Source organism: Impatiens glandulifera, chromosome 7 (assembly GCF_907164915.1).
Source record: "Impatiens glandulifera chromosome 7, dImpGla2.1, whole genome shotgun sequence".
Taxonomy (NCBI): Eukaryota; Viridiplantae; Streptophyta; class Magnoliopsida; order Ericales; family Balsaminaceae; genus Impatiens; species Impatiens glandulifera.
The window spans coordinates 3,033,807-3,140,797 of record NC_061868.1 but is presented as its reverse complement, the minus strand read 5'-3'; the positions used below and the strand labels follow the sequence as shown (position 1 = coordinate 3,140,797).

Below are 106,991 nucleotides of genomic sequence, written 5' to 3'. Positions count from 1 at the left end.
TTTCTGTCTCTCTATCATTTCTCATGATATAATATATAAATGATAGTTAAAATAAGACTAGTTAATAAACTCGTAAATAAATAATAACTTCAGACAAAATAGAGTACAACAAAACACAAAAATCTTCAAGAAGCATGATGATCTCCCTAACCAACACCAAAAATTTATAATAGTGTCATAATTAATAATAGTGTTAATAATTATCCTTTTCGAATGGAATATACCTCTATAAACAAATTGTAAATATTGGTAATATAGCTCATTAATTAACAAGTCATTAGCAGGGAAATTTGACGAAATGACACTAATGATTGCTATAATGGCATCCGTGGTCACCCGATAATTTAAATTGATCTGGTGATCACTTTATTTTTTTAAACGAAAATACCTTCTTCGCGTAACGCGAAGGGACCTCGCGTTTCGCGAACTGAATTAGAGTTTTGTATAAATACTTAAATTTTTTTCATTTCTTTTCTCTCTCTTCTCTCTCTGCTCTTGTTCGACGGCAGCGGCTACGGCGACAGCGGCGCAAAACATCAATGATAAGAAAACCCAAACCCTGAATCGATTTATGTTCATCATACAAATTTATATTTTTTTATTTCCATGATCTTTATTTCAAACCCTAACTCTAACCCTAAATAGATTTATGTTTATGTTTCTAGTATCTTCATTTGAAAACCCTAAATCAATTTATGTTCTTATTTCTATTATCTTAATTTCAAACGATTTATGTTCTTAATCAAGCCTAAACCCTAAATCGATTTAATCTGTTCTTATTGTTCATATTGGTTCATATTTTGTTCATCCTATTGTTCGTATTGGTTGTTCATATTGGTTCATAGTGGTTCATATTTTGTTCATTTTATTGTTCATATTAGTTGTTCATATTGGTTCATAGTGGTTCATATTTTGTTCATCTTATTGTTCATATTGGTTGTTCATATTCTCAATGATGATATTTGCAGATAATCTTGATTTTTGATTCTAAGTTGAATGTTTTTTTATTTCATTTTCTCGTATGCTCTGATTCGGTTATGTTTCGCGAAGGCCTTCCCGTTACGCGAAGGACTTTTCGTTACGTGAAGATTTTCTCGTTACGCGAAGGGCCTTCCCTTAAGTTTAGGAAATTGGGTTGGTTGCTCCAGTCTACTTTAACTGGTGAGTGTCTTCCCGTTACAAAATCTACAAAATCTGTTGGAGATGGGATTTACTCTGGTTCTACCTGCAAGCAAGGAGAAATCGAAGCTTTTGTGATTGCCACGGGTGTGCATACCTTCTTTGGTAAAACTACTCATCTAGTAGACAGGACAAATCAAGTTGGCCATTTTCAAAAGGTATGTCAGTTTGGTGTTTGTCACCTTTAAATGTATTCATTCATTCATAATTAATCTAATTTCTGTTACACAGGTCTTGACTGCCATAGGGAATTTCTGCATATGTTCTATTGCAGTGGGGATGTTGATCGAGATTATTGTGATGTACCTTATTCAACGTCGATCCTACCGTACTGGAATTGATAATCTGCTAGTACTGCTTATAGGTGGAATTCCCATTGCAATGCCCATTGTTCTATCCGTGACAATGACAATCGGTTCACATCGTTTGTCTCAACAGGTTTGTGAACAATCATATCATATTAGTCTTCATAAATATATGATTGTGTTATTAAATCAATTGAATGATTTTAGGGGGCAATCACAAAAAGAATGACAACAATAGAAGAGATGGCAGGCATGGATGTTCTTTGTAGTGATAAAACTGGAACTTTGACATTGAACAAGTTAACAGTGGACAAAAACCTTATTGAGGTAATTTATTGTTGGACATGATTTCCTCGTTTTGAGTTTATTCATAAAAATGTTGCATATGATTGTTAGGGGATCATATGGTTTACTTTGCGCTGAATATGATTGTGTTGTTTGGATTGATTTTAACATTCAGGCCGTTTCTAGTCGCCAAGGATCGAAGATATAAATGATGCCCGCAATGAATTGTACACCTCCTTTTCTGTATTTCTTTTGTATAAGATGTATCAAATAGTAATATTAGACTTAATGTATAACCAAGTTTTGGATTTGGAAGTTCAAGGTTTTCTTTTCTCTTGTCTAATAGAAGTTTGTATTGTTGAATGATAATTATTAGGATAATGCACCAAAGATGTGATTTTATTGTCTTATCTTATTTCTTCTAATAATATACTTATATGTATCTCATGTTGAAAATTATAAGTTTATATAACACATGTATAATGAAAACTTACTGAAATAAACATTTAAAATTTTCAATAACTTAATTTAGTCTCGTTTTATCTGTAACTTTTGAATATTGTTTAAAATTCGTTGCAGTAACTTTAATAGAAGTTATTAACTGTTATTGACGATTAACTACCAATGGTTACAGACCGTTTTAACCGTCGATAAGAGAAAAAACAAATCGATCCTAATTGGTATCAAAGAGACTCGCCACCGATTAAGAATAAATTATCCATTAACAACCACAAGTTCTTATATTCAGAACATTAACATATAATAATTTTTTCAGTTGAATGATGAATAATATTACTTGAATAATTATTTTAATGAGATATAAGAAACACCACAATTTTGCTATTTTTGTAACATATCAAACACTTTCACATTGCTACAAATACTAATATTTAATTATGTTGGGTATTGGTTGGCCCAACATTGTGGCCAATCTCTAGTAACCCGCTTATTGGACTTGACCTAATAATATAAATAGATACTACTCTCTTGGTGGGAGGCAGAGGTCAAATTCCTTTGTGGTGTTTGGATGCTAGTGAGAGGGTTGCCTCCTTTGTGTGAGATAGTGGTGCAACAGAATCGATAAACAAGAGGACTGAGCCAAACTTCAATCGCATTCACACCCAATAGTGGTATCAGAGCTAGGGTTTAGGGTTTGTAATTGAAGTTTGAGATTGGGTTGGAGGATATAAGTTATCTTCACTAGTAAGCGTAGATTTGTCCTTGTTTCTTCCTTAATCCTCTTCTTTTATTCTCTGCTTCTGCTGCTACTGGAGAAAGAAGAAAGTCGCTGCCGCCTCTGGAGAAGAAGTCATTGTTGTCTTGTTCAACCGTTGTCGGTGTCGCGTTTGTCGCGACCGTTGAGAATCAAAGTCGCCGCCGTGCCGCTACTGTGCCTCTACCGTGCCGCTGCCGTGACGCTATTGTGCCTCTACCGTGCCGCTGCCGTGCCTTTACCGTGTCGCTGTCGTGCCGCTGCTGTGCCGCTGCCGTGTCGCTACCGTGCCGCTATCGTGCCGCTGTCGTGCCGCTGCTGAGAAGACGAAGCAGCAAATCCCCGAGCGGGGTGGGTAAGTCGAAACTTTTTTTAAGTTTCGCAAGGTATCATAGCTTGAACCCTCCTATTAAATTCTGCCAATTGATTGTTGATTGCTTTTAATTTGTTTGATAGCATGTCTGGTGTTAATCAATATGGTATGGTTCCGTTTGATGGAAAAACTGATTTTAGCATTTGGAAACAAAAAATGAAATGTGTTTTGATTCAGAAAAAATGTTTTAAAGCTGTTAGTCAGGTTTATGCTGTTATTGATACCGTTGAGAAAAATAGTGAAATGAATGAAAATGCTTGTGCCTATATATACTTGAATTTATCTGATTCTGTGATGAGAAAAATTGGTAATTTAGAGTGTGCAAAAACCTTGTGGGATAATGTCTGAACTTTATACTGAAACTTCTCTACCTAATAAAATGTTTTTACTTGAAAAGTTTTTTAAATTTAGATTGGATATGTCCAAGGACATTGAAGATAATCTAGATATTTTCACTAAACGTATTTCTGATATTAAGTTGTGTGGTGATAAGAACATTGATGAGTATGCCTCTATTGTCTTGTTGAATGTTATTCCTGATTCTTTTAATGATGTGAAGTCTGCCATTAAGTATGGTAGAGATAGTGTCACTCTTGATATTGTTGTCAATGGTCTTAAAAGCAAGGAGTTAGATTTGAGACACTCTGAGAGGGGTAAACATTCTGGTGGGGAAGTCATGCATGTGAGGGGTAGATCTCAGGGTAGGTCGAATGCCCAAAAGAATGTCAGTAATGAGAGTTCTGGTAAGAAATCTCATCTTGCTAGTAAAAGCAGATCTAAGTCTAGGTCTAGTGCTAAAAAGTGTTATAATTGTCATGAGTCTGGTCATTTTATCAAGGACTGTCCTAAGCCTAAGAGAAATCAACATACTGAAAATGCTAATCTGGCGGTTTGTGAGGGCAATATGGGTGATATTTTTATGATTAATAATCTATGTGATTATGCTAGCTTAAACTCTGTGTTATCTAATTCTTTGTGCAAATCTGATTGGCTAGTTGACTCTGGTTGTACTTTTCATGTGACTCCATTTAGAGATTTGTTTTCCAACTATAAAGAGATTGAACATGGTTTTGTGTCTATGGCAAATTCGAAAAATTGCAAAGTGTTAGGAATAGGTGATGTATGTCTAAGGTTCTCTTGTGACTCTGTGTTTACTTTGAAGAATGTGAGGCATGTTCCTGATTTGCGTTATAATTTGTTGTCTTGTGCATCTCTTGAGAATGATGGTTTGGAGGGAAAGTGGGGGAAAGGTGTTATGAAAATTTTACGTGGGTCTCTTGTTATCTTTACTACTAAAAAGATGAACAATCTGTATGTGTGTCATGCTTAGACTGCTTGTGACTCTGTGAACTCTGTGATTGGTGATAAATCTGTTCTTTGGCATAATAGATTAGGTCACATGAGTAACAAAGGTCTAGAAATTTTGCATAAAGGTGGTCACTTTGGTAGTGATAAATTGTCCCCCATCCCCTTCTGTGAATCATGTGTGCTAGGAAAACAACATAAGGTGAGTTTTCCCATCTCCTCTTACCCAAATGTGTCTAAGTGTACTGATATCCTTGAATATTTACATGCTGATGTGTGGGGTCCTTCTAGTGTTGTTACACATGGAGGGAACCAATATTTTCTGTCCATAATTGATGATTATTCTAGGAAATTTTGGGTGTTACTTTTAAAACATAAGTCTGATGTTTTTGAAAAGTTTAAAGAATGGAAGATTTTGATTGAGAATCAAACAGGTAAGAGAATCAAAACTCTTAGAATAGATAATGGTCTTGAATTCTGTAATAAACAGATGAATAATTTATGTGTTACCTGGGGTATTAAAAGACATAGGCCTGTACCATACACACCACAGCAGAATGGTGTTGCTGAGAGGATGAACATGACACTTTTAGAGAGGGTGAGAGCTATGTTAGCGTCATCTGGTTTGTCTAAGAAGTTTTGGAGGGATGCTTTGCATACTGCTGCTTATTTAATAAATAGGTCCCCTAGTGTTCCCTTAGGAGGGAAATGTCCTAAATCTGTGTTTTCAGGTAAACCTCCTGATTTGAGCAACTTGAAAGTTTTTGGTTGTGTTGGCTATGTGCATCAGAAGGTTGACAAGTTGGAACATAGGTCCAAGAAATGTGTGTTCTTAGGCTATCCTGAAGGGGTAAAAGGTTATAGGCTTTGGGATAGGAGTGAACCTGGGCTTAGGATTGTGATAAGTAGAGATGTTGTCTTTAATAAGAATGATTTTCCTTGCTTGTCTATTTTCCCCACTCCTGTTAATGATGCTCCTAATAAGGTGGAGCATGTGCCTGTAGTTTTTGATCAACCTGTTGAACATGATGTGAATGCTCCAAATGAGGTGGAGCATGATAATATGCATGATATTGATGATTTGCATGATTCAAATGTTTTGTCCAATTCAAATGATTTGTCTGATGATTTGCATGACTATCAACTTGCTAGGGATAGAAGTAGAAGAACTGTTATAATGCCTTCTAGATTTAGGGATGATAATTTGAATGATTGCAATATGTCTGAATTTGCTTTTAACATGTTTGAATCCCTAGACTGTAATGAGCCTAACTCTTACAAAGAAGCTTTGAGGTCTAAGTTTTCTACTGAATGGATTGTTGCTATGAATAATGAGATGAATTCCTTAAGAATCAATGATACTTGGAAACTTGTTCATAAACCTCATAATTGCTCCTTAGTGGATTGCAAGTGGTTGTATAAGGTGAAACAAGAGTCTGAAAAAGTTAGATTCAAGGCTAGGTTAGTAGCCAAGGGATTTACTCAAAAGGAGGGAATAGATTATGCTGAAATTTTCGCTCCTGTTGTCAAATTCACTACTGTTAGAATTATGCTTGCTTTAGTTGCTCACTTTGATTGGGAATTGAAGCAAATGGATGTTACTACTGCTTTCTTACATGGTGAACTTGATAAGAATATTTATATGCATCAACCTGAGGGGTTTGTTGACCCCCAGTTGCCTGATCATGTTTGTTTGTTAAAAAAAGCCTTGTATGGTTTAAAACAATCTCCTAGGCAATGGAATATCAAGTTTGATAAGTGCATGCAATCTTTGATGTTTAAAAGAAGTTCTTCTGATCATTGCCTTTACTTCAAGAATATAGACTTTGTGCCTGTATTTCTTTTATTGTATGTGGATGACATGTTGATTGTTAGCCCATGTCTGAAGTCTGTTATGCATGTGCAAAAATCGCTTTGTGAAAATTTTGACATGAAAGACTTAGGTGATGCTAAGAAGATTTTGGGCATGAATATCATTAGAGATAGAACAAAATTTTCTCTTGTGTTGAATCAAAGTGCATATATTGCTAAAATTTTGAGTAAATTTTTTATGTCTGATGCTAAATCTGTGAATGTGTCTCTTGCTTCCCACTTTGTGTTAAGTAAGGATCAGTTTCCTAAGACTGAAACTGAAATAACTGAAATGAAGAATGTGCCTTATTCTAATGCAATATGGTCTGTTATGTATCTCATGGTTAGTACTAGGCCTGATATTGCATATACAGTTAGTTGCTTGAGTAGATTTATGTCTAACCCTGGTATTCCTCATTGGAATGCTTTGAAATGGCTTTTGAGATATCTAAAAACCACTGTTGATGTTGGTTTGACTTTCTCTAAGTGTTCTGTAGGTACAAAGTTGGTTGGTTATGTAGATTCCAATTATGCTAATGATAGGGATAATAGAAAGTCTACTACTTTCTATGTGTTTACTTTGTGTGGCTCTTGCATAAGTTGGAAGTCTCAACTTCAACCCATTGTTGCTTTATCTACTACAGAATCTGAGTATGTAGCTGCCACTGAAGCCTTTAAGGAAGCAATTTGGCTTAGGGCTGTTTTGTATGAAATTGGTTTTCTTGACAAAAATGTGGTTGTGTTTTCTGATAGTCAATATGCTATTCAACTATGTAAAAATCCTGTTTTTCATTATAGAACTAAACATATTGATGTTAGGTTTCATTACATTCGGGATATTGTTGAAAAGGACATTGTTAAGTTAGAGAAAATTCCTTCAGAATTTAATCCTGCTGATATGGGTACTAAGTGTCTACCTGCTGAAAAATTTATTTCGTGTCAACGGATTTTAAATTTTGACTTAGGGAAAACTCTTTGAGGTTCGTCTTTTATGGGAATGGCATGCTTTGTGATCTTGCCTTCAATCTTTGTGATTTTCCCATTCTTTGTGCTCTTGCGTTTGATCTTTGTGATTTTCGCATGCTTTGTGCTCTTGCATTTGATCTTTGTGATTTTCGCATGCTTTGTGCTCTTGCATTTGATCTTTGTGATTTTCGCATGTTTTGTGCTCTTGCGTTAGATCTTTGTGCTCTTGCGTTTGATCTTTGTGATTTTCGCATGCTTTGTGCTCTTGCATTTGATCTTTGTGATTTTCACATTCTTTGTGCTCTTGCGTTAGATCTTTGTGATTTTCCCATGCTTTGTGCTCTTGCGTCTGATCTTTGTGATTTTCGCATGCTTTGTGCCTTTGCCCCTGGTCTTTGTGATACGAGTTTACCTTGGGTATTTATTCTCTTTGTTTCCTCGGTGGTAATAAATTGGCGATGATGTGTCTTGTGATTCCGTGATTATGTTTTGCACTGTTTTTGGCCAAAGGTGGAGATTGTTGGGTATTGGTTGGCCCAACATTGTGGCCCAATCTCTAGTAACCCGCTTATTGGACTTGACCTAATAATATAAATAGATACTACTCTCTTGGTGGAAGGCAGAGGTCAAATTCCTTTGTGGTGTTTAGATGCTAGTGAGAGGGTTGCCTCCTTTGTGTGAGATAGTGGTGCAACGGAATCAATAAACAAGAGGACTGAGTCAAACTTCAATCGCATTCACACCCAACAAATTAGATTTTCATTCTAAAAAAAATTAAAGATTTCAAATGCATGCCTATGTTGAGTAACACGTACAATTAAGATCATCATCTCTTTTATTGAAACTTATCGTCAATAAATCTTATCTTTAATCAGACATTGAATTACAAAATCACTTTTACATCTCCAGCAGATTTAGCAGATTTTGTAACAGGAAGACACTCACCAGTTAAAGCAGACTGGAGCAACCAACCCAATTTCCTAAACTTAAGGGAAGGCTCTTCGCGTAACGTGAAGTCCTTCGCATAACAGGAAGTCCTTCGCGTAACAGGAAGTCCTTCGCGTAACACGAAAGGAAGTCCCATCGAGAAACAGAAACGAATCAGAACATCATGATGGTGTAAATAAACAACAAACGTATCAGTTGCCACAGTGCTCGTCGTGCTCATTATCGTCGCTGCCGTTTAGGGTTAGAGATAAGGAGGAGAAGAGCGGGAAAAGAGAGAAAGAGAAGAAGAGAAATGAAAAAAATATGTCAAAGTTATATTAAATAGTAAGGGTATTATGGACTTTTCACATTTTTTTCACTTCGCAAAATCTAAAGTGGTTATCAGAGCAATAAAACTTATGGGGTGACTACGAATACAAATCATTTCGTCAAATTTTCCCTTTAGCAATATGACATCTTTTGATCACGCCCTATATATCTATCTAATTTGTTTTATCATTTTCAAAAATCTCAGACTTTATTTGATTTTAATATATTCATATGCCCACTTGGAGTTTGTTTGTTTTTGGGTAGATAATTGGTTAAGTCATGAAATTTAATTTTGTTTTATTAAGATATATGAATCACAAGTTACAAATTTAAAAACTAAACTAACTCATTAACACAGTTTATTTAAACTGTCTGGTTTAAAGGATCAAATATTCGATTATCAGAAGTGTAGCATTACTCACACAAATATTTCTATAATACATATATACCTAGTCAGCGGATTCAAGTTAACAATTAGCGGGTTAAGAGATATTAACCTGAACCTAACCGGTTAAGTAGTTTCGGATCAAAATAATAACATTAACATAAACTCGATTAACCTGACTAAACTCGAACTCAACCCGATTTAATTAATATCAAATCTCTATTTCAAGTTAAAATGACACTAATAAAAAAATTAAAAAAAAATTACATATATACTTACAAAAATCTAAAAAAAAATAAAAAATAAGTGAATGACACAGAAAATCATAAAAAAAAATTATAAATCGGTTAAAGGGTCTACTAATCCGGTCATTTCATGTCGACTCGATTTTAACCCGTTTATTAATTAAGTTAAATGAGTCGACCTGATTTCGACTCGAACTTAAGAAATACATGCCCATTGTCGGGTTAGAAATTGCTGCCCATTCCATTCTTTTAGTTATATTATATATATTCCATTCTTTTAGTTATATTTTACTTCCTGGGTAAAGTTTTCTCAAGATATCTCAATATGTTCTAACACTTAGACTATTGTAGTCATGTAGAGTTAACAAAATGATTTATTAGGGATCCTTTTATCAACATTAATTACCAATTTGCAATGGGGGAGGGCTCATCCAGATTTAGGAAAGAATCAAAATTAGGAAGTTGTACTAACTAAGTTTTAGTTTAAAAACTAACCATATGATCATTTGATATTTAAAATATTATAATTTTTTTAAAGCAAATTTACAATTTTATAATTAGGACTATGACATCTATAGTCTATACTACTATATTATACAACACAAAGTGCCTTAATTTTAAGATGCTTGAGTAATTTTGAATTTTTAATAACTTGTGTTAAGTAGAGAGATCTTGTTTTTATCCCAACAATGAAATATGCTTACATTTATTCATTTTTAATAGAGAAATAGAAATGGAGATTACAAAATGATTTTAAAATTTGTTTAAAAAAATATATTAGTATATCTAAAATACTTAGAATTGTAGTAAAATTTAAACAAATAAATATTATTAAATTTATTAATATATACATCATTACAATATATTTCAAAATATTGTTTAATTTAAATTAATATCCCAATAAGATATTAAAAATAAATTATATTTTAATAAATTTATTTATTTTTCAATCAAAACTGATGTGCCTTCTCAAATTGGGTATTTCATAAATGAGTAACGATAGGAAACAAAATATTTATAACAGATATGACATACAAATAATGTGACACTGGACATGTCACCTTAAAAATATAATGTTTATCAATTTCTCTCTTTAATTTTAAATTGTACATCTAACTTAAAATATTTAATAAATTTTTATTGTCAACATTTTATTACTTAAGAAAAGTATTTAATAATTTATTTTTCTTAAATTTTTTATTATAAAATTACTATAAATATTTCCTTTAACTGAAATTGAATCATTATGAGATAAATTTTTAATTACTAAAATGATTAAATTCAAATTATTATTATTCAAAATATTAATATTTAATATAAATAAAAAGAAAATACTAACAGGATAAAATTTAATATAATATATAGTAGTATAGAAGAGAAGTTCTAACCTGACGTGTTAAGAAAAGAAAGAAACAAGAGTTAAAAAAAACTGGTTTATGTTATATATTTATATATATATATATATTTAATTTTTATTTATAATTTAATATATATATATTTAAATATTTTATTAATTTGATTTATACATATATTATTAATACAAGAAATAATTAATTAGATTAAAAAAACAAATAATAATTTTTATATTTAACTTTTTATTCTCTCTTATATATATATATATTATTAAATATAATATATATTTAAAAACATATATATATATATATATATTTTTATTATTTGTTTTATTAAAAATTTCTGTTATAACTCTTAAAATATATAAATAACACAAATATATAAATATATATTTACAAAGAGAGAAATATTGATCGAATAAAGATAAAAGAAACTATGAATAAAAGAAGAGAAACAAATAAACGAATTAGGCTTCCTAATCGCATTCACTACACTTTGCTACAAATTTTTGGTTACCCTATTATTAGTCACAACCCACTTCCCTTTATAAAAGAAAAAAACCCAATATTTACTACTTTAACTCTATTATGTCCTTTCAATTTAGAAAATAAAAAGAAGTAGAAAAAGGTGTTCTCTACATACAAAAAGAGATCCTTTAACTTGTTTATTAAGAGAAACACAATATCTTGAGTCAAATTTTATCTCTCCCATGACCTGTGTAGGTTTCTTCATCTTCTTTGGATGCAAACATGTTTCTATTGGATCTTATGTTATATGGGCCATGGCTTTTGTTGGAATCCTCCTGATCTGCTTCATCATTTACCGTTTAGTTAAAGGTTATCGTGATGATGATCATAACCATCACATGATGTATCTTCACGAGTTAAGTCCTCGTCGAGATGGAATCGAGATCCCTCAACGACGTTTGGATAATCACGATGTTCGCGAACATCGTTTTTCAAAAGAGTTTAGCCCTGGAGATAGGTGGTCACGGAGATGAAGATGAGATGAAAGCATCTTCGAATGGATTGGCAAATATTTAAGGTTCAGACTTAATCTTAATCATGTGTTATTGTTTATGAGGTCTATTAATTTGGTATGTTTCTAGCTAACTAGATGCTAAAAGAATAGTTGTCGCCACATATTCTATTATGCTATATTTTAAAGCCTTGTGTTGAATCTTCTTCTCTTTCATTTTTGTTTGTCACATGAAGGTTAAAGAAGGAATGACTCAAAATATCTATTGAACTTGTTAAACAAATATACTCTTTATAACTAATTAAACTTGAAATTAACACATTAAATATATGAAATGAGAGTTCAAATAGCACGTTTTGTCATTACAAACAATTTCTTTTTTGAATTTTGAGAAACTATCATGACCCCACAGTTATCTCATGTCCATTTAAAGCGATCTTAATGAAAATTGAAACCGAGAGTCCAAGACATTTGGTCTCTTCAACACATTTAATTTTGACAAAATCGGGTTATACTTATTTCTTGTCACTTATGACGAATTCAAAAGATAATCCACAATCACTATTATTTAAGGGATAGAGTCAAAGAGAATGGTTTGATCAACAAGAAATAAGAAATGATATTTTGTCACTCAAAAGTTGACAGTGATTTTGTTTACATTTTGTATGAAAAAAGTGATATTTGGCAAAAACGAGAACTTGAGTTTCCAAAAAGTCTCTTTAATGATTTGTCTTATGAAACCCAAAAGCCTTATTGGAATTCCCAAAAGAATCTAGACTGCGAGAAAAACAAGACAGGTACCTATTTTTGGTAAAACTGTCGTTTCAACCAACGGGTTATAGGTGTTTCTTGAGGTGGAGGAGTTAAGAGATCGAGCATGGTTTCCTTCTCTTTTGGAGTCAAAGCAACTCCTCGAATAAGATCCAATGCCATTACATGCACGTTTGTCTTCTTCCTGTGCCGATTATAACTCCATATTCCACCTGCAGCTGCTGCTATTATAACCTATTCCAATAACCAACGCCAACCAAATCTTTTTACTTTGGAAAAGAAAATATGGCCAATATAACTATAACTTAATCGTACTTACTGGTGACAACCACAAAGATGCAGTTTGCCAATCGAATTTTGGGGTATATAATACTGTTTCCCCGAAATCATCCTCCAGTTTCTTGAAGATTTCTTTATCACTCTTCCCAGCTCGGATTTCATCGCGAATTAACTGCAGCATTTACACTATTTTGGATCATACAAGAAGTTGCCATCAAACAAACAAAGTATACAATCATATGGATCTTATTTGTTATCACAAAGTAATCTACATAATAGCTTTTATAACAAAAATACTATGATTTGGATCATGATCTAGAAATACTTTCAATTTCAAATAACTTGGGGAGTATGACAAGAACAGGCAAAAAGAGGAAATAAGTAAAAACCTTTCTAAGAAGAATGGCGACATCAGCTTGAGATTCTTCAATGGATTGATTACCACACTCGGTGCAACGAACATTATGACTAATGTTTCTTGCTCTGGCATCCTCAATTCGAACCTTCGTTACTGAATCATCATCTTCACTAGTCATTTGTGAAACCCTACAAAATTTCCTTTTACAAACTTATGAAACTAAACCAAACCAATCACCTATCAGCATAAGCTTAACCAAATTCCATTCAGGCATTTCATCGAACACATGGCATACACTTCAATCATTGAAAACAAAACAACATCAAGAACACTACTAATGACATGAATGATGAAATTGATGTTGAATTACAATAAACTGGATGATTTAACTCATTAAGTAGTAACCGTAGAAAATGCATATAACGTATCTTCCTACGTAATAACGATCGATAGAAAAGGCGACACAGAGAGAAACTCACTTTCTTCTTCTCTGGTCGGTGCCGGACTCCGGTGAAGGAGCTACGCCGAACCTGTATCCGGCGATCCGTCCGATGAATGTCTTCGGCGGAAGGAAGGAGAAATAGTCGCTCACATTATTCAGCGATCATATTTGATATTTCCAATCTTATGAATTATTTAATCATATTTATTTACTTTTATATATCAAACCCAACAATTATAAAAATATATTTATTCTTTTGAATAATTATTTACAATAATTAATAAAAAAAAATAACAAAATAACAATCTTATTTAGGTTACATTCTAAAAAAAATTGATTTTTTATACTCTTAATTATCCAATTTTTAATATTAATAAAAATTATAAAACCACAATAAATTCTAAGAAACTCATAAGCATTATTTTTTTCAGAATTTAAATGTTATAGTTGGTTGATGCAATTCTTATTTATTGATAATTTAAATTAAAAATTGGAATTATAATTTTAAAAATAATAAAATATTTTTTATTAATTTTTAATTCACCTTTCCTATTTACAGAATTGTAATTTCACTTTTTTGTTATTTTATGAAAATTTTCAAAGTCTATAAATGTTTTATTAATATTGTGATTTGTATAATTAATAAAGCTTAAAGAAAACTGTAATGAATAGAAGATTAAATAATTTTCTTTAAAATTATAATTCTGAACTCCAATTCAAATGATAATTTTATTTATTCAAACTTAACCTAAGAGTAAAACTACATTTACAAAAGCACTGTTTTCTAATATGCTATTTTTTATTTTACCAGACTTCTTCAATTTTATTTTTTTGACTGAAATTTTTTTCATTGGGAGGTAGCACAAACCCCAAATACCAAGAACTATAGTTTAAATCAGAGCGTTGTTCCTAGTATCGAATAAATTGAGCCTATAACAATTACCATTTAACCGAGTTACAGAATCATCATAGCCATTAGCCATAGTCAATTGTGCCGCTAAAAACAAAGTAGTATGCTATCAAAAGAAGGAAAAACAACAGGGATGTAGTCTATCCGTGAGTAGGAACAAACGGAAAGATTTCCCGTTAGTTCACATCAGGATCCAGTTCACGAGAGCAAAAATATATGTATTTTAGAGGCACAAGATTCAATTTCTATAGAGTAAATTCACCACCCTTTTCTCTTTGCACTACTAATTAAAACATCGAGGGAGAAACAACAAATTAACTAGGAAGCAAATATTTGGGCTCAATAAGTAAAATTTTAAAACACAACATTTTTTTTGTTTTTTAAAACACATTACCAATCAAACACAGCCGCCTTTTGTTTCGTATGTATTCCAAATGAATGAATCTTTATAATGCATAAACTGTACCACAAAAAAGAGTAGCTTCTTCATCTTCATCATCATCTTGTAAGGCTGGCCACTGACAAACCCATACTCTGGATCTGCAATGCATGCATCCATTAACAAACATAAACACAAACACAAACATGGTCGAGCTACATATAGAAACGATTGTTTGTGATGATTGATACCTTATTTACAAGCATGTTCACTTGTTCCCTATACATCTCTTTCATGTCTACTATATCAGCTCGGAGTTCCTCCAGCTGCAATCAAATTTAATTCAAATTTTCTCTTTAACATAGTTCTCTAATTTATAAGGATTTTTAAGACTTAGTTTAAAAAAAAAATAATCAAATATACCTCCTCATCTCGCTCGCCCATAAGTTCAAGTGCAGCTGAATGTCTTCGTCTTAGTGCCTCAAGCTCTGCTCGAATGCCAGGCAGCATGGACGCTTCAACTCGTAGTTTCTCACACTGCAGACAGTGGATTCAACACATTAACATAACACAAAAATAAAACCAAATCAAAACCAGAGACCAACCTCAGCAGTCATTTTAACTAGCTCCTCAGCAAGAGAATCACGAATAGAGTCCATAGATGCCTGAGATAAAGAAAAGAGAAAACTCCAGCATTAATTATAAGAGAACATCAGATATTGTCTATTTGGTATGGAGAAAATAAAAAAAAAATCAGAAAAAAAATTGGCATAAAAAGGGTTACACAAAAGAAATTATGTTGCACAAACAAATTCTTTTCATCTTTTCAAACATTTCACACCTTCATACCAAAAGTTCATAATTAAAAACCTAAGGTCTTAAAGAGAAAGGAAATAGAAGATCACTTCCCATACCAGTCTAGACATATACGATGCTAATTCACCCTCCTTCTGGCGTAGGGCAGCTTCAAAAGCACTGGGGGTCATGCTCTTTAGAAAATATGGACTTACAGCCGTGTCTCCAGAATTTCTACGATCATAGATGCTGTCAGAAGAATCCAAAGATGCTTGCAGAAAGAAACTTTCCTCTATACTGCCTAAGCTGGTGGCACTTGAAAGTTTGCGGGGTAGATTTCCTCCTGTACACAAAATAAGCTTTAAACTCACATCAAACAGGTAAGGGAGAATAGGAACACCATCATATACTAATAAGGACTCCAGAGCTTTCACCGTTTTCAAAGGCAGATCTGCTCTTTACTGGACTTTGCTCAGATGCAGCAGCTGATGACTGTAGACGTGCTTTCCTTTCTAGTTCTAAACGGGCAACTTTTTCCCTGTCTATTTCCTGGGAAATCATGAAAAATGCAAATGGAGAATTAAAATCTTTGACCATAAAAAAGTGGAATAGTTCTAAATAAAATGAAAGTTCCATTCCAATTTCAAGGGCCTTCGTTTGATGAAGGGTTATCATCAATAACTCTATCAAAACAAGTAATTAATCAAAATACCAAAGTACTCTTACTTTATTTTTAACATTTTAATATTAAGCACAAAGGATATTTTAATCATTTAACCCAAATAATCCACTTTTTCAACAAACAAGATTTAATCATAAGAAGTTTTTTTTTTCTTTAAAAAAAACTACATCAAACAAGCTCCAAATAGCATATGCAGATTCTGTGTAAATATTCGTAAGATCAACTCTCATGGTTCACTTATTTCTTGTATGTAGACTAGATGACTGTTAATAGAGTTCATTAATCCTTGGCCACCCATTTCATTTACCTGCTGCAAAAGTTCCTGATGTGCAAGTGATTCTTGTAATTCCTGCTTGTGCTTTCTTCTGAGCTCTCTGATTTCTTCTTCAAGTTGAGTTGCACGACCTACATGAGTCTCAGATTCCTCTTTTGCAGCAAGGAACTCTTGTCTGCTTTCTGCTGCTCTTTGTCTTTCTTTTTCTAGGGAACGGCTTAACTGTGTTTGTTCAGTTCGAAGACATGATATCTGCAAAGACATGGCAACATAAGCTAGGAATTCTATGGAAAACAAAAATAACAATAATCTTGCCGTTTGTAAGTAGCCTAACCTGAGCTTCAAGGACATTTATCCTGGACAAGGTTTGCATCATCCGTTCATTAACAGATCTCTCTCTTTCCTCTGCACCGGCTGATTTGGCCTCTGCTTCCTGCAGCATGAAAATTTTGGTTAAGTATTGATGACATCAGATTACTAAATAGAGGGATTAGACAATTCCAGGAAAACCTGAAGTCGTGTGGTAAGGGACCTCTCAACAGCAGTCCAAGCTTCTGCTCTTCTTCCTATCGTCTCCTGCCAGAATTTGAGAAGGAAGCGAGGCATTCAAAAAGTTTTCTCCACAGGATTAATAATAATAGTAATTTGGTATAATGCACGAGTTCAACATGACTTTATGGTTGAGTTGCTGAATGAATAATTTTCGAATCACCAGACTTCGTAGAGATATTGTTTGTATTATTCTTTTATGAGATCAGGTATTTTTTTCCCTGGAGGAGGTTTGCACAACATCACACCGCCATGACCCCCACTTCAATCAAGGTGCTTTCAATGGGAATTGAACTTGATTGTTGAGACTTCAACATCTTTAAGTTCAAGACTCTTGTCACTTAGCTACCTCAATATTGTTTGTATTATTAGAGGCCGCATTGCCGACAACTTTATTAATACAAACCTTAACATTTCAAGAAAAAAAGAAAGTAATATGTTATAGTGTACAACATACTTGCATAGCCTCAATCTGCCTTAACAAAGGCCTTGTAGACTCAGGAACCTGTGTGATCAACTCCTCGCATCGACGCTCACTTGCCTGCATGTCAACCACGAGCCATACATTATTATTTTACTGCTATGAACAAATTAACCATGACCCTAAATTTGTTAAAATGTATTAATGTGAAAAATACAAAACTCACTTGATAACGCTTCTGAAGATCCTCAATGTCACGACGCAACATATCTTCTCTGAAAGAAGCCTGCATAAATGACCAAAAAATTAAGTTGACAAACTGAAGATTGGAAAAAAAAACACATGGTGTTGCTCAAATACCTGCTGCTCGCTTCTAGTTAGAGTTTGTCTCAGTTCATCAAGTTCCCTTACTAACACAGCTTCACGCTCCATGGCCTCTCTAAGATGGCTCTCTAATTCAGTTCTGGCTTCATTATTTGCTCTTGCCTCTGCCAAGGCTTCAGCTTCCTTGGCAGCATTTAAAGCATTGGTATAGAATTCCTTTTGAGCTGCAAGTTCCACTTGGTGTTTCTCTATTGTTTCTTGCAACAATTTCTCTGTAGCTGATTTATCCCTCTTTATGCTCTCTACTTTATTCTCTTCCACCTGAAATAGTAGAAGAATGTTGTTTACCCATTTGGGGTCTGCTGAACTATGAACAGGATTAAAGCTTTTTAAGAAACACAACAAACCATATATTTATTTATTTATATGTCAAACCTGAGATTTACAAATTGATCAATAAAAACGCACTACTGAAGGACTAAATTCATATGAGATGAACTTGTAAATGGCACCTATTGAACATTGATGTCTCAGCAATGCCTCCTATTACTAAATTGTTTTATGTTCCACTTTTTCTTTCTAATTTAAGTATCTGTCATTACTGCTATAAAAAATGTACATACATAAAAGCTTTACCTTTTATGGAAGCCAAGATGCTCTTATAAAATGTTATTTAATATATTGGCGAAAAGTAATTTTATGGAGTGGCTTTCAGTGTAAACAAGACCAAGGATGGAAAGGAAACGTAATTTATGTTTTCTTTGTGATACCATGGGTGTCTACGCCAGCTTGCGCACACCTCAATTAATTCAGGACGCTAGCACATCAACCAACCGCCATTACTCCCATTGAGTCTGGGTGCTTAGAATAAGAATCGAACCTTAGACCTCAGAGTGGTAAGCCCCTTATAGTCCAAGTCTCTTACCATCTAAACTACCAGTAGTGGGTAAAGTAGTTTTATGGGTTGGCTTTCAGTGTGAACAAGAGCAAAGATGAATTCAAATTTTCTTTTCTATTTTTATGCAGGATGAACTAAATTGTTAATGGAGAGAAACATGTTTTACATGGGAGCTTATAACATAGGAGAAACTTACCAACAAGAAGATATAAGACTAGCATGACAATTGAATAATCCTAAAAGTGCTAGTACTACATACGATGTGGCATTCTTTTTTTTTTCTATGATGCATTTGTTTCACCTTCCTAATTCTCTTATCTACACTAAAAGCGCTGCAGATGTAAAGCCAAATAATGAGTTTTACAATTATCCACCGATTGATCACTAAGAACAATTCATATTTTGTATTACTTTAATGCATGCTCCATAGGACCGTGAAAATAGTGTATGAATTTATTGTCATTCTTAATGGGAGCTTCTCGTGCAAAAGGAGATTCAATGTAGATTTTTCTTATGTTACTGTTTAAATAAAGAAAACACTCCCTCCCTCTTTTTTTCCCCTTTCTTTCTTTCAACCAGAGGAAAACTCCACCAAATAAAAGGAAAAGAAAGACCTGGACAAAAATACACACCAACAAATCACACGATAAAATGAAAAGCATAAGTCAAAGTCAAATCCAATCACCTGCAGCTTTGTACTCAAACCTTTCTTCTCCTCTTCAAACTCCCTTATCTAGTTTTCAGTAAAAAACAAAGAAAAGTCAAACTTCTTTAGAAGGAAATAGTAGCATTATGGACATGTAACTGAACCAATAATTAGATAGTCAGGACCATGTCCCTTACCTGTGCCCTCAATTTTCTAATGGTAGCTTCTTGTGCCGCCTGTTTCTTTGAGAGCTCTTCACCTGAACATCAAGAACGAAGATCCACTATCAGGCTCCAATGAGCCAAAACAACAAAAGATTAAGATCATGTCATATTTTGTTTAAGAGAAGCCATAAATTAATTAGGTCATTCAGAACTCTTTCTCAAACAATTATTTATCATAATCACAATTCACATGTTGCCGACTCAGGAATTGCCTAAAATGACAATGAATTAGTAACCCTATTTCAGCAGCCAGGTTCAAGGGATTCTGAATGTTACAAACTTGCCAAAATGTGATGCTATTTTTCAGCAAGTAAGCTGCTAAGCAAATGACTTCCAACCTGTTCCCTCAAAACTTTCAATATATTAACATATTGCATTATCAATACACATAAAAATAGAGGTTTTTAGTCTCCTTCTGTTCTTTTGTTTTTGTTTCTCTCCTCCCTCCCATCTGTAATTCATTAAACACATCTTACGTTTTCTTTCAATGAAAAGTTGACCTTTTTCAAAAAACAAAATAAGGCAAAGAACCACCAAAAGAATCTGAAATAAATAGTAAGTCATTATCCGAAGTGTGTATCGTACCTTCAGCCATTACTTGACTGATAATTTCATCTTTTTCCTTCAGAAGAGCTGCAGCATCACTCTTCTTGTTCTGCTCTCTGCGTAGTGTATCTCTCTCCTTTGTTAAAGCATAAACCTGAAATCAAGATACACAAATGAGGATCTTGACAACCGTTGCAGTAATACACAAATCAAAGACTAAGCTTTAAGATACTGCTCTACAGATGTAGAAATAAACATCCATCAAAAAGAAATTTGAAAATAAAGGAAAATCATATCCTTAGACAATCAATTTAAGCAGGAATAAATTCAACAAATGGACTCCAAGCTTGAACCTTTCTTTCCAGAGCTGACACTCTTTGATGATACTCCTCTCGAAGTGACTCAACTTCTGCTTCATTAGACTTTCTCTGTCAAAAAGGAGAAAAGACACAATGATGCAGGAAACACAAGAATTAGTGATCATGTGTACTGTTGAAGCAATGTCTCTGATACCAAAGAAATAATAACAAACAAATCTAACCCTCAAATCTTCATTTACAGAATTTAAATGCTCATTCTCATTCATCAGCCTTGCAATTTCATCTGCTTTTGCCTGTGAAGAAAAAAGTACACAATGAAATATCAATAAGATACATGAGCTCAATAAGCAACAACTATTCCTTGTCCTAAAGCTCTTTCAATAACACTGTGTCTAAGATATTTAGTAGCAGACAAATTAGAAAGAAAAAATAAAGTCTTTCAGAACTATTCAGTCATCAAGAATATAACTATATCACACCCAGGGATTTTCTTCTTCTTAAGATGAACTTGGTTTACCAAATATTGAATATATCTTATGTTATTTCTTCTCCCTAACAAAAACATTCAACCTATAAGAAAGAATATACATGGAGTCGAAGTATCTCAGGAAAGAAGAAATGGAAAAAAAGAATTAGAAATCGCAATTAAAATTAAGGGTCAAAATTACCAACTAAGATTAAAGAAATTAATCACAAAGTCAGTTTATGTTACCCAAGTACAGTCACATCTACCATGCAATTGTAAGAGCCTACTTACTTGAGATTGTTTGGCAGCTCCCTGTAACGCTCTTTCCATTGACTTCATTTCCTTCCTCAACTTCTCCAGTTCTAAAGAATCAAGACTGCTAGGCGTATTTCTTGGAGAATTAACATATTCCTCTTTGATGACGGTTTCAAATCCACTAGCTTGGTGACTTGTTTGATCTAATTTAACAATTGCATCATCCTTATTAACATCAGGATCAGATGCCAAGCCTGAAGCATCATCTGTGCTGTGAATATTAGAAGGATCACCACCAACTTCTTCATCAGATCCTTCAGTCCTCTTAAGAATAGGAGAAACAGAGTCAATGGATTCTACTCTCACTACAGTTTGGCTCAGTTCTTCCACATCCTTGGGTTGAAATGAAGAAATTTTCTCAACTTCCCCTTCTTCTTGTGTCTTTTGTTCATTTGGGACTTCAGTGTGAACTGAATGAACTTCCTCGGCTACTTCTTCCTCTTGCTTATCTTGTTTGTCTGTGCTAACTGAAGAAACTCTCCCTACTTCTTCCTCCAAATGTTGTTCATTTTCTCCCTCTAACAAACTGATATTATCATCTGATTTAGGTGGCAGAAGAGGACCTTCAGGGTTTAATTCATTAGTTTCTACCTTTGCTTCTTGTACCTCTGAACTACCAGAAGACTCCGCTGCAGATATGTCCTGATGCAGATTAATAACTGGATTTGATTCCATGGCCTGAGCCATCTTGGTTTCAGGTTCCTCATCAGGTATCTGTTGTACTTCAGGACCAGATGCACCTAACTTTTCTGGCTGTGCCGCCAAATCTGCTCCTCTTGTAGTGACTTCGGATGACTCGGAAACTTCTTCACCGAGTCTACTATGTCCAGTAGCAGAACTTGTGGAGCTGTCACTTTCATCTTCTTCCTTTTTCTTAGAAGAAGATGAAAACTCAACAGATTTAGTCTCTTCACCAGACTCATCATTACTTTCATCATCTTTATTCCCACTCATAAAAGACATGACAGGCCATAACCCTGAACCTGATATCAGTAAAGCAAGAGATAATTCAAAATTCTGGGTCTGATTATTGACATTAGAATACTATCATATCCATGAAACATCGATGCTATTGCTATGTAAAACCCTAAACTTCACTATAGCACAAATTTTCAAGTTTTAGATTTGAAACCTTCCATGATATACATGACACTATTCTATTAATCGACTGATAAATTATAATGCCAATTTTGTCTACGTGTATGTTAAAAATACCTTCATTGCTGCCAGACTCCTTAGATTCCTGCTGCTTCTCTTCAAGACCAAGAGCAGTATCAAAATTCTTTTCAATGTTCTTGACGCTCTCACTTAACTTATTCACCGCCCCAGCGAAATCAGGAAAGTTACCTAGAGATACTTTCCCACTAAACCAGGCCATCTTCTATAACAGTTCCAAACAGTTGGATCCCAACTTTCCAAGATCATACCGTAAATATCCTTGCATACAAAACCATTGATCTGTACAAAAAAGTTAGCTTAAACAACAAAATGGCTTGATCCATATCTAAATTAATCCGAATTACGTAATGAAGCAAACCTATAATGTCAGTTCGTAATTAGAACTTCAACATTACATACATATCTAAGATCCTTAAGATTCAACATGCCGTATGCCATACAAAGAAATCAAACCGTAAGAAATAAAGAATGAGCTGCTAATTGGATCAGAATTTCTGAGATTTACCTAACGTAGATCGATTGAGGTACAAATCCTTGGGTTTCTGAAATCAAATCAAATGAAGATACACTTACGTCGGTATGGGATGAGAGAGAAAGACCATCGCTGCCTGCTCAATCGATCTGTTTTCTATGTAAGCTTCTTTCTACTCAATACAGGAAACAAAGATTTCACCATTGTATCTGCAAACGTCGTCGTTTCAGTTTTTGGATCTAATATTTTTAATTCAATCCATTTACTATTATTTCTTAGTAATCAATCATTTTTATACTTATACAACTTACCAATTTTTTATTTTTAAAATTTTATTAAATAAATTTTATTTTAAAATTCTTAATGATTTTAAACGTCGTTAACTTATTATTTACGTGGTATTTATAAATAAATAAATAAATAAAATTATGTTACTAATTTAACTACTGAATTAAATTTCAATAAAGGGTAAGTTTTAATTACCCTAAATTATAAGATTTGAAAAAAATATCTGAAATTTCAATTAAGTTAAAAAATTCTCAATTTAATTAATTATTTGAAAGAAAAGAATTTACTAATTATTTGTTATATTTAAAAATCTATAAAGTGAAGTTAAGTTTGAAAAAGAAAATGTAAATAATTTAGTTTTTTCATCATTATGATCGGATTTTTGATAATTGTTCTCTTAGGCACAGCTTATTTTCATTTGAACTCTTCTAATGAGCTATTTTATTTTTAATTATATTATTAGTATATTAATTTATATAAAATAATTTAATATACATTCAGATATTTGATTATGTTTTTACTTTTTAGTTTTCAAATGAGTTTTTGTTCAAAGATAGTATGTAATAATTTAAAACTATTTTAACTTCTCTTCCAATCTTGATGCAATTATTGTCATTGTATCAAAAGTTAAATTATTTGATAAAAAAATTATAAATGTTTAATAATTAGAGACTGAATTGTGCTCCAATTTGCACAAAATTCCACATATTTTGTATACTTTCTATCCAAATTCTTCTTCGTTCAAAAATATCAATATTATCGATTGAAGAAGCAGCTAAATGATTTATCACAGATTTATATGTAAGTATGAAAGTGTGTCTCGAAATCGAAAAATGGATATTCCGACTAGATTTTATCAATGACTAAAAATATTATTGATTGGAACGTTTATGGGATAAATGATGGTGTAAAGAGAGACATCATTAATATACTAATGAGAACCCTTGGTTGCGACATATATTGTTTTAGTGAGATTAAAATTTAAAAGATGAATTAGTGGATCGTCAGGAATCTATGTAATTGACGATTGTGTGGTTGGGAGGCCATTGATTCTGTAAGGGCGTTGAGTGTAATTCTTCTGACATGGAATGAAGACATGAATGATAAATTGTATGATAAATGTATGTTAGTTTGAGTAAATACTCGGTTAATGTTCAAATAAGAAATTGGGAGGATAATTTTCGATGAATAATTTCTAAGATCTATGGGTCAGTTCTTTCACAATTTAAAACAGAGTTTTTTAATTAAAAATGTGGCTAGTCTTTGAGAATTACCATTTTTTTTGCAGGAGACATGAACGAAGTTAGATCCTCGTCTAAAAGAAAATGGGTCAATAGGCCTAGTAGCCTAATGCACGAGTTCTGAGAGACAATTGAAACCTTGAACTTATTGACTTGCCTTTGAAAGATGAACAATTCACCTTTAGGAGAGGTAATGGTAATGGGGTTATGTTCATTCCCGTATCAAAAGATTCATAATTAGTGAATCAATATTTCGAAGGTTTCTAATATATTTCAAAAGGTCTTTTCATTGAGTTGTTTAGATCACCGACTGATCTTAATGAAACGTTGAGTGATGGTGAGATCATGTTGACCATTTAGATTCAAAAATAAATGGTTGATCAATAAAGACTTTATATCGCGTGTGTAATCATGGTGGGTGAGTTAGACATCAGTTGGTTATCCGTCGAATAACCTCTTTGTGAACTTAAGTAATTTGCGTAAACTTCTCAAAACTTTGTTCATGTGGGGTCGTGTTATATTCTGTGCTAAAATCAATTAATTGTGAATGAAAATAATGTCATTGACGGGACTGAGGTGATTCATGAACTATCTGATGAGGAGGTTAATTATCGGATTCACATTGTTAGTAAGTTGTTCGATATGTGTAAGAAGAAAAAATTGGGGTACGCCAACATAATAGAACTACATGGTTAAGAGTTGGGGATATAAATACCAAAATTTTCCATGGATATATCTAATTCGTAAATCTCTAGATACTATTGATGTGAAGAACTTTATGCATATCTGTCTCATTTTGCCTTTTATAAAATTGTCGTAAAATGTTTGGTCAACAAATTGCGGAGAGTGTTAGAGATTGTCATACCTAGTAATTAGATAACGCATCAAAGGTCGTCAAATTTATGATGTCGTATTAATAGCCAAGTAATTAATTTAACTCAACTAATTTAAGAGTTGAGAAATGTGATTTTGTCAAGTTAGACATCGGGAAAAAGTTTATGATCACGTCAATTGAAAGTTTCTGATGATGTAATGGACATAATGGAAATGTGTGCGAAATAGATTGGCTGAATTAATCTTCTTTTCATTTTTAATGGGACTTCTTAGAGATTTTCCGAGAACTCTAGAGGGATCGGAGATCCACTCTCTCCTTTCTTGTTCTTCATTGTTATAGAAACCCTTAAAATATAATACTTTTGTAGAAAGCTCGGACTCATTCGTGGTGTGAGTTGTCGGTCAAAATGATATTCTTTTTTCCATATCATATTTATTTTCGCTAATGACACGCTTTGAATGGTTCAAGCTACTTAGATAATTTTAAACACCATCGATATATTTTATGGTTATTCGGTGCATGTTTCGGTATTCGAGTTACTCTTAATAAGTCAGACATTTTTTCTCAAATTTTGTTTCGAATAAAAGAATGATGATGTTGACCAATGTGTTGGAGTTTAGAATTGGTAGTCTTCCATCAACCTATTTTGGTATGTCATTGAGTACTAAATTACGATCCAAGATCTCTTAAAATTGAATGTAATTATCTAAATGGAAAAGAAAATTAATCTCGAAAGGGGATCGATTAAACCTCATTAAGAGTGTGTTGTTATATATGTCCACATATATGATGTTTTTATTCATTCTCCTCAAGAGTGTGGCGGTGAAAATGAAAAGAATGATGTGTAATTTTCTATGGAGAATCTTCTAACTCATCATTTTATCATCTAGTTAGTTGAGATAAAATTAAATATTTTAAAGATTAAGAAGGTTTGAATATTCGAGATCTTGTTTTCTTTAATAAGACTCTTCTTTCAAAATGGTGTAGTATATTTGCAACGGAGTCGAATAGTCTTTGAGCATCAATGATCAGATTTAAGTATGGAGAATATTTGTCTGGTTAGTTTACCAAAATGTCTAATTATCCAGTGGTGTGAAACATTTGGAGGAGAATTGGTTTTATGTGAAAAAGTTTTTTTTACGCAAACTATATTTATTGTTGGGGGATGGTTCTTCGATTAGTTTTTGAGACAACATTTGATCTAGTGTAAAAATTCTAGATACGACATATCATGAACTTCCTTTCATTGTTGTATATAGAAATATCATAGTTAATGACATGTTTGATCATCGCTCTAGTGATTTCGATAGCCGAATTAAATATAAAAAAAGATTAAATATTAGGGAGAGTTCGTCTCATAATAGAGTTACTTTTGGTATGACGTAAATAAGTGTTCGCGTTTAAACAAAACGTTATGTGTTGGCAAGAAATTGATAGTTTCAATGTGGGACATTGCTACAATTTGTTCGCTAAGATGATTCTATATAATTTTTTGATGAGAGAAACTTTGAGAGTCAAAGATCCATTCAAGATCTCGTTATTTGAATGAAGCATTATTCACAGTATAATTATTACGAATGATATGTGCAAGAAAAAATGTTATATCATGATTAATCATATGTGTCACGACTCACGAGGAGATTGAATCGACAACTCACTTACTTTTGCATTGTCGATGAATTACTAGTATCTGAAATCTTTTGTGGAGTATTACTAGAATTAATTGAGTGATGATCAAGGTTTTGAGTAATTGTTAAAAAAATTGGATTGATGTGGCTGATATGACAGACCTACAAAATTGGGTTACCATCACAATTATTTTTTGGTTGATTATTTAGTTAAAGATAAATCGTCGAACTTCCAAGGATCGCATTCGTGTGATGCGTATCATTAATAATGTTATTATTATGACGCTTTCTGAAATTCGTTCTAGAAAGTCGGTTGAGAACTTAATCGTTTTTCTCGAAGACCTACAAGATCGATACCTATTAACCAACTATTTTTTATAATATCATTATTTATTATTATGCTTAAACGATTCTTATTTTTAATATACATTAATCATTTTTACTTAAACAAAACTTTAATAATTTTTATTTTTTTTTAATCCATTCAATCACACTTTTTATTAATTAAGATATTAAATATTATATATTATATATTTTAAATTTTTATTTTTATTTTACTTTTATTTTATTATTATATATATTCATATCTTTAGTTTTTTATTTAAAAAAAAAAAAATATACTTTTTCAAAATCATCATCACGAAATCATTACCATTTTTTCTCACTAAATTTAAAAAAAAAAAAACTCAAATCCAAACAAAGTCTAAGAAATATCATTATGATCAATTACCATTTTGATTATATTATCATACCGATCAACTACTAAAAATATCAGTCCAAACTAAATCACGAAAACAAAATTAACAATCTTTATTTCATTGTTTTCCCTCTTATTTAGGTTACATTACATTATACATATATTATATTACAGAATATGCAATAACAAACATTAAATGCGCATATTACTGGCCCAATATATCCACTACAAAAAAATGGTCCATTAGTAACTTATTTTTGCAACTTAAATATAACTAATACATTCTTTGAGAATATGTAACTTAAATTATAACATAAATTCTAAATAGTGGAAATATTGTAACATTTTTTACATTAATTGATTGTTGATAAAAAAAATTAAAAGCTTCAAATAAATTGTTGTTAAACAAGTCACTAAAGAGGGAATAATGTTTTATTAATTAAAATAGTACAATTTTTTATAACAAGTAATCATTACAACTTTTAAAGCCACATTAATATAGAGAGATAATACAAATAATATTGTTAATATTTTAACTACCATATATATATAAATATTCCAACGCTTTCATCCACTTTTATAATTATAATGTTTTATTCCAATAAAAAATAAATAATAAGTGACCATAAAAGTTGGAAACTCTAATCTTATCTTATTGTGCAACTAAGTTTGTGTTAAATATTATTAACACTAATATGTAACTTGTTTCGCAACAAAACTATAATTATATGTTGCCAAATGAAGTTACAAATATAAGACAATATAATTTGATTTATTATTTATTTTATTAAGATGCTTTCATTCTTAATTAATTCTTAATTAATTTTAAAATTTATTAATTATATGTTAAATAAAAATTCAATATGTTTTGCATTAAAAAAAAAAAAACTGTTTTACTTTACAATTTTTTTTGCAAGTTTAAAATAAAAAGTAAATTAAACTACTTTTAAATATATTTTGAATTATTTCTAAACTAATTTTGTTATTTATCTTGCATTACAGATAATTGAATATAATCTTCTAACTTATTTCGTAATCAAATTTAAAAACTTATTTTGTATTAATAAAATGTTAATTTTATAATTTTTTTCGCAACTTTCATTTAAAGTAAAATTGCAAAATAAATTGTATTTATAATTTTGGAAATGAAAAGAAAAAGAAAAAACTTAATAATTAATTAGTTTAAAAAATTGCATAATATTACATAACTATGAATATGTGAAACTAAAAAGTTTACAAATAAACAAGACATGTTTATATATATAATAAGTTTTTAATTAAATTGTTTGACATATGTTTAAAATCAAGGTAAATATTTTTTTGGATCATAATTTTTTTTTTTGGATAGAGTAATAATCGGAATAGATATAACTAATGTAGGGGAGATTTAAGGTAGCTTCTAAGAGACATGGTATTATGTAGCTTAGAATATTTTTTTATTCAATAATTTGAATGTGTATATAACTTGTAATTTCAATGCTATTTATCAATTGTTATAAAACTAATATTGGAATTTAAGTTGAATAGTTATTGACATATTGTTTAATTTATATTTGTTGTTTCATTTAGAAATAATAGTAATTTATTTTGTATTAAATTTATTATAGAGTTATTTTGTAACTTGTTTTACAATGTTAATACAAATTCAAATTGCAATTTTTGTTTTATATATAAAAATATATATATATAATTAATTGTATATTACATTATTTTATTGAATAAGAATCAATGAAATTTAAATTTATCTATAAACTTATTATTTATAAATTTACTAACTTAATTCTTAATTATTTATACTAATTGTACAGAGTATCCATTTATTTTTGTATATAATTATTTATTATAAATTAATTATACTAATTTTGCAAAAGAATAATAATAATAAAAAATAAATAGTTATAGAATAAGTAAAATTAATAATATTAAAATTAGATATAAGCAACTTGTGTAGGAGCTAACCCATTGGGTTTTTACTAACAATTTTGATAAACAATGTACGTATTGTAACTTTATAAAACTAAATATTGCAATATAAGTTGAATAACAATTGATATGGTATAATCTATCTATTAGTTTCATTTATAAATAAATAAGTAATGTATTTTGCATTATGTATATTAGAGTTATTTGTAATTTGTTTTGTAATAAACGTATCAAATCACAACTGGCCTTGCGACTTTCATATAAAATAAAATTACAATTTGAATTGCACATCCCATGGTATTAATATTTGAACATAAAATTAAATAATCATAATTAATTAGAATAAAAGATAATCTTTAAACATAACAAAGAGTTGAACATTTAAACAAATAAACTTACTAATTAAGCATCAAAAAATATCCAATGATTCGTGAGTTTCACTAATTTCCTCCGACCCACTCCCTTCAGATTCATTTCCACTTGACTCACTTCCTTCCCATTCAACATCTTCAAATTCATTTTCTTCACTTACGTTTGTATCATCGAGCTCGTCAACCATACCATTAGGATCACTTAAATTGTTGACATCATATAGTGGTATATTTAGGGGAATATCTAGTTGTATAGTTGGCTCTTCTTGTTGATACACCAAATCATCACTCCATTGTTTCTCTACTTTTCCCCTTGCCTTTGTTTTACAAACAGCCAACCAATCACCTATCTGATTTGTTTTGTTCGGATACGTAGCAAAGTAGACTTGTATACCTTGTTGAGCTAGAATGAAAGGGTCATACTTTGCATACTTCCGTTTCATGTTTATGTCAACCAACCTATATGTTTCATCAACTCTTGAACCACGGGTTGGGTCAAACCATAAACATTTAAATAAAACAATACGTAAACTTGGACCAGGATACTCAATTTCTATTATATCCTCTAAAAGTCCATAATAGTCTGCGTCATCAGCATGCACACAAACACCACTATTCATGGTTGCTTTGTTAGATCCAAAATCTCTTGACCGCCACACAAACCCATTAACGAAGTACATTGAATGTCTTGTTGCGGGTGTTTTGGGCCCAAAAGACAAATAATACAATAATCCTTTTGAAACTAAAGGACCATGTTCCTCAACAATCTATAAGATACAAGTTTACAATAAATCATTAATGCAAAATTAAATATAATACTCAAACACACAACATATAAATTAAACTTATTTCCTCACCTTACATCGGAACCATGATGCGAATTGGCGGTCTATTTCATCTTTTGGTAAACTGGTGTTTAAATCACAAAAAATCCTGCATGCATATATCAATCTCAAAATTAATTAAGATAAATTGATTAATATACGTTATAAATTTCTATTACCTGTAATAAGGATCTACCTCTGGACAATTTAAGAGCACGTAAGTATGAGCGACTAACGTTTCCTGGCTATTCAAAATTAATTTAGTTGAGGCGCCACTAGATCGTCCAAGATAATTGAAAATCGAAATTGAAGCATCATTATTGTTGACAGATCCTTCTGTGTTTCTTTGTGGGTGTCTCTGTTTGCATTGTATGTTAGATTCAAAATAATACGAGGCAAATGTAGATATCTCTTCTAGAATATATGCATTACAAATTGATGCTTCAATTCTGGCTTTGTTCTTTACTTTCTGCTTCACATTCTTAAGAAACCTATATATAATTGCTTGAATGGTAAAATAAGTTACATTTAAAATCATTATATTTATAAGATAAATGAAATGATTGCAAACATAGTTGTAGAACATTTGACTAATTACATTTTAAGAAATATTTTTACCAACTTAAATATTAATATATATTTTTTTGTTGAAAAATATAAATAAGTTATTAATAAATAAGTCATTAATAAACAAGTCATTAATAAATAATATTATAATAATTATTCCAAAATAAGTTGTAAAATACAAAATAACATTAATAAAATCTATCATGTAAATAATGTTTTGAATACTAGTTTGAATAATATATATTGAAATAAAAATGGCTAAAGTCTAGTTACAAGTATAATTGTAAAAATAGTGACAACATAGGTTACAAAATCTGCAACTTCATAACCGCAATTGATTTATGTAACATTGCTGATTATATTAGAATTGTTCTCAAAGTGACTAAATTAGTTGATAAATACTTATTTTAATGCTATTTCAGTCGAAAAGAACACTATTGCAAAATATCATAATTTTTGTAGTGATCAGCAATAGATTTATTCACCAATCTATACAACTCTCCCCTACACAAAACCAACAAAAACATAATCAATGTTTCTGACTCACAAACAACCAAGAAACGCGTAAACCAACCATCAATCGGAATACTCTTACCTGTCTGGTTTGAACAGAAGGTATCGATACACAAACCACTGAAACACAAATAAACACGCATAAAAACTTAAGAGACCGGCAAAACAACAATAACATGAATATCTTTCGGAAAAACAAAACATACCGTAGAGTATAAGATCCCAACCAATTCAAACACACTTGGCAAAAGAGGAAGCTTGTCAATAGCCTAACCAAAGAATTTTAAAGAACACAAAAGCAAAAGACATCAGTCTCCTAAGACCTTAAACCATTGATCAAACAAAACAAATAGGATGAACAATTACCGTAACCAGATTTAAGGATGTCCAATAAGCTACAATTCCTGCAAATCCAAATCCTATTAGAGCAAGACGATCTTCAGGTTTATCCCACTGTTCAAACAGTAAACCAAAAAGAAAAAACAACGGGATATCAGAAAACAGTCATTTCCAATAACAAATTAGTGTTTCCAAATCTAAATACTTTCAATGACAATCAATCATAAGAGATTCAAAGATTTAGAGTTAATGTTCATCAATTAGTATTATAGGATTCTTTGGCTGTTTTTCATGATCATGGAAAAAAATAGGGGATATCAGAAAACAATCATTTCCAATAACAAATTAGAGTTTCCAAATCTAAATACTTTCAATGACAATCAATCATAAGAGATTCAAAGATTTAGAGCTAATGTTCATCAATTAGTATTACAGGATTCTTTGGCTGTTTTTCATGATCATGGAAAAAAAATAGGGGATATCAGAAAACAGTCATTTCAAAGTTCAAACAACAAATTTGGGTATCCAAATCTAAATACTTTCAATGGAAATCAATCAATCATAAGACTTTTAGTGATAACTTGGTTATAACTTTCAACCTAGTGGTAAGCCCCTTAGTTCGAGCCTCTATTACCATCTTAAGATTTAGAGTTAATGTTCAATGTTCATCAATTAGTATATAAGGATTCTTTGGCTGTTTTTCATGATCATGGAAAAAAAAACAGGGGATGTCAGACAACAAATTTGGGTATCCAAATCTAAATACTTTCAATGGAAATCAATCATAAGAGATTGAAATGGTAATTAAGTAAGTTCATCAATGAATATATAAGGATCCTTTGGATGTTCTTCATGAATCATGATCATGATCATAAGAAAGAGATAAGAAAAAAGACTCACAACATTTTGCACTGTCTTAACAATAGTCAGAGAGCTTTCAGAACTTTCACTAGTGGCTTTGGCAACAATGGTGAGTCGATCCTTCTTCTCTGCATTCAAATTCAGATGATACCAAGAAAGAAGCACTTTCTAATCACCCAATTAGAAAAAAAAACAAAGAGGGATGCGTTTTACCAGCAATGGAGGGCATTGTAAAGTTAAGAGAAGTCTTTGGAAGAGTTTGTCTTACTCCGGCAAACAGGACCGGCGGCAGGTTTGCAAGTATAGAAGCCATGAATGATGTAAATCTGAGGTGGGTTTTCACATAAATGGAAGATTCAATTGTAATAACTGGGAAATTCCATAAGAATTCTGGAAATGGGATTAGGTTTTCAGCCTTACCTTGTAGATGTTGAAGGAGGGAGGGAGAGAGAGAGAGAGAGTGTGAAGTTTGAACCACAAAATAGACTGCGAGTTACGAGCACCATAAGGAGCTAATTTTTTATTTTTTAGGATAGTTTTATTTTTTTATGATAAATTAGTAAAACATTTGTTTGTATTAAAATTTAATAAAAGTAAGTAAAATTATTTTAGTATTTTAATTAAAATGATATAAACATGAAAAAAAGTTTAAAAAAAAGATTAAAACACTCAAAGCAAATTAGCTCTAGAAGTAGGATTAGGAGATTGCCAAAAATAAGAATTATAAATTGTTGATAAAAAAAATTACAATTAGAGCTTTCTTGTTTTGGTTTATTTACTAAATTGTTGTTAGATAATAATTTTGAGAATGTGAATAATTTTTTAATAAATGTTTTAAAAATATATTAATATATTAATATATTAATATATAATGATAATATTTTTATTTAAAAAAAAGAGTATTTTATTATTTTGATTGATAAGTTAAGTGAGGTGATTAATAAGTTAAGTGGTTATAGTTAGATTTAATAAAAAAAAAACACAACCGAATAATAATAGAGATTACTTATTTTAATAAAAATAAACTATATTTATGCTAAACAAATTTATATGTAATTTTTATGATTAGAATGTACTCACTTAAACTTATAGGGTGTGTTTTTTTTAGGAATTAAACTCGTGTTATTTGATATTTTAAACTTTATCTTAACTATCTTAATAGGTGTGGCAATTTTTATGATTATTTATGTTGTTATTTGTTATTAAATTAAATTTTAGGTATTCTATGTAATTATTTTTTTGAACAAATAAAACAATCGAACGATCGAACTAGCCTTTTAATTGATCAAATTGACTTTAACGATTTAGTTGTGAATTTTGGTGTACAAATCAACCGAAATGAATCACGCAAAAATTAATTATAACAAAGTGTATTTAAAAGGTAAAGTGAAATAAAAACACTTTTGAAAAGCAACAATCGCGTTGTGAGTGACAGAAGACCAAAAATGTTGTTAGTTGTGACCTTAGTGTCACGGGCTAAATCTCGATCACTTGATTTTCCTCTACCCGTGCGGTACTAGGTTAGTATTGCCACAATGCTAACTAGTCAACATGTCTAAGAATGCAAGAAAAAACTTTAGAATGAGAGTGAAAGCTTGGATAATAAGATTGTATTCAATTACTTGGTGCTTGGCTTAATGACCAAGGCTTGTTTATATACAAAGGAGGAAATCATTCTAGATACTCCTTATCCTAGGTCTTTCTAGAGACTTCCTAGAGAATTTAGAGAATTCCTTGGAAGGAAAGACCTAGGAACTTCTAGAACATTCTAGAGAACTTTCTAGATAATTTCCTTTTGTGGGCTGATTTTTCCATCCAACTTAAGTGGGCCGTGACATGCCCCCTCACCTAAGTCGTGGACGTCCTCGTCTCGACCTTGGACCGGTACTCTTCGATCTTTTGCTTGAATTGCCATAAGTAATCTTCACTTTCCCAACTACTCTCGGCATCTGGTAGACCTTTCCATCGTACGAAGTACTCGGTGTAAGGTGAAACACCCCTCCTTCTTATCTCCATATGGGATATAATTTCTTCAATGTCTTTATCGAAGGAGATGGTGACGGCAGTCGCTGCCCGTTTTGATTCTCCTCGTCCGGCATCCTCTTCGTCTTTGTGGAACGACTTGAGTTTGCTCACGTGGAATACCGAATGAATTTTTAGTTTGGGTGGCAAATCTAGCTGATAAGAGACATTTCTTACACGCCGCACAATTTCAAACGGTCCCTCGTATCTTCGCACTAGCCCCTTGTGCACAGACCGGAGAGACTTAAATTGTTACGGGAACAATTTCACCATTACTCGGTCTCCCTCCTTGAACTCGATTGCCCGCCATTTCAAATCTGCCCATTTCTTCATCTTCTTTGTTGCTTTGTCTAAAGATGCCCGAGCAAGATCTGCTTCCTCCTCGAAGGATTTAGCGAATGTGAAGGCAGACGGACTTTGACCCACGTATCTTGTGGCCAGATTGTGTGGAGTGGATGGTTGTCTCCCCATCACGAGTTCGAATGGACTCCGTCCGGTTGATTCACTTTTCTGCAAGTTGTACGAAAATTGCGCTGTATCCAAAAGCTTGGCCCAGTCTCTTTGGTTGGCGCTCACATAGTGTCTCAAGTACAACTCTAGCAAATCATTGACTCTTTCGGACTGCCCATCAGTTTGGGGGTGGAAGCTGGTCGAGAATGCTAGATTGGTCCCCAATAACTTGAACAGCTCGGACCAAAACTTCCCGGTGAAGTGGGGATCCCGGTCGCTCACGATCGTCTTTGGGACTCCCCAATATTTCACGATGTTCTTTAGGAACAACTTGGCCGTTTCGACGGCTGTGACATCGGGTGGTGCCGGAATGAAGGTGCCATACTTTGAGAATCGGTCTACCACCACTATGATTGAACCGAACCCCTCCGACTTTGGCAATGTTGTGATATAATCCATTGAAACACTTTCGAATGGATATTCCGGCACTGGTAAGGGTTGGAGTAATCCACCCGGTTGTTGCTGCTCAACCTTGTCTTGTTGGCACATAAGACATGTTCGCATGTACGCCTCTACGTCTTCCCGCATCCTAGGCCAGTAGTATGAATCATCCATTAGCGCCATAGTGCGATGCATTCCAGGGTGTCCAGCCCATCTTGAATCGCGACACTCCTTCAGAACATCACGTCGCAAGCTTCCCCATTTGGGCACGAACACCCGCTTCCCTTTCGTAAGGAGCAACCCGTCTTCGACCTAAAACCTTCGGGTCTTACCACTTCGAGCGAATTCCATCATGTCATGCGCATTGAGATCTTTCTCTAGGCCTTCCCGTATGCGTTCCCTCAGGTTGGTCTCGGGTTGGCTTATGGCGGCCAGCTCCGCCTTGCGACTTAGTGCGTTGGCTACACGATTGGTGACCCCTGGTCTGTACTCCAATGTGTAGTCGAACTCTGCTAGAAATTCTTGCCACCTAGCCTGCTTTAGTGTGAGCTTCTTTTGCGTCTGGAAGTAGCTAGTGGTAATGTTGTACGTCCTGACCTTGAACTTGCTACCGAGCAAGTAGTGCCTCCATGTGCGTAGGCAATGCACGACCGCGGTCATTTCTTTCTCATGGACAGTGTATCGAATTTCTGTGTCATTCAACTTCCGGCTCTCGAATGCAATAGGGTGACCCTCTTGCATCAATACACCTCCAATGGCAAAATCAGATGCATCTGTCTGGACCTCGTACTCTTTAGTGTGGTCGGGCAGTGCTAGCACAAGTTATTTTGTAACTTCAGCCTTGAGCCCTTCGAAGGCCTTCACGTACCGCTCATCCCAACTCCATGAACGGTCCTTCTTCAAAAGGTCGGTCAGGAGTGCAACAATCTTTGAGTACCCTTTTATGAACTTCCGGTAGTAGTTGGCCAGACCAAGGAACGACCGAAGTTGGGGTACATTTTTGGGCGGCTCCCATTCTCGAATGGCCTTGACCTTGGCCTCATCCATCATGACACGATGACCCAGGAACATCACCTCATCTTGGGCGAATGAGCACTTTTCCAGCTTTGCGTATAACTCGTTCTCGCGCAAGGCCTGGAAAACTAATCTCAAATATTCCACGTGCTCATGCAACGTGGGTGAGTACACAACAATATCGTCGAGATAGACTACCACTAACTTATCTAAGTAAGGGTGGAAAACCTTGTTTATTAGAGTGCAAAACGTGGTCGGTGCATTCGTAAGGTCAAAAGGCATAACAAGGAATTCATACAATCCATACCCGGTTACCATGGCGGTCTTAGGCTCATCTCCCTTGGCAATTCGCACTTGCCAATAACGGATCGTAAGTCTATCTTTGAGAACCACTTGGCTTCTCCAAGTTGGTCGAACAACTCACCGTCCGGAACAAGTACCCGAGCAATGCTAACCTAGTACCGCACAGGTCGAGGAAAATCAAGTGATCGAGATTTAGCCCGTGACATTGGGCTTTGGTAGAATGTATTAAACTATTGGGATAGTATATATGCCTATAGTAAAATTGTGAAGGTGTTTGGTTGGATTGATTTTATACCTATAGTAAAATTAATGGTATAACATATCCATTGAAAAAGGTATAAATTAGTAACACCCTACAATCTTATAAAAGCCCAAAGGTATTAAATTCTTAATTTATTTTTACTATTTTTATCCTATTTTTTTTTAATATTAATATTTATTTGTTTATTTAATTTTTCATTAAAGTTTAATTATTAGACTTTTATTACTTTTAATTTTAATATATATTATTTTTTAAAATAAATTTATTTTATAAATTTTATCATTTAAATTTTATTTATTTTTACAAAGAAAATTAATGTTTATTTTATAATTAGTAGTATAAAAATAATAATAATATTATTAATAATTATAATTATTATCTCTTTAACTAGTTAGTTCAATAATTTTAAAAAATATATTAACTTTTATATTTCAAACAAAATTATGAAATAATATTATTAATTTAAAATAATAATCGTAATTATATTATTATTTATTTATTTGATATAATATTAATGATATTTAAAGTAATTAAAATAATATTAAAATATTAATAAAATTAATTAAAAATAATATTTAAAAATTAATTAACAAAATAAAAATAAATTATTATTTTATTTTAATACTTAAATTTTATACTATATATCAAAACAAAAATTATAAACATATACCTCAGCAAAACAATAATAATATATATATAAATTATACTCTTTTATACCTCCTTATATTTATATGGGTTTATAGGAATTAAACACGAAACTTTTAATTTATGACTTTAGTTACGTGATTGACATTACATTGTTAATTATTACTCTAAGGCTTTATTCGGATCTGAGTTATTTAAATAATTCGGTTATTTTAAAAAATAAAGATTACGAGAAGTGATTTTTTTTTATAAAAAACTTAAAAGGTATTAATATATAATAATAAAATTTAAAATAATAATTTAAAATATAGAATATTTTAACATTTTGGTCAATAAATTTAGTGATGTAATATAAAAAAAAGTAAAATATTGTTTTAGGTTTTGATTATTCAAATAACCACACCTAAATAAAATCTAAATAATGATTTTTCTGGTACAATTATCTTGCATTTTATTTATATTTGGAATACTACTTAATTAACTTACTTGTGAATAATATATTTTAATTCTAGTCACAATCATTTTATATAAAGATGAATAATGTCTAGTTGTTAAATATATGTAAAACACTTTAAGAAACAAAAAAATAAGAATGACAATTATAATTTGTTATGTGATTTTCGATTCGAATGACCTCGCTAAGACAATTTTTCTCCGGTTTAATAGTGGATTTCCAATTCGAACATTTAATTTTTTATTTTATTTTATTTCCAAGTAAATTTTAAATTCAAATTATTAGAATTAGAGATCTAATCTACTAAAAGTTTATAATTATATAAAAGAAAATATATATAAAAAATATAAATCACTCAATCTATACCTAACGTTGATTTTCAATATTCGACACTTAATCAACAACGAAAATAAAATCGTGGCAGAGTCATATTTGGGCGGGGGAGGGGTAACACGGTCAACTTTTAACTTATATATAATATTATATTATATATATAATATTATATATATTAATATTTATACATCTAAATTAAATATGTATATATATAAATATGTTTTATAGTGATGATAAATTTTGTAGTAATAGATTTAAAAAAATTATAGTTGAATTCAAGATTTAGTGACGATTTAGTGATGAAGTAGTAAAACTTAGTTCGATTTTAGATATCCTAAAATTAATTATTATTTAAAGTCGAAAATATTTATAAATTGACTAAAAAGTATTATCTAATTATTATTATTATTCAGTGAACAAAAATTTATTATTTGAGATTCCAACAATATTATTATAAAATTAATATTTTTCCTAATGAGAATTTTAAAAATATGTCTACGATTGTTAAATTGTATAGCAAATTAGTTGAAATAAACAAATCACAAAATTATATTTTGTAGATTGATTCAACTTGTTTTAACTTTATCAATTTCTAATGTTACTACAAAAAAAAATTATTTTCAGCTATAAAACATATCAAAATCGTTCAACATAATAAGATAAAAAAGAGTTTTAGTAGATACTAGGATGGTATATATATATAAATATTTTTTTTAGTGATGATAAATTTTGTAGTGAAAGATTTTAAAAAATAATAGTTGAATTCAAGATTTAGTGACGAAATAGTAAAACTTAGTTCGGTTTTAGATCATAAAGTTAATTAATTATTTATAGTCAAAGATATTTACAAATTGACTAAAAAGTATTGTCTAAAATTTCAGTGAACAAAAATGTATTATTTGAGATCCCAATTATAACATTATAAAATTAATATTTCTCATATGGAGAATTTTCAAAATATGTCTACCATTATTAAATTGTATAGTAAATTAGTTGAAATAAATAAGTCATAGATTCATAGATTGATTCAACTTGTTTTTAATTTTATTAATTTCTAACTGCACTACAAGAATATTATTTTCAGCTACAAAACATATAAAAATTATTCAACATAATAAAGATAAAAGAAGAGTTTTTTTAGATATTGGTTTTGATTTTATATTAAATGAATTTTATTCTAGAAAAAATAGAAGTTGCAATTTATTTAAATAATAGGTAAAATTTATTAAATTTAATAGATTTTCTTTTGTCTTATTTTACATTTTTAATAATACGAGATACAATTTTAAATATATAAATTTGCTATTTAAATTAGTTATTCCATTATTTTTTAGATTTCGTATATTTATTTTATTTTAGTAGGGATATTCGTGGATCGATTCGATTAATATGCTCACTTGTTACTAGTAATAGAGTAATATTTATAATCTTTATAACCAAGGAAAACAAATCATGGATTAACCATTGAAAACAATGTTAGCGACTACTAAGATATTAATTGTGAAATAACTAGATAAGATACAAATGTTAGTTCAGACCAACTTTTGAACACCCCTAGTTGACTGAAAATGTGGCGGGATAAAGTAGTAATGATATTAGTGTTTCTACCCCGATATCACTCCGATTATGTAATAAAAGTTAAATGGACAATAACAAATATTTTAGACCATAAAAATTATGCAATAAATATAATAGACTATAATCAATTATTCTCCAATTATTTAGAGATTAAGAAAATAATTTAATTTACATAATTATTAAGTTATATAGTTGAAGGTCAAAGAAAAAACAATCCATCATTAGTTATTATTACCATTCAATGAGCTTCATCGATGATCAATGTTGTTGTTGCATGCATCTAGATTCATCAATTGGGCAGAAAGGACCTCTAAACCAATTATGGATTTTGGGCATTTGTTCTTGTGTATATTATCATTATAAAACATATTTTAATTACTTTTTTTATATTTGTATTTAAAATTAAGTTAAGCGAGATTTGATAGATCAACTTTAAAGGCACGTATGATCTTTTTTTTAAAGATGAAATTATCTCTACCGTAATGAGATTGCCCTGATCACAATCTAAAAAAAATCTAATCGGGCTATCTAGCTATATCAGATACGAATATTGATTTTTGTATGTATAACTGTTACAGTAATTTTAAAAATTGTCATTGCAAAGGTAAATTGATGTATTCAACTTTTTATCAAAGTTATCAAATATATATATATATTATTTGATAACTAAATTGTGTTATTTGATTTTTTTATCTATAATATGATCTACAAATTTGATAAAAAAAATCAACCTTTTCATTAATTTTAACTTTTTTCATTTAAAATATATTTCATATCACAAAAATACTCTTAATCTTTACTTATTACTTATTAAAATTATTTTTATATATAATATAAATAAAATCACTTTATTTTAATAATTATGAAAAGTTATTTTAATTACAATTATAGTAAAATATCAATTTCTAAAATATATATATTTAAAGGATAAATTTAAAATTATCAACTTTTAGGGTAGGTATAATTAATTAATTTTATAGAAGATATTATTGTGATCTAAACAAAAATCTGACCGGCATACTTATATATTTGATGATATTTTTACAAATAAAATTACATTAATCTTTAGAGATTTATTATTTTAAGGGTAAATTTAAAATTATCAAAAAGATATTAGATTTTACGGATGTAATAATTAGATAATAAGTTTTCATGGTAGAATAATTAATTAGACATTAATCTCCAGAGTGACTGCATTTATTTATTTATTTATTTATTTATTTATATATATTATATATATATATATATATATATATATATATATATATATATATATTATATAAACGAAATTAAATTTGAAATTAAGGTAAGTATAATTAAATTTTAAAGTAGGTTGACTCTACTTTCTAAAGACTTATTATATTTTAAAAGAAATTTGAAACTATTTATACTTTTAAAGGTAAGTAGTTAATTTTTTTTATAAGAATGGTAAGTAATAAATTTGAAGATTAGTATAATTAATATTTAATAATAAATGCGTGTCTAAAAATTGTACAAATACATTTATTGAGGGTTAAATGGAAAATAAACATTTTTATAAACATAAATATGAATCAAAGTTGATTATATATATATATATATATATATATATATATATATATATATATATATATATATATATATATATATATATATATATATATATATAAAAGATATATACTAGTATTATTACAAATTAATGCATTGTTTAATGATTTTTTATTTTTATTTTATTTCAACCTTTATCATTACTTTTATCTAAAACATTAAAATGATCAATTAATACATTAAGTTAATATATTATTTTATAATATTTTAAAATATTAAATGTTAAAGGTATTTTTAATTAATTATCAAATAACTCACTTTCTATATATATATATATATATATATATATATATAAATATAAAAAAACATAATTATTACAAAATTATCCCATATCAAATGAGTCCATAATCTCCATAAATATTTTTTTGATATTGTTTTGAAATAATTAATGTAAAAGTACTTTATTTGAATTATTTAAAAATGTTGTATAATATTTTAATTAATAAGATTAAACAAAAAGTAATCTTTGATAAGATTCTAAACTATTTGAAATTAATTCCAAATTTTAGGCAAACAAGTTACATATAAACACATCTATGATCTAATCCCCTCTCCTCTCCTCTCCTCTCTATCTCTCTCTCTTTCAGAACATTCTTTGAATAAAAAAACAGAGCTTGAACATGGGAAAAGACAATGTGTCTCTCACTCTGAGTCTTGTAAGAATTTAACCCAATTTCTTAATTTGTCTCTTGTTTTCTTTCTCATTCAATCTCTGGCCAAATCTTGAAAAAAAATACGAACTTTATTAATTTTTAATGGTTTTGTTTATCTCTCACCCAAAACAAACAGGGGGGAAGTTTCCGGCAGGAAGCGGAGGATCCTCCGGCGGAGGAGGTGGCGGCGGTTCCTCCGGCGGAGGAGGTTGTAGAGGCGGCGGCGGGCAGTCTGGGCAGAAGAGTTGATTCAGGAAAAGGAAAGGAGGTAATGGGTGGGCAGTCAGGGCAATGGAGGGAGACGGTATTGGAGATAGGCAGAGTAAGATCAACGGCTAGAACTCTGTCAGAAGAGGAGTACGAGGATGAAGAAATTGACGGCGGCGCCGTCGCCGGCAGGAAGAGGAAAAGGTATCACCGTCACACCGCCGACCAAATCAAAGAAATGGAACTGTACGGAATCTCTCTCACCCTCTATATTTTATATTTTATATTTTATATTTTATGCATGTCATTATGATCTTATGTCTTGATTGTCAAATTTATTTTAGTATTTTGATTTATAAATTTATTGATTTAATTCATAGAGATATGTGATAAGTTGATTGATTATTTATCTCTCAAATTTTCACAAACTTCATGTATGTCACAAAATAATTTAGTCGAGTCAACTCGGTTATTGAGTTCTTGATTTGGGTAAACTTGGATTATTGATGAAAAAAATTAATAAATTTATTGATTTAATTGTAGAGATATGTGATAGGATGATGACTTATTTAAATAATGTATGAATTATTCCAATAGCTCTGGTGGAACAAGGCCTTCATCTGGATCGAATTGAACTCGGTTGAGTTGATTAGTCTAAAACCAGCGAAAAGGGCGACATTTAACTTAAATTAGATTTCTTTGATAAAAGATTAAGAAAACTTTAAAAATTTAAAATCAAGATTAAGAAAACTTTAAAAATTTAAAACTAATTTTATTAAAGTATATTTATTAGGGATGACGATGAATCGAAACAGGATAGATTTTTATTATCTTCTTATTTATTTGAAGATCTATTTGTTATCTCTATCTTGTTTATTAAATTAAAATAAATATTTTTATTCATTAATATTTTTAAATATTATAATTAAATTAGTATTTTAGTTTAAGATAAATTTAATTATAAAATTATTTTATAAAAATATTAAAATAACATTTTTTTTTAAATTTGATTTGACATAAAATATTCAGTCTCATAGTTTTTATTGTTATTACAAATATGCTCCTATGTGATCAAATACTCTCACTATCCCTAATGTATTTTTACATATGGGAGATTGAAATAAAAGATCATTTAGTAATAATAACAATAATTAATGTTTTTTTTTTGGTTATTTTTAGTAAATGTTTGTAATTATCTTATTTATTATAAATTATTAAAATCAATTGCTTGTTTTTTTGGTTCTCTATGACTTGATTATTATAATTGAATCTCAATGAAAATTAACTTTTAGTTCAAAAATTATGTTTCGATTTTCACTAAGAACGTTATGATTTAAATGAGTTATTTCTTTAATGTTATGTTAATCATAGTTGGAATAAACTCATAAAAAAATTAATATTTTTTGGTTACTTTTTAGTAAATGTTTGTAATTATCTTGTTTATTATAAATTATTAAAAGTTTTAGTTAAATTTTCAAAGTAAATCAAAATATTGTATGTATAATTATTATTATTATTATATATATTTTTATATATAACTCTATTATTATGACAAAACTCATATTCTTAAAAACCTAAGTTATCAATTTTATTTTTATATTTTTTTTTGTCATTAGTTGGGGAACATTTTATTTTTAGGGTTATTTTCTATTTATTTTGGCTATATTTTTTATAACACTTTTGACAACTTATTTTGTATTATTTGTATAATTAGGTTATCTTAAAAGACCTCTCGTGCATAAATTTCTAATTAACTAATGTATTATATTATAATAATAATTAAATTGTTTTTTTTTTTTATATATATAGTCTGTTTAAACACTCTCGTCATCCTGACGAGTTACAAAGGCAGGAATTGGGAAATCGATTGGGACTCTCTCCACTACAAGTGAAATTCTGGTTCCAGAATAGAAGAACCCAAACTAAGGTGACTAAATTGCACAATAAGAGTTTTTTGGCTCGATTTAAACATTTAATAAAAGTTTAGAAGCTTATTTGATATTTTCTTTTGCAGGCCATGAATGAGCGTAATGAGAATTCATCAATGAGAAACGAAATGGAAATGGTGAAGGAAGAAAACATCTTCCTTAGAGAAGCATTAGGAAAGCTCTTTGCCTTAACTGTGGATTTTCCAACTATCGATTCACAAGATTTGAGGATCCAAAACGCCCAACTTGTCGCCGAGGTTTGTTTAATTCAAATTTAATATCGAATAATCACTTTTTTTTTTCTTTTTTATCGTGAAAAAATCATTAAAACAAATTGGGTTTTCTTTGTTTTTCTAGTTAAAAGCTAAAAGCGCTCATGGGTGTGGATATATCGGGATCGTTGCCTGCTAGCGCAAAGAAGTTGTGTGTGCTAGGAATAGAGGTGTCTAAGATTATGAAACTTGTTGGTCAAGCTATCAATGAGCTTATCAATATGGCAACATTGAAAGAACCTTTTTGGTTGCGCGATATAGAGAATGGTAGTGGCATAATAAATAATGTCGAGTATGTTAGAAGGTTTCAGTTAGCGAACTCGACAAATGAGAGTCGTGGAATGCGTTATCGAGGTTTCGAGGGAGATTGTTACTGTCTTTGCTGACATCACTAAGCTTGTTGAATGTTTTATGGACGTGGTAAGATGTTTTTATTAATGATTTATCAAGAAAATGTTTTTATTTTGTGTAGATTATTATTTATTAATTATTAATTTATTTTTGTAGAATGAATGGAAGGATATGTTTCCTAGCATTATATCAAAGGCTACAAGTGTTGATGTTATTAGTGATGGAAAAGAGAATCATAGAAATGGTGATGTTCAATTGGTAAAGAGTCAAACTTCTATTTATTCACACAACTTATAAATATACCCCTAAATTTGTTTTTTTTTTTTGTTTGTTAAAGTTTAAGAATGAACTATATAATATTGCAGATGTCTGCGGTATATCAGATGCTCACATCCGACGGTTCCGACGAGAGAAGTGCACTTCGTTCGACATTGTAAACAACTGAGTTCCAAGAAGTGGGTAATTGTCGATTTCTCCATCGACAATAATATTGATGTTTCCGCAGTTAAATTTAGGAAACGTCCATCAGGTTGCATTATCGAGGATATATCGGATGGCCATTGCAAGGTACACTTGAGATTGATATATATCATGAAATTAAATTTAAAAAAATTATTTGTAGTTTTCATTTGTCTAAGTGTTGAATTGTTATTATTTAGGTAACATGGATTGAACATTTGGAATGTGAAAACATCACTATCCCAACAAATTATCCCGGAATAATTAGCGCAGCTTTTGGTGCTAGGCATTGGGCTACGGCTCTACAACAACAATGCGAGCGACTCTTCTATATGATGACCACTAACTTTCCAACTTATGAGTCAAATGGTAAACGAACTCTTCATGTCTTTAGGTTCTTTAGTAAGTTTTTGTTGAGGTATTTTCATCATAAATATGTAAATTGTGAATAAATGTGGAATAATGAAATGTACCTCCTAAACAAAATAAAATAAAAACTAATCAACCCATTTTTTCAGTTTATGGAAACCGCATAGGACTTGCGTCTGCGATGGAAGAGAAGAAACATATAATGGTATTGGCGCATAAAATGACGGCTAATTTTTGTCATTCGATTGGGACGTCAAGTCTCCATAAATTGACAAAGTTAACAAGTAAAAATGAATATGACATTAGGGTTTCTATTAGGAGGAACTTAGATGTTCCTGGAGAACCTATTGGCGTGATCCTTTGCGCAGTTACATCTATATGGTTACCGGTCTCTCGACTTGTCTTATCCGATTATCTTAGTGATGAAAGTCGAAGACATGAGGTTTGACTAATTTTCTTTGCATTTGTGTATATATAATCTTGGATTATGGTGTAATTAACTAGCTTAATTCTTTTGTTTTTGTTTATAGTGGGATATTATATTGAATGGAAAACCAGCTGAATCCCTATTAAACATGACCAAGGGAGGCAACTCAGTTACAATCCATGTAAGTTCTTCTTTACTTTCTTGTATGGGGCCATTTTGAAACACTTTTTTGGATATAGGTCCATTGACAATTTCACATATATAGAGACAAATACATATCCATAAAGTGTTTTTAAATGGTCGAATGTCCTCCTAAGTCTGTATAGTTTTACTAACACATTCAATCCATATAGGGGATTAAGGGGAAAGAAGACGACATGAGGATAATGCAAGATAGCTCGACTAATGATTTCGAATCAATGTTTGTTTTCGCATCGTTGAGCATGTCCTCACTACAATCCAACTCTACACGTGGCAACTCGGGGGAAATTGCCATGCTTCCCTCGGGTTTTTCGATTCTTCAAGAAGGGTTGGAGTCTAGGCCTATGGTATTCGATTATTCGATGGATCAAGAGCATATGATTAAATCAGGAGGGGCTGAAGAAGGAGGGCGTCGGGGATGTCTTCTAACTCTAGCTTTTCAAATTCTGGCTAGCAATTCTCCAATGGACGAACTGAGTATGGATTCAATGGAGTCTGTTAATAATATTGTTTCGTTCACATTAAGAAACATTAAGAAAAGCCTAAAGTGTGAGTGAAGATGGATGCATTGGTGAAGATTGAGATACTTCTATTGCATTATTAATTTAGACTTAATGAAGACCATTTTTATTTTTCCTTTTCGTTAAAGAAACATGTATAATTTTATTAGGAGGAATTTTTCTTCAAGTAGAATTATTAATTGTGGCTGATTTCTACAAACTTGTCACAAAATTTTATAAACTTGTTTGTTTTTGCAATTTATTTCATGCATTGTCAAAACTTTTGTTATTTTTTTTTTTAAATGTCTCTAAAATTGTTGATATATGAAAAATAATGGGTGTATAAGGATTATTTATTTAAGGTTCGGGTAGATATTAGGGTTCAATGAGACAATGATTTATATTTTTATTATTATTTATATTTAGTTGATACTATTCATTTTCATCTTAGTGAGACGGTACAATATTAAAGATGTTTTTGTTAATGAAAGAAATTTGAATGAGTTTATAAAAATTTTCATTTTTATTAAAATATAGAGAAATACCTTAACTTATCTCAAATTAAAAGTTCGTTTTTTTTTGTTGAAACAACATCAAACTTATCCCACCGATAATCTTTGAAATATTTATTTTTTACATTATTTTCTGAATAGTATTGATCATTAACGATGAATTATAATCCACTTCGATAAAAGACACATTTTCAAGAAACATTATTTAGTTTTTTAATAAGTATTAATTGATATATATAAATATTTGTATGGAACTGAAAACATATTATTTTAAATTATTTTTCATGTATATACTATGCAATATGCATGACCTATATTTTGATAGTATGATGCCACATGGACCATCCAATTGTCGTTGTCCTTTTGATCCCAAATCTCAACTTTTGTTAGTAATTTATCAAGGACAATAATTTTCTTTGTCGTCGTAATTGATTAAAGAAACAAGTAATTTATCAAACGTCACGACTAACAACGAAAGAAACAATAGTGACAACTCTCAAGGTTTAGAATCGAAAGTTATAGTTACTGTTCCTGTTCAACTATCGTCGCTATTAGCTTTTAGCAACAATTATTTGAGCAATAATGACACATTTTTCATTGCTATTTCTCTTCCGATACTAATGCCAAAAATGATAAAATCGGCAGAGCCAATGGAATGACATATACAACACCAAAAAAACATGTCAGGAATTTAGTCATGGTTGCAAGAGAGAAACTCTTCCAGCTGAATAAGACACGGAGTTGTCAAGGATCAATAATCCCAATTAGAAGAAAACAGGGGTTGATTCGTTTCACAAGTGAGAGAAGAAAAGATAGAAGCATAAGAAATATTTGGTTACGATTTTTAAAAGTATGTGGCCACAAGAGGACCTTGAAGGAGAGAAATGTCTTAAAATGATTGAGTAGACTGATAAAGAAGGTGCGATTGCCTTGAGTGCTGGGAGAGAAAAAGATTAAGATGCGATTGCCTTGAGTGTTGGGAGAGAAAAAGATTAAGAACGAAGGCTTATTAAATGCATATTTTTGGATCCTGACTTGAAGAGAAAATCCGTTTGTTGATGTGGAGGGAATTGAAAAGCCATAGAAAAAAGTATCAAAATTTGTTATTATAGACGGTGACAATCAAAATCACGCAATAAACTTTACATCCCTATTTAAATTAGAATTAAATTTGAAATTCATTTTAATAATACAAAATAATTTATAACATACAATATTATATAAAAATTACGTATAGACTATAATAAATTATTCTCAAAATTCTTAGATTAATGGAATGATTTAATTTGCATAATTATTGAGTAAATAATACAATATTTTTATATTAATATGATTAATAGGATATTTAGTAATTAATAGAATATTTAGTAATAAACTCACTGACTTTTCTATCAAATTTGATAATAATGTAAATTAAAGAAAACACCATCCATATGAACCATTGGATGATCACATGGATGGAGGATCAATGTTTGCTGTGGCACTCTTCCTATTTGGGTCTTCCTATTTGGGTTTTTAGGACCTCTAAGCACATTAAGGTTTTGCACGCGTATAAGATACCTCAATTGGGTTGTTAGGACCTCCAAGCCCATTAGGGTTTCACACGCGTACAAGGTTCCTCAATTGAGTTATGAGGACCTCCAAGCCCATTAGGATTTCCCACGCGTATAAGGTTCCTCAATTGGGTTATTAGTACCTTCAAGTCCATTAGGGTTTTGGAGTGTCATGTGTTTTTGTCACGTTGTTATTATTTTTATATAACAAGCGGCGAAGTGATGCTCAATTCTTTACACCATTTAGACTCAATGTCGCAACCAATTGTCACATGCCTACATCGTGATTAAGCTTGGAACGTGCAATCCTTTCCTCGTCGTTGTATGTCTCTCGTCAATTTGATCCTGATTCGTTTGTTGATAATTCGTTGGGTTCAAATGAGGTATAATCTATAGACATATCTCAAATACCTTTTATATCTTAGGTTTTGTGAATCAAGCTATATTGATAAGATCTGACAAATCCCTCTAGAGGCATGCTGTTTTTTGTGCTTGGTTTAGATGCCATGAGAAGAGGAAATTGATTGTTGTGAAGTGATGCCTAATTCTTTACTCCATGCGTCGTCAATATTGCAACCAATTGTCACATGCCTATGTCGTGATCAAGCTTCGATGGTGTTCTCGTTTGTTGTTCGCCTCCCTAGCGATTTGATCGAGATTCGTTTGTTATCATTCATTGGTTCAAATGAGGGTATTATTTAAAAGCTTATCTTAATTACCTTTTGTACATCAGGTTTGTGATTCAAGTTACTTTTCATTCTTAGTTTAGACGTGAAAAAGAGGAAATAGGCTGACGTTGTGATCAAGCTTCTACTGTTCGATCCTATACTCTTCGTTGTGTGTTTCCCTAGTTATAGTGATGCCGTGAGAAGAGGAAATAGGAAATTGTTTGTTGATCATTTATTGGTTTAAATAAATTATCATCTAAAAGCATATCTCAATTACCTCTGGGTTAGGGTTAATGTTTTGAAGTAATGGTTAGGGTTTTTGAATAAGTTATAGTGATAAAATCTAATATATCATTTTTAACAAACTACTTGGTGTGTTTCGTTTAGACGCGAAAAAGAGAAAATTCGCTGCCAGAGAGATTGTGCATCTAAATATTTTTAATTAAGGATAAATTTTATACTAATTCTTAATGATTTGTTAATTTAAGGATAAATTTAAAATTATTAATTGGATGATTTTAGATTTCACATAATAATTGGAGGACAAATATAATAATTTTTTATGCTAGTAGATCTCTCCGGAGTTTGTGAATGCATTTACTATATACATCTTTATTGTAAAGATAAATTTGAAATGATCAATATTGAGTATAGTTATAATTATTTTTCTAGATGTAATTTTGCTTTTGCGAAGAGATTATGTCGATCTATCGTGATATAAACACATAGATCTGCTAACAATTTTTAATAAATTATGACATTATTTTTTCTTTTAAACTCACATTTTAATTCACATTGACAAATTCTATAAACATACTTTTTTTTGCAATACTTTAAAAATGTCTCAGGTTATCTCCCTTGCACAACAAAACAAGGTTGTTGTAATGTGAGGGTAAATATAATTTATTTTTAATTAAGGATAAATTTTACATTATCTTTAAGAATATTTTAAGGGTAAATTTTAATTTGAAAAAAAGTTATCAATTTTGAGGGTTTGTATAATTAATTTATAGATAAAATTATTATCTATAATATGTTTAAATGCATCAGTTCTTTTTTTAAAAATAAACACGAGCCTTTACCAATTATATTTTTCACTTTCACTTTCCCTTTAATTTAATTAAGTATTAGTAAGAATGGAATATAAATTTTCTATTGTGACTTAGCTATTACATTAGATTGCATTTATGAAGATGTAACTTAATATTATTATATTGAAGAAATTAATTTGTTTAATATGAATAAGAGATTAATTTGACATTTAGGTAAGTATAATTATTTTAAGGTAGGTTGGACTTTACTTTCTAAAGAGTTATTATTTAAAAGAAATTTGAAATTATATATACTTTTGAGGAAAGTAATTACTTTTAAGAGTAAATATTATTCATATTTAATGATTGTGTATTGAGAGATAAAAAAAGAAAGAAATACTGTATATTTATTACTAAAATTTAAAACTATAATTTATTTTGAAATAAGTATAATTAATATACATAGGTGAAATGAACATTAATATTTTGATAACTGTGTATAAATATGGTAAAAGAGAAAGAAAAAGGTATAAAAATAATTAAAAAAATTAACAAAGAATTAAGTGGGTTTATTCATTAAATTCATTTAATTCATTTTTCAAGATATCAAATTAATTAGTAAATAGGTAAATGTAATTAAGGTATGATTATTATTTCTTCTTCTTTTGTAATTAATAAAAATGTTTCTATAAAATTTCAATTACAAAAAAAAAGTAATTCTATGCATATTATTAAAATTAAGGGATTTTCATTAATTACCAATCTATTAGATTCATTTATTTATTTGTATAACATTTTAGAATATTAAATATTACAACTATTTTTAATCACTTACCAAAACAATCAATTTTTATATCTTAAAAAAAGATATTAACTATTAAAAAAATTGAATTATTTAAAAAAATATATATTTTTGATGTAAGGATGTTTTATTTGATAAATAAATTATTTAAAATAATTCCAAATATTACTAGTCAAACATGTCCTAGTCCTATGAATCTCACTCAAGTCTCGTACGATTTTTAGTTTGAATCTGGAGAAAATGGTAACTTTTTGGTTTGGTTTGCTTTGCTTTGGTTTGGTTTGGTTTGGTTTAGTTTGGTTTGGTTTGATTCGAATTATTTAAATAATTAAAAAAAACATTATTTTACTCTTTTTTTTATTTATAAATTAATAATTTATTAATTAAAATATTAAATAATTTTTCTTTAAATTATTATTATTTTTTATTTTATAATTATATATTAATATTTTTAAAATGTTTTTTTTTTTGTAAATTGACATTGAAATTTAGGGAACAATTTTAATTCTTAAGTTTGGTCGAATATTTAGTATTAAAAATTAGAATCAAAATAGAATTTAATATAGGTAATTTCATTGTAACTTATGATTTTATTATTTAAAACACGATTAAACCTAAGAATTGAATTAAAATTAAATTCCAATCCTTATAGAATTAGAATTAGAATTACAATCATAATTCTAATTCCACTCATCTAAATGTACCATCAAACTATTTTTATCAAAAACAAAAAAATTCAGCACTTCAAAATCATCACCGTTATCTTCTCTAAATAAACCAATTATTTGAATAATTCAGATCCGACCAAAGATAATAAAAAAATATTTTTTGATATAGTTATCATTTTTTCCCTAACCAAAAACGCAAGTGAGTAATTTCGGACAGGAAGCAGTGGCTCGATTCTTCAAGAAAGGTTGGATTCGAGGGCATGGCATTGGATAGTTGGATGAATCATATTGTTAGGATCGGGGACGCCCTTGGAGGACCGGGGTGTTTTCCGGTTTCTAGGAAGGGTGGCCGCTTACACAACACACACAACTCTTTTGGTGATAGTCCGGTTAGAGACTAAAACCTTTCTCAGCACTGCACAACCTGTCACAGACTCTTGAACCGGGTTCAAGGGCGGAGGAAATGTCTGTTTCAGGTTGAAGCAACGAATGCGACTTTAGATGATGTTAAGAAGGAGTCGGGTTAATGGAGGTGAGTGACCGGTTTTAGGAGTATGATTGGTTTTGAGGTTAAGGTTAAGTAAGCGAGAAATGAAAGCGAAGGAAAGAACACGAGACAAGAATTTGTTTATGGATGTTCGGAGCAAACCCTCCTACGTCACCCCTTCTTCTCAGGTTATGAGAAGGATCTCCACTAACTCTTTAGAGTTACAATAATACTGCCAGTCGAGCCCAACTTCGCTACTCGCCGGTTACACCAAACTCACACTTTGATGTAATACAACAACTCAACAATACAAAAAGCTTCCGGTTTTAGACACACCGGTTTTGGAATATATGACTTTATCTCTCTAGAATTTAATGCTTTATGACTTTCAGAATTTATGATGCTTACAACTACAACTACCGAACTGCTGAACTGCCTTGAATGAAAATGTTTCGACTTCCTTTTATAGCTGAAAGTAGCCAACGGTTACTTTCTTCTCTCTCTTGCGGATTGGTCGATCATTATCACGCCTGTTTGCAGAAAGGTTGCTTGCACGCTTCAACTTCCTCAACACCTGGCATTCATGCAGGTGACTCTGAGCAAAGGATGACATAGCCGGTTTTCAGATTGAGACACGTGTTGAACATCCACTACCGGTTGTCAGCATCGGATCAACAGAGCATCATTGCTTTCCTCGCATGCTTCTGATCGGATCTGATCTTCTTTTATTCTTTCAAGACACGTTTCTTCCGTCATGGTACGTCACTCTTGAAATTTGAATCTTCTGACTTTTGATCTGTACTATCCGGTTTCTGTGTCTTGTGCATTATGATCCGGTTGGAGTGTAATCTTTTGTTCTTCGTTAACCGGTCGCTTGAGAAAGTGAAACCGGTTCCTCTGATCTTTAGCTTGATCACTTGAAGCTGGTTTCTTTGAAGTATATCAGCAACCGGTTTCTGATGCCCCAACCGGTTCATACGGTTTTTAGAAGTGCCTGCACATGAAGATTAACCTCTGTTTAGTTCGTCTGGCCGGTTCCAAAAATTAATCTACTTAATTTTTCTATCACATATATCATATTAAGAGGTGCTCAAGAAGAACAAGGACATCCGACATGCCTACTAACCCTAGATTTTCAAATTATGGCAATACTTCTCCAATGAATCGAGGGAGTCTAATAGTAAGCTTGTCTGGAAACATTAAGAAAAACTTCATGTGTTCATGTGTGAGTAAAGAACTATTAGATGTTAAAATATTTAATCTGAATCTTTATACTATATAAGCATATAATCTTAACATTATATGCCGATAAATTGAGATAATAATAGTTGCGAAAATATACATGGATCTATAATGAAGAACGACTCATTAAATTTTTCTTCTAATCTTTTATCTCTCGGATCTCCCAATTGTAGATCTGGACTTGGACTTGGATTGTAATGTGTGATGTGAATGAGGGTTAGACATTAAACCTTCTATCGATAGCCCTTGAATGTTCTTGAGAATGAAAAATCATTCACCTTTCAGTCTGATGAGAGAAACATAATAGGTAGATTATCTATATGGGTTGTGGACCCAACTCTAATTTACCCATTTATTATTCGACCCATCAAGAAAATAGTAAATGGTATTTATGTTTCTATACAAATATGTCACCAGATTTGTTATAGATATCTAAACAAAATAATATTTATATTTTATAAATCATTTTAATTGGACTTTTAATTTTTATATGATAACAACTAATATACAATTACTAAATAATATAAGTACCTAAATATTGGAAATAATTCCAACAATCTCCCACTTGAGCATATATATATTTCTTTCAATTGTATATTATAACTTTAAGAGCTCAAAACATTGTTACCATTTACAAATACATCTATATCAATCTCGTCCATCAATTATATCAGCATAAGATTAAAATGAATTTTGTTGCATTAGTTCATAACTAAACCTTCAATAGTCACATATGTCAATATAATTAAATGATATAGGTCAAACATGGATGTGTAATGTGGATTACATGTAATGTTTTCTTTAACATGTCTAATATCAATTGGTCATCCTTGATCCTTATATAGATCCATCTAATAACCTATAATATTGACTTCTTTAAAATTGAATCTTTAATATTTAATGTGCACTTAAATTTCAAATTATATCTATAAAACATTACAATACAAACTCTTACTAAAATTGTATATCATCTAAATATGCAATACCCATATAAATAATATATTCATAAGAGACCCCGAATAACAACTTTTTAGAGAATGGATTCGTAATTTAGAGTGTGTCCAAATATGCTCAATAAATAAATAAATATTCCAAATTATTTATTTTCTAAATAGTTCTACTTAGCCGAATTCACACACTTAGGTTATTCCCATAAGCGACCACATCAAGTAAGAAATTCAAATCAAGAATGTGCCACACCAGGTTGTATTTCTCTGTCTCCTTTGTATTTAATTATTTGAGTTTGCAAAGGCGGTGCCTATTTGTTCAAACTTAGACACATGTTTTACTAGCGAGACTCTTTTCTCCAAACTCCATCTAAGAGGGGTATTCTATTGATACCCCATCTTTACACTCAAATAATGAAAATAAATCTTCCTGGTCTAGTATGATGATCATACATGATTGCTGAACCGGGAGAAGAAAACAGAAGCACCATTTCAAAATCAGCTCGACTTGCCCTTTTGAACTTGGTCCAAACATTGATTTTTCATAATACTCAAGATTCAATTGAACCAATACCTTCAAATCGATTAGTTAGGAAAATCATGAAGTATAATATTGTTATTTGATAAAATGTACAGAATATCTACTTTAATGCTCGATTTTGTGTCTAAATGCCATTTTTAATAAAAAGTCAGAGCTTGGGAGACCTGATACGTTCATATTAACCGATTTGAAAAATTATGAATTTTGATTATAATATTGCTATTCGAAAAAGCAAAAGACAAAAACCGAGTCAAATCAGGTCGTTCTAGTTGATCAACTTGAGTCAACATAGTTCAACCGCGCTAAAACTATTTAAAATGTGGAGATGCCGTCATTGTGACGTCAGCGGACACTTCATTTTAAAAATGCCCAAAAATATATTTTCTTTACTTTGGGCATGAACGCCTAAAGAGAACAACATTCAACTCCAACTTCAAAAAATCATTCTAACTTCTACACTTGATGGTTTTAGATGATCTCGAATATTTTGGAAAGCACGAAGAGATCTTTACAAAGTTTGTTCAACCCGATCTTAGATTTAAGCTTTTTATCACTAGGAATCGTCGATGGAAGATGAAGTGTCTAAAAAGGATCAATCCTGACACACCTTCAGTTATATTTCAATATCTTGAGCCATAGGGCCTCAAATATGGACTTCTACCTAGATCCGGTCATGAGTTTTAGGCTGTCCCAGCCCCCCCCCCCAAAAAATGTGAATTTGTTTTGGTTGCCCTATGTCTAGTTTAAAAATTGATAAAAAAAATTGTTTTTTTTGTGAGATTTGAACCTATAATCAAATAAATATTTTAAGTTTTTATCTTGAAACACTATGTTACAATATTTTATGTTTATAATAACAATAAATTTTAACTAAATATCCTTCTATTTTAATAAATGAGATTCTCTTGGAAGTGAGCTGCCCTAGACCGAGGGCTTGCTAGGCTTACCCTAGGGTCAACCCTACTTATATCCATGGTTAGAAAGCTAAGACACAGACCATTCGAATGAGACCGGTCTCGATCCCCCATTTGACATTTTAGACAGTTTACACATCCATACAAGTCGATGCAGGTGCACTAGTTTCATTCCTGGAGTGAACTGAAGCTATGTACAACTTTAAAAATTCATATCGCTTGCTCTACTCAACCAATTTGAGCAGGTGATCTATCTACAAATAGAAATTTCTTTGAGTTAACTTTCTATTAACACCAAATAACACTCATGGTTCGACATGTAGCCCACGCTAAGTAGCCCGCAAGCTAAACCGTCAAATTTAGGTCCACTAACATTCTATCGGGAATTGTTTGGACTTGCGATCTGATTCGAACTTTTTTGATAAAGACAAAAGTTGTAGATAACTCAATTACCTTTCCAACACATTCAAAATCAACATAAATAGTGGTCTGAGTGGAAATTTATATCCTTCAAAGTCTCAGTTGGAACAAAGTTGCTGAAACCGAAAGTCAAAAGAAGGGAACATTGAAAGTTCATAACTTTCTCCATACTCTATCATTGAGCTGATATAAATTGGAGAATAAATATAAGAAGGTTATTCACAATAATAACTCAGTAAATCACCAAAAATAGGCCAGTTCAACCCACTGAGTTAATTGCTGGTCAAAAAGTTAAAAGTCCATAACTACGGATGACTTTGTGGTATTTAAATGCATTACTCCTCACATTTGAAGCAGCTAACTGGGCCTTTAATCATTTGATAAAAATTAGGTACACATCTAAAGAGAGAACTTGAATAGAGAGCAAATCAATCAATTGAAGAACACCTAAAAGGCGACTCTGATGAGAACTTCAGCTTCTCCGACGAACTCTAGTCCAACAACTACTTTCTTCTCCTACTTCTGTTATAGGTAGAATTCGCTAACTCCACATCATTTAATACCTGTACATTGACGTTTATTCATTTTATATTTCATATAATTGCAATTGTTTGATTATGCATTTGATAATTATTTGAATTGTATGATTGCTTGGTGAAATCTAGCTAATATAGTCTCTAGGATAGATTGAGTTTAGTTTAGGAAGAGGTTAGGTCAAGACTAACCTCGATCCTTAGCCTCTATCTGCATCATCGGAATCTTCAAAACTCGGTCACTAGAGAGGGAAGTACTGAGCCATGCTCCACGCGAGCTCCATATTGTTTCCAGGTCTCAACGAAGGTTTCTTCGAAGCTCTTAAATGCAAGGAAGACCACATCAAAGGATAATGTGAAGACACCTTGACAAGAAGAAAAAATCGCAGATGGAAATCTCAAGTCGAAATCTAGATCCGCATGGATCCTTTTTCCAACTTCTCTTCTCAACCTTCTTGTGAACAATAACATCTATTAACAACGCTCATTGCCTATGCAAGCTTTTGAAGAGACAAACTCCATATTCCAAGACGGTGAGGCGAGGTTGATCGTTTACTAGATTGACAAAAATTACTGAAGGCATGCCTTATCCATTTTACATAAAATCCAAAACAGGCTATTGACTGACTTCCCGAAAACCATTTCGATGTCTTCCAACATCCAAATTTGACAATTCCAAGTTCCGAGATGAAGCATAGATCATGATCTATTATTTATAAAAATTCCAGATCCAAACTTGAACGTTTGATTCTTAAATGACATGTCATAAAGTTGGGAGTAAACCATTTTTGGGAAAAAAATACTAAAGCCATGTCTTTTGACTTTCCAAAACTTATTTCAACGTCTTTCAACGTCCAAATTCGACAATTCAAAGTTATGAGATGAAGCATAGATCATGATCTATAAAATTCATATCTAAACTCGAACGTTTGATCTTCAAATGATATGTCACAAAGTATACAGTCAACCATTTTTGGAAAAAAAATACTCAAGTCATGCCTTGGTCATTTTTTCAAAAAAATCCAAAATTTGAATCACAAATTAAATTACAGTAGATATGGAAGCTTCAAAATGATTAGAGAACAAGCCATTGATATGTAGAAAGTTTTCTTGATCCCTGAATCGAAGTTTAGCTCGCCGGAAAAAGTTATTACAAAAAAACTAGTCGTCGGAGTTTTTAGAAATTCTTCGATTTAGGCTGTAATATTTGATGATTGTTTGATTATTTGGAAGAGGAACGCCACTCAATTAGGCCGGTTATTGAAGTCAGATTTCGACTTCTATTTTGCTTATGAAATCTTATCCCCTGAATTCTGTTTCATCTTCGACAACCTTACTAGGGTGTAGGTTTTGACTATTGATCCTAGGGGAATTGAAGGCGAGGAAGAGACGTGCACGTTGGTGAAAGAATGGAGGGATAAAGTTGAGTAATGGCGGAGATAAATCTTTTGGAAGATCGTCGGCGTCGAGCGCGGCCTCCGAATTTTGCAAAGAAGAAGAACAAAATGACGTTGTTTTATTTAAACAAATTGCGCTGTTGTGTTCCGTTGGCATTACGTTGGCACTAGAGCGTTTGAGCTAACGGATTTGCGACCCCTTTAGTTGTTCCGGTGTGGACCCAAGCGCGTGCGTGTTTGACTACAACCGGTTGTGTGACGCTTTTCTGGGCGCTGAATGAAAATCCAGCGGTGATTCGATGGTCCTGAATCTTGCTGCAAATTTTAAATATAATTTTTGCTCATAAGATTATTAGTTTATATTTTTTTTTTATAAAAGAGTTATTTGAAATCGAATTTTTAACCATTTCTTTAGTTTTTCTTTATCAAAATAATACACAAAAATATTTTGATAACATAATAAAAATTATATTTATTTATTTTATTTTTTTGGGTAGTTTGGGGGTATTTATTTATGAGGAGTGATAGAGAGAGGGAATTTGGTGAGGGAATTTGGTAAGGGAATGACTTGGCATCACCTTCATTGGTTGGAAAATGTAAAAGTGGGAGGAAAAAGAGAAAAAAGAGAAATTATTTGATTTTTTCAGCGAATAAGATTATGCCAAGTCATTCCCTCACCAAATTCCCTCACCTAATCATTTCTCATTTATTTAATTGTTTTAAGTCATAAATTATACATAATTTATATTTAAAATTATAATTAAATAATTTCAACACATTTTGGGTAAAATAAATACAATATTTTAACCTCAAATTATTTTTGAATTTTTATTTAATTATTCTAATTAGGGTTTAATTATTACAATAGTTAATCCAATTTGATTTTTAATCTCTTTTGGTTATTTTGAATTTAAAAAATTCAAAATATTATTAAAAATTAATAATGTTATTATAAATTGGGGTACGCTATATTTTCATGCTTACAATAGTCAAGCATCAAGACCATGTCTAGAAATCAAGTTAGACTTTCAAAATTTATGAAAACATTTTTTTCAAACTCAAAATCACGTTAGGATGGAGTAGATGGATTTCTGAACTCACAATTTAATTCATAGAGTGATTTAGGACATATCTAAACAGACTAGAAGATTTGAGGCTCGTTCTAATGTGAACATACGTGCACATCTCAATGAAGAAGATGACCAGAGTAAGGATGTTCAACCGGACGGTTAAGACCGATTTTGCCTTTTATTTTACAAATCGGTTATAACTAGCCGTTAATGGTATCAGTTTTATCGGTTCTGGTTCTACCGGTTTTGGTCGGTTTCGATCGATTAACCGGGTTTAACCAGAAATCGATAATTCAATTTTTTAAATTAAGTAATAAATTTATGAAATTTTTTTTTTAAATTATTGTTTGCATTTTCCTATTATACTATTTTCCATCCTTTCTTGTTTCTATTATAATATATTTTATGGATATATTTAGGAATATGTTATAATATATAATTTTATTGTAACAATATAATATATTTTATAGCTATTTTGTTAGATTTTTATATATTGTTTGAGAAAATTAAAATTCATTATGTCGATTAGTCTTTGACCAACCAAGTATAGACGTAGAATCTCCTTCTCAACCGATAGAACAGGAAGTGGAATCGATAACTTATAATAAAATAATGGTTATCTGAATAAATTATTTAAGTTTATTTTTAATTTATTTTTAATTTATTTTTATAAAATTTTATATAAATTATAATGTTTTTTAAAAATAATTCTATAAAAATTATAATTTAAAATTTAAAAATAAAAAAGATTTATAGATTATTAAATATTATTTATAATATATTTATTATTTATAAAATAACTAATATAAATTATAAAATATAAAAATATATAATTAAATTATTATTGGTTTACCGATTAAATAGTTAGAAAAATAGGTAAACCGAAAATTGAACCGTTTAACCGGTAAAAAACCGGTTGACCGGAACTGCTAAAACCGATTAAACAATAATCCGTTAAAATGGAATCGGTTATCTATCGGTTCGGTTGGGTTACCGATTTTCTGGTTTTTTTTGCACAGCCTTAGACTAGAGTGTTTTATTTCTTTTAAATTCTCTCAATCATGATCACAGTAAGCTAGAATTAATCTTAATCGATGAATCATCCTAGGAATCTGTTAGTGACCTCAAATCGACATTAATACTACTCGGTAACTCTAGCCAAAGAATAAGCATTTATTTACCAAATCTGCACAATTTTTTTCAACAATCAACCATTCTTCATTACAATTATGATTTAGCCTCATGAATAACTTTTAAATTGATTATATGATCATTGTTGATCTTCTTCAAGCGATCCACAATTTTTGGAATAAGTTCAAAATTAGGGGAATCCTATTAATGTTGAATTATGTTGTTAGGATCCAATATAAAGTTTCTATATCATTTCCTAGATAATGCTAGAACAATCAAATCAATAAATTATCCGGAAACTAGACAATTATGAATTCAAAAGATTAAGAATGAAATTCAATTGGTAACTTCAATTATAGTTAGAATTGTGGCTCACAGACAAATTTCTTAAAAGCTTTATGATTGCTTTCTATCAACTTAGACCGAAGCTTTGAGCTCTCTAGTAGAGTTTCGAAATTTTCCGATAAACTCTTTAATTGCAGGTTTTTCAGATCTCGTTTTAACATCTCTCATTTTCTAACTCTGGATCTCTCATTTTCTAAATGACCTATGCAAACTATATATACAACTTCTAGCCACTAATTTGATCTATAAATGCCTTTAATGTGATTTCCCCAATTTTGCCCCTATTTGTTGCCGTTGTTAATTGACGAGGCTTGGACATCAAGACAAGAAATGAGCAGTGCAATTGTGCTTCGTGCATAATTACGGCCAACTCGGGCTTCGTCTCATGTCAAATGGTTGCTCATAGAAGAAGTTGTGTTTTGGCCGTTAGACAACTTTGTGGTGTTCTTTAGGAGTAGACTAAGGAAAATGAAAATCTTCAACTACTTTAGGAGCAAATGGATTCCGATGTTTCGTTAATGATCAAGGACGTTCAGTCAGTGATTCGCGATCGCCGTTAGGTACAATTAGTTTTTCCGTAAATGGAAATGCTCTGGTCTTAGTGTTTCTCTAGGAAAATACTCAGACTAATAAAGAGGAAAATACTCAGACTAATCAAGAGGAAGAAGATAATTGTAAGGTTGATACAGAGAAATCCAAAGTGTAGAGGATTCCAAAGCTGAATTTGAAAGAAATAAAGACAATGATCTAGAAATTTAATTTGAGAACAACAAGGTGAAGAGCCCGGAAATCATGAAAAATAATTCTTTCTATTAAATCAGAACACATTTATATAAAGAAAGAAATCAAAATGAGAATATGCAGTATTCATCAACCTCTCAATTCACCCCTCTTTCATTACAAGAGAAAGGACAAGGGGAAGAGGAAGACAACCTGTTAATACAACATGTTCATATGGAAATAAAAATCCTAATTGAGATAATTAGGATTTGATACAGTTTATAATATTTGTTTATAATCTTTGTTTGTATGTTTGATTGCTACTAATCAGGTTCTTTAGGGTCGTTTGATTTATTGAGTTATGGAGCCTACACTTATAATAAATTCTACATTGTTAATTAGAGTTTATTGGGTTTTCTATTTGGTTTTGGGCTTGGGCCTGACCAAAGTTATTTAGGTTTATTAGCTGAATATTTACCCTATAAATATGTGATTATTAAGAGTTTACATGGGGAAGATAGAATTCTAGAGAGATAAAGTGTGAGGCAAAAACTCTGTATTCCTTCTTCTTCTTCATAGTAAATCTGGAGGTGACTGAAGTGGATGTAGCTCAATTTGAGTGAACCAATATAAATATGTGTGTTCTTGTGTTCTTCTTTCTTGTGTTTTTACAGATTGTTTTCAAGCAGGTCGGATTTAGGATATACAAATCCTAACAACTGGTATCAGAGCAGCTAGGCTAGATCTGAGCATTGGAAATAATGGCAAGTGAGAACAGTATAGGACATGGGATTGGAAGATTTGATGGGACAGATTATGCCTTCTAGAGAATGCAGATTGAAGATTATCTCTATGGAAAGAAGTTTCATGTTCCTTTGAGTGAGAAACCAGAGAAGATAGATGAAGCTGAATGGAAACTCCTTGATAGATAGGTTTTGGGAGTTGTCCGATTGACGCTAGCCAAGACAGTTGCTCACAATGTAGCAAAGAAGAAGACCACCATGGGTCTGATGAAAGCTTTTTCTGATATGTATGAGAAACCATCTGCTAACAACAAGGTACACTTAATGAAAAAACTCTTTTACTTAAGAATGGTTGATGGTACTTCTGTCACTACTCATTTGAATGAATTCAATACAATTGTGAATCAATTGCTATCTGTTGAGATTGATTTTGGGGATGAAGTTAGTACCATGATTTTGTTAGCATCTCTACCAAATAGTTGGGAACCTATGAGGGCAGCAATTAGTAATTCAGTTGGAAATGCTAAACTGAAATTTGTTGAAGTTAGAGATCGTATTCTTCCTGAAGAGGTTCGTAAAATTGAATCTGGTGAAACATTCAAAGGTTCTACTCTGAATGTGGAAAACAGGGGAAGAGGTAATGATAGAAATTTCAACCGAGGTAAGAGTAGATCTATGTCAAAGAGCAGGAGGAGTCAGTCCAAGTCTGGGAGGACATTTGAGTGCTGGAATTGTGGTAAACAGGGTCATTTAAAGAGGAACTGCAAAGCACCGAAGAAAAATGGTGATGATAAAAATAATGCAGCCAACGTTGTTACAGAATCTATCACCGATGCATTACTTCTGTCTGTTGATAGCCCGATAGATTCATGGGTTTTGGACTTAGGAGCGTCTTTCCACACCACTTCTCACAAAGAATTAATGGAGAATTATGTGGCTGGAAACTGTGGGAAAGTTTATCTCGCACATGGTGAGCCACTGGATATTGTTGGCATTGGTGACATCAAATTGAAGATGGAAAATGGTTTTGTTTGGAAGATTAATAAGGTGAGACACATTCCAGGTTTAATGCGTAATCTGATTTCTGTTACACAACTTGATGAAGAAGGTCACAATTTCAGTTGTGGAAATGGTGTGTGGAAGGTGACTAAAGGAGCAATTGTTGTTGCTCGAGGTCACAAAACTGGAACGTTATACACGACTTCAACTTGCAGAGAAACAGTTGCTGCTATAGTTGATGACTCGAAGAACATTGAGTTGTGGCATTGCAAGTTGGGCCATATGAGTGAAAAAGGGATGAAAAATCTTTTGAAGAATGAACAGATTCCAGAACTGAAGTCTGTTGAACATCAGTTATGCGAAAACTGCATTCTTGGAAAACAGAAACGGGTGAGTTTCTTAAAAATTGGGAAGGAGCTCAAGAAAGAAAGGCTAGAGTTGGTACACACTGATGTGTGGGGACATGCACCTGTTTTTTCTATTGGAGGATCACAATACTACGCGACATTTATAGATGATTCGACAAGAAAGGTATGGGTATATTTTATGAAGCACAAGACTGAAGTATTTGCTATTTTCAAGAAATGGAAGGCTTTGGTTGAAAATGAAACAAATCAAAAAGTTAAGTGCTTGAGATCCAACAACGGAGGTGAATATATCAATTTAGATTTCAAAGAGTATTGTGATGTGAATGGGATCAGTATGGTGAAGATTGTTCCCCGAACGCCTCAAGAGAATGGAGTAACTGAACGAATGAATCGAACATTGAACGAGCATGCTAGAAGCATGAGATTGCATGCAGGACTGCCTAAAACCTTCTAGGCAGAAGCTATTAATACTGTTGCCTATTTTATAAACAGGGGACCCTCTGTTCCTCTTGAATTCAGAATTCCTGAAGAAGCTTGGAGCAATAAAAAGGTAAACCTTTCTTATTTGAAAGTGTTTGGTTGTTTATCATATGTTCATATTAATGAATGTGATAGGAGCAAGCTTGATCCAAAGTCTAATAAATGTTTTTTCATTGGTTATGGTGATATCGAGTTTGGTTATCGTTTCTGGGATAATCAAAATCGGAAGATCATTCGTAGCAGAAATGTTATCTTCAATGAACAGGTTCTCTACAAAGATTGTGTTGGGAAGACATCAGATGGTGATTCCAAGTTGGAAAAGACTGGTACAGTCGTTTTGAGAGAATTTTCAGCTGAATATATACCGGTTGTCGAAGAAGAACAATGTGTTGTTGAAGATGAAATCGTTGAGAACGTGGCCCCAGAGGTAAATCAGCAAACACCGGTTATACAGTTGAGAAGATCATCAAGGTATCGAAAACCAGTTGAGAGGCGGTCTCCATCTCTAAACTATATTTTGTTGACATATAGAGGTGAACCTGAATGTTATGAGGAAGAAAAACAGTGTGATGAATCAGTTAAGTGGGAGTCTGCAATGAAGGATTTGGGTGCTGCAAAACAAATCATTGGGATGAGAATTTTCAGGGATGAAGAAGTTCTTAAGCTTTCACAAGAAGAATATATGAAGAAAGTTCTTAGCAGGTTCAACTTGTATGATGCAAAACCAGTTACTATCCTCTTAGCTAGTCACTTCAGACTATTTAAAGATCAGTCGCCTTCAACAGAGGAGGAGAAAAATTACATGGCCACTGTTCTGTATGCCTCTGCCATTGGTTGTATTATGTATGCGATAGTTTGCACAAGACCAGACATAGCACATGCAGTGGGAGTTGTTAGCAGATTCATGAGTAACCTGGGTAAACAACATTGGAAAGTAGTAAAGTGGATACTACGATACTTAAGAGGAAGTACGGGTCTCGCTTTGTGTTTTCGAAAGTCTAATATGGGTTTGGAAGGATATGTTGATGCTGACAATGGTGGTGATGTTGATAGTAGGAAGAGTACAACAGGGTATATTTATACTCTAGGAGGTACTGCAATCAGTTGGGTTTCAAAATTGCAGAAGATTGTTGCTCTTTCTAGTTGTGAGGTAGAGTATGTTGCTGTGATAGAAGCTGTTAAGGAAATGATGTGGTTACAACCTTTTATGCGAGAATTGGGTCAAGACTACGAGAGAAGTGTGTTGTGATGCGACAGTCAGAGTGTCATTCATTTGACAAAGAATCCTGTTTATCATGGCAGGACGAAGCATATACAGGTTCGTTATCATTTCATCCGATCAGCTTTAGAAGATGGAGTATTAGCTCTTGAGAAGATTTTCGGGAGTGAGAATCCAGCTGATATGTTGAAGAAATCTGTGACAAATGAGAAATTGAAGTTGTGTGCAACTTCAGTTGGTCTTCTTCGTTAAGACATTGGATGGAAAGCCGCCACCGATCGAGAGATGATGAAGTTAGTCTCTAAGTGGGAGATTGTTGAGTTATGGAGGCTATATTTATAATAAATTCTACATTGTTAATTAGAGTTTACTGGGTTTTCTTTTTGGTTTTGGGTTTGGGCCTGACCAAAGTTATTTAGGTTTATTAGCTGAATGTTTACCCTATAAATATGTGATTATTAAAGGTTTACATGGGGAAGATAGAATTCTAGAGAGATAAAGTGTAAGGCAAAAACTCTGTATTCCTTCTTCTTCTTCATAGTAAATCTGGTGGTGGCTGAAGTGGATGTAGCTCAATTTGAGTGAACCACTATAAATCTGTGTGTTCTTATGTTCTTCTTTCTTGTGTTTTTACAGATTGTTTTTAAGCAGGTCGGATTTGGGAGATACAAATCCTAACATGATTGTCATCCTTTAATCACATATAGAATTTGTCTATCTTTGACACTTGACCCTCTCACTTATGAGATTGTAATGATTTTAACCGTTTTCTAAAAAAAACTAATGGTGAATTTTTCTGAAATTGACTAAACCAAACCGTTTATACCGCTAAAAAAGAGATTAAAATGATATAGTATTTGATAAAAAAAAAATTGCATACTGTAAAATCCTTCCTCAATAATGGGTAATATTTAGAGAATAATAAAAAAAATTAGTGACTTTCTTATCAACTTGTAAATTATCTAGTGAATGATGAATAAAATATTAAGTAAATAATACATTACTTTTATATTACTTTGATTAATATGAAATATATATTTATATACATTTATAATTAGTGTTTTTTTTTTTATAGATTTTCAATTTATCTAGTGAATGATTTAATTAACATAAATATTAAGTAATATATATATATATATATATGGGAAAAAAATTTGAAGGAAGAATTGATAAAGAGAATGAAGTGATCGCGCAGTTTAATTGGCTGAACAAATAAATTTTTTTTTCTTATGTCTCTTTAAACTTTTTCACTTTTCCAGATTTCACATCTTTTCCTCTCCCAATTTCTATTCTCTTATCACTCATTATTAGGGAAATAGAATTTGAGGGATTTAAAAAGAGAATGAGTGACCATGCAATCTATTTGACTGAAAAAAAATCTCATTTCTCACATTTTTTATTTTTTCATCACTCCCAAATTCTCTTCTCCTATCATTCCTAAAATTAATAATAATATAAAAGAAAACACAATTCATGTGGACCAATGAATGAGTTTCGCATAGATTAAAGATAAAATGTCGTTATCCTCCACGACAAGGTATCTCAATTGGGTCAATAGGACGCCCCGAAACCTCAAAAGCCCATTAAAGTTTTGGGACGTTTGGTCTTTTGCCACAATATTGTTGTTCGTGTATATATGTCCATATATTGAATGCGTATAAGATATACAAACTAAGCGGCGGGGTGCTCAATTCTTTACCCCTTGTTCTTTCACCGTTGCAACCAACTATCACACGTCGACGCCGTGAACAAGCTCTGACCGGATCCTGTGTCCACCTTCCTTACAATTTGATCATAATTTGTATGTGATCATTCATTCATGTGTTCAACTACAAATATATCTCTATCAATTATATATATATATATATATATATATATATATATTTTATCTTGAGTCTGTGTGAATTAAGCTATATCGTGATCTTAAATATCACTTTTAAAGGAAATTGTTACCTTTCGTTTACTAGGTATTTAAATAAATAGATCTCATTGGGGCTATCTAAAATTTTGAAGACATGAATAATTTATTTGAATAATTACACTAAACTTTAAAGAATAGTTATTGTAAGGATAAATTTAAAATTATTAATTGGAGATATTAGATTTAGTGCTATAATTATTCTAGAAAACATAATATAAGTAGATTAATTTAAAAAGATTTTAACTAAATCATTATTATGCATTATTTACAAAATTTATAAAATCATTTTTTATATACTTTTCACTTCTTTTTTTCTTTACTTTTTACTTTAAATTTATTTATTTATTTTAATTACATATTTTATATCAGATATAAATAATATTATTTTCTTATATTTTAACATTTATAAAAAATAATTGTGATTATGAAATAAATTATCATAAAATACCACTTTTGAAAAAAGGTTTTTTTATTAATTATTTAATAATATTTTTATATAAGAAAATATTTAATATTAATTTTTAGGATAGGTATACTTTATTTTATAGATTAAATTATTCTTTAGAGTTGTTATTTTTATGAATGGTGTGTCTAAGTAATGTATGAATTACACGATTGGTGACCCCTGGTCTGTACTCCAATGTGTAGTCGAACTCTGCTAGAAATTCTTGCCACCTAGCCTGCTTTAGTGTGAGCTTCTTTTGCGTCTGGAAGTAGCTAGTGGTAATGTTGTACGTCCTGACCTTGAACTTGCTACCGAGCAAGTAGTGCCTCCATGTGCGTAGGCAATGCACGACCGCGGTCATTTCTTTCTCATGGACAGTGTATCGAATTTCTGTGTCATTCAACTTCCGGCTCTCGAATGCAATAGGGTGACCCTCTTGCATCAATACACCTCCAATGGCAAAATCAGATGCATCTGTCTGGACCTCGTACTCTTTAGTGTGGTCGGGCAGTGCTAGCACAAGTTATTTTGTAACTTCAGCCTTGAGCCCTTCGAAGGCCTTCACGTACCGCTCATCCCAACTCCATGAACGGTCCTTCTTCAAAAGGTCGGTCAGGAGTGCAACAATCTTTGAGTACCCTTTTATGAACTTCCGGTAGTAGTTGGCCAGACCAAGGAACGACCGAAGTTGGGGTACATTTTTGGGCGGCTCCCATTCTCGAATGGCCTTGACCTTGGCCTCATCCATCATGACACGATGACCCAGGAACATCACCTCATCTTGGGCGAATGAGCACTTTTCCAGCTTTGCGTATAACTCGTTCTCGCGCAAGGCCTGGAAAACTAATCTCAAATATTCCACGTGCTCATGCAACGTGGGTGAGTACACAACAATATCGTCGAGATAGACTACCACTAACTTATCTAAGTAAGGGTGGAAAACCTTGTTTATTAGAGTGCAAAACGTGGTCGGTGCATTCGTAAGGTCAAAAGGCATAACAAGGAATTCATACAATCCATACCCGGTTACCATGGCGGTCTTAGGCTCATCTCCCTTGGCAATTCGCACTTGCCAATAACGGATCGTAAGTCTATCTTTGAGAACCACTTGGCTTCTCCAAGTTGGTCGAACAACTCACCGTCCGGAACAAGTACCCGAGCAATGCTAACCTAGTACCGCACAGGTCGAGGAAAATCAAGTGATCGAGATTTAGCCCGTGACATTGGGCTTTGGTAGAATGTATTAAACTATTGGGATAGTATATATGCCTATAGTAAAATTGTGAAGGTGTTTGGTTGGATTGATTTTATACCTATAGTAAAATTAATGGTATAACATATCCATTGAAAAAGGTATAAATTAGTAACACCCTACAATCTTATAAAAGCCCAAAGGTATTAAATTCTTAATTTATTTTTACTATTTTTATCCTATTTTTTTTTAATATTAATATTTATTTGTTTATTTAATTTTTCATTAAAGTTTAATTATTAGACTTTTATTACTTTTAATTTTAATATATATTATTTTTTAAAATAAATTTATTTTATAAATTTTATCATTTAAATTTTATTTATTTTTACAAAGAAAATTAATGTTTATTTTATAATTAGTAGTATAAAAATAATAATAATATTATTAATAATTATAATTATTATCTCTTTAACTAGTTAGTTCAATAATTTTAAAAAATATATTAACTTTTATATTTCAAACAAAATTATGAAATAATATTATTAATTTAAAATAATAATCGTAATTATATTATTATTTATTTATTTGATATAATATTAATGATATTTAAAGTAATTAAAATAATATTAAAATATTAATAAAATTAATTAAAAATAATATTTAAAAATTAATTAACAAAAATAAAAATAAATTATTATTTTATTTTAATACTTAAATTTTATACTATATATCAAAACAAAAATTATAAACATATACCTCAGCAAAACAATAATAATATATATATAAATTATACTCTTTTATACCTCCTTATATTTATATGGGTTTATAGGAATTAAACACGAAACTTTTAATTTATGACTTTAGTTACGTGATTGACATTACATTGTTAATTATTACTCTAAGGCTTTATTCGGATCTGAGTTATTTAAATAATTCGGTTATATTAAAAAATAAAGATTACGAGAAGTGATTTTTTTTTATAAAAAACTTAAAAGGTATTAATATATAATAATAAAATTTAAAATAATAATTTAAAATATAGAATATTTTAACATTTTGGTCAATAAATTTAGTGATGTAATATAAAAAAAAGTAAAATATTGTTTTAGGTTTTGATTATTCAAATAACCACACCTAAATAAAATCTAAATAATGATTTTTCTGGTACAATTATCTTGCATTTTATTTATATTTGGAATACTACTTAATTAACTTACTTGTGAATAATATATTTTAATTCTAGTCACAATCATTTTATATAAAGATGAATAATGTCTAGTTGTTAAATATATGTAAAACACTTTAAGAAACAAAAAAATAAGAATGACAATTATAATTTGTTATGTGATTTTCGATTCGAATGACCTCGCTAAGACAATTTTTCTCCGGTTTAATAGTGGATTTCCAATTCGAACATTTAATTTTTTATTTTATTTTATTTCCAAGTAAATTTTAAATTCAAATTATTAGAATTAGAGATCTAATCTACTAAAAGTTTATAATTATATAAAAGAAAATATATATAAAAAATATAAATCACTCAATCTATACCTAACGTTGATTTTCAATATTCGACACTTAATCAACAACGAAAATAAAATCGTGGCAGAGTCATATTTGGGCGGGGGAGGGGTAACACGGTCAACTTTTAACTTATATATAATATTATATTATATATATAATATTATATATATTAATATTTATACATCTAAATTAAATATGTATATATATAAATATGTTTTATAGTGATGATAAATTTTGTAGTAATAGATTTAAAAAAATTATAGTTGAATTCAAGATTTAGTGACGATTTAGTGATGAAGTAGTAAAACTTAGTTCGATTTTAGATATCCTAAAATTAATTATTATTTAAAGTCGAAAATATTTATAAATTGACTAAAAAGTATTATCTAATTATTATTATTATTCAGTGAACAAAAATTTATTATTTGAGATTCCAACAATATTATTATAAAATTAATATTTTTCCTAATGAGAATTTTAAAAATATGTCTACGATTGTTAAATTGTATAGCAAATTAGTTGAAATAAACAAATCACAAAATTATATTTTGTAGATTGATTCAACTTGTTTTAACTTTATCAATTTCTAATGTTACTACAAAAAAAAATTATTTTCAGCTATAAAACATATCAAAATCGTTCAACATAATAAGATAAAAAAAGAGTTTTAGTAGATACTAGGATGGTATATATATATAAATATTTTTTTTAGTGATGATAAATTTTGTAGTGAAAGATTTTAAAAAATAATAGTTGAATTCAAGATTTAGTGACGAAATAGTAAAACTTAGTTCGGTTTTAGATCATAAAGTTAATTAATTATTTATAGTCAAAGATATTTACAAATTGACTAAAAAGTATTGTCTAAAATTTCAGTGAACAAAAATGTATTATTTGAGATCCCAATTATAACATTATAAAATTAATATTTCTCATATGGAGAATTTTCAAAATATGTCTACCATTATTAAATTGTATAGTAAATTAGTTGAAATAAATAAGTCATAGATTCATAGATTGATTCAACTTGTTTTTAATTTTATTAATTTCTAACTGCACTACAAGAATATTATTTTCAGCTACAAAACATATAAAAATTATTCAACATAATAAAGATAAAAGAAGAGTTTTTTTAGATATTGGTTTTGATTTTATATTAAATGAATTTTATTCTAGAAAAAATAGAAGTTGCAATTTATTTAAATAATAGGTAAAATTTATTAAATTTAATAGATTTTCTTTTGTCTTATTTTACATTTTTAATAATACGAGATACAATTTTAAATATATAAATTTGCTATTTAAATTAGTTATTCCATTATTTTTTAGATTTCGTATATTTATTTTATTTTAGTAGGGATATTCGTGGATCGATTCGATTAATATGCTCACTTGTTACTAGTAATAGAGTAATATTTATAATCTTTATAACCAAGGAAAACAAATCATGGATTAACCATTGAAAACAATGTTAGCGACTACTAAGATATTAATTGTGAAATAACTAGATAAGATACAAATGTTAGTTCAGACCAACTTTTGAACACCCTAGTTGACTGAAAATGTGGCGGGATAAAGTAGTAATGATATTAGTGTTTCTACCCCGATATCACTCCGATTATGTAATAAAAGTTAAATGGACAATAACAAATATTTTAGACCATAAAAATTATGCAATAAATATAATAGACTATAATCAATTATTCTCCAATTATTTAGAGATTAAGAAAATAATTTAATTTACATAATTATTAAGTTATATAGTTGAAGGTCAAAGAAAAAACAATCCATCATTAGTTATTATTACCATTCAATGAGCTTCATCGATGATCAATGTTGTTGTTGCATGCATCTAGATTCATCAATTGGGCAGAAAGGACCTCTAAACCAATTATGGATTTTGGGCATTTGTTCTTGTGTATATTATCATTATAAAACATATTTTAATTACTTTTTTTATATTTGTATTTAAAATTAAGTTAAGCGAGATTTGATAGATCAACTTTAAAGGCACGTATGATCTTTTTTTTAAAGATGAAATTATCTCTACCGTAATGAGATTGCCCTGATCACAATCTAAAAAAAATCTAATCGGGCTATCTAGCTATATCAGATACGAATATTGATTTTTGTATGTATAACTGTTACAGTAATTTTAAAAATTGTCATTGCAAAGGTAAATTGATGTATTCAACTTTTTATCAAAGTTATCAAATATATATATATATTATTTGATAACTAAATTGTGTTATTTGATTTTTTTATCTATAATATGATCTACAAATTTGATAAAAAAAATCAACCTTTTCATTAATTTTAACTTTTTTCATTTAAAATATATTTCATATCACAAAAATACTCTTAATCTTTACTTATTACTTATTAAAATTATTTTTATATATAATATAAATAAAATCACTTTATTTTAATAATTATGAAAAGTTATTTTAATTACAATTATAGTAAAATATCAATTTCTAAAATATATATATTTAAAGGATAAATTTAAAATTATCAACTTTTAGGGTAGGTATAATTAATTAATTTTATAGAAGATATTATTGTGATCTAAACAAAAATCTGACCGGCATACTTATATATTTGATGATATTTTTACAAATAAAATTACATTAATCTTTAGAGATTTATTATTTTAAGGGTAAATTTAAAATTATCAAAAAGATATTAGATTTTACGGATGTAATAATTAGATAATAAGTTTTCATGGTAGAATAATTAATTAGACATTAATCTCCAGAGTGACTGCATTTATTTATTTATTTATTTATTTATTTATATATATTATATATATATATATATATATATATATATATATATATATATATTATATAAACGAAATTAAATTTGAAATTAAGGTAAGTATAATTAAATTTTAAAGTAGGTTGACTCTACTTTCTAAAGACTTATTATATTTTAAAAGAAATTTGAAACTATTTATACTTTTAAAGGTAAGTAGTTAATTTTTTTTATAAGAATGGTAAGTAATAAATTTGAAGATTAGTATAATTAATATTTAATAATAAATGCGTGTCTAAAAATTGTACAAATACATTTATTGAGGGTTAAATGGAAAATAAACATTTTTATAAACATAAATATGAATCAAAGTTGATTATATATATATATATATATATATATATATATATATATATATATATATATATATATATATATATATATATATATATAAAAGATATATACTAGTATTATTACAAATTAATGCATTGTTTAATGATTTTTTATTTTTATTTTATTTCAACCTTTATCATTACTTTTATCTAAAACATTAAAATGATCAATTAATACATTAAGTTAATATATTATTTTATAATATTTTAAAATATTAAATGTTAAAGGTATTTTTAATTAATTATCAAATAACTCACTTTCTATATATATATATATATATATATATATATATATATATATATATAAAAAAACATAATTATTACAAAATTATCCCATATCAAATGAGTCCATAATCTCCATAAATATTTTTTTGATATTGTTTTGAAATAATTAATGTAAAAGTACTTTATTTGAATTATTTAAAAATGTTGTATAATATTTTAATTAATAAGATTAAACAAAAAGTAATCTTTGATAAGATTCTAAACTATTTGAAATTAATTCCAAATTTTAGGCAAAACAAGTTACATATAAACACATCTATGATCTAATCCCCTCTCCTCTCCTCTCCTCTCTATCTCTCTCTCTTTCAGAACATTCTTTGAATAAAAAAACAGAGCTTGAACATGGGAAAAGACAATGTGTCTCTCACTCTGAGTCTTGTAAGAATTTAACCCAATTTCTTAATTTGTCTCTTGTTTTCTTTCTCATTCAATCTCTGGCCAAATCTTGAAAAAAAATACGAACTTTATTAATTTTTAATGGTTTTGTTTATCTCTCACCCAAAACAAACAGGGGGGAAGTTTCCGGCAGGAAGCGGAGGATCCTCCGGCGGAGGAGGTGGCGGCGGTTCCTCCGGCGGAGGAGGTTGTAGAGGCGGCGGCGGGCAGTCTGGGCAGAAGAGTTGATTCAGGAAAAGGAAAGGAGGTAATGGGTGGGCAGTCAGGGCAATGGAGGGAGACGGTATTGGAGATAGGCAGAGTAAGATCAACGGCTAGAACTCTGTCAGAAGAGGAGTACGAGGATGAAGAAATTGACGGCGGCGCCGTCGCCGGCAGGAAGAGGAAAAGGTATCACCGTCACACCGCCGACCAAATCAAAGAAATGGAACTGTACGGAATCTCTCTCACCCTCTATATTTTATATTTTATATTTTATATTTTATGCATGTCATTATGATCTTATGTTCTTGATTGTCAAATTTATTTTAGTATTTTGATTTATAAATTTATTGATTTAATTCATAGAGATATGTGATAAGTTGATTGATTATTTATCTCTCAAATTTTCACAAACTTCATGTATGTCACAAAATAATTTAGTCGAGTCAACTCGGTTATTGAGTTCTTGATTTGGGTAAACTTGGATTATTGATGAAAAAAATTAATAAATTTATTGATTTAATTGTAGAGATATGTGATAGGATGATGACTTATTTAAATAAATGTATGAATTATTCCAATAGCTCTGGTGGAACAAGGCCTTCATCTGGATCGAATTGAACTCGGTTGAGTTGATTAGTCTAAAACCAGCGAAAAGGGCGACATTTAACTTAAATTAGATTTCTTTGATAAAAGATTAAGAAAACTTTAAAAATTTAAAATCAAGATTAAGAAAACTTTAAAAATTTAAAACTAATTTTATTAAAGTATATTTATTAGGGATGACGATGAATCGAAACAGGATAGATTTTTATTATCTTCTTATTTATTTGAAGATCTATTTGTTATCTCTATCTTGTTTATTAAATTAAAATAAATATTTTTATTCATTAATATTTTTAAATATTATAATTAAATTAGTATTTTAGTTTAAGATAAATTTAATTATAAAATTATTTTATAAAAATATTAAAATAACATTTTTTTTTAAATTTGATTTGACATAAAATATTCAGTCTCATAGTTTTTATTGTTATTACAAATATGCTCCTATGTGATCAAATACTCTCACTATCCCTAATGTATTTTTACATATGGGAGATTGAAATAAAAGATCATTTAGTAAATAATAACAATAATTAATGTTTTTTTTTTGGTTATTTTTTAGTAAATGTTTGTAATTATCTTATTTATTATAAATTATTAAAATCAATTGCTTGTTTTTTTGGTTCTCTATGACTTGATTATTATAATTGAATCTCAATGAAAATTAACTTTTAGTTCAAAAATTATGTTTCGATTTTCACTAAGAACGTTATGATTTAAATGAGTTATTTCTTTAATGTTATGTTAATCATAGTTGGAATAAACTCATAAAAAAAATTAATATTTTTTGGTTACTTTTTAGTAAATGTTTGTAATTATCTTGTTTATTATAAATTATTAAAAGTTTTAGTTAAATTTTCAAAAGTAAATCAAAATATTGTATGTATAATTATTATTATTATTATATATATTTTTATATATAACTCTATTATTATGACAAAACTCATATTCTTAAAAACCTAAGTTATCAATTTTATTTTTATATTTTTTTTTGTCATTAGTTGGGGAACATTTTATTTTTAGGGTTATTTTCTATTTATTTTGGCTATATTTTTTATAACACTTTTGACAACTTATTTTGTATTATTTGTATAATTAGGTTATCTTAAAAGACTCTCGTGCATAAATTTCTAATTAACTAATGTATTATATTATAATAATAATTAAATTGTTTTTTTTTTTTATATATATAGTCTGTTTAAACACTCTCGTCATCCTGACGAGTTACAAAGGCAGGAATTGGGAAATCGATTGGGACTCTCTCCACTACAAGTGAAATTCTGGTTCCAGAATAGAAGAACCCAAACTAAGGTGACTAAATTGCACAATAAGAGTTTTTTTGGCTCGATTTAAACATTTAATAAAAGTTTAGAAGCTTATTTGATATTTTCTTTTGCAGGCCATGAATGAGCGTAATGAGAATTCATCAATGAGAAACGAAATGGAAATGGTGAAGGAAGAAAACATCTTCCTTAGAGAAGCCATTAGGAAAGCTCTTTGCCTTAACTGTGGATTTCCAACTATCGATTCACAAGATTTGAGGATCCAAAACGCCCAACTTGTCGCCGAGGTTTGTTTAATTCAAATTTAATATCGAATAATCACTTTTTTTTTTCTTTTTTATCGTGAAAAAATCATTAAAACAAATTGGGTTTTCTTTGTTTTTCTAGTTTAAAAAGCTAAAAGCGCTCATGGGTGTGGATATATCGGGATCGTTGCCTGCTAGCGCAAAGAAGTTGTGTGTGCTAGGAATAGAGGTGTCTAAGATTATGAAACTTGTTGGTCAAGCTATCAATGAGCTTATCAATATGGCAACATTGAAAGAACCTTTTTGGTTGCGCGATATAGAGAATGGTAGTGGCATAATAAATAATGTCGAGTATGTTAGAAGGTTTCAGTTAGCGAACTCGACAAATGAGAGTCGTGGAATGCGTATCGAGGTTTCGAGGGAGATTGTTACTGTCTTTGCTGACATCACTAAGCTTGTTGAATGTTTTATGGACGTGGTAAGATGTTTTTATTAATGATTTATCAAGAAAATGTTTTTATTTTGTGTAGATTATTATTTATTAATTATTTAATTTATTTTTGTAGAATGAATGGAAGGATATGTTTCCTAGCATTATATCAAAGGCTACAAGTGTTGATGTTATTAGTGATGGAAAAGAGAATCATAGAAATGGTGATGTTCAATTGGTAAAGAGTCAAACTTCTATTTATTCACACAACTTATAAATATACCCCTAAATTTGTTTTTTTTTTTGTTTGTTAAAGTTTAAGAATGAACTATATAATATTGCAGATGTCTGCGGTATATCAGATGCTCACTCCGACGGTTCCGACGAGAGAAGTGCACTTCGTTCGACATTGTAAACAACTGAGTTCCAAGAAGTGGGTAATTGTCGATTTCTCCATCGACAATAATATTGATGTTTCCGCAGTTAAATTTAGGAAACGTCCATCAGGTTGCATTATCGAGGATATATCGGATGGCCATTGCAAGGTACACTTGAGATTGATATATATCATGAAATTAAATTTAAAAAAATTATTTGTAGTTTTCATTTGTCTAAGTGTTGAATTGTTATTATTTAGGTAACATGGATTGAACATTTGGAATGTGAAAACATCACTATCCCAACAAATTATCCCGGAATAATTAGCGCAGCTTTTGGTGCTAGGCATTGGGCTACGGCTCTACAACAACAATGCGAGCGACTCTTCTATATGATGACCACTAACTTTCCAACTTATGAGTCAAATGGTAAACGAACTCTTCATGTCTTTAGGTTCTTTAGTAAGTTTTTGTTGAGGTATTTTCATCATAAATATGTAAATTGTGAATAAATGTGGAATAATGAAAATGTACCTCCTAAACAAAATAAAATAAAAACTAATCAACCATTTTTTCAGTTTATGGAAACCGCATAGGACTTGCGTCTGCGATGGAAGAGAAGAAACATATAATGGTATTGGCGCATAAAATGACGGCTAATTTTTGTCATTCGATTGGGACGTCAAGTCTCCATAAATTGACAAAGTTAACAAGTAAAAATGAATATGACATTAGGGTTTCTATTAGGAGGAACTTAGATGTTCCTGGAGAACCTATTGGCGTGATCCTTTGCGCAGTTACATCTATATGGTTACCGGTCTCTCGACTTGTCTTATCCGATTATCTTAGTGATGAAAGTCGAAGACATGAGGTTTGACTAATTTTCTTTGCATTTGTGTATATATAATCTTGGATTATGGTGTAATTAACTAGCTTAATTCTTTTGTTTTTGTTTATAGTGGGATATTATATTGAATGGAAAACCAGCTGAATCCCTATTAAACATGACCAAGGGAGGCAACTCAGTTACAATCCATGTAAGTTCTTCTTTACTTTCTTGTATGGGGCCATTTTGAAACACTTTTTTGGATATAGGTCCATTGACAATTTCACATATATAGAGACAAATACATATCCATAAAGTGTTTTTAAATGGTCGAATGTCCTCCTAAGTCTGTATAGTTTTACTAACACATTCAATCCATATAGGGGATTAAGGGGAAAGAAGACGACATGAGGATAATGCAAGATAGCTCGACTAATGATTTCGAATCAATGTTTGTTTTCGCATCGTTGAGCATGTCCTCACTACAATCCAACTCTACACGTGGCAACTCGGGGGAAATTGCCATGCTTCCCTCGGGTTTTTCGATTCTTCAAGAAGGGTTGGAGTCTAGGCCTATGGTATTCGATTATTCGATGGATCAAGAGCATATGATTAAATCAGGAGGGGCTGAAGAAGGAGGGCGTCGGGGATGTCTTCTAACTCTAGCTTTTCAAATTCTGGCTAGCAATTCTCCAATGGACGAACTGAGTATGGATTCAATGGAGTCTGTTAATAATATTGTTTCGTTCACATTAAGAAACATTAAGAAAAGCCTAAAGTGTGAGTGAAGATGGATGCATTGGTGAAGATTGAGATACTTCTATTGCATTATTAATTTAGACTTAATGAAGACCATTTTTATTTTTCCTTTTCGTTAAAGAAACATGTATAATTTTATTAGGAGGAATTTTTCTTCAAGTAGAATTATTAATTGTGGCTGATTTCTACAAACTTGTCACAAAATTTTATAAACTTGTTTGTTTTTGCAATTTATTTCATGCATTGTCAAAACTTTTGTTATTTTTTTTTAAATGTCTCTAAAATTGTTGATATATGAAAAATAATGGGTGTATAAGGATTATTTATTTAAGGTTCAGTAGATATTAGGGTTCAATGAGATGATTTATATTTTATTATTATTCATATTTAGTTGATACTATTCATTTTCATCTTAGTGAGACGGTACAATATTAAAGATGTTTTTGTTAATGAAAGAAATTTTGAATGAGTTTATAAAAATTTTCATTTTTATTAAAATATAGAGAAATACCTTAACTTATCTCAAATTAAAAGTTCGTTTTTTTTTGTTGAAACAACATCAAACTTATCCCACCGATAATCTTTGAAATATTTATTTTTTACATTATTTTCTGAATAGTATTGATCATTAACGATGAATTATAATCCACTTCGATAAAAGACACATTTTCAAGAAACATTATTTTAGTTTTTTAATAAGTATTAAATTGATATATATAAATATTTGTATGGAACTGAAAACATATTATTTTAAATTATTTTTCATGTATATACTATGCAATATGCATGACCTATATTTTGATAGTATGATGCCACATGGACCATCCAATTGTCGTTGTCCTTTTGATCCCAAATCTCAACTTTTGTTTAGTAATTTATCAAGGACAATAATTTTCTTTGTCGTCGTAATTGATTAAAGAAACAAGTAATTTATCAAAACGTCACGACTAACAACGAAAGAAACAATAGTGACAACTCTCAAGGTTTAGAATCGAAAGTTATAGTTACTGTTCCTGTTCAACTATCGTCGCTATTAGCTTTTAGCAACAATTATTTGAGCAATAATGACACATTTTTCATTGCTATTTCTCTTCCGATACTAATGCCAAAAAATGATAAAATCGGCAGAGCCAATGGAATGACATATACAACACCAAAAAAACATGTCAGGAATTTAGTCATGGTTGCAAGAGAGAAACTCTTCCAGCTGAATAAGACACGGAGTTGTCAAGGATCAATAATCCCAATTAGAAGAAAACCGGGGTTGATTCGTTTCACAAGTGAGAGAAGAAAAGATAGAAGCATAAGAAATATTTGGTTACGATTTTTAAAAGTATGTGGCCACAAGAGGACCTTGAAGGAGAGAAATGTCTTAAAAATGATTGAGTAGACTGATAAAGAAGGTGCGATTGCCTTGAGTGCTGGGAGAGAAAAAGATTAAGATGCGATTGCCTTGAGTGTTGGGAGAGAAAAAGATTAAGAACGAAGGCTTATTAAATGCATATTTTTGGATCCTGACTTGAAGAGAAAATCCGTTTGTTGATGTGGAGGGAATTGAAAAGCCATAGAAAAAAGTATCAAAATTTGTTATTATAGACGGTGACAATCAAAATCACGCAATAAAACTTTACATCCCTATTTAAATTAGAATTAAATTTGAAATTCATTTTAATAATACAAAATAATTTATAACATACAATATTATATAAAAATTACGTATAGACTATAATAAATTATTCTCAAAATTCTTAGATTAATGGAATGATTTAATTTGCATAATTATTGAGTAAATAATACAATATTTTTATATTAATATGATTAATAGGATATTTAGTAATTAATAGAATATTTAGTAATAAACTCACTGACTTTTCTATCAAATTTGATAATAATGTAAATTAAAAGAAAACACCATCCATATGAACCATTGGATGATCACATGGATGGAGGATCAATGTTTGCTGTGGCACTCTTCCTATTTGGGTCTTCCTATTTGGGTTTTTAGGACCTCTAAGCACATTAAGGTTTTGCACGCGTATAAGATACCTCAATTGGGTTGTTAGGACCTCCAAGCCCATTAGGGTTTCACACGCGTACAAGGTTCCTCAATTGAGTTATGAGGACCTCCAAGCCCATTAGGATTTCCCACGCGTATAAGGTTCCTCAATTGGGTTATTAGTACCTTCAAGTCCATTAGGGTTTTGGAGTGTCATGTGTTTTGTCACGTTGTTATTATTTTTATATAACAAGCGGCGAAGTGATGCTCAATTCTTTACACCATTTAGACTCAATGTCGCAACCAATTGTCACATGCCTACATCGTGATTAAGCTTGGAACGTGCAATCCTTTCCTCGTCGTTGTATGTCTCTCGTCAATTTGATCCTGATTCGTTTGTTGATAATTCGTTGGGTTCAAATGAGGTATAATCTATAGACATATCTCAAATACCTTTTATATCTTAGGTTTTGTGAATCAAGCTATATTGATAAGATCTGACAAATCCCTCTAGAGGCATGCTGTTTTTTGTGCTTGGTTTAGATGCCATGAGAAGAGGAAATTGATTGTTGTGAAGTGATGCCTAATTCTTTACTCCATGCGTCGTCAATATTGCAACCAATTGTCACATGCCTATGTCGTGATCAAGCTTCGATGGTGTTCTCGTTGTTGTTCGCCTCCCTAGCGATTTGATCGAGATTCGTTTGTTATCATTCATTGGTTCAAATGAGGTATTATTTAAAAGCTTATCTTAATTACCTTTTGTACATCAGGTTTGTGATTCAAGTTACTTTTCATTCTTAGTTTAGACGTGAAAAAGAGGAAATAGGCTGACGTTGTGATCAAGCTTCTACTGTTCGATCCTATACTCTTCGTTGTGTGTTTCCCTAGTTATAGTGATGCCGTGAGAAGAGGAAATAGGAAATTGTTTGTTGATCATTTATTGGTTTAAATAAATTATCATCTAAAAGCATATCTCAATTACCTCTGGGTTAGGGTTAATGTTTTTGAAGTAATGGTTAGGGTTTTTGAATAAGTTATAGTGATAAAATCTAATATATCATTTTTAAACAAACTACTTGGTGTGTTTCGTTTAGACGCGAAAAAGAGAAAATTCGCTGCCAGAGAGATTGTGCATCTAAATATTTTTAATTAAGGATAAATTTTATACTAATTCTTAATGATTTGTTAATTTAAGGATAAATTTAAAATTATTAATTGGATGATTTTAGATTTCACATAATAATTGGAGGACAAATATAATAATTTTTTATGCTAGTAGATCTCTCCGGAGTTTGTGAATGCATTTACTATATACATCTTTATTGTAAAGATAAATTTGAAATGATCAATATTGAGTATAGTTATAATTATTTTTCTAGATGTAATTTTGCTTTTGCGAAGAGATTATGTCGATCTATCGTGATATAAACACATAGATCTGCTAACAATTTTTAATAAATTATGACATTATTTTTTCTTTTAAACTCACATTTTAATTCACATTGACAAATTCTATAAACATACTTTTTTTTGCAATACTTTAAAAAATGTCTCAGGTTATCTCCCTTGCACAACAAAACAAGGTTGTTGTAATGTGAGGGTAAATATAATTTATTTTTAATTAAGGATAAATTTTACATTATCTTTAAAGAATATTTTAAGGGTAAATTTTAATTTGAAAAAAAAGTTATCAATTTTGAGGGTTTGTATAATTAATTTATAGATAAAATTATTATCTATAATATGTTTAAATGCATCAGTTCTTTTTTTAAAAATAAACACGAGCCTTTACCAATTATATTTTTCACTCACTTTCCCTTTAATTTAATTAAGTATTAGTAAGAATGGAATATAAATTTTCTATTGTGACTTAGCTATTACATTAGATTGCATTTATGAAGATGTAACTTAATATTATTATATTGAAGAAATTTAATTTGTTTAATATGAATAAGAGATTAATTTGACATTTAGGTAAGTATAATTATTTTAAGGTAGGTTGGACTTTACTTTCTAAAGAGTTATTATTTTAAAAGAAATTTGAAATTATATATACTTTTGAGGAAAGTAATTACTTTTAAGAGTAAATATTATTCATATTTAATGATTGTGTATTGAGAGATAAAAAAAGAAAAGAAATACTGTATATTTATTACTAAAATTTAAAACTATAATTTATTTTGAAATAAGTATAATTAATATACATAGGTGAAATGAACATTAATATTTTGATAACTGTGTATAAATATGGTAAAAGAGAAAGAAAAAGGTATAAAAATAATTAAAAAAATTAACAAAGAATTAAGTGGGTTTATTCATTAAATTCATTTAATTCATTTTTCAAGATATCAAATTAATTAGTAAATAGGTAAATGTAATTAAGGTATGATTATTATTTCTTCTTCTTTTTGTAATTAATAAAAATGTTTCTATAAAATTTCAATTACAAAAAAAAAGTAATTCTATGCATATTATTAAAATTAAGGGATTTTCATTAATTACCAATCTATTAGATTCATTTATTTATTTGTATAACATTTTAGAATATTAAATATTACAACTATTTTTAATCACTTACCAAAACAATCAATTTTTATATCTTAAAAAAAGATATTAACTATTAAAAAAATTGAATTATTTAAAAAAATATATATTTTTGATGTAAGGATGTTTTATTTGATAAATAAATTATTTAAAATAATTCCAAATATTACTAGTCAAACATGTCCTAGTCCTATGAATCTCACTCAAGTCTCGTACGATTTTTAGTTTGAATCTGGAGAAAATGGTAACTTTTTGGTTTGGTTTGCTTTGCTTTGGTTTGGTTTGGTTTGGTTTAGTTTGGTTTGGTTTGATTCGAATTATTTAAATAATTAAAAAAAACATTATTTTACTCTTTTTTTATTTATTAAATTAATAATTTATTAATTAAAATATTAAAATAATTTTTCTTTAAATTATTATTATTTTTTATTTTATAATTATATATTAATATTTTTAAAATGTTTTTTTTTTTGTAAATTGACATTGAAATTTAGGGAACAATTTTAATTCTTAAGTTTGGTCGAATATTTAGTATTAAAAATTAGAATCAAAATAGAATTTAATATAGGTAATTTCATTGTAACTTATGATTTTATTATTTAAAACACGATTAAACCTAAGAATTGAATTAAAATTAAATTCCAATCCTTATAGAATTAGAATTAGAATTACAATCATAATTCTAATTCCACTCATCTAAATGTACCATCAAACTATTTTTATCAAAAACAAAAAAATTCAGCACTTCAAAATCATCACCGTTATCTTCTCTAAATAAACCAATTATTTGAATAATTCAGATCCGACCAAAGATAATAAAAAAATATTTTTTGATATAGTTATCATTTTTTCCCTAACCAAAAACGCAAGTGAGTAATTTCGGACAGGAAGCAGTGGCTCGATTCTTCAAGAAAGGTTGGATTCGAGGGCATGGCATTGGATAGTTGGATGAATCATATTGTTAGGATCGGGGACGCCCTTGGAGGACCGGGGTGTTTTCCGGTTTCTAGGAAGGGTGGCCGCTTACACAACACACACAACTCTTTTGGTGATAGTCCGGTTAGAGACTAAAACCTTTCTCAGCACTGCACAACCTGTCACAGACTCTTGAACCGGGTTCAAGGGCGGAAATGTCTGTTTCAGGTTGAAGCAACGAATGCGACTTTAGATGATGTTTAAGAAGGAGTCGGGTTAATGGAGGTGAGTGACCGGTTTTAGGAGTATGATTGGTTTTGAGGTTAAGGTTAAGTAAGCGAGAAATGAAAGCGAAGGAAAGAACACGAGACAAGAATTTGTTTATGGATGTTCGGAGCAAACCCTCCTACGTCACCCCTTCTTCTCAGGTTATGAGAAGGATCTCCACTAACTCTTTAGAGTTACAATAATACTGCCAGTCGAGCCCAACTTCGCTACTCGCCGGTTACACCAAACTCACACTTTGATGTAATACAACAACTCAACAATACAAAAAGCTTCCGGTTTTAGACACACCGGTTTTGGAATATATGACTTTATCTCTCTAGAATTTAATGCTTTATGACTTTCAGAATTTATGATGCTTACAACTACAACTACCGAACTGCTGAACTGCCTTGAATGAAAATGTTTCGACTTCCTTTTATAGCTGAAAGTAGCCAACGGTTTACTTTCTTCTCTCTCTTGCGGATTGGTCGATCATTATCACGCCTGTTTGCAGAAAGGTTGCTTGCACGCTTCAACTTCCTCAACACCTGGCATTCATGCAGGTGACTCTGAGCAAAGGATGACATAGCCGGTTTTCAGATTGAGACACGTGTTGAACATCCACTACCGGTTGTCAGCATCGGATCAACAGAGCATCATTGCTTTCCTCGCATGCTTCTGATCGGATCTGATCTTCTTTTATTCTTTCAAGACACGTTTCTTCCGTCATGGTACGTCACTCTTGAAATTTGAATCTTCTGACTTTTGATCTGTACTATCCGGTTTCTGTGTCTTGTGCATTATGATCCGGTTGGAGTGTAATCTTTTGTTCTTCGTTAACCGGTCGCTTGAGAAAGTGAAACCGGTTCCTCTGATCTTTAGCTTGATCACTTGAAGCTGGTTTCTTTGAAGTATATCAGCAACCGGTTTCTGATGCCCCAACCGGTTCATACGGTTTTTAGAAGTGCCTGCACATGAAGATTAACCTCTGTTTAGTTCGTCTGGCCGGTTCCAAAAATTAATCTACTTAATTTTTCTATCACATATATCATATTAAGAGGTGCTCAAGAAGAACAAGGACATCCGACATGCCTACTAACCCTAGATTTTCAAATTATGGCAATACTTCTCCAATGAATCGAGGGAGTCTAATAGTAAGCTTGTCTGGAAACATTAAGAAAAACTTCATGTGTTCATGTGTGAGTAAAGAACTATTAGATGTTAAAATATTTAATCTGAATCTTTATACTATATAAGCATATAATCTTAACATTATATGCCGATAAATTGAGATAATAATAGTTGCGAAAATATACATGGATCTATAATGAAGAACGACTCATTAAATTTTTCTTCTAATCTTTATCTCTCGATCTCCCAATTGTAGATCTGGACTTGGACTTGGATTGTAATGTGTGATGTGAATGAGGGTTAGACATTAAACCTTCTATCGATAGCCCCTTGAATGTTCTTGAGAATGAAAAATCATTCACCTTTCAGTCTGATGAGAGAAACATAATAGGTAGATTATCTATATGGGTTGTGGACCCAACTCTAATTTACCCATTTATTATTCGACCCATCAAGAAAATAGTAAATGGTATTTATGTTTCTATACAAATATGTCACCAGATTTGTTATAGATATCTAAACAAAATAATATTTATATTTTATAAATCATTTTAATTGGACTTTTAATTTTTATATGATAACAACTAATATACAATTACTAAATAATATAAGTACCTAAATATTGAAATAATTCCAACAATCTCCCACTTGAGCATATATATATTTCTTTCAATTGTATATTATAACTTTAAGAGCTCAAAACATTGTTACCATTTACAAATACATCTATATCAATCTCGTCCATCAATTATATCAGCATAAGATTAAAATGAATTTTGTTGCATTAGTTCATAACTAAACCTTCAATAGTCACATATGTCAATATAATTAATGATATAGGTCAACATGGATGTGTAATGTGGATTACATGTAATGTTTTCTTTAACATGTCTAATATCAATTGGTCATCCTTGATCCTTATATAGATCCATCTAATAACCTATAATATTGACTTCTTTAAAATTGAATCTTTAATATTTAATGTGCACTTAAATTTCAAATTATATCTATAAAACATTACAATACAAACTCTTACTAAAATTGTATATCATCTAAATATGCAATACCCATATAAATAATATTCATAAGAGACCCCGAATAACAACTTTTAGAGAATGGATTCGTAATTTAGAGTGTGTCCAAATATGCTCAATAAATAAATAAATATTCCAAATTATTTATTTTCTAAATAGTTCTACTTAGCCGAATTCACACACTTAGGTTATTCCCATAAGCGACCACATCAAGTAAGAAATTCAAATCAAGAATGTGCCACACCAGGTTGTATTTCTCTGTCTCCTTTGTATTTAATTATTTGAGTTTGCAAAGGCGGTGCCTATTTGTTCAAACTTAGACACATGTTTTACTAGCGAGACTCTTTTCTCCAAACTCCATCTAAGAGGGGTATTCTATTGATACCCCATCTTTACACTCAAATAATGAAAATAAATCTTCCTGGTCTAGTATGATGATCATACATGATTGCTGAACCGGGAGAAGAAAACAGAAGCACCATTTCAAAATCAGCTCGACTTGCCCTTTGAACTTGGTCCAAACATTGATTTTTCATAATACTCAAGATTCAATTGAACCAATACCTTCAAATCGATTAGTTAGGAAAATCATGAAGTATAATATTGTTATTTGATAAAATGTACAGAATATCTACTTTAATGCTCGATTTTGTGTCTAAATGCCATTTTTAATAAAAAGTCAGAGCTTGGGAGACCTGATACGTTCATATTAACCGATTTGAAAAATTATGAATTTTGATTATAATATTGCTATTCGAAAAAGCAAAAGACAAAAACCGAGTCAAATCAGGTCGTTCTAGTTGATCAACTTGAGTCAACATAGTTCAACCGCGCTAAAACTATTTAAAATGTGGAGATGCCGTCATTGTGACTCAGCGGACACTTCATTTTAAAAATGCCCAAAAATATATTTTCTTTACTTTGGGCATGAACGCCTAAAGAGAACAACATTCAACTCCAACTTCAAAAAATCATTCTAACTTCTACACTTGATGGTTTTAGATGATCTCGAATATTTTGGAAAGCACGAAGAGATCTTTACAAAGTTTGTTCAACCCGATCTTAGATTTAAGCTTTTTATCACTAGGAATCGTCGATGGAAGATGAAGTGTCTAAAAAGGATCAATCCTGACACACCTTCAGTTATATTTCAATATCTTGAGCCATAGGGCCTCAATATGGACTTCTACCTAGATCCGTCATGAGTTTTAGGCTGTCCCAGCCCCCCCCCCCCAAAAAATGTGAATTTGTTTTGGTTTGCCCTATGTCTAGTTTAAAAATTGATAAAAAAAATTGTTTTTTTTTGTGAGATTTGAACCTATAATCAAATAATATTTTTAAGTTTTTTATCTTGAAACACTATGTTACAATATTTTATGTTTATAATAACAATAAATTTTAACTAAATATCCTTCTATTTTAATAAATGAGATTCTCTTGGAAGTGAGCTTGCCCTAGACCGAGGGCTTGCTAGGCTTACCCTAGGGTCAACCCTACTTATATCCATGGTTAGAAAGCTAAGACACAGACCATTCGAATGAGACCGGTCTCGATCCCCCATTTGACATTTTAGACAGTTTACACATCCATACAAGTCGATGCAGGTGCACTAGTTTCATTCCTGGAGTGAACTGAAGCTATGTACAACTTTAAAAATTCATATCGCTTGCTCTACTCAACCAATTTGAGCAGGTGATCTATCTACAAATAGAAATTTCTTTGAGTTAACTTTCTATTAACACCAAATAACACTCATGGTTCGACATGTAGCCCACGCTAAGTAGCCCGCAAGCTAAACCGTCAAATTTAGGTCCACTAACATTCTATCGGAATTGTTTGGACTTGCGATCTGATTCGAACTTTTTGATAAAGACAAAAGTTGTAGATAACTCAATTACCTTTCCAACACATTCAAAATCAACATAAATAGTGGTCTGAGTGGAAATTTATATCCTTCAAAGTCTCAGTTGGAACAAAGTTGCTGAAACCGAAAGTCAAAAGAAGGGAACATTGAAAGTTCATAACTTTCTCCATACTCTATCATTGAGCTGATATAAATTGGAGAATAAATATAAGAAGGTTATTCACAATAATAACTCAGTAAATCACCAAAAATAGGCCAGTTCAACCCACTGAGTTAATTGCTGGTCAAAAAGTTAAAAGTCCATAACTACGGATGACTTTGTGGTATTTAAATGCATTACTCCTCACATTTGAAGCAGCTAACTGGGCCTTTAATCATTTGATAAAAATTAGGTACACATCTAAGAGAGAACTTGAATAGAGAGCAAATCAATCAATTGAAGAACACCTAAAAGGCGACTCTGATGAGAACTTCAGCTTCTCCGACGAACTCTAGTCCAACAACTACTTTCTTCTCCTACTTCTGTTATAGGTAGAATTCGCTAACTCCACATCATTTAATACCTGTACATTGACGTTTATTCATTTTATATTTCATATAATTGCAATTGTTTGATTATGCATTTGATAATTATTGAATTGTATGATTGCTTGGTGAAATCTAGCTAATATAGTCTCTAGGATAGATTGAGTTTAGTTTAGGAAGAGGTTAGGTCAAGACTAACCTCGATCCTTAGCCTCTATCTGCATCATCGGAATCTTCAAAACTCGGTCACTAGAGAGGGAAGTACTGAGCCATGCTCCACGCGAGCTCCATATTGTTTCCAGGTCTCAACGAAGGTTTCTTCGAAGCTCTTAAATGCAAGAAGACCACATCAAAGGATAATGTGAAGACACCTTGACAAGAAGAAAAAATCGCAGATGGAAATCTCAAGTCGAAATCTAGATCCGCATGGATCCTTTTTCCAACTTCTCTTCCTCAACCTTCTGTGAACAATAACATCTATTAACAACGCTCATTGCCTATGCAAGCTTTTGAAGAGACAAACTCCATATTCCAAGACGGTGAGGCGAGGTTGATCGTTTACTAGATTGACAAAAATTACTGAAGGCATGCCTTATCCATTTACATAAAATCCAAAACAGGCTATTGACTGACTTCCCGAAAACCATTTCGATGTCTTCCAACATCCAATTTGACAATTCCAAGTTCCGAGATGAAGCATAGATCATGATCTATTATTTATAAAAATTCCAGATCCAAACTTGAACGTTTGATTCTTAAATGACATGTCATAAAGTTGGGAGTAAACCATTTTGGGAAAAAAAATACTAAAGCCATGTCCTTTTGACTTTCCAAAACTTATTTCACGTCTTTCAACGTCCAAATTCGACAATTCAAAGTTATGAGATGAAGCATAGATCATGATCTATAAAATTCATATCTAAACTCGAACGTTTGATCTTCAAATGATATGTCACAAAGTATACAGTCAACCATTTTTGGAAAAAAAAATACTCAGTCATGCCTTGGTCATTTTTTCAAAAAAAATCCAAAATTTGAATCACAAATTAAATTACAGTAGATATGGAAGCTTCAAAATGATTAGAGAACAAGCCATTGATATGTAGAAAGTTTCTTGATCCCTGAATCGAAGTTTAGCTCGCCGGAAAAAGTTATTACAAAAAAACTAGTCGTCGGAGTTTTTAGAAATTCTTCGATTTAGGCTGTAATATTTGATGATTGTTTGATTATTTGGAAGAGGAACGCCACTCAATTAGGCCGGTTATTGAAGTCAGATTTCGACTTCTATTTTGCTTATGAAATCTTATCCCCTGAATTCTGTTTCATCTTCGACAACCTTACTAGGGTGTAGGTTTTGACTATTGATCCTAGGGGAATTGAAGGCGAGGAAGAGACGTGCACGTTGGTGAAAGAATGGAGGGATAAGTTGAGTAATGGCGGAGATAAATCTTTTGGAAGATCGTCGGCGTCGAGCGCAGGCCTCCGATTTTGCAAAGAAGAAGAACAAAATGACGTTGTTTTATTTAAACAAATGCGCTGTTGTGTTCCGTTGGCATTACGTTGGCACTAGAGCGTTTGAGCTAACGGATTTGCGACCCTTTAGTTGTTCCGGTGTGGACCCAGCGCGTGCGTGTTTGACTACAACCGGTTGTGTGACGCTTTTCTGGGCGCTGAATGAAAATCCAGCGGTGATTCGATGGTCCTGAATCTTGCTGCAATTTTAAATATAATTTTTGCTCATAAGATTATTAGTTTATATTTTTTTTTATAAAAGAGTTATTTGAAATCGAATTTTTAACCATTTCTTTAGTTTTTCTTTATCAAAATAATACACAAAAATATTTTGATAACATAATAAAAATTATATTTATTTATTTTATTTTTTTGGGTAGTTTTGGGGGTATTTATTTATGAGGAGTGATAGAGAGAGGGAATTTGGTGAGGGAATTTGGTAAGGGAATGACTTGGCATCACCTTCATTGGTTGGAAAATGTAAAAAGTGGGAGGAAAAAGAGAAAAAAGAGAATTATTTGATTTTTTCAGCGAATAAGATTATGCCAAGTCATTCCCTCACCAAATTCCCTCACCTAATCATTTCTCATTTATTTAATTGTTTAAGTCATAAATTATACATAATTTATATTTAAAATTATAATTAAATAATTTCAACACATTTTGGGTAAAATAAATACAATATTTTAACCTCAAATTATTTTTGAATTTTTATTTAATTATTCTAATTAGGGTTTAATTATTACAATAGTTAATCCAATTTGATTTTAATCTCTTTTGGTATTTTGAATTTAAAAAATTCAAAATATTATTAAAAATTAATAATGTTATTATAAATTGGGGTACGCTATATTTTCATGCTTACAATAGTCAAGCATCAAGACCATGTCTAGAAATCAAGTTAGACTTTCAAAATTTATGAAAACATTTTTTTCAAACTCAAAATCACGTTAGGATGGAGTAGATGGATTTCTGAACTCACAATTTAATTCATAGAGTGATTTAGGACATATCTAAACAGACTAGAAGATTTGAGGCTCGTTCTAATGTGAACATACGTGCACATCTCAATGAAAGAAGATGACCAGAGTAAGGATGTTCAAACCGGACGGTTAAGACCGATTTTGCCTTTTATTTACAAATCGGTTATAACTAGCCGTTAATGGTATCAGTTTTATCGGTTCTGGTTCTACCGGTTTTGGTCGGTTTCGATCGATTAACCGGGTTTAACCAGAAATCGATAATTCAATTTTTTAAATTAAGTATAAATTTATGAAATTTTTTTTTAAATTATTGTTTGCATTTTCCTATTATACTATTTTCCATCCTTTCTTGTTTCTATTATAATATATTTTATGGATATATTTAGGAATATGTTATAATATATAATTTTATTGTAACAATATAATATATTTTATAGCTATTTTGTTAGATTTTTATATATTGTTTGAGAAAATTAAAATTCATTATGTCGATTAGTCTTTGACCAACCAAGTATAGACGTAGAATCTCCTTCCTCAACCGATAGAACAGGAAGTGGAATCGATAACTTATAATAAAATAATGGTTATCTGAATAAATTATTTAAGTTTATTTTAATTTATTTTTAATTTATTTTTATAAAATTTTATATAAATTATAATGTTTTTTAAAAATAATTCTATAAAAATTATAATTTAAAATTTAAAAATAAAAAAGATTTATAGATTATTAACATATTATTTATAACTCAGATTTATTATTTATAAAATAACTAATATAATTATAAAATATAAAATATATAATTAAATTATTATTGGTTTACCGATTAAATAGTAGAAAATAGGTAAACCGAAAATTGACCGTTAACCGGTAAAAAAACCGTTGACCGGAACTGCTAAAACCGATTAAACAATAATCCGTAAAAATGGAATCGGTTATCTATCGGTTCGGTTGGGTTTAACCGAATTTTCTGGTTTTTTTTGCACAGCCTTAGACTAGAGTGTTTTTATTCTTTTAAATTCTCTCATCATGATCACAGTAAGCTAGAATTAATCTTAATCGTGAATCATCCTAGGAATCTGTTGTGACCTCAAATCGACATTAATACTACTCGGTAACTCTAGCCAAAGAATAAGCATTTATTTACCAATCTGCACAATTTTTTTCAACAATCAACCATTCTTCATTACAATTATGATTTAGGCCTCATGAATAACTGTTAAATTGATTATATGATCATTGTTGATCTTCTTCAAGCGATCCACAATTTTTGGAATAAGTATCAAAATTAGGGGAATCCTATTAATGTTGAATTATGTTGTTTAGGAATCCAATATAAAGTTCTATATCATTTCCTAGATATGCTAGAACAATCAAATCAATAAATTATCCGGAAAACTAGACAATTATGAATTCAAAAGATTAAGAATGAATTCAATTGGTAACTTCAATTATAGTTAGAATTGTGGCTCACAGACAAATTTCTTAAAAGCTTTATGATTGCTTTCTATCAACTTAGACCGAAGCTTTGAGCTCTCTAGTAGAGTTTCGAAATTTTCCGATAAACTCTTTAATTGCAGGTTTTTCAGATCTCGTTTTAAACATCTCTCATTTTCTAACTCTGGATCTCTCATTTTCTAAATGACCTATGCAAACTATATATACAACTTCTAGCCACTAATTTGATCTATAAATGCCTTTAATGTGATTTCCTCCCAATTTTGCCCCTATTTGTTGCCGTTGTTAATTGACGAGGCTTGGACATCAAGACAAGAAATGAGCAGTGCAATTGTGCTTCGTGCATAATTACGGCCAACTCGGGCTTCGTCTCATGTCAAATGGTTTGCTCATAGAAGAAGTTGGTGTTTTGGGCGTTAGACAACTTTGTGGTGTTCTTTAGGAGTAGACTAAGGAAAATGAAAATCTTCAACTACTTTAGGAGCAAATGGATTCCGATGTTTCGTTAATGATCAAGGACGTTCAGTCAGTGATTCGCGATCGCCGTTAGGTACAATTAGTTTTTCCGTAAATGGAAATGCTCTGGTCTTAGTGTTTCTCTAGGAAAATACTCAGACTAATAAAGAGGAAAATACTCAGACTAATCAAGAGGAAGAAGATAATTGTAAGGTTGATACAGAGAAATCCAAAGTGTAGAGGATTCCAAAGCTGAATTTGAAAGAAATAAAGACAATGATCTAGAAATTTAATTTGAGAACAACAAGGTGAAGAGCCCGGGAAATCATGAAAAATAATTCTTTCTATTAAATCAGAACACATTTATATAAAGAAAGAAATCAAAATGAGAATATGCAGTATTCATCAACCTCTCAATTCACCCCTCTTTCTTACAAGAGAAAGGACAAGGGGAAGAGGAAGACAAACCTGTTAATACAACATGTTCATATGGAAATAAAAATCCTAATTGAGATAATTAGGATTTGATACAGTTTATATATTTGTTTATAATCTTTGTTTGTATGTTTGATGGCTACTAATCAGGGTTCTTTAGGGTCGTTTTTGATTTATTGAGTTATGGAGCCTACACTTATAATAAATTCTACATTGTTAATTAGAGTTTATTGGGTTTTCTATTTGGTTTTGGGCTTGGGCCTGACCAAAGTTATTTAGGTTTATTAGCTGAATATTTACCCTATAAATATGTGATTATTAAGAAGTTTACATGGGGAAGATAGAATTCTAGAGAGATAAAGTGTGAGGCAAAAACTCTGTATTCCTTCTTCTTCTTCATAGTAAATCTGGAGGTGACTGAAGTGATGTAGCTCAATTTGAGTGAACCAATATAAAATAGTGTGTTCTTGTGTTCTTCTTTCTTGTGTTTTTACAGATTGTTTTCAAGCAGGTCGGATTTAGGATATACAAATCCTAACAACTGGTAGCAGAGCAGCTAGGCTAGATCTGAGCATTGGAAATAATGGCAAGTGAGAACAGTATAGGACATGGATTGGAAATTTGATGGGACAGATTATGCCTTCTAGAGAATGCAGATTGAAGATTATCTCTATGGAAGAAGTTTCATGTTCCTTTGAGTGAGAAACCAGAGAAGATAGATGAAGCTGAATGGAAACTCCTTGATAGATAGGTTTTGGGAGTTGTCCGATTGACGCTAGCCAAGACAGTTGCTCACAATGTAGCAAAGAAGAAGACCACCATGGGTCTGATGAAAGCTTTTTCTGATATGTATGAGAAACCATCTGCTAACAACAAGGTACACTTAATGAAAAAACTCTTTTACTTAAGAATGGTTGATGGTACTTCTGTCACTACTCATTTGAATGAATTCAATACAATTGTGAATCAATTGCTATCTGTTGAGATTGATTTTGGGGATGAAGTTAGTACCATGATGTTGTTAGCATCTCTACCAAATAGTTGGGAACCTATGAGGGCAGCAATTAGTAATTCAATTGGAAATGCTAAACTGAAATTTGTTGAAGTTAGAGATCGTATTCTTCCTGAAGAGGTTCGTAAAATTGAATCTGGTGAAACATTCAAAGGTTCTACTCTGAATGTGGAAAACAGGGGGAAGAGGTAATGATAGAAATTCAACCGAGGTAAGAGTAGATCTATGTCAAAGAGCGGAGGAGTCCGTCCAAGTCTGGGAGGACATTTGAGTGCTGGAATTGTGGTAAACAGGGTCATTTAAAGAGGAACTGCAAAGCACCGAAGAAAATGGTGATGATAAAAATAATGCAGCCAACGTTGTTACAGAATCTATCACCGATGCATTACTTCTGTCTGTTGATAGCCGATAGATTCATGGGTTTTGGACTTAGGAGCGTCTTTCCACACCACTTCTCACAAAGAATTATGGAGAATTATGTGGCTGGAAACTGTGGGAAAGTTTATCTCGCACATGGTGAGCCACTGGATATTGTTGGCATGGTGACATCAAATTGAAGATGGAAAATGGTTTTGTTTGGAAGATTAATAAGGTGAGACACATTCCAGGTTTAATGCGTAATCTGATTTCTGTTACACAACTTGATGAAGAAGGTCACAATTTCAGTTGTGGAAATGGTGTGTGGAAGGTGACTAAAGGAGCAATTGTTGTTGCTCGAGGTCACAAACTGGAACGTTATACACGACTTCAACTTGCAGAGAAACAGTTGCTGCTATAGTTTGATGACTCGAAGAACATTGAGTTGTGGCATTGCAAGTGGGCCATATGAGTGAAAAAGGGATGAAAAATCTTTTGAAGAAGGAACAGATTCCAGAACTGAAGTCTGTTGAACATCAGTTATGCGAAAACTGCAATTCTTGGAAAACAGAAACGGGTGAGTTTCTTAAAATTGGGAAGGAGCTCAAGAAAGAAAGGCTAGAGTTGGTACACACTGATGTGTGGGGACATGCACCTGTTTTTTCTATTGGAGGATCACAATACTACGCGACATTTATAGATGCTTCGACAAGAAAGGTATGGGTATATTTATGAAGCACAAGACTGAAGTATTTGCTATTTTCAAGAAAGGAAGGCTTGGTTGAAAATGAAACAAAATCAAAAGTTAGTGCTTGAGATCCAACAACAGGAGGGTGAATATATCAATTTAGATTTCAAGAGTATTGTGATGTGAATGGGATCAGTATGGTGAGATTAGTTCCCCGAACGCCTCAAGAGAATGGAGTACTGAACGAATGAATCGAACATTGAACGAGCATTGCTAGAAGCATGAGATTGCATGCAGGGACTGCCTAAAACCTTCTAGGGCAGAAGCTATTAATACTGTTGCCTATTTATAAACAGGGGACCCTCTGTTCCTCTTGAATTCAGAATTCCTGAAGAAGCATTGGAGCAATAAAAAGGTAAACCTTTCTTATTTGAAAGTGTTTGGTTGTTTATCATATGTTCATATTAATGAATGTGATAGGAGCAAGCTTGATCCAAAGTCTAATAAAATGTTTTTTCATTGGTTATGGTGATATCGAGTTTGGTTATCGTTTCTGGGATAATCAAAATCGGAAGATCATTCGTAGCAGAAATGTTATCTTCAATGAACAGGTTCTCTACAAAGATTGTGTTGGGAAGACATCAGATGGTGATTCAAGTTGGAAAAGACTGGTACAGTCGTTTTGAGAGAATTTTCAGCTGAATATATACCGGTTGTCGAAGAAGAACAATGTGTTGTTGAAGATGAAATCGTTGAGAACGTGGCCCCAGAGGTAAATCAGCAACACCGGTTATACAGTTGAGAAGATCATCAAGGTATCGAAAACCAGTTGAGAGGCGGTCTCCATCTCTAAACTATATTTTGTTGACATATAGAGGTGAACCTGAATGTTATGAGGAAGAAAAACAGTGTGATGAATCAGTTAAGTGGGAGTCTGCAATGAAGGATTTGGGTGCTGCAAAACAAATCATTGGATGAGAATTTCAGGGATGAAGAAGTTCTTAAGCTTTCACAAGAAAGAATATATGAAGAAAGTTCTTAGCAGGTTCAACTTGTATGATGCAAAACCAGTTACTATCCTCTTAGCTAGTCACTTCAGACTATTTAAAGATCAGTCGCCTTCAACAGAGGAGGAGAAAAATTACATGGCCACTGTTCTGTATGCCTCTGCCATTGGTTGTATTATGTATGCGATAGTTTGCACAAGACCAGACATAGCACATGCAGTGGGAGTTGTTAGCAGATTCATGAGTAACCTGGGTAAACAACATTGGAAAGTAGTAAAGTGGATACTACGATACTTAAGAGGAAGTACGGGTCTCGCTTTGTGTTTTCGAAAGTCTAATATGGGTTTGGAAGGATATGTTGATGCTGACAATGGTGGTGATGTTGATAGTAGAAGAGTACAACAGGGTATATTTATACTCTAGGAGGTACTGCAATCAGTTGGGTTTCAAAATTGCAGAAGATTGTTGCTCTTTCTAGTTGTGAGGTAGAGTATGTTGCTGTGATAGAAGCTGTTAAGGAAATGATGTGGTTACAACCTTTTATGCGAGAATTGGGTCAAGACTACGAGAGAAGTGTGTTGTGATGCGACAGTCAGAGTGTCATTCATTTGACAAAGAATCCTGTTTATCATGGCAGGACGAAGCATATACAGGTTCGTTATCATTTCATCCGATCAGCTTTAGAAGATGGAGTATTAGCTCTTGAGAAGATTTTCGGGAGTGAGAATCCAGCTGATATGTTGAAGAAATCTGTGACAAATGAGAAATTGAAGTTGTGTGCAACTTCAGTTGGTCTTCTTCGTTAAGACATTGGATGGAAAGCCGCCACCGATCGAGAGATGATGAAGTTAGTCTCTAAGTGGGAGATTGTTGAGTTATGGAGGCTATATTTATAATAAATTCTACATTGTTAATTAGAGTTTACTGGGTTTTCTTTTTGGTTTTGGGTTTGGGCCTGACCAAAGTTATTTAGGTTTATTAGCTGAATGTTTACCCTATAAATATGTGATTATTAAAGGTTTACATGGGGAAGATAGAATTCTAGAGAGATAAAGTGTAAGGCAAAAACTCTGTATTCCTTCTTCTTCTTCATAGTAAATCTGGTGGTGGCTGAAGTGGATGTAGCTCAATTTGAGTGAACCACTATAAATCTGTGTGTTCTTATGTTCTTCTTTCTTGTGTTTTACAGATGGTTTTTAAGCAGGTCGATTGGAGATACAATCCTAACTGATTGTCATCCTTTAATCACATATAGAATTTTGTCTATCTTGACACTTGACCCTCTCACTTATGGATTGTAATGATTTTAAAAACCGTTTTCTAAAAAAACTAATGTGAATTTTTCCTGAATTGACTAAACCAAACCGTTATACCGCTAAAAAAGAGATTAAAATGATATAGTATTTGAGTAAAAAAAAAATTGCATACTGTAAAATCCTTCCTCAATAATGGGTAATATTAGAGAATAATAAAAAAAATTAGTGACTTTCTTATCAACTTGTAAATTATCTAGGAATGATGAATAAAATATTAAGTAAATAATACATTACTTTTATATTACTTTGATTAATATGAATATATATTTATATACATTTATAATTAGTGTTTTTTTTTTATAGATTTCAATTTATCTAGTGAATGATTTAATTAACATAAATATAAGTAATATTATATAATATATATGGGAAAAAATTTGAAGGAAGAATTGATAAAGAGAATGAAGGGGGATCGCGCAGTTTAATTGCTGAACAAATAAATTTTTTTTCTTATGTCTCTTTAAACTTTTTCACTTTTCCAGATTTCACATCTTTTTTTTCCCTCTCCCAATTTCTATTCTCTTATCACTCATTATTAGGGAAATAGAATTGAGGGATTAAAAAGAGAATGAGTGACCATGCAATTCTATTTGACTGAAAAAAAATCTCATTTCTCACATTTTTTATTTTTTCATCACTCCCAAATTCTCTTCTCCTATCATTTCCTAAAATTAATAATATATAAAAGAAAACACCAATTCATGTGGACCAATGAATGAGTTTCGCATAGATTAAAGATAAAAGTCGTATCCTCCACGCAAGGTATCTCAATTGGGTCAATAGGACGCCCCGAAACCTCAAAAGCCCATTAAAGTTTTGGGACGTTTGGTCTTTGCCACAATATTGTTGTTCGTGTATATATGTCCATATATGAATGCGTATAAGATATACAAACTAAGCGGCGGGGTGCTCAATTCTTTACCCCTTGTTCTTTCAACCGTTGCAACAACTATCACACGTCGACGCCGTGAACAGCTCTGACCGGATCCTGTGTCCACCTTCCTTACAATTTGATCATAATTTGGATGTGAGCATTCTTCATGTGTTCAACTACAAATATATCTCTATCAATTATATATATATATATATATATATATTTTATGTTGAGCTCTGTGTGAATTAAGCTAGATCGTGATCTTAAATATCACTTTTAAAGGAAATTGTTACCTTTCGTTACTAGGTATTTAATAAATAGATCTCATTGGGGCTATCTAAATTTTGAAGACATGAATAATTTATTTGAAATAATTACACTAAACTTTAAAGATAGTTATTGTAAGGATAAATTTAAAATTATTAATTGGAGATATTAATGTAGTGCTATAATTATTCTAGAAAACATAATATAAGTAGATTAATTTAAAAAGATTTTAACTAAATCATTATTATGCATTATTTACAAAATTTATAAAATCATTTTTTATATACTTTTCACTTCTTTTTTCTTACGTTTTACTTTAAATTTATTTATTTATTTTAATTACATATTTATATCAGATATAAATAATATTATTTTCTTATATTTTCACATTTATAAAAATAATTGTGATTATGAAATAAATTATCATAAAATACCACTTTTGAAAAAAAGGTTTTTTTTATTAATTATTTAATAATATTTTTATATAAGAACAATATTTAATATTAATTTTTAGAGTAGGTATACTTTATTTATAGATTAAATTATTCTTTAGAGTTGTTATTTTTATGAATGGTGTGTCTAAGTAATGTATGAATTACACGATTTGGTGACCCCTGGTCTGTACTCCAATGTGTAGTCGAACTCTGCTAGAAATTCTTGCCACCTAGCCTGCTTTAGTGTGAGCTTCTTTTGCGTCTGGAAGTAGCTAGTGGTAATGTTGTACGTCCTGACCTTGAACTTGCTACCGAGCAAGTAGTGCCTCCATGTGCGTAGGCAATGCACGACCGCGGTCATTTCTTTCTCATGGACAGTGTATCGAATTTCTGTGTCATTCAACTTCCGGCTCTCGAATGCAATAGGGTGACCCTCTTGCATCAATACACCTCCAATGGCAAAATCAGATGCATCTGTCTGGACCTCGTACTCTTTAGTGTGGTCGGGCAGTGCTAGCACAAGTTATTTTGTAACTTCAGCCTTGAGCCCTTCGAAGGCCTTCACGTACCGCTCATCCCAACTCCATGAACGGTCCTTCTTCAAAAGGTCGGTCAGGAGTGCAACAATCTTTGAGTACCCTTTTATGAACTTCCGGTAGAGTTGGCCAGGACCAAGGAACGACCGAAGTTGGGGTACATTTTTGGGCGGCTCCCATTCTCGAATGGCCTTGACCTTGGCCTCATCCATCATGACACGATGACCCAGGAACATCACCTCATCTTGGGCGAATGAGCACTTTTCCAGCTTTGCGTATAACTCGTTCTCGCGCAAGGCCTGGAAAACTAATCTCAAACTATTCCACGTGCTCATGCAACGTGGTGAGTACACAACAATATCGTCGAGATAGACTACCACTAACTTATCTAAGTAAGGGTGGAAAACCTTGTTTATTAGAGTGCAAAACGTGGTCGGTGCATTCGTAAGGTCAAAAGGCATAACAAGGAATTCATACAATCCATACCCGGTTACCATGGCGGTCTTAGCTCATCTCCCTTGGCAATTCGCACTTGCCAATAACGGATCGTAAGTCTATCTTTGAGAACCACTTGGCTTCTCAAGTTGGTCGAACAACTCACCGTCCGGAACAAGTACCCGAGCAATGCGAACCTAGTACCGCACAGGTCGAGGAAAATCAAGTGATCGAGATTTAGCCCGTGACATTGGGCTTTGGTAGAATGTATAACTATTGGGATAGTATATATGCCTATAGTAAAATTGTGAAGGTGTTTGGTTGGATGATTTTATACCTATAGTAAATTATATGGTATAACATATCCATTGAAAAGGTATAAATAGTAACACCCTACAATCTTATAAAAGCCCAAGGTATTAAATTCTTAATTTATTTTTACTATTTTTATCCTATTTTTTTTTAATATTAATATTTATTTGTTTATTTAATTTTTTCATAAAGTTTAATTATTAGACTTTATTACTTTTAATTTTAATATATATTATTTTTAAAATAAATTTATTTTATAAATTTTATCATTTAAATTTTATTTATTTTTACAAGAAAATTAATGTTTATTTTATAATTAGTAGTATAAAAATAATAATAATATTATTAATAATTATAATTATGATCTCTTTAACTAGTTAGTTCAATAATTTTAAAAAATATATTAACTTTTATATTTCAAACAAAATTATGAAATAATATTATTAATTTTAAAATAATAATCGTAATTATATATTATTTATTTATTTGATATAATATAATGATATTTAAAGTAATTAAAATAATATTAAAATATTAATAAATTAATTAAAAATAATATTTAAAAATTAATTAACAAAAATAAAAATAATTATTATTTTATTTTAATACTTAAATTTTATACTATATATCAAAACAAAAATTATAAACATATACCTCAGCAAAACAATAATAATATATATATAAATTATACTCTTTTATACCTCCTTATATTTATATGGGTTATAGGAATAAACACGAAACTTTTAATTTATGACTTTAGTTACGTGATTGACATTACATTGTTAATTATTACTCTAAGGCTTTATTCGGATCTGAGTTATTTAAATAATTCGGTTATATTAAAAATAAAGATTACGAGAAGTGATTTTTTTTTATAAAAAACTTAAAAGGTATTAATATATAATAATAAAATTTAAAATAATAATTTAAAATATAGAATATTTTAACATTTTGGTCAATAAATTTAGTGATGTAATATAAAAAAAAGTAAAATATTGTTTTAGGTTTTGATTATTCAAATAAACCACACCTAAATAAAATCTAAATAATGATTTTTCTGGTACAATTATCTTGCATTTTATTTATATTTGGAATACTACTTAATTAACTTACTTGTGAATAATATATTTTAATTCTAGTCACAATCATTTTATATAAAGATGAATAATGTCTAGTTGTTAAATATATGTAAAACACTTTAAGAAACAAAAAAATAAGAATGACAATTATAATTTGTTTATGTGATTTTCGATTCGAATGACCTCGCTAAGACAATTTTTCTCCGGTTTAATAGTGGATTTCCAATTCGAACATTTAATTTTTTATTTTATTTTATTTCCAAGTAAATTTTAAATTCAAATTAGTAGAATTAGAGATCTAATCTACTAAAAGTTTATAATTATATAAAAGAAATATATATAAAAAATATAAATCACTCAATCTATACATAACGTGATTTTCAATATGCGACACTTACTCAACAACGAAAATAAAATCGTGGCAGAGTCATATTTGGGCGGGGGGAGGGGTAACACGGTCAACTTTTAACTTATATATAATATTATATTATATATAATATTATATATATTAATATTTATACATCTAAATTAAATATGTATATATAAATATGTGTTATAGGTGATGATATAATTTTGTAGTAATAGATTTAAAAAATTATAGTTGAATTCAAGATTTAGTGACGATTTAGTGATGAAGTAGTAAAACTTAGTTCGATTTTAGATATCCTAAAATTAATTATTATTTAAAGTCGAAAATATTTATAAATTGACTTAAAAAGTATTATCTAATTATTATTATTATTCAGTGAACAAAAATTTATTATTTGAGATTCCAACAATATTATTATAAATTAATATTTTTCCTAATGAGAATTTTAAAAATATGTCTACGATTGTTAAATTGTATAGCAAATTAGTTGAAATAAACAATCACAAAATTATATTTTGTAGATTGATTCAACTTGTTTTAACTTTATCAATTTCTAATGTTACTACAAAAAAAAAATTATTTTCAGCTATAAAACATATCAAAATCGTTCAACATAATAAGATAAAAAAAGAGTTTTAGTAGATACTAGGATGGTATATATATATAAATATTTTTTTTAGTGATGATAAATTTTTGTAGTGAAAGATTTAAAAAATAATAGTTGAATTCAGATTTAGTGACGAAATAGTAAACTTAGTTCGGTTTTAGATCATAAAGTTAATTAATTATTATAGTCAAAGATATTTACAAATTGACTAAAAGTATTGTCTAAAATTCAGTGACAAAAATGTATTATTTGAGATCCCAATTATAACATTATAAAATTAATATTTCTCATATGGAGATTTCAAAATATGTCTACCATTATTAAATTGTATAGTAAATTTAGTTGAAATAAATAAGTCATAGATTCATAGATTGATTCAACTTGTTTTTAATTTTATTAATTTCTAACTGCACTACAAGAATATTATTTCAGCTACAAAACATATAAAATTATTCAACATAATAAAGATAAAAGAAGAGTTTTTTTTAGATATTGGTTTTGATTTTATATTAAATGAATTTTATTCTAGAAAAAATAGAAGTTGCAATTTATTTAAATAATAGGTAAAATTTATTAAATTTAATAGATTTTCTTTTGTCTTATTTTACATTTTAATAATACGAGATACAATTTTAAATATATAAATTTGCTATTTTAAATTAGTATTCCATTATTTTTAGATTTCGTATATTTATTTTATTTTAGTAGGGATATTCGTGGATCGATTCGATTAATATGCTCACTTGTTACTCGTAATAGAGTAATATTTATAATCTGTATAACCAAGGAAAACAATCATGGGATTAACCATTGAAAACAATGTTAGCGACTACTAAGATATTATTGTGAAATAACTAGATAAGATACAAATGTTGTCAGACCAACGTTTGAAACACCCTAGTTGACTGAAAATGTGGCGGGATAATAGTAGATGATATTAGTGTTTCTACCCCGTAATCGACTCCCGATTATGTAATAAAAGTTAAATGGACAATAACAAATATTTTAGACCATAAAAATTATGCAATAAATATAATAGACTATAATCAATTATTCTCCAATTATTTAGAGATTAAGAAAATAATTATTTACATAATTATTAAGTTATATAGTTGAAGGTCAAAGAAAAAACAACCATCATTAGTTATTATTACCATTCAATGAGCTTCATCGATGATCAAGGTTGTTGTTCATGCATCTAGATTCATCAATTGGGCAGAAAGGACCTCTAAACCAATTATGGATTTTGGCATTTGTTCTTGTGTATATTATCATTATAAACATATTTAATTACTTTTTTATATTTGTATTTAAAATTAAGTTAAGCGAGATTTGATAGATCAACTTTAAAGGCACGTATGATCTTTTTTTTTAAAGATGAAATTATCTCTACCGTAATGAGATTGCCCTGATCACAATCTAAAAAAAATCTAATCGGGCTATCTAGCTATATCAGATACGAATATTGATTTTTGTATGTATAACTGTTACAGTAATTTTAAAAATTGTCATTGCAAAGGTAAATTGATGTATTCAACTTTTTATCAAAGTTATCAATAGATATATATTATTTATCAACTAAATTGTGTTATTTGATTTTTTATCTATAATATGATCTACAAATTGATAAAAAAAATTAACCTTTTCATTAATTTTAACTTTTTGTCATTTAAAATATATTATTAATTTAATAAAATTTCCATATCCAAAAAATACTCTTAATCTTTACTTATTAATTATTAAAATTATTTTTATATATAATATAAAAAAAATCACTTTATTTTAATAATTATGAAAAGTTATTTTAATTACAATTATAATAAAAATATCAATTTCTAAATATATATATTTAAAGGATAAATTTAAAATTATCAACTTTAGGGTAGGTATAATTATATCATTTTATAGAAGATATTAAGTGTGATCTAAACAAAAATTTGACCGGCATATTTATATATTTGATGATATTTTTACAGATAAAATTTACATTAATCTTTAGAGATTTATTATTTTAAGGGTAAATTTAAAATTATCAATATTAGATTTTACTGATGTAATAATTAGATAATAAGTTTTCATGGTATAACAATTAATTAGACATTAATCATTAGAGATGTGACTGCATTTATTTATATATATATATATATATATTATATAAACAAAATAAATTTGAAATTAAGGTAAGTATAATTAAATTTTAAGGTAGGTTAGACTCTACATTTTAAAGACTTATTATATTTTAAAAGAAATTTGAAACTATTTATACTTTTAAAGGTAAGTAGTTAATTTTTTTTATAAGAATGGTAAGTAATAAATTTGAAGATTAGTATAATTAATATTTAATAATAAATGCGTGTCTAAAAATTGTACAAATACATTTATTGAGGGTTAAATGGAAAATAACATTTTATAAACATAAATATGAATCAAAGTTGATTATATATATATATATATATATATATATATATATATATATATTATATATATATATATTATATTATATATATATAAAAGATATATACTAGTATTATTACAAATTAATGCATTGTTTAATGATTTTTTATTTTTATTTTATTTCAACCTTTATCATTACTTTTATCTAAAACATTAAAATGATCAATTAATACATTAAGTTAATTATTATTTATAATATTTT

The 106,991-nt window shown here is 30.4% G+C and overlaps 5 protein-coding genes and 1 pseudogene across 6 annotated transcripts; 3 read left to right on the top strand and 3 right to left on the bottom strand.

Annotated features, from left to right (window-relative positions):
- Nucleotides 1-1,037: 1,037 nt before the first annotated feature.
- Nucleotides 1,038-3,703, top strand: LOC124944949 (ATPase 4, plasma membrane-type-like). The gene is made up of 4 exons (XM_047485297.1): nt 1,038-1,337; nt 1,411-1,617; nt 1,692-1,811; nt 3,533-3,703. Exons 1-4 carry the CDS (start codon nt 1,038-1,040, stop codon nt 3,701-3,703), a joined length of 798 nt encoding a protein of 265 aa, XP_047341253.1.
- Nucleotides 3,704-12,234: 8,531 nt separating this feature from the next.
- LOC124946099 (cytochrome c-type biogenesis CcmH-like mitochondrial protein) lies at nt 12,235-13,723 on the bottom strand. 2 transcript variants are annotated; one of them, XM_047486666.1, is made up of 4 exons: nt 13,583-13,723; nt 13,135-13,303; nt 12,786-12,917; nt 12,235-12,700 (listed from the first exon to the last, which is right to left on the bottom strand). In XM_047486666.1, exons 2-4 carry the CDS (start codon nt 13,279-13,281, stop codon nt 12,497-12,499), a joined length of 483 nt encoding a protein of 160 aa, XP_047342622.1. In that variant the 5' UTR covers nt 13,282-13,303; nt 13,583-13,723; the 3' UTR covers nt 12,235-12,496. The 2 variants fall into 2 exon arrangements, with proteins under 2 accessions (XP_047342622.1, XP_047342621.1); XM_047486665.1 differs by having other exon boundaries at nt 13,135-13,291.
- Nucleotides 13,724-14,679: 956 nt separating this feature from the next.
- Nucleotides 14,680-23,116, bottom strand: LOC124910643 (golgin candidate 5). Its single transcript, XM_047451314.1, has 20 exons — nt 22,979-23,116; nt 22,510-22,752; nt 21,271-22,277; nt 20,735-20,806; nt 20,547-20,621; nt 20,233-20,347; nt 19,621-19,682; nt 19,463-19,510; nt 17,916-18,200; nt 17,782-17,841; nt 17,592-17,675; nt 17,096-17,161; nt 16,920-17,018; nt 16,619-16,837; nt 16,064-16,178; nt 15,749-15,972; nt 15,440-15,499; nt 15,258-15,371; nt 15,086-15,160; nt 14,680-14,995 (listed from the first exon to the last, which is right to left on the bottom strand). The coding sequence occupies exons 2-20, from the start codon at nt 22,670-22,672 to the stop codon at nt 14,954-14,956; spliced, it is 2,985 nt and encodes a 994-aa protein (XP_047307270.1). The 5' UTR covers nt 22,673-22,752; nt 22,979-23,116; the 3' UTR covers nt 14,680-14,953.
- A 4,603-nt stretch (nt 23,117-27,719) lies between these two features.
- LOC124945931 (protein CURVATURE THYLAKOID 1C, chloroplastic) lies at nt 27,720-33,563 on the bottom strand. Its single transcript, XM_047486460.1, has 8 exons — nt 33,453-33,563; nt 33,246-33,358; nt 33,072-33,160; nt 32,199-32,285; nt 32,039-32,101; nt 31,915-31,952; nt 31,787-31,823; nt 27,720-27,857 (listed from the first exon to the last, which is right to left on the bottom strand). The coding sequence occupies exons 1-8, from the start codon at nt 33,536-33,538 to the stop codon at nt 27,840-27,842; spliced, it is 531 nt and encodes a 176-aa protein (XP_047342416.1). The 5' UTR covers nt 33,539-33,563; the 3' UTR covers nt 27,720-27,839.
- A 9,178-nt stretch (nt 33,564-42,741) lies between these two features.
- LOC124944948 lies at nt 42,742-47,607 on the top strand (annotated as a pseudogene).
- A 27,532-nt stretch (nt 47,608-75,139) lies between these two features.
- Nucleotides 75,140-80,011, top strand: LOC124944947 (homeobox-leucine zipper protein GLABRA 2-like). Its single transcript, XM_047485296.1, has 11 exons — nt 75,140-75,175; nt 75,309-75,625; nt 77,194-77,311; nt 77,400-77,570; nt 77,671-78,006; nt 78,095-78,196; nt 78,303-78,503; nt 78,596-78,764; nt 78,932-79,206; nt 79,295-79,372; nt 79,545-80,011. Exons 1-11 carry the CDS (start codon nt 75,140-75,142, stop codon nt 79,947-79,949), a joined length of 2,208 nt encoding a protein of 735 aa, XP_047341252.1. The 3' UTR covers nt 79,950-80,011.
- Nucleotides 80,012-106,991: the final 26,980 nt, after the last annotated feature.

Excerpts from the sequence above, each read along its gene's own strand:
- LOC124910643 (XM_047451314.1), bottom strand. The coding sequence starts at position 22,672 with ATGGCCTGGTTTAGTGGGAAAGTATCTCTAGGTAACTTTCCTGATTTC. Across the intron at positions 20,622-20,734 it reads CTGTAAATGAAGATTTGAGG|AGAAAGTCTAATGAAGCAGA; the intron begins GTTAGATTTGTT and ends CCTTTTTGACAG. Across the intron at positions 15,500-15,748 it reads CATCGTATATGTCTAGACTG|GCATCTATGGACTCTATTCG; the intron begins GTATGGGAAGTG and ends TCTTTATCTCAG.
- LOC124944949 (XM_047485297.1), top strand. The coding sequence starts at position 1,038 with ATGTTTCGCGAAGGCCTTCCCGTTACGCGAAGGACTTTTCGTTACGTG. Across the intron at positions 1,338-1,410 it reads AAGTTGGCCATTTTCAAAAG|GTCTTGACTGCCATAGGGAA; the intron begins GTATGTCAGTTT and ends TCTGTTACACAG. Across the intron at positions 1,812-3,532 it reads TGGACAAAAACCTTATTGAG|AAAAAATGTTTTAAAGCTGT; the intron begins GTAATTTATTGT and ends GTTTTGATTCAG.
- LOC124944947 (XM_047485296.1), top strand. The coding sequence starts at position 75,140 with ATGGGAAAAGACAATGTGTCTCTCACTCTGAGTCTT. Across the intron at positions 77,571-77,670 it reads ACGCCCAACTTGTCGCCGAG|TTTAAAAAGCTAAAAGCGCT; the intron begins GTTTGTTTAATT and ends TTGTTTTTCTAG. Across the intron at positions 78,504-78,595 it reads TATCGGATGGCCATTGCAAG|GTAACATGGATTGAACATTT; the intron begins GTACACTTGAGA and ends GTTATTATTTAG.
- LOC124945931 (XM_047486460.1), bottom strand. The coding sequence starts at position 33,538 with ATGGTGCTCGTAACTCGCAGTCTATTTTGTGGTTCAAACTTCACACTC. Across the intron at positions 32,286-33,071 it reads TTAAGACAGTGCAAAATGTT|TGGGATAAACCTGAAGATCG; the intron begins GTGAGTCTTTTT and ends CTGTTTGAACAG. Across the intron at positions 31,824-31,914 it reads CTTCTGTTCAAACCAGACAG|GGGAGAGTTGTATAGATTGG; the intron begins GTAAGAGTATTC and ends GGTTTTGTGTAG.
- LOC124946099 (XM_047486666.1), bottom strand. The coding sequence starts at position 13,281 with ATGACTAGTGAAGATGATGATTCAGTAACGAAGGTTCGAATTGAGGAT. Across the intron at positions 12,918-13,134 it reads TCGCCATTCTTCTTAGAAAG|TTAATTCGCGATGAAATCCG; the intron begins GTTTTTACTTAT and ends TAAATGCTGCAG. Across the intron at positions 12,701-12,785 it reads CATCTTTGTGGTTGTCACCA|GTTATAATAGCAGCAGCTGC; the intron begins GTAAGTACGATT and ends TTATTGGAATAG.